This window comes from Lissotriton vulgaris, chromosome 10, assembly GCF_964263255.1.
Source record: "Lissotriton vulgaris chromosome 10, aLisVul1.2, whole genome shotgun sequence".
In the NCBI taxonomy this organism is placed as follows: Eukaryota; Metazoa; Chordata; class Amphibia; order Caudata; family Salamandridae; genus Lissotriton; species Lissotriton vulgaris.
The window spans coordinates 832091670-832235848 of NC_141698.1; the positions used below are offsets into that span (position 1 = coordinate 832091670).

Consider the following 144179-nt stretch of genomic DNA (forward strand, 5'->3'; position numbering starts at 1 on the left):
ACAAGTGTGAAAATTACAACAGAACAGCCGCGGACTGTGGAGGGAGTTCCATGGGGCAAAAAGGCGGGGGAGGGGCAGGGTGGGGGGTACTAAACACCGGAATAATGGATAATTGGAGGTAAGTAAACAATGAAATATATAAAACTAATTTGGCGCGCTACGAAATTCGTTTTATTCTTTTAATTATTTACTTACCTCCAATTATCCACATTCCGGTGTTTACTACCCCCCACCCTGCCCCACGGAATTCCCTCCACTGTCCGCGGCTGCAAAAGAATTAAATAATCCTATCATAAAATGTGCCGCATTATGCCACATAATAAGCCTTTTCTTGCCACATAATTTACTCGGCCCAGCCGCAAACTTCTGCCCTCCTCCCCTGCCTCATAATTGAGCGAAAGTTTCATGGAAAAAAATGGAACTTCCTAGTTAACTTGCATTGATGCGAAGGAAGTTTTTAAGAAGAAGCAAGAGAAAATAAGTTTAGGCTAAATCGTGAGCACTGCCTTACACACAGCCCTTGACGTTAACATGCCACCTGAGCCGGTTCCTCCCGGGGTGACATCGAGCGACCGACCTCCTCTCCCGCAGTGCTCAAAGGGACACTGTTGTCGTGACTTGTCTCATGCGAGCTGGCGGACCCCCGCTTTCCGTCATGCGTCACAGGTGCGGATCTCCCCGGGTCAATCTGTGCGTGCGCCTCCTGCGCCACAGGGACCTATTGCGCGAGACTCGCCTCGTAGACTCCCACAGCTCCCGGGCTGGAGGGGGCGGGGTCATCTGACTGGGTGGACCGCATCTGTATGGGCGAGTCATTTTTTTCTATCCAATCACAGACTTCACCGTGAAGTACAGTCACAAAAACCCTACTAATAACCGCCAGCCTCCGGATTACCTCCCATCGCCTTCGTGTAGAGAACTTAGTTGGAGCAGCGAGCGAAGCAGAGTACCGCTGCAGAAAATCGTCTTTCGGGCGAAGGAAGGTAAGGTTTGCACAGAGTTTACTTGTAAGAAGCCTTAACATAGCTGATTGCATGCAATCTACCTTGTATTGTGTTGGATTCTGGTGGTGCAATGATTTTTTATATTACATTTTGCGCCGGTTAACACTTTGTTTTCTCGGTTTTCATTTGCTTTAGTTTTGGGAACCGGTTTCATTCTATTACTTCCATCAATCACTTTATCTCTTGCTTTGTGGGATGAGAAAAAGTAAAGTCTGTTGGCATGAAGTCCTTTAAGTGAACCCGTGTTTCTTTAATTTATTTACAAGAACTGACCACAGTTGTCTTATTTTATCAAAATGACATAATTAGAAATTAAAATATTTTGTTTTCACGTCATATAGTAATCAAGTATAACTCAGTCAGGGGAAGTTTTCAGCAACGTCCACTTAAATATCATTTGAATTGACAAAATTATTAAAGCAGTAATGTTTTTATTCAGTTTGCCATTTCATTTCCATACTTACATTTGTGCTGTGACTCACGAGCTGTTAGTAGTTAACATTCCATAAACGGATCAATTGACCGACATTCTAATTGCTGAAAACACGCACTTTAAAACCAAGGCATGTGCCTGGCATGTTTTAGCATCATTCATATTTATCTTTTTGTGTTGCCGCATTTAAGGCGTGTGGCCGGTAGGAAGTCGTCCAGATATGACCTCCTATCAGGGCCGGCTTTAACACTGGTGGCGCCCTGTGCAACAATGTTTGTTGGCGCCCCCAATGACCACCTCTGCCACGGATTCTCTCACTACGACCCTTTGACAGTGCCCCTCAAGTCTCCATTACCCCTGTCTCACAGATTCATGTAGTTTTATAGCACCACTCATACCAGTGTAAGGGTGTCAGACCACTTTATATCACACATACATGGCACAAAGACCATCATATGTGTGTAAATCAGTGTATAGCAAATGTTACATCAGCCAGGACTACAAGGTGTAGTGTAGGAGTGACATGTCATTGATACTTGTAGGCAATATAGTTTGAGTCCTTATTCTGGAAAAGTACAAATTCAGAATTTAAAACATAGCATCATTTTTAGGGGTTCCTTTTAATAATAAGAATTGTTTTCTACCCAAATGAACCCTTTTGGCAAGGTTTGGATAATGAAAGACGGGACAAAAAGCATATAGCTCCAACATATACCTTGCAGTTTGCATGCAGCTCTTTGCTGACAGTTAATAGCTTAATGCAATATATTAGGATTTTGACTTATATAAACAACACGTAACAAAAGGAGCTCTCTTACAGTGGCAGTCACCAACTGACTTATTTACATTATATGCACTTTGTTATCTGCATGTAGACATTCTTAGCAGCAGGCATTTTAACCCTCTGCGCTACCTTAGCCTGAGTCAAAAATTCCACTAGACAAACCTCCCGTCTCTTTCCAGGAAGAGGATTAATCACTGGAGTTATCTTGACATTTTAATTGATGCCTGAAAATTGCTGGAGGCAAGGAACAAGGCAGCATGTGCTTTTATCCCTTTCGCTGCGGCGGCTATTCCGCCGCAGCGCTAACGGGGCGGGGCGGCCGCGCGGCGGCCGCATGCTGGTGACAGAACCGCTCCGTCACCAGCCGCGGTTGAGCTGTGCTGGTGACGGAGCGGTTCCATCATGACCCGCCCTGCTCAATACAACGGCCGCGCAGGCGCGAAATCAGCGCTACGCAGGCGCGGCGGCCAGGCCATGACGGAACCGCTCCGTCATCAGCACAGCCCAACCGTAGCTGATGACGGAGCGGTTCCGTCATCAGCAGGGGAGGGGTTAAAATGGTAAATACTTGCAAAAATGACTCCCCCAGGTCAGCGTGGACTCCTATAATGTTCGGTCTGGTGGCTCAGTGTACTAAGGTGTCCACTGCAGGGGGCTGTGTTCGACCTCATGGTCACAGGTTCAAATCCCGGCAGGTCTACTCAGCCTTTCATCCATCTGAGGTTGATAAAATGAGTACCATTGAGTTGGGTATTCAGCTCAAAGATCCCCATGGGTAAACGTGCGCTTTACAAATACACGTTATGTTATGTATTCACTTGGATTACTGAGGAGATTAATTACCCCAGAAGCTTGTATGTTGTTGTCCGTCTTCCCTTGTTATTATAGTTGTGCCAGTCTTTACCTTGCCCTTCCTCCTTCCTCTCTACCCTATAGATGCAAGGGGGCAGCATGAGGCTGTGGCTGTCTGCGATGACCTTTGCCCTGTCGTTGCTGATCTGCCTGGGGACGCTGGCGGACGCATATCCATCCAAACCTAACAGTCCCGGAGAAGACGCGCCGGCAGAAGATATGGCCAAATACTACTCGGCACTGAGGCACTACATCAACCTCATCACGAGGCAGAGGTATGGTTACACATGTGGGGCCCGGAGGGGTGTGACACACGCCTCCCTCCATGCTAATGATAACACTGCAGACCTTAAGCATCATCCCAGAGATAGCTCACCCTGTCTAAAATTCTGGATTCACTAACCCAAAGGGTGGTGGTTTGTGTTTTTTTAAATTCCATCTCTAAACCACAAAAATTGCATTTTAATGACATTTAGGATACGTGAGGTAATTTGAAAGGGTAAAACAATGTAGTATCCAGGACTGTCTGAAACAAGGAGTGGCATTTTTACTCTAAATGTCGACTTCCTCTGCTAACGTCACTTTGTGTCCAGAGGAAGATCAGACTGTCCGTATGAAAGAGCCCAGATCTCAGCAAACAAAGGGGGTGGGTGGACATCTGCACTAATGCACTGTCTGCTTGGGGTTTCTTTCACCTAATCTAAATCAGACAGCTGAATCCTGAAACCTCCAATGGAAACATACAGTGTGTTTTTAAATGTTCAGTGAGTCAGAGAGTCCATCTATTTCCATTCAAAGAGGCACGTGACCCCTGAGCCTTGGAGAAACTGCACGCATGCAGAGAGTGTTCTGGAAGCATGTTTTTGGAGCCGTATACACACAGGCAAAATCTCAATGGAGAGCTCCCCTCAATGTCAAGTTTTCTAAACAAACGTTTTAGTTCGTGTCTCACATACACTCATCCATCAAACCACCAGCCACTGTGTCCCATTTATGTTTTATATAGGACAAAAAGGCTTTACACACGCACCTGTTGCGAGTGAGACAGAGGGGGTGCAGCTAGTAGGCTGCCCACAGGAAACTTAACTTTTACAACCCACCTTTCCATCTGCACATTATTGGCACGCCTCAACGTGACTAGCATGCCAATCATGTTACACAACCCATATCTGCAGTACCAGTAATGGGGGAGAGCACAGCAGGGTTCCTATTCTCCGGATGGGGCAGATCATGTCAAGCATTACTCAGCAGAGCTGTAGTACAGTGGCACAGTACCAGTACTTTATAGAAGAGCTGCTGATGCTGTAATGGACAGTACCAGCACTTCTTGGCAGGGCTAGTAGACTTCTAATGCATGGTAACAACCCTTTTTAGCACTTATGTTGTGCTATTAATGGATACTAGAATAGTTTTCCGGAGAGTGGCTATAAGTTTAGTGCGATTGTACAAGCGGCTCTCTGCATGGTGAGACCATACCAGCACTTGTCTCCAGCATTAAGTAGGTCTCCCTCTTTGTGAGTCCAGCCCCCAGACACTAGATCCAATATGCCTCGTTATTTGCGCGCTCTATAAAAACCTTACTTACTTCTGGACTCCCATACTTCGAGCAGAGCAGTTACAGCACTTCTCTGCATCAATATCCTGTTTTCAATGAGACAGTACCAGCACGTCTCTGCAGGTAAATATATTTAGTGAAGTCTTTGCACCTCTATTATCAGCACTCAAAAGGATGACACAGACACAACTGTTACAGTTCTCTGTCACAGGTCATAGTTTGATTGCCAATGACATGCTTACTATGCATTTCGCTTGTTAAAACCAAGCTGCATCTGTTTATACTTTAGGTGCCTTCTTGTATGAAACATCAGCATTCAGAAATAAGCAGGTCGCTCTAGCACTTTAATGGAATCTGAATGAAAAATAAACACTCTTTGTTAACACTAGGGTGACCACCTAAACCCATATCATCAAGGAAAGTGTTTTCAGTCCAGAATTTAGCCCCTATACATCATTGTTATCAGGTGTGTCAGTTTAATTGCGTCAGTGAACGCAAGACTACAACACCCTAAATGCATTAGGCTCCCGTACAAAAGCCTATTGATTGGATACCATCTCCTTAATAACATAGAATTAGGGTGTCACCCCAATTGAAATGAAGTTGTTCAGAGCCGAGCCCCTATATTTGGTAACCTGCTTCACTGTACAGACCCAGAGAGGGTCAAATGGTTCTGCTTGTATTGCAGATGCTATGTTATGTTAGATGTTCTTCTAAAGTGCTTGAATAACATAAAAAAGGCGTCTTGACACTAGCTGGAATAAGGAAGCAGTTGTACACTGGAGAGAAATTGTCCATCTCCCTGATGAAGGCTCTGGGTGCTTGACACTGCCTCATGGCCGCTGACCCCTGTGAGGGGGAGCAGAGCTCCCACCATGATTGACAGGAGGTGCTGTGCCTGCGGCAGAGATGCCTGTCTAGTTTTTCCTCTTTTCCCCCATTCCGCCTCACTTAAAAAAGTAATTGAGACGCGCCCAGGTGCACTGATTGCCAGCACGAAGCACTATTCCAGGGTGTCGAGTGCCTTTCAGAGATGGTTTATCAGAATGGCAGCGCTGCGACTGAACTTAATGCATGCGTGACAGGCAGGGGCGCTGGGTAGAGACATCGCCACATACACGCTTCACCCACTGTTGTTCGCCGACTCTGGAATGATAACGATGGGGCCACTGCGGCGAAACGATGCGGCGCTGACCGTAGCAAGGAAATTGATACACTTAATATATTTACGAATTATTGAGATACTTACTAATTTAGAGGCTTCTGGAGTGAGTCGCCTAAAACAGGAGGGATCAGAGAACGCAGATTACAAGTTAGTTTGCAGTTACAAATTTGTAAAACCTATTCAGATGGCATTCACGTGTGTTGAAGACCTCCTCAGAGGGCACAGATTGCTGTTAAATTCCTGTCCTGTTACTTATAAAATCGAGTCGATGAAGAGATTAGTAACAAGATACACATGACAATCCGGGACGGTTCTAACTTTTTCAGGTACTAGTTAGTACGAGATCAAACAATACCCTATTAGCCTTCAGATTGCATCAACGCGACACGAGAATCGTCCTTGTTGAAAGATCCCTTTATATATGAATTTCGATTAGTAATTTTCGAAGGTTTACTGAAAGCTATGCGAGCTCAGCTGTCACCCAAGCAACAGCTCTGATGCGGAGAGCTATGTAAAGTGGAGGAGAGCGGAGCGCACCGAGACCTCGTTAGGAGCTGTGTCTGGCACAGCCGAGCAATAACTCACGCCCTTTCTGTCCCCTTGCATGATAGCAGGCGAAAAAATGCTATTCTTTTGGTGCACAGACCTGGCAAAGGGGGCTGGGTCAGCCTTTCTACCTCCTGAAGTCAATAATTGAGACGATTAATTTCGACAATAATAACAAACTTCATAAGGCAGTAGAAAATAATTCAGTTTGAGGTGCGGAGTATACTAATGGTATATATTTTTAAAAGAAAGAAAGCGCCCTACTACAGGGAAAGCCATTAGAAGGGAAGACCACAGAGGGTTTCATTGCTCTGATTCAAGCACTTTTCACATCACCTTTCAAGACCTCCCCAAACCCATCGAGTTACTCAGATATGGGTGCTTGTGTGGGCCATTCAGAGGACACAGTATGTGTGAAAATGTGGTTGATTTCTGGGCGGTAAAAAAATCCTTCATATATCCCTGGGACAGATATTATGAATTTAGCCATATTTGTGGGCACCCGCCTATTGAGAAGACTCCTGGTTTACCTATAGATTAGCCCCCGGGAAAGGGGGGGGGGGGGGATCTGGTTGTTAGTATCATTTGCATGACAGATAATCCTTACTGGTGGGAGTTGCTGGTCCAGCCCTGTGTTGATGTCAGAGACACTGGCCTTCTGAGTACTTCTGTCAGTTTTTAATGGTATGGTCCTTCCAGAACCTGAACAAGAAAGCTTCCCTGGTCTTTCAAGGAGGACTAGTGGGTGGTACCCCCACCGGATACATCCCAGGAAGATAGATAACACAGGTGATTAATGTGCCTGCTACACAGAGATGTGTGCAAACTCTAGATCACAAACTCAAGATCAAACGTGTGCAAACTCAAGATCACATGTCCGAATTGGCCAAACGCATCCTTCCAGTATTCAGATGTACAATACATAAACATTACTTATTTGGGAAATTGTAATATCTGTGTGATTCCTTTCCGACACTGGTCAAAGCCTGCTACATTACATCTCGGTGTACAATTAGGTATTAATATTTCAAGACCCGGAGTAAATGTGAAGCACGTCAACAGATTACATTATAAATGGACTGTATAGGTAGATGCCGTCATCCAAGTCCCATTGACCCCAAGACAATCTCCCCTGCTTAATACCAGGATCTCCACTTGAATAAGACGTGTGTACTTGGGAAAGCACTTCATATCTGTGTGCTTCAGTTCCTGCTTCTGCCAAAACAAGAAGCCGGTCTAAATGTTTTAGTTGCTATATAAATAACCAGGCACATAAAGCTACATGAGACTATAAAGATTAAAATGGATTCTCCGAGGCGTTTATCATCTTTCCTCTTCAGTTGCCTCGTTGTCTGCTTTCCCACCATGTGATGCTACCCACCTGTGCAGGTTCCATCTCGCCAGCAAGACCGGAAGTGAACACTTCATCTGTTTCAGGACTCACCACTAAACCCCACACATAATGTTAATCAAGAAGAGCCAAGCATGGGAGGTAGTAATTGGGAGACACAATAAGGTGCCGCTGTTTTCACCTGCATTTATTCAGTCTGATAATCCCCCCCCCCCCCCCAGACCTAACACCAGGCAAATAACAGCCTGGCAGCATGATGAGGTCAGTAAGGCAGCCATACTATCCCCTTTCCCACCAACTTTACACCACTTAGACGCACACAGACGCCATTTGTCCCAGGCTGCTCCATTGAATGAATTGCAATTGCATTTATATAGTGCTTACTGCCCGTGACGACTCGTTGAATCGCTATATGCCCCTGGTCAGTTTTTCTCGAACATAAAATGGAACAAACAGTTGATATCGCCCCCTTGTTAAGTCTATTCACTGGCTGAGCAAACACGGATTTTCAAATAAAATAACCATAAGACTTTCTTTTGATTTTATTCCTTCAGTAAATCATAAAGGAGGCCGACATTGCACAGTAAGTGCCCAAAAGAACCAATCTTTTATTTCACGTCGAAAAATGTAATAATTGAGTAAGCAAAAAAAGAGGAGCAACGTCACACAATGTTCAATTGTCTTGAAGGAGCAGCCATGCTAAAAAAAAAAAAACAACAAGGCTGGTGGCAGTTACCTGAATGTTTTAGGCGGCAGGACTTACTAATGGATTATGATATGTGTGAGCAGCATTTGGGGCATTCATCCCAGCATCGGAATCCATACATTTAATCTTCAGATGGGCACGCCACAGTATGGACTGCTCACTGTGCTGGGCCCGCTGGGCAGTCGGCCGCCATGTTTGTTACGTCAGACTCTGTTACCGCAAAGACAGTCCATGCTTTGTCCTTACCGCCGCGAGGACTGTGCATGCTGCTCAGCAGAAACAGGCTTATGTGTGCTGCGACTCCTGCACAGACATCTTTATATTAACACTGGAAGCTTTCATTTCCAGGGACGTGTCTTTTGAAATTCCCACAATTTCAAGCCATTTTGTTTGAAATGCAGTTTTCTTAGCAATTCCACTTTCATATCCCTTCGATCTATTTTGTGGGTGCAGAGATTGTCTCACGCTTCTATCTCATTTTCAAACCAAAATGAACTTACCATTTTTGTGAAGCAAACATGGCTACACCGAGTAGGAAGTGCTTGGTTATAAATTGTTTCATTGCCTATCACCAGTGGGACCATAATCTGTTTTCATAAATGCACTGGATGCCCTTGAGACTTTTGAAGAGAAAGCTTGACAGAATGTTGGTTTAATTTGAGGAAAGTGACATACAGAAGAGAGAGAAGAAACCCATGTGTGGTCTTCTTCTGGTTTTAATATGTAATTAACATTGCAACGTATGGGCCCGATACCCATTGGCCCAGATTCGCAAAATGGCTTCTGTTTCTGGGGAATCAGGCCAGTTTAACTAACTTGTAAAGACACGCTGTATGGGTATTTTGCAAGGCATGGGAGATTGCATACACTTGAATTTGCTGCAGGCATGGTTTGTGGTAATATCAGGGAAATCAACAGTGACAACTGGCTAACATGGCCCTAAAACAGGCCCACACACTGGTTAAAGAACCGGTCCACACATTGACCTATCAGACCAGCCCATCGGGCACTGCCTAATTGCCCGATAGACCAGTCCATCCTGGTCTGTGCAATCAGGGACTGTATTTTCCAGCCCTGGGCTTCCCTTAAAAAGATGGATGCCTTCTGCGAGTTGTAGATATGGTTCATATCAACGCACCTGAAAACAGTGGTTTGTAGGAGGAAAGCCCAGCACTGGGACCTAGTATCCCTCATGTCATTGAAGCATCAGATAACATGTACAACCAATCCAGGGAAATTCACTGCCAAGACTCCTTGGGTGAATGTCTGGGTGCCTGCTGATATTACACGCCTTGCTACCCCACACGTTACATGGTTGCTAAGGGTCACTAGTATGCATGCACATTATGATGTAGTTTTGAAGGGGGTAATGAGTGTGTTAGGTGTTGCGTCTTAATGTCCTTAGGCTCAATCCTTATTTATATAAACAGAATCAAGGAAGTCCTTATTTTGTAGAAAAGTTGCTCTTTATTTGTGTAAATAAAAGCGTGGACAGCCGACACGTGTTTCGCCCCTATGGCGATCTGCGCCAGGGCTTTTTCAAGGCTATTTACAGTGTTTTTTGTTCTATACAATTCCTCATCTTTTGCGAAATAATTTCCAACATCAAATCCGGTTTTTCAGTTTTTTGGGGTAGAATCCCTGGAGTGCTCCGGAAAGGTCTCACGGAAGAAGAAACGTGACGGATTTGATGTTGGAAATTATTTCGCAAAAGATGAGGAATTGTATAGAACAAAAAACACTGTAAATAGCCTTGAAAAAGCCCTGGCGCAGATCGCCATAGGGGCGAAACACGTGTGGGCTGTCCACGCTTTTATTTACACAAATAAAGAGCAACTTTTCTACAAAATAAGGACTTCCTTGATTCTGTTTATATAAATAAGGATTGAGCCTAAGGACATTAAGACGCAACACCTAACACACTCATTACTCCCTTCAAAACTTCATTGCCTGAAAACTAAAGAGGTCCAGAGTTTTTTTGAGTGTGTTACCGTCACCAAAACCTTGTGAAAACTGATGTGGACTTGGATTCTCCTGTGGACCGCTCCCCCTCTGTAGAAAACATTATGATGTAGTATTAAAGGGGTGTCAAATACTTTTGCTGTCAGCATACCTCTTACCCTACACACCAGTGTCACTTCTGAAATGACGAAAAATGTGTTCTTATCACTTTCAAAATATGTAAATGCCTAAGAATTGCGTATTTTATTAACTTTAAGCTGAATAAAAAAAAACAATTCAGGGAGAACCTCCAGTCTATTATGCGACCAGGGGAAATGTAAAACCCATTACAGAAAAAACAAAAACTGCTACACTTGTGAAGAGACACCGCCACCATATTGCGAAGAAACCATTAGCATCCTTTACCTGCTGCACTTTAATGTGGCTTCTTGCTGTCGAATTGAGTCTGACTTCTCATAGTTGTAAGCTCTGAGTTTTAAACTGGAGTGCCTCAATTCTGTGCTCATTTATTCAAAGTACCTGTTTATGCCTTTTTTTGCAAATCTCTGTTATTCCTAATTTACTTTACTGCCCTGTGTCAGATATTTATATCTATTCAAACTCAGAGCCCTTGAACTTTGGTGACTGTTGCGGTGAGGGTGTTGACCCAGGTGCAGCACAGACTTCGTAAAGTATGGACTTTCCTTCTTATGTTTCATAGACAACGGAGATACTGCTTCTCTCTTCAACCTTTTGGGTGGTGCTGTGAAATACCCGACTCAAATAGTTTGCAGTTAACACATTGATTGCAAAAAACCTACCTGTTGCCAGTTGGATTTTTTCTGCAAGTAGTACTATAGGTATGCATCAAACATGTAAAAAAATCAAATTTGCTACCAAAACAGAAAGGAGTGGGGGCAGTAAAGATGGCAATCGGGCAAATCAAATTGCACAAAAGACAGGTAATAAAAGGGGAGAGAGTTTAACAGAGTAGCTACTTTTTTGGAAAAGGAAGAACGGGAGTAAGATGGGAATCATGCTGCTATCATAAAACTCAAAAAGCAAGATGTCAGAGGGAAGAGAATAAAGCCATTAAAAAAAACGAAAGCTGCCTTTCATCCAAAGTCTGGGGTGAAGCCGGCTTCAGTCTTTTTTGCCTTACCTAACTTTGTTCTCTATATGGTCAGCTGAAGTGCCTTGTATAATGTCATAGCTACGTACGTCGATGACACCTTATTCATTTTTTTAAATTTCACATGATCACATTTGGTTTTACTATAATCTTTCCTTTTTCATGATGGATCAATGAAAGCGGGCTCAGTTTGAGATGTACTTCAGATCTACTCTGGGTGGTGGTCTTAACCAAACCAGACCTTTAAATTCAGGCACTTGACAAATCGTAAGATCCAAATCATTTGGATTTGTACACATTTGCTGTGATATGAACAACGAAGAAGCTGCCTGAAAAAACATATTGCTTGAAAGAGAGTGCACAGTAGATATCAAAGCACCAACATTAAATGGTAAATACAGAACACAGCCTGGATACTTAGAACATGGTCCTGTCAATTGATACATTGGACAAACTTCATTTCAGCAGGCAGATGTGGCTAAACAAGGTTTTTCCAAATCTAATGCACAAATGTATCAAAAAAGCAGCATTTTCGCATTGCAGTGGTTAGCCACTGTTGGTCTATGCTAGATAATGCAAGCCAACCCTTACTGAGGACACCGCGTTGGCAGCTGTTTACATCTGTAGAGGCTGCATGCCAATGTATTCTATTCATTTATTTGTCATGCAAGCGTAAACAGCCAGCAGGAGATGAAAACAAGGACAAGGGCGTTTAACATACAATGGGCTCTCTCTCCTTAGAGTTTCTCATTAAGCATGCTGATGTTCCACTGTTTCCAGAGACAGTGCAAAATATTTTTTGCTTTACTTTGTATAAAAGATCATACTAGGCGCGAGTGCATGTTAAGGCTGTACAATAAGACTGAACAGTTTCATTTTGAAAAGTCGTATTCTTCACAAACACTACAGGGCAGTTTGCTGTATACTGCATACATTTCTTTATGTATATTGCAAGGGGAGATTGAAAGTTAAACTGGAAACATATATTAGCACTAGGACTGGAATTGTTGAGCCACTGATCTGTAATTCTAGGGAGTTTTTTTTAACAAACATGAAAATAATCTGCACTGGCATTCTTCACATGTAAATTTGCTTAATACATATTCATTGTGGATCTCCTGAAAACTGGACATAATTTTAATATTCAGTATTTTACCAAGTCAGCCCCTAATCTGTACACAGTTACTGCCTGTTAGGGGTGAGCTTCATACATGCCCAGAAGTAACATGACTTAGATTCTAAAATGAGCTTGAAACAATGTTTCTCGAAACAATGTTTCTCTGTTGTGTTAAGGATAACAAAGATAAATCATCAAAAGATTAGCGCACAATCAAGAGGAAGGAGGTAAATTAAAACAGTGTAATAAATAAAACAGTCTGGCTTGACTAAGTGTGTGCTACATTTTGAGGTATTCTTCCACACCCTAAACTAGCTTGTAAAATAGTTTAAATGTTGGCACGGACAGTTCAGCTTGTTGCACTTGTATTGCCATATGAGTTTTTTCCCGCCTAAATTAGCCAGTAAAATGGCTTTTTCAGGTTATCTGGCAACAGACATCACCCTCCCACATGTCATTGCCTTGCTGGGACAGTAGTCAGTGCAACTGATTGGTTTCTTGAGATTGTTTTCACTGTGTAACTTACAAAGGTCGTTCCTCTTTCGTGCAGGTGGGAATAGTCCAGGTTTTTCCAATGTACATGATGGCTTAAAGGACAGGATCCAGCAGTCTTGCAGGTCCTTGACTATTCTTCTGAATATGCAGAATATACAATCGTGGAGAGGAAGCATCCTGGTCCCTATCTTTAAAAAGGGGGCAAGGGACAGCCCCAGTAATTATCGCTTGATTGCGCTCCTCGACTCCATCGGAAAGGTCTTTGCGAAATGTCTCCTTAGTTCTCTTTCTGATTGGGTCGACGAGCGCAACATTTTGCCGTTGGAACAGACTGGTTTCCGAAGGGAGCATGGCACTCTGGATAACCTGACTGCCCTTCAAGTGATTACTGATAAATATGTCCAGGTGAGGGGGGGTGTTGTATACGCCGCCTTCATTGATTTCTCCACAGCGTTCGATAAAGTAGATCGTGGAACGCTGTGGAGAAAATTGGCGGCGCTGGGTGTCCCTACTCCCCTGTTGGAATTGGTGCGGGCTCTGCACACTGAGACCTGGTGCAGGGTCTTAATGGGGGGCGAAAGGGGGCTTTCGGCCAAAATACCATCTCAGAATGGCCTCAAACAAGGCTGCTTATTGCCACCCCTTCTGTTTTCCCTATATACAACTGACCTCCCTGCTGCTGTGTCTCACAGTGAGGGGATCGCGCCGTTAATAGGAGGGGCGCCAATATCCTGTCTGATGTATGCCGACGATGTGTTGTTGCTCGACTTAACTCCCATGGGTTTAGCAAATCGGCTTCAGGCCCTTCAGGACTTTGCCGGGGTGCATCATATGAAGATCAATATTAATAAAAGTAAAGTGATGTGTATTGCTGGTAGGAAGAAATGCCGTTCGACAAATTTTGGCTGGGCTATTGGAGGGCATAGATTGGAGGTCGTAACTTGTTATATCTTTTTAGGGAAAATATTCTCGGCCAATATGAGCGAGAATCTCCATATAGAGCACTGCTCTCGCAAAGCTCTTGCCCATGGCAATGGGCTAAAGTCCCTATACCTGGCAACGGGGAAAAGACATTTTTCTAGCCTTCTAGAAGTATTTAGAGCTAAAATCCCCGCAACCATCTTGTACGGTATAGAAATAATAGAGATAAAATATTGGGACTTTTGCCACAAGACTGAGGGAAAACTCCTAAGATCCCTCTCGACTCTTAACAATGCCTGTCCACTGGCTGCCTGCAGGCTGGATTTTGGACTCAGGAGTGCCTGGGTTCAGGGGCTGTGTGCCCTAATAAGGTGGGTAGCCAGTCTGGCCAGAGCGAGAGAAGGAACCCTGCGAGTTTTACTCAAAAATGAACTTTTGGGCAATTTTAAGGAGTTCTCTAAACTCGTTAGTAATTTTAGAGGGGCTGTGAAAATCCTTAAACTGGATGAAAGCGCTCTTTTCTCCTACTCTCCCACGCAGTTAAAGCAGGTACTTAAGGAGGCTTCGTGGGAGTATTGTTTTTTATCCGACAAAAAAACTGTTGGAGATAAAAGGAATGTGGAGCCGCTCATCTCCTCCTATAGGATGAAACAGCCGCAACCGTATGCCCTATGGAACTTACCACATGGGATACGTAGGTTTTGGTTTTTATTACGTTATGACTTAATCCCTCTTAACGTGTTGATGTCCAAATGGCATGGAACTTCACCTTTGTGCAATTTATGTAAAATGAATAACCAGGACTGTATGCATGTACTTTTGATTTGTCCTATGTTACGTAACTTGCGCGATCGATGGCTTAAAGTAATCTGTCTCCGCCTCAGCATTGTCACTTTACAAGATTTTCTTCATGCACTTTATTGCCCACCAAACGAAATGTTTTGTGCTTATGTTTTTAACTTTTTTAAAGGATTTTTAGCTATTTATTAATTTCGCTGGAAAACTGTGTCTGACCGGCCTGGTTGGACTGATGGACTGCAGTGTAGCTATTACGGTTCGAATGTTATGTTTTTATAATTCTTGTACTTTTGATGAGTGTGTTGCTTTGTCTGTATATGTTTATGTGGCCCTCTTTGAGAGCCAAAACATAATAAATAAAAAATTTGAAAAAATTTTTTTTTTGAATACAATCAAGGAAGAAATATGTCTTTAAAATGTTTGCATTGGAGAATTATGTATGGCAGTATTTGTGGTCTGTAAAGACTACTGCTAAGGTTCTAGCAATGTACTAGCATATGTACTGGCAAGCCCACCAAAGTGGTGCATCTATCTAGTTCTTTCTTTCTTGCGAGATCTCAAACATGTATGCACAGAGAGGAATAGCTTATTAGATTGTGCTGGAAAATAGAGTTACTTACTGGTGGGTCACTGGTCGGGTGCCTTGCAACTATATTTGTAGGAGCCTGAAGGGACATAAAGAAACCACAGTATTATTGTGATGAAAAATTTGCCCTGACCCTGCCATGGTTTTCTGAGCTTTGCGCATCTTGATACATCAGTCACTATTTTAGTGTGTTGTTCTAAGTGGAACACCATGCCCTGAAGTGGGTCCCATGCACACTGTGCCACTGGAACAAAGCTATAACCAACTGATGAGCCCTAATAAGGGCAAAATCGGTCTTGGGTTGTTTGTGGTCTAGTTCATAAAGTGGGTGGGTTTTTAAGTTCGGGCTGGCTGTTCTCATTGGAGCAGGGTCAAGACTGATTTGCATATGGTTTCTACCAAACTGATGTGGCATGGTGTGCAAAATAATGATGGACTGGAATTTGGCCTGAGTAATTACAAGTGGCTGAGATTAATTCATGCATTCCACCAATCACGTTATTGCATGCTGGTGTGTCGCACGAAGCAGAACCTGGGTCCGCCGCACACTGTGCCACTGGAACCAAGCTATACAGGACTGATGAGCTTGTGTTCTAGTGCAGGCAGGGCCTGGCCCGGCAATTTGGGCTGGGCAGGGTCAAGACTGATTTTCAAATGGCTGAGTCCAAACTGAGGTGACGTGGTATGCTAAATAAGGGTGGACTGGGATGCTGCCTGAATAATTAGCAGTGGCTGAAATGAATTCAAGCATTCCTTTCATCACTTTTATGTATGCTTTAATGACTGGAGAAAGGAAAAGCGCAAGTCAGGGAAAGCCTTACAAAGGCAGACAGTAACTTGGTTGAAAGAAAAAGAAGGGCCAGCAGCAATCGGGAGATTTGATCTAAATTAACTTGAGAATTATTACTACTCCAAGATGAGTCCCAGCCAACAATTGCAACATTATTGAAAGTGGAACAAGTAACTTGTCAGAATTTTTAATGCGAAGTGACAAATTTGAAAGGAATTGTCAAACATGAAATCTGTAATTAACCCTCCTACACTGCTATTTAAGAGAATATATACAGATTTAGCTTCCCCTCACTGCCTATATTCACCCAGTGCCTCAGTCAGAGCCCTGCAATGATTTATTTCCAATTTTCTATGTACATAACGTTTATTCCCCGATACATTTATGATGTGTATTGGTATGGTACATTGTCTTTGTGTACTTTCCACAGTTCGATCCATGAAATTTATTTTGGAAAACCCTTTCCTCCTATCACATGCATTTATCTCGTTCTTATCCGAGTTGGTAGAAAGATGTGCCTACAAACATACCAACCACACTGATTCGGATTAGTCTAGTATTCTCACACTCAAACCAGGGAGCTTGCCCTGCCCCATCACCCTCCGATCCAGTCTCACTCCACTGCCCTGCATAGCGACCCCCTCATGCCCCATACAGGTATTTACCACCTGCTGAGAGCACGTGGTAAATGTGAGCATAATATGCCTAGAAACCAGAAAAACCTGCAATTTATGGCTGGGAAAGCAACGTCTGCATGGTTACTCCACACATCTACTGCCTGGATCATTAATTCTGGTTCAAGTAGCTCTCCACAGGAACGAGGGCCAGTGTGTTATATTTTAAAAATGTTTAAAAAATGTTTTTCAATATATTATTTTGTACTGATGCCCCAGAGGACAGCCAGCCAATAAGTGCTTACATAAAATGTGCGTTTCTGGTTACTCTATGAAGAAGACACTGTATGGCATGACACAATAGGATTCATAGCTGCTTTGTGTTTGTGGACAAGGTGTGAAACATTTTCCTTTTGGATGTGATGTGGTGTTTATTATGTGTAGAAGGCAGTTGGTATCCTTGGTTTGTCAAAATCTTTGTAATCAAGCAGTTTTTTTCCCTTTGTTAGTTTCTCCTCCTTTGTGCTTGTCTCTCCTGAGTATGTGTCCCATGTAGAGTTTCAATGGGGTTCTACTCCTCAGAGTTTTTCAAAATGATTGAAGTCGATGACAGAGAGCCCCTTCTGTTTTTGGGTTGTTGTTTGAGACTGCTGGGATTCAACCTCTTTCAAAGCAGATGCGGGTGGGCAGCGGCACGTGTGTCGATGCATTACCCTCCTGTGAATATAATGTTTCGGGAGATGTCATTTTCATTCAATGTTCCTGTCAGTAAATAATGCCCATTATTTTACCAAAGGGGTTTCTCCATTATATTTACAGTAAATAAAAACTGTCCTTTGCGCTTGTATTCGTTTCAAGGCTGTGTGTTTCTGCAAGGGTCGGCCTGTAAATATACAGCGAGCACAATTTAGATTCCGCTGTTTGTGCAGCCTCTGTAGGAATTTGATGCAGGTTTCAGTGCAGCATTTAAAAAACAAATTGCTGGGTTTTGTCTGGAATCTTAATAGTGCTGTGGTGCAGGGCTCTCTGGATCCAATGAGCCATACTGATCGGTTCTAAGCGTGTAGTATGTCGTAAAAAGGTTGGCAACCCAACTCACTGCTTTCATAGTAGTGACTTCCCTAATGGGAGTCTGGTCTCTGCCCTGTAGTGAGGTGTAGGTTGTCAGAGCATGCTGGAGAGACAACAATTATTGAATGATGCAACCATATCTACTGTTGCACCAGGTGCTTTGCACTGATGGTGCTAAGAACGAAAATAAGCCCAGTGTGACCCATTGAGTGTATGAGTCGGCTTGTATTTTGGTTGATTCTCAAGGCGCTTTTATACATGGTCCATGTGTTTAACTTTGGTTAGTCCAGTCAACAGGGGGAAGTGACCAGTTAGCACCATTTAGCACCGGGGGGTGTCCAGATTCAATAGCAAACCATGGAGTTTGACCGGAAAGATGTGGCCCTAGTCTGAAGGGCAGTGCATTACAGCTGCACAGAAGAACTCGTTGAATTTATTGTGCATCATACTGTCATGCACTAACACAATGAATGTGGCCTGCTTGTTATTTAAGTCTAAGTGTGTTCTGTGGAACAGATGAGTCCTCCTCTGCTCCTCATTTCTAATTTGTGCTTTTATGTAGTTAAGCCATTCAGGAACAAACTTTCAAACTCGGTGATATAATTGTCTTTGAACAACGTCTCTGTGAAACCGATTGTGTACATTCTTTCTCGTCTACAGCCTCTCATACATTGAGTTCTGTTGATCAGACCCATTTTTTATTGATGGCCGCACTTTTTAAGGAAGTCCATCTAGTCTGAAAATTTGAATGGGTTGGACAAGTGTCCCATCATTTGGTGCAATGATATAGTTATCTAATAATTAGTAGCAAGTGTCGGGTGTAATTGGTAGTTGAATAAGGAGACGATTTGCTTGGAATATTGGCTGAAAATGTTTTTAGGTTTGGCCTATTATCATTCGCTTGCGAATGTAATAGGCGAAAATTCAAGTGCTCCATCGACTGGTCAAACCACTGCGGTTTTTCCACAGTGCATGTGAGTCACGTGACCACAAAAGCGGGTCACGTGACCACACAAGCACGCGCATCTCCCTAATCTGCCTGCCACACTTCCGGTGCGTCCGCCCACAGCCGTTTTCACAGCAAAATGATCATTTTAAAAAAGTGCCACAGATTCACCAGGTGCAGTACGTCCCTTCCGCACAACACCACAGATGTAATGCATGCCGTTGTGTGTCTACAGCACGTTACATGCCACATATACGCATTCCGTGCACATGAGGAAGTGGGCATTAATAACTCGCATGAGTAAAATCGCATGATATAACATCAATTTAAAAAAACATGTGGAGTTAAAAAACAGAAAAGAGGAGAATCATGACCTCCACTCGCGACTGAAAGTACCATCGTCATCAACTGACAAGACAAGCAACTGTGAAGCAAACAACAAAATACAGATGGTTATCCCGTCCATCCCGATCTGGACTGGGCACCAAAAACAGTCCCCCAAGTAACAGCATAAGAGCCACAAACTGCACACAGCAGGCGAGGGGAGCGAGCATGCCTTTACCTGCATAGATGCAGCCGTGACAGAAGTCCCCGCGCGCTCCGACCATAATTTAGAAACAAAACTCTTCTTAGGAAGAAAACCTGTTTCAAAGTTACAAAACGCGCAGAGAGAGAAAAGAGGCAACAGGCAGGCCAGCCTAGGGCGCCATCTAGTGGAATTAGCCGTGTGAGTCCCTTCGTCTCTAATAAAGATGTCTGCTTTGTGCATAAAATCTATCAGTAATTATGTTATAGCCGGTGTGCGGAGGGCCTCCTAACACGCTGAACCTGGGGAAGAAAGACCCACTCAGCCCTTTCTCATGAGCCTGCGTAGGTGGATTTAGTGGTGGACAACAGAAAATGTATGGAAAAAAGAACAACACAGTGGATTTCACAGCATTATTTTTCAAATCTTTTATTTAAGCAGCCATATATTTTAAAGACATTCCCGGGGGATTCTCATTAACTGTTCCTGGGTCTCCCGCGTACTCAGTAACACCTGGCCTGTATGTAAAGCACCTTTGTCGTGCCAGCTTCCATGCCTGCCTGTATTTGAAAGCACAATGTATACTTCCTTCTGGTACCATGTGTAACAAGCACTGGCGTTGCCAATAGGTTTCGCATTTGGAAAGTTGGAGCTATTGGTTTTGTAAATGACTTTTTATATTTATATATTGTTATTGACAATGCCAATAACGATATATAAATATAAAATGTCATTTACAAAACCAATAGCTCCAATTTTCCAAATGCGAAACCTATTGGCAACGCCAGTGCTTGTTTGTGGTAGTTGCTTTATGCTTAATGTCATATCTGAATCAACTTTATGATACTGGAGTGATGGTGGGCCTGGACATGTGTATCTTTACTTGGGAAACATGGGAGTGTGGCTCGTATCTTTGCCCTTTGACCTGGACCATTCCTAAGGCATTAGTGTAGGCATTTATTGTTTGCCCTCTATAGTTGTATGTGGCCGTCTGCTTCATCTAGTGTTTTCAGGACTGTTTCTTGACATGCCTCCGGATGTTTCTTGAACAAACCCAAGTCCATATTACTTGCACCCCCTTCCTGCATGTGTACTCTTCTGAAATGATGATCTGTGGGTGCTTCTTCAGAATGGCATTCTTGAATCTTTACTTTTCCTTTCTGGGATAGATTGTGGGTAAGCTTTCACAAAGCTCGCTCTGCCAGCATTGCATTGCAGTTTGTGTTTGCCCGTTCTTCCCTAGCTGAATGCAGAATTGCCATTTTAGGGGGTCTGCCCAATGAGAGGGGAGGAGAGAGTAACTGATACTCAAAAGATGTATGACTTGGCATTTGGGGATGCCATAAAATGTGAATGTCATATGGAGGGCAATTACAACCTAGGGGTAGTGAGATATAGTTGGCAGATAGGAGTGGTTAATAGAGAATTAAAGAGAATCACATTTTTGCATTGTCAGTGAGGGTGGACAGATGTGAATTAGGACAGGTTAGGTAAAGCAGGACACTATCTAGGCAGGTTTACTGCAACATAAGGGCTCAGGCTGTTGTGGGAGGGCTCCATACACGATGTTACTGTGATTAGGGATTTGTATTTTCTGTATCCTAATTTAAGTAGTGGCAGGCAGGATATGGACTCTGCAATATGAATAGGTTCTATGGACTTTGCAACATGCAAATCGATTTGTGTCTGTGAGATAGTGGGCTGCAGGTGCAGTGGAATGGGTGTTAGAATGAGCGGATCTTACATCTATTGATGATCACACATGCTCAGATAGGTATAAATAAGCATGCTGTAGGTCCGTGGTGAATCAAAAGTAGGGCTCCTGGTTTTATGGTGTTTATTTTTTTAACATTTCCGTCTGTATTTATCCATATTTATTTTTTGGTCATTTTTTCTGAATTTATCCACATTTATTTGTGTTGCAAGCACAAGAAGACGTGCAGCTAGTGTTTTTCCACATTTATTTAATTAGAAAATGCACACTTGAAGTCGGTTGTTATAGGTTTAGATATATTCATACATATATGTCAAATTAAATAAACACAATACATTTACTTGAAAACTTTTCCATTGTAGGACAAGAACATGTGTATTTTAAGAGACTTTGAGGACACCGAGGCTCTTTCTGGTTGTTTTTTGCCTTTATGCCGCCTGGTCTCCGGACATTAGTACAAACTATTCAGAGTACAGACTGAGGGAGTCCCTATGTCCTAGTTATCCTTATGGTCAGTACAGCTTAACCCTGGTTAGGACTTCTGATCTACGACTTTATCAACAGTTAACACCCTTCAATTCAGAGCAAAAGTTGTTCAGGGAACAGCGTGCAAGTGGTCCCTTACCGCTTGCACCCATTACATGAGCTGGCATTTCACTTTAAGGGATTTGCCCAGAATCACGGGATGGGTAAGTAAACACCAATACTCACATTGTACTTTAATTTCTCCCATTTCTTCATGTTTATCATATTCATCTTGAAAGGTTACCTTTTGCTTGGCGGGGTGGGGGGGTTCTCAAAGGTATAAATGCCACATGAGAGGTGTCAGGGAGCACTAATGAATAGCTGAGTTAGATGGTTCATCACAGAAAGGTGGGTTCATAAGTAAGCCTTGACATGGCTGTCTGAAACATCAAGTTGTTGTAGGCGGCTAATGCAAGCTACAGGGGGTGGGACATGAGAGCAAGGTTCTGGCTGATCTGGGCTTTGGTGCAGAGTGGTATTAACCAGGCTTCCTTAGTTACCTTTCCTAGGATTGTAGTTGTCTGAGAGGTTAGTAACTTCAAGCTCATCAGGGATGAGGTTTGCTTTGTTTCGTAGTGTCAGACATCCAATTATGAGCAAATTGATTATGTTCAGGAGCATGGGTGTTAAGACAAAGTAAGGGATGATGTGAACCACGTACATGGTAAGGTACATGAGTATATCTGTGATGGCTTTGGGTGAGCGTCTTACAGGAGATTTGATTTTATGTATTGCATGGGCGGATCATGGTAGCGTGCTTGGTGTTGTCAATGAGAAGTCTGGTCTTGCCTATTTTTCAGTATAGAATTGGCTCAAGAGATTGCACTTGTCATTTGAGGAGAGTATTGGGTGTGGTTTGTAAAACATTACTTTGCTCCTGTAGGAATCATTTGTATTGGTTGACTTGTAACATATGCTTTTGGTTGTACTAATAAGTCTCTGCATGGGAGGCTAATTGCATTCTAAGACTCATAGTTTGAAGTTAACATTTTAGAAAAAAAGAACTCATTTTAATAATGCTTTAAGGCAGTTTCCAAACAATTTACACCTAAAGGTGACACACATGGTCTCTGCCTTCCAGATCACACTTGTTGAAAACCCATATTTTGCTATTTTCACCACATTTGGTTCAACATGAGCATTTGGTGTTTTACTTCTGGAATCGCTGGGACATGTGGTTCATGTCGCAATGACATGTCTTTGACACAAAAATAAAAACAATACATGTTTGGCACTGTAGTAGGTTATGTGTAATAATGTGAAACGTTTTACACAACTGCATACAGTTAACATGTGGTAAGCAAAATTAACTTGGATCTGAAAATGGTCAAATATGCTTTGTTTAGTTTGCAATAGGCTGCCGTGGCATTTGTTTAACAGAGAAGCAATTGACACAAATTCTATTTACCTATTTGAAAATAGTGCAATCCTCACATTTATAGCACATACTTAGGTGTATGACAAAATCAATAAAAACATTAGAATTGTATTATTATCTACACTCTTTAGGTAAGCTTAGCTATAGTAGCAAAGGCCAACCATAGTTCTCACTAAATTGTCTAAATTCATGCCTAATCTCCTCTGGGACTAGAATAAACAAATGGATTACTTCAAAAACCTGCTAGAAGGAAGGTCATATTGAGTCTCTGCACCAGGTCACATCTCCACTGCAAAGAAAGCCACACTTCCTCTCTTTTTGTAAAGAAGCCTGACTGACAAGCAGAGTCCATCATTGCATGGGATGGAAGTAGCTAGCATCTGGAATGACGGAAACAGCCTCTGATTCGTGGGAAGCAGAAACGTGCTCCGTTGGGATCAGTTTGGAGAGTGAAGGAGAGCAGTCCAAGGGAATCTGATTTCATATATATTAGGCTTTTGTTGCACACAGAACTTTGGTATGGCTGTTTAAGCAAAGCACATTTCTGCAAAGAGAACGTGTCACTTTGATTAAAATATTAGACAGGGAAAATGCAAGTACTTTAAATTAGTTTGCTGACAATCACAGAGAAGTTGAACTTTTTAGTAATATCTGCAAGAGCACAGTTAGATAAAGTGCTGCCACGAATGGAAGATAAAAAGAAGTCCTGGTTGCTTCTTTTGGAAACATTTCTATTTGCCTGATAGAGGACATGTGAGAAAATTGTATCTCCATATTTGTCATATGCCTGTGAGCCTGGAAATCTGCTCAAAATGCTTAAAAGCGTAGCGTAGCGTTGAAGTCTACTTGCATGTGGCGCTTCTTTCCCAAGGCCGTATTGCGTAGGACATGCAGAGAGAGGTAGTTGTTTCCGCCAGGATGATAACCTGTAGACCAGTTGCAACTTGAAATTTCTAAAGCCAGCTCATGAGAAACATTTTCTTTGTGTCTAGGGAGCAAACATATCCTTACAGTCACCTGACATTGTAGGTACCGCAGAAGAAACCTGAGAACTTGTTTAAATTGGACATTTTGCTTTATACCTAAAATTAAACTGTGAGGAGCCTTCCTGGAGGTTGAATCTGGGACCATAAGCTCAGGAGGCATTGCCAGAGAGTTTCAACACTTTTAGAGCACTAACACATGAGTTAAAGAACATTTTTAAAAAGATGGGATGTGGAAGTATTTTCTTTCAGGACAACTGGTACAAGAGGTTAGTCTTGTCTGAAATAACTTCCCTGCATATATTTTAGTTGTTTGTCCCACTCATGGATTCAGACTGTGACTGCACCTGCAGCGTGGAGACTTGCTCAATTGCAATTTCTAGTCTTGCTCCGCCTAATATTATCGACCTCTAGAATTTTTATAGTTCTAAAGTTAAAACTTTGCCCCCGATTAAGCTCCAACTCTTCTCTAACCTCGCTCCATAACAAATGGCTGCAAAAGGTACCCAGGTCGTGACCCTTCATATCTTTTTACCCGAGTTAAGCACCAACTTGCATCATAAAGTAATCCATTGTGACTGGCCATGGACATGCCTGTATCTCAGTGCGCCATACCTCATTTTTGAACGTTGATTTTTTAGGAATGTTTTTTAAATTTTGTTTTATTTTTTTAATAATACTGAACCCTACTTATCCCTACTTCTGATTTTCTTTAATCTGTGAAACTTTACTCATTATCATTTGTCTCTTCAACCACATTGGTTTGGACATTTTAAGGCGCTAATTTAGCCCTCAGTGGCCCAACACACCCTAAGTAAATCTCTCTGCCTTGTCAGCATTTACCCCTGAAACCACAACTGCCTCGATAGCAGAGGATGTTTCAGCAAGACAAATGGTGCCGCCAGGCGTGCTGTGCCCTGGTAAGTCTGATTCCACTTTTTCCCCCAAACAGAGACTCTCAAATTAGAAGTAAGTCTTCCAAAGAAATAACCCCACCACGGTCCCCAATGGAGAGAGCCAGCCCCGGGGGATGTGGTCCCCGGGGCTATTAGTGGCCCGGGAGGGGGGCCACGTGGCCCCCCTCCTCAGAAATAAAAATAAAAAAAATTGGGGAAAAAAGGCCGCCCCGGGGAATAGGTGCCCCGGGGCCATAAATGGCCTAAGGAGGGTGAAAAGCAGCCCCCCTCCTAAAATTAAAAGAAAAGAAAAAAAAGGCCAGGCACCGGGGGATTGGGCCTCCGGGGTCAATTATGGCCTCGGGAGATGGACCACGCTGCCCCCTTAAAGAATAATATAAAAAAAAGGGGATCAGGCCCTCGGGGATGGAATCACCAGGGCCAAAATAAAAGGAAAAGAAGGGGGGCCACACAGCCCTTCTTCCTAAAATGAAAAAAAATTAAAAGACCGGCATCGCGCCAGAGGCCACGCCCCCTTCTTGCAGCACTCTGCAAACATGCCCCCTGGAGCATTTTTCAGATGGGGAACAAATTCCCCTTGATGACTGGGGTCCCTGGGGGCCAACTAGCCCACCAGGAACCTCCAGTATGCGCCAGGTTGCTGTGTTGCAGAGAGATGTTCTGAGGCCACGCCCGTTTTTACACCTCTCTGCAACGCAGTTCTGTGGCGCCTAATGGAGGTAGCTGGTACGCTAGTTGCACCCCAGGGACCCTCAGGATTTAAGAGGAGTTAATCCCCCAACTTAAAACGTGCCAAGGGGCGCATTTGAACAGTGGTGAAGGGAGGGGGTGGGGCCTGAGGTGACATGTGTGCAAACAGGCCCTGTGGCGCGTTTTAAGTTGAGGAATTAATTCCTCTTCAATCCTTAGGGTCCCTGGGGGCTAACTAGCTCACCAGGTACCTTCAGTAAGCTCCACAGAGCTGCGTTGCAGAGTGTTGTAAAAAGGGGCATGGCCTCTGAACTCCTCTCTGCAATGCAGGTCACTAGCGCATACAGGAGGTTCCTGGTGGGTTAGTTGGCCCCCAGGGACCATCAGGATTGAGGAGGAATTCTCCAACTTAAAACGCGCTACAGGGTGTGTTTGCACACATGTCACCTTAGGCCATACCCCCTTCCTTCACCATTGTGCAAACGCGCCCTGGGGCGAGTTGTAAGTTGGGGAATTAATTTGCTTTCAATACGGAGGGTCCCTGAGGGCAAACTAGACCAACAGGTATCTCCAGTATGCACCAGGGAGCTGCGTTGCAGACATGTGTTTTACACCTCTCTGCAACGCAGCTCTGTGGTGCTTACTGGAGGTACCTAGTGGGCTACTTTGACCGTAGGGACCCTTAGGATTCAATGGGACTTAATGTCTCAACTTAGAACGGCCACAGGGTGCGTTTACACAGTGGTGAAGGAAAGGGACGGGGCCTGAGGTGACATGTGGAAACATGCCCTGTGGTGCGTTTTAAGTTGGGGAAATAATTCCCCTTCAATCCTGAGGGGCCCTGGGGGTCAACTAGACCACCAGGTGCTTCCAGTAAGCACCACTGCACTGCGTTGCAGAGAGGCGGTGCAGGCCGTGCCCCTTTTTACATCTCTCTGCAGTAGCGCTTACTGGAGGTACCTAGTGGGCTAATTTGACCCTAGGGACCCTCAGGATTCAAGGGGATTAATCTCCCACCTTAAAACGGCCACAGGGCGGGTTTATACAGTGGGGAAGGGAGGGGACGGGGCCTAAGGTGACTTGTGCAAACAGGCCCTGTGGCTCGTTTTAAGTTGGGGAAATAATTCCCCTTCAATTCTGAGGGCCCCTGGGGGCTAACTAGCCCACCAGGTGCTTCCAGTAACCGCCACTGCGCTGTGTTGCAAAGAGGTGGTCTAGGTCATTCCCCTTTTTACACCTATGTGCAATGCAGCTCTGTGGCGCTTACTGGAGGTACCTAGTGGGCTAGTTGGACCCTAGGGACCCTCATGATTCAAGGAGACTTAATCTCACAAATTAACACGCTCACAGGATCTGTTTGCCCACATTTCACGTCAGCCCCCCCCTTTCCTTCACCAGTGTGCAAATGCGCCCTGTGGCGTGTTTTTAGAGGTAGTTTTCAATCTCACTGCCCTATTATGTACTAAGGGCTTACAGAGGAGGCCATGGTATTCACAGGGGTACCCCGACGCATAGTTTTCCCTAGTGTATGTAGGTGTTTTAACTGTATTCTAAGTGTCTTTTAGCATAGCACTGGCTCTAGGACTGGTTAGTCAGCGTCAGTTACCACCAGTACCTATCTGAAAAAGTTGATGGTACAGGATGATTTTGCAACAAGGCCTCTTTCTGCCCCTCTGTTTGTTCTTTCTGCACGTCTTCCTTCTTCCTGCAATTTTCTTCGTCTTTGAGGACTTCTGTTGCTTCTTTCTGCATTTCTTTTGCTTCTTTCTGTGTGTTTTTTCTTCTTTCTTCACATGTCATACCTCTGTAGGCATTGGTAGAAACTAGCATTTAAAAAACCTTAGCAATTCACTGGAAAAAACCATAGTTAGTTAGACATTTCAGTTGTACAAAACTATTGAAATTCCCCCGTTATAGTTAGTTCAGCTAACTATAACTCGCGCGCCCGCAATGCACTGCTGATGACGTCACATATTACATCTCAAATGACATGGGTTTTTCAGTGAAATTCTAAGGTTTTTTAAATGCTAATTCCTATCTATAACGTACCTGAAACCTATGGTTTTTCCAGTGAATATATATATATATATATACACATTTATACATATATAAGTCCTCCAAATCAAATATACATATATGTCCTCCAAATGAATTCCTCCCTTCTCCTGGAACACACGAGTGTGGTGCACATGACCGGATGCAAAGAGCCCAGCATCAAATATTCTGAATCTCCATCCCCATTTAACAGATGAAATGTGCACTCTGAAGCCACAATATACTGTTGTACATTGATGCAGGCAAGACAAACACCCAACCCGTTTCGGCCTGATGTCTTTGTCCCATGAGTAAGGCTGTCATGCCAAAAAGCTCTGGGTGTTTGTCATGCCAGAATAATAGACAACAGCATGTCATGGCTTTGGAGTGCATGTGTTGTCTGTTATAGAGGGACAGAGACCGCTGCTTCAAGTTAACTCCCTGTGCAGTCGTGACAGTACCACAGCTCCCCCCAGACAAGTGAAACTGGTAAATGAATATTGTTAAAAACCAATCATCCATATCTCACTTCATGAGATCTGCCAAAACGATGTGATTTTGGGAAGATATGATAGGTCTTTATGTATCCAAACAACTGACAAGCTACCCCACCATGGAGAGGTAAGCACATCTCAAAAACTGAATTAAAGAGGAGAATACATTTTTTTATGAAACCATTCGTTATACAAAAGAAGTAGCACACTTGGCAGGTAATGGACACTCCTTTGATTCTCCATAAGAAAATCCTCTGCTCTAATGCTTGGAGGCCACCAATTGGTTGGCCCTTTCATGATCTGGTAGTCTCAGGTGCTACTTTATTTGGCTCTTATAGTAAAGATGTAGTCATAAGAACGAAGATGAGAGTTAAAATCTTCAAATCTGTACTGGAACAGAAGACAAGAGGATTCCTAAAATCTCAGTTAAGGAAATCTTCTAGCTAATATTCTGAGTATAGACAAAAGCAGACGTTTTTCGGTCACAGCCAAAGGCCCAGAAGAAAGCAGAGGGAGAATCCAGCAGCTAGGAAAATCCTTTATGCTCAACTCTTTTGCTTATTAGGACACCGGAGAATCAAATCTCAGCAATAACTTTCCGGCACGGCAAGCTTTATCAAAAGAGATTTGGGCGCCGAACCATAATGCCGACTGGCTATGCTAACAGATTCAAGAGCACACCAGCAAGCATTCCATACAGAAATGGAACTCTTCATTGGTACTAGCTGAACAAAACGTTGATTTGCTTCAGGTTAGAAATGGTATTTAAAAGGTGCCTAATCCATTAAAATTAAAATAGGGTAGAGGGCTGAAAGAGTACAGCTGTAAGTTGAACATCTCCACCCTGGATCTGAAAGCAAAACTAATGGCTCAAGACAGAACTATTTTTTTTTTAACATTTGGTTTTTCTTGTCTTGACTTTGTCCTGGATTCCCAACCTACATTTCCATGTGCATAAGCCCCCATGGTAGAAAATTACATTTTGGTCCTTTCTCTTATCTGATGCAAATATGATTTTATTTCTTTCCTTTATAAAAAACGAACTAAGGTTTGAGGACATTTCACACTGGTTTCCTTTTTGCTTTTAAAATAGGAGTAAGAGTAGACAAAACAGCACTGTTGTGCTTTTTAATTAAGATTTATTATAATGTGGGTATGAAATAAAATTAAGATAATCATGTTTCTTTTGGAATTCTGAAAGAGACATTTGTTTCAGAATGCATGGGCAGAGATCCTGTGCACATGCAGAAAAAAATCGTGCATTTGAAGATGATTAGGGCCACCAATGATGGAGAACTAGCATTACAATGATGTAACTGTTCCTTCGTCTTGCCAGCCATTAGCTTTATAGTGGTTGGCTCGTGCAGCTGCACAATGTTGACAATGTTTGCATCTACCTTGGACGCCTGACCCTGACACTCCAACATCGTAGCGCGCTGCAGGGCGAGCTATTTACGAACGCGGCAGCGTTTTTAAAAATATCCCTGTTGTCTATTTGATTTGTTTTTATTTTATCTTACCTTGCTTTTACTTAGTATCGCGCTCCCTCACCTGCACTATAATTGGATTTTCACCGCGCTTTGCGGGTCCCGGTTCACATCAGCTTTGGCCGCCATCTTGGGTGAGTCTTCTTCCACGCCTGGCCATTTGGGGGTAGCAGATCAGCTGTTATAAGGACACGCTGACCTGTATATAAGGGGGCATTCTAGGCGGGCCATTCTGTTTGCATCTACCTCGGACGCCTGACCCTGACAATCCAACATCGTAGCGCGCTGCAGGGCGAGCTATTTACAAACGCGGCAGCGTCTTTTAAAATATCCCTGTTGTCTATTTGCTTTGTTTTTATTTTATCTTACCTTGCTTTTACTTAGTATTGCGCTCCCTCACCTGCACTATAATTGGGTTTTCACCGCGCTTTGCGGGTCCCGGTTCACATCAGCTTTGGCCGCCATCTTGGGTGAGTCTTCTTCCACGCCTGGCCATTTGGGGGTAGCAGATCAGCTGTCATAAGGACACGCTGACCTGTATATAAGGGGGCATTCTAGGCGGGCCATTCTGTTTGCATCTACCTCGGACGCCTGACTCTGACACTCCAACATCGCAGCGCGCTGCAGGGCGAGCTATTTACGAACGCGGCAGCGTTTTTTAAAATATCCCTGTTGTCTATTTGCTTTGTTTTTATTTTATATTACCTTGCTTTTACTTAGTATCGCGCTCCCTCACCTGCACTATAATTGGATTTTCACCGCGCTTTGCGGGTCCCGGTTCACATCAGCTTTGGCCGCCATCTTGGGTGAGTCTTCTTCCACGCCTGGCCATTTGGGGGTAGCAGATCAGCTGTCATAAGGACACACTGACCTGTATATAAGGGGGCAATCTAGGCGGGCCATTCTGTTTGCATCTACCTCGGACGCCTGACCCTGACACTCCAACATCGTAGCGCGCTGCAGGGCGAGCTATTTACGAATGCGGCAGCGTTTTTAAAAATATCCCTGTTGTCTATTTGCTTTGTTTTTATTTTATCTTACCTTACTTTTACTTAGTATCGCGCTCCCTCACCTGCACTATAGTTGGATTTTCACCGCGCTTTGCGGGTCCCGGTTCACATCAGCTTTAGCCGCCATCTTGGGTGAGTCTTCTTCCATGCCTGGCCATTTGGGGGTAGCAGATCAGCTGTCATAAGGACACGCTGACCTGTATATAAAGCAGTCATTCTACGAGCAGCGTTCTCGCGCAGCGTTCTCGCCGTAGTGACGCCGGAGTCACGCCAGAGTCCAGCCCGTCAGCGTCTCGGAAGCGGTTGGAGCGGCGGGGGGCTGGATCTGTTGGACTAATTTTACCGGGTGTTATTATGGTCTGCTATACATCTTCGAAGCTGCGGTCTTTACAAAAGGTATCGTGTGCTTGCTATAAGGTGTTTCCTGGTCGCCATAGGGGCAAGAGGAGATGCCTGGGCTGCGGCTGGTCGCCAGGCAATGCTCCGCGGACACTCCCCAATCGGGAGACGGACACTGTGAAGCATCTCTGTATGCTGTTAAACGCCAGGTCAGTGCGCAGTCACGCTCAGGAGCTTTTTGACCTCCTGACCACGGAAAAAACGGTGTGCCTGATGCTAACGGAGACCTGGTTAGGAGTCTCCTCCAATCTCGATATCGCTATGACGATCCCTCCAGAATACAATATTTATAGGCAAGATAGACTGGAAGGGAGGGGTGGAGGGGTAGCACTCGTAGTGAAGAAATCTGTCGTATGCTCAATTATTCCTACGGAGGCTATCAATGGGTCTGAATCCCTTGCCTTCTCTTTATCATTGACGCCGCATCAGTCGGTGAAAGGGCTGCTAGTGTACAGGCCCCCTGGTCCAGTTGGTTCTTTTTTTGATGAGCTTCAGTCTGTCATGTCAACGCTGGTCCTGAGAGCTGACCACTGTATCTTGGCTGGAGATCTGAATTTTCACATGGATGAGGCTTCGGACCCAGATGTGATCAAACTGTCCGATATTACGGCCCCCCTGGGCCTGGCCCCCTATCTTTTTGAACCAACGCATGATAAAGGCCATACTTTGGATCAGGTCTTCTCTACGTCCCCCATAGAGGTGACAGCACTTCTGCCGGTCCTTTGGACAGATCATCGCTTGGTCAAATTTTACATACTGGGGAATAAGAAACCCCCGAGCAGTGCCCTCAGACAGCAAGGATTAGCGTCGAGGGCATACCATCGGGTGAACCCAGAAATGCTGGCGCAGGCATTGTGCGAACATCCATGCCCTCTCACGGGGGTTTTAGATAGGGACCTGGAGTCTCTGCAGGCCTGGCTTGTGGACAGGCTGAATGATTTGGTCCCTTGGAGGGCTCCCCGATCGCTATCTAAACGGGTTTCTGCTCCTTGGTTCACTGAAGCTCTGCTTGCTTCACGCAGGCAGTGCAAGGTGGCTGAAAGGGCCTGGCGGGCTCAGTACGATTCTGCAGCCAGACTCGATTATAGAACCATGGTTAAGGCCTATCATCGGGATATCCTCCTTGAGAAGAAGAGTTACTTTGCTAGGAGGATTGAGGCTGCCTCTAATTCCTGCAAAGAGATCTTCACGATTGTTAGGGAATTCATTGCCCCACGGTCGAATGCGACCCAGACCGCCCCTACCGAGACATGGGCTTCGGATCTCGCCAGCTTCTTTACTACTAAGATTAAGCTGATCCAGGACTCTTTTCCATTGAGGCCGGCTGTAGTCTCCCCTTGTTCTGAGGACGAACCAGTTCCATCGGTCCCTCCAGGGTCAGTCCTGGCAGACTTTCCGCCTATTTCAGCTCCTTCGTCATTGACACTCATGGCAAATCTTAAATCGGGTTCGCCGCTTGACCCATGTCCGGCCAAATTTCTGGCGAAGATGGCGGCAGTGGTAAATCCATTGGTGAATCCCCTCCTGAATCTCTCTTTGAGCCAGGGGGTGGTCCCACCGGCCTGGAAACAGGCTTTGGTCATTCCCCTCATTAAGAAGCCTGGTTTAGATCCCGAGGTTTTGGCCAATTATAGGCCTATTTCTCTCCTCCCTGCATTGGCTAAGATCGTGGAGAAGCACGTGCACACTGTGCTTTCTAATTTTTTGGAATCATACGATCTACTTCATTCCACTCAATCGGGCTTTGGCCCTAATCTCAGCACTGAGACGGTGCTGCTGGAGGTGTCCGAAGCCATCAAGGAGACGCTGGATTCGGGTGGCAGAGCCATGTTGATAATGCTTGATTTGTCGGCGGCCTTTGACACCGTCCCCCATGAGGGTTTGCTCGTTAGACTTCATGAGATCGGTCTGAGGGGGGACGGTGCTTAGCTGGTTTAGATCATTTTTGGCTGGCCGTCGACAAACGGTCTGGGCCTCCTTTAGCTCTGCTGAGATGCCGCCATTGGGAGTCGGAGTCCCGCAGGGCTCTGTGTTGAGCCCGACTCTATTTAACATCTTTATGACCCCTCTGGCGGCATTGGCTGAGTCTTTCGGGGCCCAGATCGTATCCTATGCCGACACCCAGCTTCTCTTTACCTGTCAGAAAGGATTTTGATGGAGAGAGTATTCGTGAGTGCCTTGGGGCTGTTTTCGAATGGCTCCAACTGAACAGCCTCAAGTGCAACTCAGATAAATCTGAGGTACTCTTCTTCGGTTGTCAATCCGATCCAGACTGGCAGGTATGGTGGCCCGCTGATATGTCTCCTCCGGTGCGATCGTCTCAGTTGGCTAAGAATTTGGGGATTAAAATTGACAACGGCCTGACTTTAAGATCTCAGATCCTTGCCCTCACCGGCACCTGTTTTGGCCTCCTCCGGATGCTTCGGAAGTTTTTTCCTTTGCTATCTGAGGACCATAGGAGGACTATGGTACAGGCCTTAATTGGGTCAAGATTGGACTACTCCAACGTCCTATACCTTGGCCTGCCGGAGTATCTCCTGCAACGGATGCAGGTGGTCCAGAATGCAGCAGCGCAAGCCATTTTTGGCCTGCATAGGCGAGTCAGAGTCTCTGGCTTGTTGCAGTCTCTTCATTGGCTGCCTATCCGGAAGCGGATAGTTTTTAAAGCTCTGACTCTTGCACACAAGGCCCTCTATGCCTCGGGGGCTAAATACCTTCAATGGAGGCTCGCCTTCTACCGTCCGTCACGATCTCTGAGATCAGAGTCGCTGTTTCTTGCCACTGTTCCTCGTGTGAAGGTCCAGTACCGTTTGGGTCACCCCATTTCTTTAATGGTTTACCTCGTGTGAAGAAAGCCCGCATTGGAGGTCGCTCCTTTAGGTCCCGGGCTCCACAGCTTTGGAACTCTCTGCCCCTGACACTGCGCAGTACCTCGAATTTGCTGGCCTTCAGGAAGGGCCTGAAAACTTGGCTTTTTGCCTCTTAGACTCCCTTTTATTTTGCTGACTCCGTTTTCTTAAATCTCTGTGTTGTGTTTGTCTTTTTCAGGTTGTCAAAGCGCTGGGACACTCTTTTCGAGTAGCCGAGCGCTAGAAAGACACAATTAACATAACATAACATAACATACTGAGGGGCAGTAACTACGAATTTCTACGGTGCTCCGTTGGTCTCTCCTCTCCTGCCAGTGCTTAATTTGTAAAAGAAATTCTAGGCGCCAGGGCTCAAGGTATTCCATTGCAGATGGAACATTGTGGACTATTCCAGATCACCTCAAGCTGTAGGGCTGCCATGGAAGTGCTAAGTGTACCATTTCTTTAATATGTTCAATTGCTAAAACCTGTATACTATGTGTTCTCTTAAAAAAATGAAAAATTAGGCTAAGAGCTCTGCCATGCGGTGTACTCTTAAACAAGTGCTAGTGCACTATTTAAGCACTGCTGTAACCACTTTTATATCTGTGCAGTCCTTAATTGTATGTCTCTGTGACACATACATTTGGTCTACAGATGCCCTCTGGTAAGCGAAGGGAGAGCCATATAAGTTTGCTAAGCTTCTCTGATCCCCTATGATGTAGCTTGTCATAAGCTTGAAAACATGTTTTGTTTATCCGGTAACTCGCTGAAGACACCTGTGGCACAGTATAGTTTTGCACTCTTAGCTATGTCTGTGCTGTCATGCATTAACACAATATAGGCAATTCTCTGGACCCAAAGGAAGTAGGAGAAATATACAATATTATGACAATAGATCTTCTAAAGGTTAGATTGTGTATATTTGCTGGATGACACCATATTATTTGCAGGTACCAAGTAACTTTATTGAAACTCAAACGTTATTTATTCATGAACCTCCTCTGTCTCTCCCTCTCACCAACCATCATAATACTGCATAACAATGTGTGCTTAATTCACGGAAATTTGTTTTTATTTCATATTTTCATCCAACATCATTCTCATACTTAAGTGATCTAGATTTTTAAAACAGAAAATAAGAGCCCGGCTGCCATTCGGAAATGGGCCTGTAATCCCGAGGGATTACGATGGCAGATTCCCACAGCCTTCCTGTGCCAGCCTTTCTGACACAGAAAAACTGTGGGAATCTGACTTTGGGGACCCCCCACAGGGCACCCATGGTGCAAGGACTCCAGATGGCGGCCTAGGAGGCACCTATGGTGCTAACTATTGATCCCTGCACCCAGTTGCAGGCACCTTGAGGTGCCTGCCATGGGGTGCATGGATGAACTGCACCTCAGCTCTTTACAATGAGAGCATGCATTCTAGTCGAAATGCATGCTCCCATTGTAAAGAATAGGATTGCGGCCGAGCAGTGGTCGATCGCATCCTACTTGCTGGTTTGGGACTGACGACAGGAGGTCGATCGGTCCCTGTTCCCAAACAATGTCAGACGGGGTCATGTCCGTCCAACATCATAATCGGGCCCTAAGTGTAAGAATTCTTTTGTCCGACTTCATCTTGACCTGTTTTGAGTTATACCCCACACTTCTACATAAGTGGCTAGTAAATGCTGTACCACTTTAAAGCAATTCATGTAGGGGCACATTGCCCATTTGTATTTACAAATACATTTTCAAGCTCCTGGTATCACCCTAGTCGGCTGATAGGATGAGCACTTTGGCGAAAGACCCTTCTAACATGCTTATTCCTATTACTATGCCATTGCCATTCTTTTTTAGTCTAGTATGGGCCACATAATGTGTGTAAGGTTTTAGATCAGGCCCTTGGACAAGCTGTTTTATTTCCCATTCTCAATGTCATTAAGTGTTTGCTTTTGAACAAATCTATCCATGTACGCTTTCCTTCTCCTGATTTCATAACCTTAATATATGCTCTAGATAGAGTTGCATGTCCAGACATTGCAGCCATTCTTTGAGTTTGTCTGTATCTCCATAGCCCATTTCATCTTCCTCCCTGTTCTTGTATGTAAGGTTTTAGAATACTTACACATGAGCTTAAAATATATTTTACAGCTGTGGGCTTCCAGGACCGGAGGGTGCAAGCCTATGCATTATTGTGTTATGATTGTAATGGTATAGGTGTTTCCATTGTGAAGCTTATTAATTGTTAATTTGCAGTACTAACTTATTTTTTTACGTCATTTGTACATCTAAAACAATTTCCTAAAGCTCAGATCATACGTTTAGAATTTTTTGTAGAGTTTAGTACATCAGGTTTATTTTCAAACATTGTGATTTCAAAGCAATGAAATCAAAAATGATTGTATAGTTTTGTTGTGACAGTTTTCCCAAAGGTTATTTGACTTAAATACATCTCTCATGTTCTCCCATTTTCCCATGATCCTTTCTTTGTCTGTCGTTTTCTGTATGTTGATTTTCTTAATTCACCCTTAAGCAAAGTCGAAAGATTTTGTCCAACATTTTTGATCCTGCTTTTCAGTTATGCCCTTTCTTGTTTATTTTCTCCAATGTACATCTCCCGCTACTAAAGGGAAAATGTTATCCTGATTAGGTAACTGTTGTCTTCTTTTAAGAGAACGGTGTAATTCTTCTGGCATGTCGCCAATTCACTGGATCTTTAATTTCACCTTTATAGTTTTCCCATGACTTTGAATAGCTTTCTGATAATAGTTAACACAAAAAATGGAGAAAAAAACAAGTACGCTTTTCCAATAGTTATGATTAAATTGATACAAATCCACCACATATTTTAACCACTTCTTTTATCAGAAAACAAACACTGAATGTAGAGAACTTAAATTTCTTTCATTACTCGCACCGTGGTTCCATATAAAAATATTACAGATGTTTCTCTTTCCTAGTAGGTTCATATTTATGACTAATCATCTAAAATGTTCCTCCTAGTAGAAATATTTCACACTTAGACACATACAGTATGTTTCAGTTTTGATTGTTTGCATATACTCACTTATCATATAAATCTTTTGATGGCCATTAGTCCACCTTTTCAAAATGTTTGTGATATCATTTTCAGTAGCATGTTGCCTAAATCAGGACTTTGGGGAAAGAAGACTTATTTTACTAAACTATTTTAATTCCAGATTTTAAGAAGAGCAAACATTTGCTTAAAAAATCCTCAAATCCAGACTAATCTTTTTATAAGTATTTGAATTTCTTCTCTGTGTTTACTCTCATGCATTAGTATTCCACTTCACATTGAATTTATATCCATTTGTTTGGTTATCTACAACCTTTCAAACTTTTGAATTACTGATGCCAAAGGTGATTGTCTGATTTAGGGCTTGTAATTATAATTATCTAGTTCCCTCGTATATTGCAATTTTGAGCATGGTTTTGACATAAAAGCTTTATTAATTGGGCCTCATTACTAATAATTTCTGCAAATGGTTCTGTATACTAATTGCAAGGGCAGTAGGCAGGGATAGGTATGTATCATGTCCCTAGTAATCCAAATGCTCTTTGAGAGATTTCATTAACCACCCACTTTAATTTTGTGTTACAACATAAGAATTGAATAGCTTTTATAATTTTATCTCAAAACTAACATTTTCATAACATAACCCAAAGAAATTCATGGTAGACCTCATGAAATTCCTATTTCGCATCTACAAGTGACATTGCAAAAGTTACATTTTGGTGTGCCTTATTTGCAGTTGATAATAACGTATTGCCCTGTTATCAAATCTGACGCCCAACTGTAAAACTGTAATAGGTATACCCCTGTTTGGAGAGATCTCCGGGTGAACATATCCAAGTCTTTATTAGTTCTGATTGGGGGCAAACCAGCACTCATCTCGGGCACTCCAGTATCCCGAGTCCTCCAAGTACCTGGGGTTTCATATCTTCTTGCTTCCAGATCTCATGAGGCATCTCAATTTCACCCCTCTGGAGTCCAAAATGAAAAGCAACATACAGAAGTGATCGCAGCTTGCTATGCATTTGATGGGCCGCATCATCCTTTCAAAATGATGATTCTCCCCTGCTTCCTCTACATATTTTAACATTTCCCACTACCAATACCCCCAAGCTGGTTCTGTGCGCTTAATTCCAACCATTGCTCCTTTCTTTGGTCAGGCGGTTGCTCCCATGTAGCGTTTCCCAACCGTCAACAATCTCCATATGATGGTGTGCTGTGGATGATGGGCCTCAGCTCCTATCAGGCCTCTCAATTGATTGTGATCAATGACTGGCTTAGCTGTGGGTTGGATGACTGAACATACAGTGAGGAACTTTCCTATGAGTTTTGACCGCATTGTGGATATGTTGTATGGCACTCCGATAAACCCAGCAACCTCCCTGACATCACCCATGTGATCTTCCTTTGCTGGCGTTCTGCGTCACGATTTGTATGCTGGAAAGTATTGTTGATGGGAATGACATCTGTGGAGTAGGCGCTGGCATCACCTCACTGCTGGCTTAACCACACAGCTGGCTTATAGGGCTTTTCTAAATTTGACATGATCAACATCTCAGTCCTTGAAGATGTTTGGAGGGGGAAACATTTTTTCCTTCCAGTAACTGGAGGATCGCTATGAGCTCAATCGAACACAGTTCCATAAATATATGTAGCTACACTGCACTATTCATCCCTCCAGACACGGATATCGGAATTTAATCCCCTAGAGGTCAAGTTGATGGGTCACATGGGTAGAGGTGCAATTTCCCAGGTTGATCGGTGACTTATTGAGAATGCTCCACGCGATTTTGAAAAGCTCTGACTACGCTAGGCGGGTTGGGTTGGCGAGCTTAATGAGGCCCGTTGGCGGAAGGCGCAGTTGGCTCCACGTATGCTACCTGTTTCTACTTGCCTTAGACGGATTCAACTGAATTATCTGCATATGAGTTACCTTACCTAATTACATTTGCACCAGGCTGGAAAAATTCCCCAGCTGGTCATTTTTCGCTGTTCAGAAGCCCTGCCCGCTTTTTACAATGCTGTTTGGGCCTGCCTGACCATTTCCATGTAGTGGCAGCGAGTGGACAGCAAGCTGTCCAAGGTCCTGGAGTGGATCTTGACTTGACCTCTAGAGTGGCCCTGCTGGGAATGGTTGACTAGATGAGAGGGTCCCGGGCTAACTGCACATTTGTTGTGTTGCCACATTGGTGGCTAAGAGGGATATTGCTCAGCGATGGAACTCCCACAGCACCAAAGCTAGAGTAGAGGGCAAGAGTGGACTGGTGCGTTCAACTTGAAAAGTCTGTTTACATTGCTTGAGACTGTCCACAGGAACATGACAAGATACGGGTGAGGTCGGGGGGTGCATACTAAGGGCTGCGAATGTGATTTGTTCATGGCTGGTTACATTGTGAAAGTGAAATGCTAATGTAATTGTACTTTACTTGGTAGTTTTAAAAAACTATTAAAATGTGTTATAAAAATCTATAAGAGGTTTTATTCACCACTAAGGCTTACCTTACTCACACATGATGCTACAAAATAATTTGAAATCTATGTTCAACAGCAATACAGCAACAAAATATCAATAATGAATAATTATATGAACAATTTACCTTTTTTTTGCTTGCTTTTAGCAGTGTTCCAATATACTCCTTTTTTTCTTTTCTTACAAAGTTATTTAATTCAGGGTTCTTCAGCTTATTTCTATAAATTATATGTGAAGACATCTCGCCTCTGATACAGCCTTGTATATTTCATATAGCACTCCGTAAATTTATGCATAAAGATGCACAAATAACATTCCATACTTAGATTATAATCATATAAATGAATTAAACAGTATTGAAACCAGCTAATTCTACCACTAATATAGTTGGACAATAAAATCATACAAATATTGTTCTTACTAGCACTTCAGGAACAAATATAGACATAATAAAGTTACACAAACATCTTTTTAATGGCATTGAATATCTGTGTTTTGCTATGTAATCGCAATCCAATTTGCTCTTCCTTCTATAATTTGCTAGTTTCCACGCTTGTAAATCATTTGGTTTAGAGGTCTCCTATTACTTAAAATTGTTGAACATTCTAATGTGAGTCATGTTTAATGTTGCTCATTCATGACGAGAAAACAAACATCTGATATATTTGTCCTAGCTTATACAATGAATTACATGCCTCTCCATGCTGATTACATATGTTTGGTAAAAGTGTAAAAACATGCTGGAGATAATAAAACATAAAGCTTGGAGATATTTGCATCATTAAGATGTAATTGGGTGTTTTTCAGGGTCACCCAATGAATACTTTTAAGTTTGGCGAACATTTTGAACTTTACATGTACATTTGTTCTTTGACACTACAGATACGGTAAAAGGTCCAATCCAGAGACAACGCTATCTGATGTTTGGTGGAGGGAAAGCACAGAAAATCTACCCAGAACTCGGTAAGATATAGAATTTTCTTTCTCATATCAAAAGTTCCACAACTCCACCAAAAAATGTGTTAAGCATTTCTAACTGGGATATAATGCAATTCAATTTATTAAAGTTTTGGAACTCCGATGAGGTCCACTTAAAAATTACACACCAATTAATACATAAATTGCAACAAAACTATGTGGTAATACAATTGGAACAAGACAGACAAAAATGTCAACGTATAACAATTTCAAGGGATACAAGTTTGGAATTTTAGCAGCCAACAACCAGAATTGTGCAAATAGCAATTAGAAAGCAACCGAGACAACGTTTTACGCTCTTTCATGAAGCAAAGTTTGGAATTAGCAGCCAACAATGAGAGAACAGGGCATATCCTGAACTGTGCAAACAACAAGTAAAAGGAGCCTAATCATGAGCAGGTTTACAATTTGAGATAAAAAATTAAATAAGCAACAGCCGTTAAAATGAGGGCTAAATAGTGCAAAATACATTTGTAATCAAAATAGGATAAAATGACTAAAAAGAGGGTCTGCTGATCAGAAAATAAAATCCCACTTGGAAAATATGCAGTTAAAATATGCACATAAATTCCTTAAAGAAATTAAACAATTTTACACACACAGCTTAGTTTTTAGGATTAAGAAGAAAGTTGCGAGCTGAGGCTACATCCTTAACACCATTTTGTAAAAACATCGGCCTAAGCCAGTGACAACGATAAAAGGTCAGTGCCGGACAAACGAACAAAACATGGTTCAAGTTCTGGATATTCAGTTCACAGAAATTGCCATTTTTTCGAATTCTGGGACCAGGATGCTGTTAAATCATTTAGCGGTAGGAGATTGAATCTAAATGAGGAGAACCATCGTCTTGTTCCATGATCTAAGTTCCAGGTTAAATATTTCTGAGGCAGTTTCTGGGGAAGTAATTCTTGCTATTATCTTTAATCTCTCTTTAGTATTACACAACTCAATATCTCTATTAAAGCTGATCCTCCCACTTGAGTTTTTTACGAAAGATTTAAATTCTGATAGAGGGAGTGAAATCGCAGATTCTTCCTGAATACAGAAAATGTTTAAAGCCAAAGAGAAATCTTGACCTACAGAGTATTTCCCCCCATACCACCAAAAATGTCCTTACACATGAAACCTCTTGGGGATAAAAATTCACTATTTTTTAACTTGTATCCCCAACGTAAAACTCTGGATATACCTTGAATATAGGTGCGTATTAGTCCAAATTTCGATCTTATAGCAGCTGAAGGAACTAGCGTATTAAAATTACACAATTTACGTAAAATCTAGCCTTCTATCCTCTCCAAAAAACTCCACTCCTTTACAGGGATTGATTCAATAGCATATAATAAGGTCGATGGAATTTTTGCTTTCAGCACCGCCAGTAGATATAAAAAAGGCCTTCTCCGGATTGTGCTATAAAACATGCGCAGACCATTAGTGTGAGACATAGCTTTACTGGTGCTGTGTTCCATATGGGATTTATTCTTCGTATTGCTCGCAATTATTTTCCCTAGATATACATATGAATCAACCACCTCCAACTTTTCAAGACCAATGTGCCAATTAAATTTACATAATTTTCTGCTTCTGTTACATTTCAAAATTAGAATTTTACTTTTGGAAACATTGATCTTTAAGAAATGAACCGCGTATAATTCTGCAATGATGACAACTTTTTGTTTAGCCATATAGGAGTAAGATCCATCACGACTATATCGTCTGCATTAAGGAGACCTATCTTTGGGGCATCGCCCTCTCGCTGAGAGAGACAGTCGGGTAAATCTGCTAAATATAATGAAAATAGTAGAGGGGCTAATAGACAACGTTGTTTCAGGCCATTTTCTATTGGAATTACAGGTGTTAATCCTTGGTTTCCTCCCATTAAAACCAGACACCAGGTTTGAGAATGTAAAGCAATGATTAGGGACAGCAGGGGAGTAGGTAAACCCAAAATTATTGTAGTTTCCTCCAAAGGAGCGGCCATCTACCTCATCAAAGGCCGTAGAAAAATCTATGAAGGCCATGTAAACATTTGATCTGCGAGATAGCGTGTATTTCTCCTCTATTAATTTCAGCATGGTGATATTATCCAATGTCGAATGATTTTTCTAAAACCTGCTTGTTCTTTAGGGAGGACCTTATTCTCCATGACCCATTCCGTGAGATGATCAAGAATACTGTGTGCAAATATTTTTCCCACTGCAACTAGTAAAGCTATTTGCCTATAGTTGCCTGGATAAGATCTCAGGTATTAAAATGCTACCAGACCACGAGGGCAATATCTTCCCCTGAGAATAGCAAAAGTTAAACAAAGGGACTAAAAACGTAGCCCACAGAAGTGGTTCCTTTTTGATTACCGTCATCGGTATTTCATCCGGACCCATTGCTCCTGGGGATCTCCTTTTTTAAATAAATCCTACTATGTCACTCACAGAGTGTACATAGTTGGATAAGTGTGTTTCCAAAGGGTCAAGTACAGCAGGGAACAAACTAGGGGAGTTAATATTTGCTGTGTATAGTCCTACCAAGTGGATTTTCCAATCCACTTCTTTAACAGGAATGGGAAGAGATTTCACTCTTGTGCGTCAGCAGTCTGCAATTACTTCCCAAACTTTTTAGAGTTGTTTTTGGAGGCTGCCTCTTTTAACTGCACCCATGCACCATCTTCCTTTAATTGCTTCAGAGAGCGTTTTTTCCTCTGCCTTTTCCTCTTCAGTAAATTGATTAAATTACTACGTTCATTAGAAAAGTTCAGGAACTGGGCCCTCACCTATTTGTTATTTTAATCCAATGCTCATTCTAAATAGGGAAATTAAGATTTTTGTTTAGTTGGAGTACACAATGATTTACATAATGCTGCCAAAGAACCAATATTACGGGAAAAAACTTCCAAAAAATCAATTTGAAGCGAATCATATTCATGCAAAACTAGATGGTGTTGATCTTTTATCAGAGCTGTTAAATTTGCTTTTACTATGGCTGTTGTTTGAGTGTTCCAGTGGATTCTACCATTATTTACATTAAACTCTACATTACTGCCTTTAAAATTCCATGGACCTACCTTGGCACAAGTATAATTAAATTTAAAACAGATCAACATATGATCCTGAGAATCTTTAACATATACATTAATTGCCTGAATCAAGTTAGACTCATGAAAGAATTCATTATAAGACCAACTAAAATTTGTGCTAAGCAAAATAGCGACTCCTCCTTTAGCATGTCCTCTATTCACTTGGAGCGCAGGCCGGCTCCGCACTATATAATCTTCAATGGACCAATCTATTGTGATCCAGGTCTCTTGTAAGCAAATTATATCTGCGCTCTGATCCTTCAATAATGAAAGTTTATCTTTATTGGAGTTTATGCCGGCTGCGTTCCAAGATATTACAGAGATATTCCTGCTAGGAGGAATTCCCACATTTTAAATCTAAGGATTTGTTTTTATTGAGGGCGCCTGCCACCCAACTCCATTTTTTATCTTCCTCACTTATGGGAGTATCAAACTGACTCTTTTCCTCTTTGAGTAGCGAGACCCTCCTGCCTTCTATTCCTAAGGTAACCTGCAAAATACTTTCTTTCTTCGCATGGAGGAAGCCCTTGTTAGTGACCTCAGAATATGAATTAGACTTCTGATTTTGAACCACTTTTTTTGGAGCTAACTCCACTTCAGGAATAGGAATATCAAAGCCACAACAACGTAATTTATCACTATGCAACGTTATCAGATGGGAGATAGCTTTAGATGTAAAAGCTCCCCTAGGATTATTATACTTTTGGACCTGAACCAGAGAAAGGTCATTGCTTCGGATCATTTGAAGGCCGGGAATTTCGGCGAAACATCCTAACAAAAAAGATCTATTCATAAATGGTTTGTGCTAAAAAATAAATGAAAAATCCAGGGAGTAAGGTACAGTAGGTGAATGGTGGATCTGACAATGTACCTCAGAGTTATTCTCAGTAGCATTGTAGAGGATATTAGTACCTACAGAGGAAGCACATAAAGAAGCATTAGGGTTCAGGATACTCTGACAATGTACCTCAGAGTTATTCTCAGTAGCACTGTAGAGGACATTAGTACCTACAGAGGAAGCAAATAGAGAGGCATTAGGGTTCAGAATACTCTGAGCAATAGTAGGCAACTTATAACAGATACCGATGGCTCATGAGAGAGATGAGTTGGGGTACTTAAATTCATAAGAGAAGTGCAAGGTCCCAGAACGTTGGATTCAACTAGTCCATCTTCCTTCTTCAAGTCATTTTGAGCCTGGGATATTGGTAAATTAATGATTACATTAGGGTTAAACCTTAGTCTTTTTGCCCTTTTTTCTTTCTTCTTCATACTGATGATATTGCTTTTGTTCTTAGAATCTTTTTCTTTGAGAGAGGCGCCATCAGCATTTAGTCCCTCCTCCGGAGAACACATAGGTGGATTTATGCCTGTTTTTAGAAAAATAGATAACACTCAATGGGGTATGCATAGCTTACCCTCTTTCTCTTAAGCGACAGCTGTAGAGACTCCCTCTGAAACTAAACTCTCAGGATCAAAAAGTTCTTGGAGAATAGAGGAGTGTAAATTATCAAATATATCTTCGCTTTCAATCGGTTTCAATTTTCTTTTCCTCCTAAATAAAGGCTTACCAGCATGCACACTAACGTCCCACCCTTTAGCAAGGTGAGGAAAGGAAATATAAAGAGGATGTGGCTGGTTAATATTATCCTCTATAGTTACAGGGGGCGAAGACCTTTTAACAGTATTTGGCATACAGGAGGGAAGGAGGTCAGATTTACCCTGTGCCCAGCTTTGCTCAGAGACTAATGTCTTGGTCAGTGTCAACGGAGAATCTAAAATGGAGTCGGAATTATTGACTCATTTCTCCATTAATGCTAAAATAGAAGATAACACTCTTTCCAAACAGAGTAATGAGTCCGACAACAACTTTTTTGACTCTGGCTTATGAATTAAGGGATGGAAATGCAGGGATATATCAGGTGTAATCGAGCCTCGTGTGCCTAAAACGCTTGTTCTACTGGGTGTACTGCTGAACAGTTGCATTTGTACTGGATGCCCCTGAGAAGGAGCACAGGTATTGAAGGACAAGAAATTAGCAGGGTTAGGGTGTCTGGATGACTCTAAATTAAGTGCACAGAGCAGCTTTGAGGGCTGATTCAGGATAGTATTGAAATCAGGAAGATCATGGAGCGTAAAATCTTCCACTATAGGAACTCTAACATTCGAGGCAAATTGAGGTACCCCTTCAGGATGAGAGACTTCATTTGCCAGAGAATGGGTAGTTACATTTGCCAGAAAACAGTCAGTTTCCCTAAAATCCAGATCTTGGATCTTGGAGATCCACCATTTTTGGGTAAAGAATTAGTGGATACTTCTGTAGGTAAGTTTCCAGGAGCTGCCCCAAACTCACCAAGTACTTCCCTAGTAAACTCCCCCATCCCTGCTGCCATTAAACTTATATCCTTTTTAGGGAAAAAAGTAATAGAATTAAAACTTTTAAAAATATTTATTAGTAATGAATTGTTTCTCAAAGGATTAGCTTTAGTTTTTTACACGCTCTTGTATATAGCACTCTACCAGAGCGCAGTTTATTTGCAGTCATGACTTGAACCTCACAGCCAAGGACCCTTTCTTTTTGTACCTTGGCCAGGATACAGGTACAAAAAGAAATGTGTAGCTCCTATTTGCGAATGAGCCGATGCGCCGCTCATGCAACACCGGACATCCACTAAGAACACTACCAAGGTAATAAAACTGGTATCCCAATAATAATCCGGTAGTCCTGGAGTCCTGAACAGGCCCAAACTGATCAAACTGGTCAAACAGGGCACCCAGAAGTCCCCAGGGCTGAAGTTATAGGCGTCTCCAGGCTCACATCTATAAACAGCTCCCTACCAGTCCCTTCCGATACCTCCTAGGCTCCGAGGCTCCAACCAGTCCGGGGCTCCAACCAGGTCTTCTTAACCGCAGCTCACAAGGAGGTACGGGGGTGCAACGATGCACAAAAACACAGGTAGGCAACTCGCGGCTCCTGCCGCTCAAAAGGACCACTCACTGTTCCCACTGCACAGTAGAACAATTCAAGGCTCTCAGTTGTGCTCAACGATGTTCCTGCCACGAGGAAAGACACCTTGCAGCACTTTGTAGGCACACAAAAATACTCGCGTCCAACTCGCGTCTGCTCGACTGCGACGACACCAACTCCAGTAGGTCACGCCACAATATACGCCACAGTATTCACAATACAGGTTGAGGAAAGGTATAAGAAGGTTCACAAGCTCGCTTTAACTTTCCAATGAAAGTGCGCATACAGCTCTAAGTCTCCGCTGGGTAACCTGGATATCCTGTAGCACTCCCAGAAAAAGCACTCTTGTTCAGTCGCAGTCATAGCGCTGTTGACAGTTACCAGACACTCCAATTCCTGTTCGGGCGGAGGGGGCGCCACATAAGAGCTAAGTAGCACTAGGAGCACTGGGGCCGCTGGGGCCTGCTTGATCATTTGCTCCCTATCCTGAAAGTCCACAGCCCATCTGCTCCCTCTGTTCTCTGTGCACCGATTAGCTCTGTTGCAACAAGGAGTTCGGGCAGGCAGTGCTGGTATTGGCAGCGCTTGTGCAGCTTGTGCACAGGTTCGGTGCACAAGGGGAGCAGGGGGCAAGAAAGCGGCAATAGTGTTAACAGCTCCGAGGAGGCGTTCGGACTGTAGGGAGTGCGATAGAGCCACGGGACTCCACGGAAGTGGACACCGGCTATGCTAGCCGGCTGTGACTGCTGTGACTGCCAGTGGTTGCCGATTATCGGTAGTTGGCGTTTGCCATTGCCGGTCCTCAGTACCTCATTTTCCTCTGGTACCGCGGTCATGGACTGCCGGTCTCGGAAACCTCAGGAACCTCGAGAAGCACTGCCGCAGCAGCCTCTCCTCCACAATTCGTGCCTCTGAGCATCTGCGTATCAGCGGAAAAACGTACTACTAACTGTTCTTTTGCAAATTTAGAGTTGATCTGTCTGTATCAGTTATATACAGTCATATTAAAAGCTTTATATGACTATGGATTTTTTTTCTAAGGAAATTAAAATATAGACTGGGGAATGAGATTACAAAAACAATATAAGGCCTCATTACAATATTGCCCGACCTTAGGTCAGCAGTTCCAACCTCTCAATTTGGATGCAACAACATCCATTATGCTATAGCAGCTTGTGCGGAGGGCGGAAAAGGACCGAAGTACAAGCTGCCATAGCAAAATGAATATTTGGAAACATTACCTACACAGTGTGGAAACCTCACGGTGCCTGCCATACAGGGTAGGAATGTTTAGGTGCCCCCCCCCCCAGGCCCCATTGCAGCGGGCCAGGAGGGAAGGGGTACCTGCTAGGGGTCCCAAAAGCAATTTTCTGACAGCCTTTCCATGTCGAAACAGCCGACATGGAAAGGCTGTTGGAAAATGACATCAGAATCCCGACGGTGGAGCCGAGGGTGGCTCTGCCGTCATTAGGGTATTATGGTGTCTTATGGCCCCTCCGCCCAATGCCTCTGCCCACCGCATCGTAATGTGGTGAGCGGACCGCAGGTGCAGATGTCGAAAGGACTGCAACTGACAGGTGGTCGTCGGTTGCGGTCCTTTCAATATCAGAATCGGCCCCATAGTATCGCTTTACCTACAAATGTTGGTGTTTATGAAATCTGTATATATCAAGATTATTTACATCAGGTAAACTCACAGTTCTTTTAGTAATGATCATAAATCACAGTCATATTGCTAATCCTGTGTCACACTTGGGAATCAAAGGTCAATGAAAGTGAGATGAGGGAACTCAGTACATGTGTGGGTAACAAAATGTGCATCAACATTGTAAATAAATATCAGATGGACAGGGTAGAGGTATGAATAGCATGCTAATTCAAGGCATTTAATCCAGAGTATTTGAAGGAAGCACCTGAGATCGGCCCTGGACCAGGGTTCAATTCCCCGCCTCGGCGGGTCTTGGGCTCAAAAATTCCACGGACTCGATAATTCTGGCTCCGGTGCCTTCTCAACTCACGGGTTCACACTCTGCGACTCTGGGCAATAGCTTGCTTAATCTCCACAACGGCCCCTCGCGGCGGGATGCCTGGCTTTCACCTTGTGGATACCCTGCCGGGGTTATCTCACAGGGGAATATCAGGACGGGTTCCCTAAGCAAGCGCCGGGAAACCCACTGCGGGTAGCTGTGCGCTATATAAGCTCAAATACAAATACCTGTTAAGAGCCTGGATATATATTCTTAAAGTCCATATTACCATTCAGATTTTTGTACATTCCTAGCCAAAAGTTTGGCATTTTATCTTTCAGTTCCTCAATGGGCTAGTACTTTAAATGACAATGTAGACCTTTTTTGGAAAATTGATACATTATTTGCAAATCTTTACTCTACTGAGAACCTTGCCCCCGAGTCATAACAAATGTGAGACGGACTAGGGGGAGTGGTTGGAAAATTGGAAATACATAGTTCTAAATGGATGAGGTTAAGGCAAATTGAATGAGGGGTTTAATGAAGGGCAAGGTGACACAAAACACAGATGCACATAAGAGTAAAACAATTGTAGTTTGCAAAATATACATTAAAATCTACTACTGTAATACTACTGACAAAACAGGCTCAAATGTACTCCTGCCTTGCCTTAGAATAAGCCATCCATCACATATGGCAAACAACTAGTACTGCAACACACTCCCATAGAATTGATTGGAAGCAGGCAATAACAACAACACATAGGAAAGCCTATAAAATAAGTTAAATTACATTTTTTTACATAGAAAAATATTTACATTCATTTTAATATAATTATAAAATATTGTAAAATATAAAAATCGGTGTTATTTTTTTAATACAGAAAATAACACTTAAATAAAATATATGGGGAGTTTTTTATTTCAACAACAAATTACATATTGAATAACTTATAACTTTAATCCAAGATTGTGTTACATTCAACACAAATGATGTAACAGGTAGGGGAGGAAAAATGTATATTTAACTTTTTTCACTTAAAAAATAAAAGAAATATTTAATTAATTTAAAATGTGTTCATATTTTAAGTTTTATTGCAGTTCTGTTATCTCTTGTTACTGTGGTAGTCCTAGGCGAATAGATGTTAATCTAAATTAAAAATAGGTATTATTTCCTTTATGCTTTAATTTAAAACACGTTTTCTTAAGAAGACGTGGGTCTGAGAGCCCTATTACTTTGAATAGGGGGATCTCTACCCCAGTGGCAGAGATTTCCACAAACAAGCAGAAAGTCACCATTAGTACCTTTTTGATCATTAGTCTAGTCATAGGAGTCTCTACGCCTTCTCTTGAGGGGGTCGAGGCACGTATGTCTACATCTAGCTGTAGATAAATGAAGTACTGGAAGCCCCTTTTCCAGTACAAAACCTGTGCTTCTCAGAACACAGACACCATTTCAATATGGTGCAGGGGTGTTTCCGTTGGCACATGGCACCCTAGAGTGCATCAGCACTGGGGGAGACAAAAACAGCACCATCTCTTCATAGACCTGGCACTGTTCTTCTCTCATCCTTTAATGCAGTGCAGAACAGCATTTTAAGTTGCCGTGCTGGGTTGTGCCAAAACTTAGTAAATGCACCGAGATCAGTTGTAAGTCCTCCACATCCCTCTTCACGAAAGAAGCAAAAAAAATTCCTATCTAATAATTCCTCTCTTACTGAAGACTTGGCCTCGCCCCACTCCCTGGTTCTCCACACCCTCTATTTTGAAGGCTGTAACTTGCCCAAATCTTGAACCTATGCTTCCCTTCACCTCCCTCGTTATTCTACGCATCGCTTCCTTGGGGATAACTGTGTCACTAGTCCTTCCACTCTGCACTAGTCCTCCTACTCTCCACCCTCCTTCCTTAACTACCTCATTACATTTATGTACACTGCTGCTCATACTCCTCTTTGTTTTACTATCAATTTGTACAGCTATTTTGACACTTTTATGTAAATCTGGTACTACTGCTATTCTGCTTATATACTCCCACTATCCCTGGAGTGCTATATATTTTTATTTTCTCTCTCTGTACCTCGTGTTACTGATTTAATTTCTACTTCGTAAAGCACTAAGCTGCAATGAACTCGAGCGCTAAATGCCATGTGCCTTCAGAGCCCCAGGCTAATCTATGCATCTACTCTTCCTCAACCTGGCTACTCCATTTTCATAGCTATCTCAGGACTTTCTACTCTCATGTATCCTACTGTCCTTTGGACTATCCTTCTAGACAATTGTTGCTGTGCATTTGTAATAGCATTTTATGTAACTCTGGTATGTGCTGATATCTTGTTCTTTTTTCCCAGGGTACACCGTTTGCATGTTTACCGCTACTATTTATATTTTTATGTACCTCTAGTTATTATTTTTGTGCTTATTTTTACCTCGTGTTATTATTGTTGTGCTTATCTTCACCATTATTATATATATCTATATATCTTCCATTTTTTCACTGCTATATATATATGTGTGTGTGTGTGTGTGTGTACCCCTATATACCCCATGTTATTATCATTGTGCTTATTTTTTCTATCACTATGTATATTTCTAAGCGCCCATATGTTATTATTGCTGTGCTTACTCTAGAAAGCACTCTGATACCTTTGGGACAAGTTTGGGCTATAGAAAACTCACACATAAATATACGCCATTGCACACACCAAAGACGTGTTTATTTTATATAACAGCTTGCACACTGATAAAAAATATATATATTTTGACTACAGCCAGTAATCTCACTCTAGAATAATCATCCACTTGTTAAAAGGATGGCACTGCTAAATCTTGCTTCCCACTCTTTGACCAAATATGCACAGTACATAAGTACTAAAACACCAATATTACATTATTTTATTAACTACTCCCTAACAAATAAAGCAATATATAACATCAACTGTTATATAATAACCACCAAATGTTTAATGTACTCGCCAACAAAATAATTATAGAGTAATTGCCATAAGCAATACAATCACAAAAATATTCACAGACATCCAAATTCAATGGTGCTATTTTCACTTTAACCAGTCAGGTGCAATCTTCGAAAATCACAGTTAGCATAGAATATTCCATGAACAGTGATTTCAGATTTAAAAAAGTTATCAGCCTTAGCTTTTGTCCCTGTTCTGGAAGTTATTAAACATTATGATTTAATCAACAAAGAAAAAGGGGTAAAAGTCAAATGCCCGGCACTCTTAAATCTCTTCAGGCCAGTTTTACCACTGATGTAATATTAACTAAGCTTATTTTACACAGCCATAGGCAGTGTAAAATATATGAAATATTCACAGTAAGATAGTTCATAAAACCTTCCGATATTAGAATGTAGTGTTGGATAAATACAGCCATCGAACCTTTCTGATAGATATCATTTACATTTTAATGTGGTCTTACCTCAACCGAAGAAGGGATCCTGTTGCCATTGTTCTCGATGCCCGCTACAAGAAGAAATGGAAAAAAAGATTTTTCAAAACTGTTTATGTGAAATGGAGCAGAAATTAAACTATAAACAACTACAAATACAATTTACCCTTTTTTAAATATGAAATTATGGCAAAATATTTAAAAAATATATAGTGTGTATTTATTTTACAATGTGTATTACCTAAATAAATTACGTTTGAAATGATTGAAAATAATTTTTGACTAAATCTTATACAGACCAAAGTTTATTGTAATTGTATGTGATATCTTTATTTGCTTCTTTAAAAATACATAATAGAATTTGTTTATGTTTTTTCTTTACTTTACAATGTTTACAGACTCAGAACATACCTAACAACATTTTCTAGCTACTTATACTTTTGTAACACTTTAAAAAGATAGCAATTGTATCTGTAACTACCTAATCTATGAGGCCTATCTGGTCTTTTGCTCCATCTTAGGTACACAAACTTGGTGGACAATGTTAAATTATAAAAATCGTAATAATATTAATAATGACGGCAATAGTAATAATAATGATAATGATAATAAGAAGAATAACAATAATGTTCCCATATTTACAAACTCTCCGAAGCATCCTCGCAATCATTGATGGTCTTGTCTTATTTCCTAACACCAGGCACCATTACGAACTGGTGCCCATGTTTGTTCAACAAAACAACAGTTAGAAAAGGGTCTCAGGGAATATTTAAAGAACTTGCGTGGATATACTCCCATTATGGAACAGATACTACACAAACCTATCCACGGGTCCACACATATCAATCAAAGAGAATCTGAAAGAACAAATTCCACCTCACTACCAAAGGGAACCATGTACTTGTCCTTAGAGCAATTGGAAGACCTAATCACAAGAACGGATTCCCATCAGTCACCAATGGTGCCATGCTTTAGCATCATCTGGGTCTTCTCCTAGACTCACGGTAGTGACTCCAAGGGCTACTCCCCTAACAAGAGCAGGTGGAGATGACTCATGGATGTTAAAAATGAGGACCTATTGATTATGTCCTAGAAATGTCACGAGTACCTAACTGACCTACTGTTGTGCACAGTTGTTAACTGTGACAGGAAAAAAATGCAGTGCAAAAAAACATATATTCAAAGAGTGGATTAAAATTGAGCAATGAGAGAAAAAATATTTAATGATATCTCTCAGTGCTCAAATCTAAAAACAGTGCAAAAAGACAGCTTTCAACAAATGGCTGTCATGGTAGTTAACAGCCCTGTTCTCTCATTGCTCAATTTTAATCCACTCTTTGAATATATGTTTTTTGCACTGCATTTTTCCTCCCACAGGGACCCCCAAGGCCAAAAAAAGCATCACAAAATATATCAAATCAGCAAAATTCACGCTGGGTGTGTGAATCCTGCTGAGAAAATAAAAACATTTTTACTGAGCCCCTGGGTGGGCCAGGTCCCGGGGGCAAAGCCAAAATTAAATAGCCGAGGCCCACGGGCCCCCCCCAGCCCGCCACCTCCCCGGGACTATGCAAATTAAATGTGGGGCGTCGCACAGGCCCCCCGCAGCCCCGGGGACCGTCATCTCCTCGGGGCTTATTTAATTGGATGTGGGGGGGCTCCCCCGCCCCCCCAAGCCCCAGAGACCACCACTTCCCCCGGCTTTATTTAATTATGTGCTGGGGGCACATGGCCCCCCGCAGCCCCGGGCACCGCCACCTTCCCGGGGCTTAAATTAAAATAAAATAGGTGTGGAGGAGCTCACGCCCTGTCATAGCAAACACTGCTTTGGTTTTTGGAAGCGAGAGCAGGAAACCTGGTCTTGCTTCCAAAAACCAAAGGAGAATTAGTTTTGCACAAGGGGAGCTGTATGTCAGAAGCTCCCCTTCTGCAAAAGCAATGCCGGCTCCCGCAGGACGCAGGGAACCGGCGGGACCGAGTGGGCATTGAGACTCACCCCATGATCCCCAACGCAAAGGGCCGGCCCCAGGGGATGGGTTCCCTGGGCCAAAAATGGCCTTGGGGATGGGGGCCACGTGGACCCCATCCTCACACATTTAAATTAAAAAAAAACGAAAGCCAGGTCTTGGGGAATGGGGTCCCTGGTGCCAATAGTGGCACAAGAAGGGGGGCCACATGGCCCCCTTCCCATTTGTTTTTTTTAAAACAAGGAAAATAAAATGCTCAGGCCCTGGGGTATGGGGTCCCCAGGGCCCAAAAATAATTAAGTGAAAGTGGGGCCACACAGACCCCCTTCCAAAAACAACATTTTAAAAAGACGACATCTCGCCGGAGGCCCCGCTCCCTCCCTACAGCACTCTGCAAACCCCTGGCGCGTTCTAAGTTGGAGAATTAAGTCCCCTTGAATATTGAGGTTCCCTGGGGCCAACTAGCCAACCAGGTACCTCCAGTAAGCCCCACACAATGGGATTGCAGAGAGGTGGTCCCAGGCCACAACCCCTTTTTACACCACTCTGCGAACAAGTCTCATGACGCACTGCGGGTGGAGTGATGAGGTCCTCTTGTGTCCTCAGGACACAAGTGGACTTCATCCCCTAAGTGTTTAGCCAAAAATAAATTGTGTAAACCTTGGCTCTGGAGTGCCGCGTCTTTTGTGACAAAAATAATATATATATATATCTTCAAGGTACACAAATGTGAAGTTAAGAATAGTACATTTATACTCAGCTACTCAGCATTTTTGTCATCGATATTGTTGACACTATTCGGGTACTACAATATTTTTGCTGTTGATATTTAGAGTTGTAACCTATTTTTTATACCTTTCTTATTAGGTTTTTGTTCAGACTGTAAATTATTTGGGATTATTTTCTTGAGTAATATTTTTACCTGGCTATACACTCAATAACAATATAGAGTGTCTGAAAATCACCCTGTTCATGCTTTTTGAGACTCTGTGCCAGAGTTATACTTTGGCAGATTGGTACTCTATCTTAACACAATGGATCTTGTGTCTGCCTTATTACAAGTGTCAAATGCTAAATTAGGCCATCTATCAACATATTTAAGTTTGATTCTATCACAGAAAGCAAAGTGATGTTCTGTCAGTTTCCAGGCATAGGCTTCCCTCATGGTGCCTGACTTAAAGATTGATCACTTCTTGTGCAATGTTAGAGATTATTATCCAGCCAACTGTATCCTTTGTGACTGCATTTAGCACTAAAGAGCTAATTAATATGTTTACACCTGTGAGTAGGTCTTATGTAAATAGGAAAAAGAAAAGGGTTTTATGCAGTCAAAAAACCTAAAGGTGGACCAAGGCTGTCAATTACTCTTTGTCATCTCTTGTTCCATGCTGATGTTGCTGATGACTTATTGAGCTGTGCTTCCAGCTCTGTAGTTCAAGTACCTATGTAGAACAGTTTTCTGCCAACTGCTGCCTACAAAACATCCTTGTGTTTTGAATTGGGAGAATAGATTGAGTAAAGTGTTCCTAGAAATGGACTGTCCTTGTGTTTGCCAGAATAAACTGACTCCTTTGTTGCTTAGCTGATAGGTGGCGAAAAATGTCAAGGTTTTGTGCGTCGCCACTGATACTGGACTAACTAATGATGTCAATGCAAATAGACACTGCTGTGCAATCAGTAAAAATCTTGTCAATACCTGGTTTTTGGTCACTATGTGCATCTTCATTTAGACATATAACATTAAATTCAGATTCAGGAAACTGAAAAGCTCCACCCTTGAAAATAAGCTTTTTCAAGTTCAAGAGTTGAATCTAGCAGCTGGGTTTCCTTTTGCGTATTTTTGTGTTAATGGGAATCCTACATGGGTACATTGTTAAAGGAAACTTCAATTATATTTAAGTGGCTTCGTACCTGGTCATCCACTTCTTCCTTCAGTCTACCACTGTTACAAAGCAAATATTGGAGATCATTTGCTCTTTCTCAGTGCCACTAGAGCCTTATCAATTAATTTTTTGAGAATGTAAAGTTCCTCCTTTTTCAGACTATTTAAAGTTTTGTCCCTTTCCACTCTTCACCTGATTACACTGAGTGTAACCTTTAGGTTTCAATCCATGAATGGACGGCCTGCACCTCCTATCCAAGTAATATGCGGTGAGTTATCCATCACCATACATAACATATATTTCTTGATATTGACATATAATTATCATTCTCTAGTCATTAGTGTTAACCGTGTTATTTCTTTTATGGATAAAGAAACAGATTACATTATTTTTCAGTTTTTAATCTGACTTATTGTCTATAACAGGGTATTAATAGTGACTTTGCACCTCCATTGACATTTTATCTCAAGTCTCTTTTTTTCTCTTGTACCATCTTTAAGTCTAATTTAGTCATCATATTGCTCTCTCTATTGTGCATCCCCTCTTTGCATTTGGATTCTGCTTCATGGACCCTCTTGTCTCCCATCTAACCACAGTTCATGCCCTTCTTGTTCAGTATTGATACCACTACCTCTGTCATGAAACCCAGACCAAAGTATTTCAATTAATGTTTAGTCTCCTACATGATTACCCGTTTCATTTTTACTTCTATAGTTTGGACTCTACCCGGTTCAGACAGAACTAGATCTTTCATTTTGGCTAGAATAATCTTTGTTGGTTTAAAGCCACTTTACAAAAGTATTCCTTCAGCTAACATATTTGATATTAAGTTCCACAGACACTGTACTTGATTTTGCCTTAGTATCCATCGATATAAGTTCTTTCAACTCACATGGGTGTTTCCTTGTCTTAGTCTGAAAAAACAGTCAATACTGTTTAAAAACTCTTTTTTAGTTCCTCTACCTTCAGTACCTTTTTAAAGTTGCTTTCTTTTATCCTCCTCAAATATTTCTTAAGATCCTCACCTTTGTATTGAAGAGAGTAGCTTGATTTTCCAGTTGTATGATTCTCGCCTCCATGAAGGGGGAATTTGGTGCCGAGACATTGGCAACTCCTTTCAGGAGTTAACTTTTCTGCCATGGAAACAAATATTTTAGCCAAAAAAGGCCTGTGCAGCAGCATTCTGTCTATACTGTTGCCTCTATGGATAAGTAGATTTCACTCTCCCATTTTTTAAGGCAGTTTCCTGTACTCATGCTACTAGACTCACACCATCTATCAACTAGTGTATCTTCATTTAGCTTTCATTGCCCTAAAATGATTCCATGTCACAACATTTGTGATATTCTAAGATGGGTATTTTAGAGGGTGACTCTTTGGGTTGCTGCTTCTATCTTGGCCACAAGCCACTCCACCCCAGCTGTAGTCTCGTTTTCCTATAAGCGGGCTTTGCCATGAGTAGATAATTCATACTTTGGGAAATTAGGCTAATAGAAAGTACCTGGATAAGAGTCAATATGTTGAATGAACTATGATGTTGCAAACATTGGAGTGGGCTGTTGTATGGAGAGCTGCTCTGTTAGCCATATTTAGGTAATACTGTTTCATTGGAGAAAGATTTTGAAAAACTTTTTCATGTGTCATTATCTGCACATTTATTTATTTATATTGTGCATTCACAGTTATTTTTTGTAAAAACTTTGTTTTTTATGCCCGGGGGTCCATGACACATTCCCTGGGGGTCGAAGGCAGAATTTTTAAAAGCACTGCAAAGTTAATTGTTTAAACAGCAGTTTTTCAGGCAACAATAAGGGTCAAGGTAACTCCGGTGATTAATATACCTGTCGGAGAGAGATGGGAGTTTAGTCTAGTGGCAACTTTGACTCATCTAAGGTAGCGCAGATGGTTAATATGCCTGCTGCAAAGATTGTGTATCATGCATTTTAAAGAACAGTATTTTATGTGCATAGCTCAGTGAGTTACTGCTTTTGTCACAGAGATTCTTTTGTTATTGTGCCGTTCATAAGTGAAAATCATAATTAGCACAGTGAGCTATAAACTACCATCAAGGAGCTGCATACAAGCTGCATGGTTCAAGTATGTAAGTTATGTTTTTCCCCAGTCTTTCAATAGCCTGATGCTGCTAAAAAAAAAAGGTTTGATTGGGTAGAAATAAATTCCTATTGTTAAAGTCAACGCTAACCACTGTTATGTTCTGAATCCTGAGTTTGTGCTTCTCCAGGCCAAGCACTCTTAACCATTGCGTACCAGTATGGATGACATGCGAATCCTACACCTTGTTAGTCCCCTTTGTCTTATGCACCTGTGATTCATTGTTTCTGTATGTGTGTGATGTAAAGGGCTCCAACACCCTACAATGGTATAAGTGGTGCTATAAAACATGAAATACATGTGACAGAGGGGCTAACGAGAGATGTAATGTAAGGTGCACTTATATAGCACAACTGTCACCCCAAGGGTATCCTGGTGCTTAGGTTACTGAGCAGCAAGTGTCAGAGCTGAAAAAGGCACGGTCTACTCTCTAGGAAAGAATCTGGTTTGCAATTCCTTCCTAAAGTATGACAAGGTGTTCATATATCTAGGCTCCAAAGGAAGTGCATTCCAAAGTCTAGCTGCTGTGTAGCTAAAAGATCTGCCTCCCATTCGAACTTTCTTAACATGGGGAACACAGACCAGATTCGTGGAAGATGAACGCAAAGATCTAACCGGCACTGAGAGGCACTGTTGAAAGGTGATAGTGAGAGAATCATTGAAGAGCCCCAACTAAGACTGTTGTATACTGGTGCACAGTGAGGTCATCATTTACTATGCTTTAAAAGATAAAAACAATTGAATATATAATGACAAATGTGGTGTAGAATGCATAATTTGTTCCCACATTTTCGGGGGGGGGGGTAAAGCCCCTCTTTGCATATTTTTTCAATTTAAAATAAAATCTGTGGTAATTTGAGTATTTGTTTGGTGTATACTTGTTTGTGTATTTATGCAAATTACTGTTTTAATGTTTGAAATTTAAATCGTACAAATCACTTGGGTGTCCCCGGCTTCCAGTAGTGACTCAGTACAGAGGAGTCAAAAAGTTGGGAACCACTGCTCTAAAGAGGCTGATAAAAACCACCCTCATCTGTCTCTTTGTTTAAAAAAAATATTTTTGCTTCATCAGAGAAAGAAAAAACAAAACATTTCAGTTCAAAAATTTTTGCTTACCTGGCAATATCTTGTCATGAAACCCAGTAACTTTGTCAAAGTTACAGTATGATGGACCATAAGAGAAGGGATGCTGTTTACAAAAAAAAAGTATATTGCAGAACAAAAAGAAATGTAGGGCCTGTGCATGAGGAAGGTGGCAACATTGATTCTTCACCTCTGGTGGCTGAACCTTTTCGTCTGTCAGGCATCCCACTAGTCAACAGGACACATATGTCCCCGCATTCGGGTCCTCCACGGTGCAGCTCTAACTGACATAAATGGTGGTGTAGTGAATGATCAGTCAAGGGTGACTGATCTATTGCTGTGTCTGCAGAGTTAACTTTATGAAACAGTATCACAAGAAATGTTTTGTTGTCTTTAAATTGTAAATGTAGCACCCATAATCACCTGTGGGACCCCTCTACTTCCCTAGTTTGTAGACAAACATTTCAAAATCCACCTCTGAAACTACATTTTCAGAGAATGCCTCTTAGTGGAGAAGTGTGGCTCACTGGTTAGAGCAGGCAGACCCTGAAGCAGAGGTCAGACCCGGGACCAGGGTTCAATTCCCGACGCGGCAGGGTCTTGAGCTCAAATGTCCATGGACTCGATAATTCTCGCTTCGGTGCCTGACCTAATCATGGGTTCACACTCTGCAACTCTGGGCATTAAGCTTGCTTAATCTCCACAACGGCCCCCCGTGGAGGGATGCCTGGCTTTCACCTTGGGGATGCCCTGAAAAGCCAGGACGGGTAAGCGTGGAAGGGTATACTCAGATGTGAGTCCCTTGCTCATTGCACCATCAGGATTCAAGCAAGCCGGGCCGAAGACGGCTGAAATGCCAGAAACCGGTCCCCGGAAGCTTGTTTCCTTCCCAGTATAAGAATTGGCTTGGTAGTTTGGTTTGCCCTGTTCCCATCATGCACTGGGACAGGAACAGACTAATTTGCATGTAGCCAGGTTCTGAGCTGGGATGGTGCAGTGAGCTAAAAAACGGTGATGGATCAAGCCCTGATCTTTGGACTGGGTAAGAGTGGTCTGCTTAATTCAGACACTCTGTTCATCACCACCCCCTTTTCTGAATCATTTTGTCCACCATAAGCGTGGAAGGGTATACTCAGATGTGAGTCCCTTGCTCATTGCACCATCAGGATTCAAGCAAGCCGGGCCGAAGACGGCTGAAATGCCAGAAACCGGTCCCCGGAAGCTTGTTTCCTTCCCAGTATAAGAATTGTCTTGGTAGTTTGGTTTGCCCTGTTCCCATCATGCACTGGGACAGGAACAGACTAATTTGCATGTAGCCAGGTTCTGAGCTGGGATGGTGCAGTGAGCTAAAAAACGGTGATGGATCAAGCCCTGATCTTTGGACTGGGTAAGAGTGGTCTGCTTAATTCAGACACTCTGTTCATCACCACCCCCTTTTCTGAATCATTTTGTCCACCATAAGCGTGGAAGGGTATACTCAGATGTGAGTCCCTTGCTCATTGCACCATCAGGATTCAAGCAAGCCGGGCCGAAGACGGCTGAAATGCCACAAACCGGTCCCCGGAAGCTTGTTTCCTTCCCAGTATAAGAATTGGCTTGGTAGTTTGGTTTGCCCTGTTCCCATCATGCACTGGGACAGGAACAGACTAATTTGCATGTAGCCAGGTTCTGAGCTGGGATGGTGCAGTGAGCTAAAAAACGGTGATGGATCAAGCCCTGATCTTTGGACTGGGTAAGAGTGGTCTGCTTAATTCAGCCACTCTGTTCATCACCACCCCCTTTTCTGAATCACCTGGCTTTCACCTTGGGGATGCCCTGTAGGGGCTATCTCACAGGGAAAAGCCAGGACGGGTTCCCAAGGCAAGCGCGGAGATACCCCTTCGGGGGTCGATTCTGGCGCTATATAAGAAACATAATAATAATAATAATAGGTGGAGGAAACATCATTGTCATGGCGGAGAGCTCAGTATATGCCAATGTTGCCACACTGGCGGCCGGAAGAAAATGCAAGCAAAACGAATTCAGCCAGCTAGCATTTTGTAATAAAAAGTGAGCTACATATATTGAATCTGCAGTTTAAAATTGCAACTATTATATATGCAGGATTTAAACCATATTAAAAGGAAATATGATTAACGCTGTTCTCTACCTTTGTTCTAGGTTTGGAGAACTTTCCATGTGGTGATGGACCGCGAAGCACAACACCAGCATTCCCCTATTTTTAAAACCACATTTCAAGCAGATTTCTTCACACCTCCAAATAGAGCCAGAGCATGCAGGCATTACATTGAATTCTGTTGAGCTTTTTCTCTTCGTTAAATTGTACATAAATGAATTTAAATAAATTATTTGAGCATTCAAAATTGTTACAGAGTAACACAAATTAGCAGTTATTGTTACATTATTTTTTTAGCTTTGAGTTTCAAATGCACCCCATCTCCCCTATCGCCCCAGCCCTCTAATAGCATGTACAATTATCATTTCATGAAATGATATTTTTCGTACATGGTTCATTTACTTGGTTCATCTAGTGTATGCAGATCACAATATTTGTTTATATCCGGTTAATTATGTTTGACTATCAATGATGTTCAAGCTATGATGCATCACTCAAGAAATTAAATCCTGTAAAGTACTTATTTCACACTTAGTTTCAAACCATAATTGTGTTTCTCAGAAACACTCTGATCAGCAAAATATTAAGATTACATTTAATCCAGTAACATTACATTATTTTTAATGTCTTTTTTGGCAGTGCTGTTTATAATTACTCAACAAACGTGCCTCCATTTTTGTTTAGAAAATGCTGTTGTTTTAATTCAATGTTTTATTTTACTCTTCTACATTTCTGCCATGTTACACTCATCACTGCTTTCTCCGTGGATGCTTGTCACTACCAGTCAAGCAAGCACATACAAGAATGACAAGATGAAGAAATGTATTTAACGCGTAGTTTCTAGAAGTTTGCAAACAGAGAAGACATTATTCACGTGTAAAACCTATTGATGAAAATATCCAAATAGCATTAATTATACATTAACAATTTCTGTAGCTGATATTTTGAGAGGTGCACTGTTATTAGTTTTCTTAAATTACATTGCATTGTTGATAACGACTAAATCATGTAATTGTCATGAGGTAGGTTAATGGGAAGGAAAAACAAGGCGAGAAGAAAACAAGGAACTAGTGGTTTGGGGAGTTTGTACCCTGCAAGTGTTAGTTAGGAAAGATAAGAGAATGCAGTGATATAAGTTCACGGGGTTTTGAATTTTCCATAAAACCTACTGGAACAAAGACTAGCATCCTTACAATAGCTGATCCCCATTCCATAACCAATAGGAAATCTTTGACCGGCAAAATTACTTTTCATTACTCAGCTTCCCTCAATTGGCAGAAACATGGTGAACCCTCTCTGAGCATTGTCCTAATCTCTGGTTCTGTTCTCGGGTACAGGTCTAGAGTGTTCCAAACTCTGGGCCTGGATTAGATTTTGGCTGATGGGTTACTCCAGTGTGATATTTCGGTGTACATGATATCCGTCACCGTTGAGACTAAATCGGTCCCTCACCCAATTCAGGAAATCCAAGAGGTCATTTTTCTGATGAATTTTCCTTGTGTCCTTGACCAAAGAATTCCATATAGAAATTCCTGCCCCATCCGGCTACACTTTAATGACCTACGATTATTTTGATTGTTGATGTTGTCACAAAAAATAAGGCAGGATGATCATAACAGGAACGAGCCAAGATTGTAAAGAATATTGTATGATGTCACTCTAGGTTAACTGAAGGAGTGATGAGGACCCATCTGCAATTCTCCTTTATCAGTTTGGTAAAAAAATTCACTTTCTGCAGAGCATCAAATTTGATCCATGTTTGACCTTGTGTAAAAGGAGTGACAACACAGGCTTCAGTCTGGGACTTTTTAAAATACAGCAGTTTGCAGAATCTTTCCGTCCATGTGTTAAACTCTAAATGATGCATCTGGAGTGTTAGAATTGGCATGTAAGTGGGCCTCGTTCATCGGATTGGTATCAGCTATTTATATATTGGGGACATTTATAAGGCAGATCGTTCCACAAGACCTCAAGCTACCCGGTGGCATGGTAATTAAGGAGATTTACGAATTTGGTTCAAGGCCCAAGAAGAGAGCTATGTCCTCAACACTTTGCTGAATCTGGAGAATTGGTAAATGTGTCTGAATTGTTGAGGGGCAACATTTGAAAAAGTTTGAAGCCAATCTTCAGATCTTTAGTCTCCACAGGTAGTGTGTGTAAATGAATCAGATGTAATCAGTGTGAAGTGGCAAGAACAAAACACAGTATTTTACAGTGAGAGTGTGAGCCTAAGTTAGCAGTACATTGTACGCAGCATGGGCAGCAATCAAGAACCTTTTGATTACAAATTCTAGGAAGAAAAATTATACAATACAGAACAGCACCACTTTCTCATAAGCTCAGTTTCCATAGTGCTAAGGTTGGTTAACAGGCATGGTTTTCTGCTTCTGGGGGGAGAGGTATTTCCGCCAGTTAAACCATAATGAAATCTGTTGTCCTTCTGTGAAACAGCCACCATTAATTACCGCAGTTGTTAAATTTCCTCTGTCAAATAATCAATGTGCATACTGTCTTCTCAGTGTCCCACGATGATCTTGGTTAAGGCCCATCATATTCGGCAAAGTAACTTGGAAACAGGAGGTAAAGACGTATAGTATGTTTGCATTTGGTTAAGTGAGAAATCATTGGCTGGATCTAATTTTTGCCACATTCCAACAGACTGCCAATTGGAGTGAAAAGATGATTCTTCTGTGGTAGTTATGAATAGCCCGGCACAGGTCTACAATCTGATTTGCATTAAGATGGATTCAGCTGGTCATTTTTTGTCCACTAGCTACACCTCGGAGACAACATTTTAATTTTATGGAGACTCCTCTAGGCGGTCCATTCTATTCTTCAGGTATCCCAAACTGAAAACTCTGCATTAGCTGCTAAAGAGACATTTGTATTCGTGCAAATGTGTTGAATGTTACAGTTGACTTTCATCAGTGAATTGAAATCTCTGGATCCAGTGTTAAAACTTCGGCAGAAACATGAATTAAAAAGCTGAAGCTACAATAAATGACTAACTTTATGTGTAAATGTGTTTATTCTATTCAATAAAAAGATGAATATAAAAAAAGAGCATTAAAGATGGATTTTCGTGACCTAGTATGAACATATCACTTCGTTGCTATAACTTTTATTTCTGCAACAACCAGTTGAAGCAATTCTTGAAAGTTTAACGTTGTACTATCATTAAACTATCTGTGCTTCCTGGAGAGTGTACACTTGCAGGTCTGTTTTTTCACTGAAGTTTAATGCATGGAATCCTAAAAGTGAAGTTTTGCCAGAAATATTGAACTGGGGAGACTGATTATTATTCATCTCTTTGTACTTGTATTGTGAACTGAGACTGCTTGCACATTATGATCCTTGTTATGCAAAAAAAAGTGTTAATCTTCACCCGCAGATATATACCCACATGCTGTGCAGATGTACTACTTTTTTGCATTTACAAACAATCCCAAAGGTACGCCGAGAACGCTGAAATGTCAAGTGGCTTTTTGTAAAGAATGCTATTGTTCCCTTGCATAGCTCTCCATAGCAGAGATCATCACAAAAGGCCAGTGCCTGTGGAGAAATATGTTTGCCTATTCCCCCAGCAAGTCTAGAACTTCCACTTTTCATCCTGGCCTTGGCGACAGTAAATCTTTTACCATTTACAGGGTGTAAAAGGGTCTTATCAGAGTACCCACAAACATACATATATGAGTGCTCTCAAACTTCCAAGGCAAACCATGGCTTGGAATATCAATTTCCTCCTGTTTGAGTGGTGTATACTACTGTGAAAATACGCAGAAGTAAATGGTTTTGTGCCTGTGAGGAACCCTTATGTGGATTTTTGCCTAATATAAAAGGTACATTTGGTAATAATCTTAAGTTTATGATTAAATTGACCTGAAGCAATTAATTTTGTATTTATCACCCACATTTTTAATGTAGGACTACCTCTTCATCTGCTGATAAGGGGACAGATTTACTAACCTTTCACGCAATGCAATGTAGCAAGGCAACTTTCTGCACTGTGGTGTGTGAAAGGGAGACAGCAAAATGTGCAATATCTACTAAGATATGGGGCACTACTACTTTTTTCCACCAACGAAGGTACCCTTGAACCATGGTGCAAAGGTGCCTGCATCATGGGCAAGATTGTTTTTGTGGAGGAAGGATTAGCTTCCTGCACAAAAATAATTGTTAGAGCCATATTGCTCTTTTATGTGTGTTGTAGAGTGCAGTACACATGGAAAGATGAACTAAGGAAGAGAAATGAAGATATTTTCCCGTAGGTAGGCTCACCATTTTTACACAAATGCAGGTTTCCCCACTAGTCTGGATTTGCAGTACAAAATCAATGAGTGGATTCACAGAAACACCCATGCTCCACCCATGGAACATCACACCCATGCATAGTAACACAAGGCATCGCTATGCACTGTGTTGCTTTACATTTGCTTTGCGTGGCTTAATAAATCCAGTAAAACATTTTGCGCCAAAGCTGCATCTAAAAAGTGATGCAGCCTCAAGTACTTGGTGAAATAAAGATGATTCAAAGGAATTAAGGAAGATCCTTTATTCACTCGAAGAGCACAGTACATGTAATCCAGCAAGATCAACATCAAGGAGTAACTGATCCTTACAAAGGATGCACAACAGTATGACACGTATAACATTCTATATTCAGCAATGGCATAACTTAGAATGAGTATGATTAAAGGTACAGTGCAATAAGTGAGAACACAACACATCCCCCTTTCCAATAATAAAAATAAAAATGAAAGAAAAAGAAAACTACATACATTAAGTGGATCAAAACTTTTCTTGTGATAACCCTTAACTATTGTTAGTGATATAATCTTTAAGCCACAAAGGAACCACCCTCTTCCTTGAGGAATGGCGGAGAGTAGGATCCTCACCAGTAACCAAACAATCTTCCACAGGAATGACAACTGAATCCTCAGAGATGTTGTTGGAAGATTCTAAGTTATCACTTTCAGAAACAACCACACTAGAATTAGGGATATCACACGAACTAGAACAACTAACCACTCCAGAATTGTTATTAAAATTCTTGTTGCCACTAGAGTCATTGACATCCAAATCTTCAGGTTTCCAAAGGGTGTTAGGACAATCAAGCCTAGAAGAACAACTCAGATTACATCTGGCAACTCTACCTAAATTCCAAACTTTCCCATTGCTAAGTTTAACAGAATTCTTTAAAATTTCCATTACTTGGAAAGGTTCAGAAAAGGTAGACTCACCTTTTTGTACCTTAAAAGGTTTTTTTATTCTAACCCAATCACCAACATTTATCTTAACTTCTTTTGATCCATGCTTCAAATCATGATATTTTTTACTTTTGTCATGGACCTGTACCAACCGTGCCTTAACTAAATCCTTGGAATAGGGCTCAATTTCACCTGAAAATAACCAAGTAGGGATAGTTTTAGAACGTGGGTTCCTACCTTTCATTAGGACAAAAGGGGAAACACCAGTAGAATCATTTACAGTAATACGATAATTCCAAACAACTTTCCCAACTTGAGTTGGCCAATCCAGATTGTTACTAATAGAAAGTTGAATAGTATTTTTCAATACCCTGTTAAAACGTTCTACTACTCCGTTACCACCAGGATTATAAAGAGAAGTAGTTCTATGCCTAATACCAAGTTTACTGAAATATCTTTTCGCTTTTACAGATAAGAACTGAACACCATTATCGGTGAGAATGCAAGAAGGAATTCCCTCAGTAACAAAAGTTTCATCCAGGAAACTTAAAACAGAATCTGTATCTGCTCTCTCTACCACCTTAACAACCGGCCATTTAGAAAACAAATCAATGATGAAAATTAAATACCGATGAGAACCATCCTGATCTTGAATAGGACCCATAATGTCCACCGCAACAGATTCCCAAGTAGATTCAGGAGGAGAACACTCTAACATAGGAGGACGAAAGGTACGCAAGGTTTTGTCTGCAGAAGCACAAATGACACAATCCCTAACAATCTTTTCTATTTGAGAATCACAACCAGGCCACCAGAATAAATTCTTTACCAAAGATTTGGATCTCACAATCCCAGGGTGACCTTCATGGCAAAGTTCAATGATTCCTTCACGCAAACCACCAGGAGGAACGATTCTTTCACCCCTTAATAAAGTCTCATGAGCAACAGAGAGTTCAGACCTAACTTCCCAAAAAGGTCTTAAAATACCATCCAACACATCTTTTTTATCTGGCCAACCCTCAACTGTGTAGGAAATTACCTTCTGTAAACATTCATCAGCCAAGTACTCATTATTCCATTCTTCTTTGCTGAAGGCTGAAAGGCCTTCATCATGAACATATGCTATTTGTAATTCATTCCAATCATTATTATCAACTTCCTCTAACATTACGGGCATCCTTGACAGAAAATCGGCAAGAACGTTGCTTTTACCTGGCACATAAACAATCTTGTAAATGAAATTCTGTAACCTCATAGAAATCCTAGCCAGGCGAGCAGAAGCATTGATAACCCCTTCGGTAGTCAAAATCTTTACCAATGGCTTGTGGTCGCTGCGTAATAAACACATTTTATCCCACACGAAAGATTTAAAATGATCAAGTGCCCAAGCACAAGCTAAGGCCTCCCTTTCTATTATAGGGTACTTTTCTTCACAAGGAGAAAAAGATCTTGAGGCATAGGCTATTACATTTTCCTTCCCTTTCTCATCTATTTGCACAAAAACAGCTCCAAGACCCTTGTTACTAGCATCAGTAGTAATCACATTCTCCAAAGATGGATCGAAACTGTGTAGAGCAGTGGTTTGGGCAATAGCGTTTTTAGTATTCATGAAATCTTCATTACAAGATTTAGACCATTCAAACTTCACACCCTTCTTTAAAAGTTGTCGAATATTGTATGAAACACTCGCAAAATTAGGAACATACTTAGAGCAAAACTCAGCCATTCCTAAGAATGACTTAATGTCATCTTTACTTGTAGGAACAGGAGCCTCGGAGATAGCTGAAACCAAAGAAGGTTTAGGTTTAACCCCCTCAGCATCAATGATATGGCCTAGGTAAGTTACACTCTTCTGAGCAAATTTACATTTAGAATGTTCAACGGTAAGACCCTTGCTTTCAAGAATATTCAAAACTTTATGTAACCTTGATAAATGCTCATTTTCATCATCTCCAAAAACAAGAATGTCATCTTGAAAAAAACTGACACCTTTTTCTCCCTTAAATAATTGGTACATTAGTCGTTGGAAAACTGCAGCCGCTGAAGCTAAGCCAAACGGCATGCGTTTATAACGGAAGCAACCAAAAGGTGTCACAAAGGATGTAAACTTCATTGATTCAGGGCACAGAGAAATCTGGTGGTATGCAGACGATAGGTCTATAGTAGAAAACCATTGTGCATTACCAATACTAGAGATCATCTCATTGATTTTAGGAAGTGGGAACTTGTCAACCACAATATTGTTGTTTAAATATCTCAGGTCTACACACAATCTGATTTTTCCATTGCTACGTCTCGCGACGACAATTGGCGAAACCCATTCACTCGCCTCAATTGGTTCAATAAAGTCAGTAGAAACAAGTTTATCCAGCTCTTTACTGACTTCATCTTTCACTAAGATAGGCACATTTCTACACTTGTGTACCTTTGGACAAGCATCATCCTTTAATATAATCTTATGTTCAAAACCAATTAAATTTCCCAAAGTTTTACTAAAAACTTTCGGAAATTTCTTTAAAATACTATCTGTAACAACCGAACTATCATCAACTACTAGAACTTGTTCTTTACTATTTGGATCTAAGATAATGTGAAGTTGTTTTTGGTCGAACCACCCTAAAACAGGTGGTCCCTTCTTGGAAATGTAAAGCTTTCCTCTACACTCTCTATCCTTGAACCTGAAAACAAACCAACTAAAACCCAGGATAGAAATAGGGTCTCCCATATAACCTTCAGGGTGGATATCTGATGGCAATAACTTTTCACCAACATGTTGGATAAAAGAAGATTTCCACATTTCTTCATTAACAATGGTATAAGGTGAGCCCGAATCAGCATAGATTTTGACAACTACTCCACCAATACTCATTGTACAAATAGGTTTGTTAACCATGTCTTCATCACTTATTCTTAAAACTAGCTTATCATGAACATTCATTACTAGATTATCCTCTACGTCGTTCTCAAAGATTTCTTCCTCATCAATGTCATTCACAAAATTTACTTTACTCTTCTTTTTCCTGTTACATGCTTTTGTTAAATGACCTTTTAAACCACAACTAGAACATTTAGCTTTCAGGCCAGGACATCCTTTGAAATCAGCTAAATGCTCTAAACTGTTGCATCTGTAACACTTAGGTTTAAAATTCGAGGAAGATTGAGGATGTTTAGTTGAAAAAGATTTGTTGTTAGAACTAAAAGATTGCCTAGAGTTATAGCTAAACCTCTTTTTATCAGTAGCATTCACTTTGCCAACTACCTCATTAGTCAGTGCAATATTATCATTCTTTATCACATTCGCGCACCTGCCAGACATTTCTGCTTTGCGTGCAATAGCAAGAATATCATCTAAAGGAGAATCTCCATTTATCCATAACCTATCTTGTATGGAAGCATTGTAAAAATGCATAACAATTTGGTCTCTAATTAACTCTTCTTGTAGAACACCAAATTTGCAATCCAATGACAATTTTTTAAGATCAGCCAGAAAATGGTCAATGTTTTCATATTTAGTCTGTTTCCTAGAGAAAAATGTATACCTCGTTACGCCAATACACACTTTAGGAGCAAAGTAAGTATCTAAATGTAAAAGCGCTAACATATAAACATTCAAATCCCCAGGAAAAGAGGGTTTAGTCATGGTTTCATATACTTTTAGTCCAACCGGACCTAAGGAATGAAGAAGAAGTCTCTTATTTTGAGCATGAGACATTTTTCCATCCTCATCTAAGGCATCTATATAATTACAGAAATATGGCTTCCACTCCAACCATTCAAGTGGCGGTTCATTGCCAGATACCCAAAATGCCTGGGGAGGACTAATGTTATAATTAGGCTGAGTCATTGTACAATATGAAACTTAAAATAATAATTTAAATAAAAATGTTGAGTAATGCTGGACTAAGTACTTTAAGTATTAATAGTAAGGAAACTAGTGCACATACAATAATCAACCTATAATGTGCTTTTAGCGGTTGAAAAAAACGGTTCAATAATGAAAAACGCTAATTTAAATCATCAACACTGTCTAAATAAATTAAAAATAAAAGTGAGAAAAATGGAGAAGGTGTGCGAATCACCGTAGGCGATAACGTGTTGATGAGAGTGAGGAAGGTGTGCGAATCACCGCTGATGGTAATGCGCAGATGAAGGAAATGTGCAACTTCCTCCGATCGTTTAATTTTCCCTTCGAGTCTCTCACGAAGAACTTCGTGTATTCTTCCGACTTCAGGTTTACTTAAGATGGCCGCCGAAACGTGTTACGTCACACGCAATTACCCATGATTCCCAGCGGAGCGTCAGTCATCACAGCGTCGAATTCTTGGCTCGAAGATGGAATCAGAAGGAAGAAGCTGACGGCAATCACGAAGATTCACAAAACAAGGTGATTACTTTTGAAAAAAACAATGGTGCAAGCTGTTGAGTGAGCAGAATTGCATGCGAGCTGTGACGTTTTAAGGAAAAACGGCAAACGGTAAAACGCTTTGTTTCCTTCGTTTCCCCAATATCGAAAGTCGCGCAATTACACAAATCCACTCGTATTTAAAACTCAGTCACTGTGAAGTTCTTCTTCTTTTAAAGTAATAAGTTCGATAATAAAACGCTTGTATAATTTAAAACGTAGCAATTTTTTAAGTACAGTGTTACGAAGAAGTTCAATAAAAAAAAAATGCTCAAGCACTCAAAAGCTAATTCAAAAGAGTAGTTAACAAGTAATTGTATATTAACCAAAACAGCAATGTCCTTTCCAATCCTTATGTTCTTTCCAGTCCAATTGATATAGAACCAAAAAAAAAAAAATTATTAAAATCAGGTTAAAAATATCCCACGTAGGTTCTGCTCTTCGAATCCCGTCGCCAGTGAAATAAAGATGATTCAAAGGAATTAAGGAAGATCCTTTATTCACTCGAAGAGCACAGTACATGTAATCCAGCAAGATCAACATCAAGGAGTAACTGATCCTTACAAAGGATGCACAACAGTATGACATGTATAACATTCTATATTCAGCAATGACATAACTTAGAATGAGTATGATTAAAGGTACAGTGCAATAAGTGAGAACACAACACTTGGTTTTAGGGGTTATCGACTCTAGTCCAACCCTTGATGTTTCTTGTTGAATGATGACCCAAGGATGTCTCTTAAACAGAAATGCACAGTATTACTATGGACCATGACTACTGTGTCATCCGACCGAAGAGTAAAATCCTTTCAGGTTTTCAGAAAGTCCACAAGGAATAAGCATGAGATCAATTTGCATTGGAATGGAGTTCTGTGGATATTATTCATGTATTAATATGAGTGACAATTTTAGGACCCTACTTTGACATTTCAGCCTGATTGTGAAAGAATGCAGGTACAGTAGGCTGACATTTTTGTTGGTTTTTGCTTCTGGCTATGATAAAATAGGACTGTTAGTAAACTTGCTGCTTTAAATTTTGTGGCTCCTGGTTAGAAATGAGGGTCTCTAGTTGGCAATGGTTTGCACCTTTGTCCAAGTAGGATCCCTTGCTTCTAGTCAGGGTACGGGAGTTATGTCCTTAGACTACCCCTGCTCAACCCCTTGGTAGCTTGGCATGAGCAGACAGGCGTATCTCAGAGGCAATGTGTAAAGCATTTGCGCACACATACAGGAACACAGTGGAAACAATACAAATGGACACCACACCAGTTTAGAAAAATAGGTAATCTTTATCTAAACCAAACAAGACTAAAATAACAAAAATCCATCATACAATAATCAAAATATACACTTTGCAAGAATAACCTAAAAAATGCAGTTCATTGAAATCAGTAACTCCGTCCCAGGCTACCGCGGTGCTGAAAACAACCAAATCCAACAGTTTTGTTCGATTACGTCAGTGCGGACTGGTGTTGGTGTCAGAAGACTTATAAACAGTACCTTTTGGTTCCGGCCAACCCTGTCAGCGTGGGCCGGTCGCGGGAACTGTCACGGTTGTGGTGTGAAGTGGAGCAGTGCGGCGTGCGGTGCCCTCAGGTCGTGGTGCTGGTAGCGGCTCGGTGACGGTAGTGCAGCGGCATCGGTGACACCGAGGCAGCGGTGCACAGTTGGGATGGTGCTCATTGCGGTGCTGGCAGGTCACGGTGCAGTCAGTGGTGCCAGTCGATGGGAGCTCCCATTGGTGGTCCCAGACTAAGGTGGGACGGAGCGGTGTGTCGTGTGACTTACGAGCGGTGCTCCCAAACCACAATGCCGGCAGTGGCAGCGATGTATGCTTGCAGCTGTGTCGTTGGTGAAACCAGGGTGGTGGAGTGAACTGAGGCGGTGCGGTGCCCACAGGTCGAGGTGCAAGCAGTGGCGGCGGTTGTCGTCATCAGGGATAACAGGCTTGCAGTGCAGAGTGTGGTGGTGCCCTCTTTGCTATCTTCAGACCCAGAGGTATTGGTGACAGCTGCGGTTTCACTTTGTGGCAACTGGAATGCACGGTCCCGGAGAAACATAAAGTCTTTGCTGTTCCTGAGACTTCTTGAACAGGGGGCAAGCTCTACTTCAAGACATTCAGCAGAACAATTTACAGAAAGGTCAGTCCAGTCCTTTCTCTGCTGAAGACAGAAGCAGCTACTGCAGGCCAACACAGCAAAACACACAACAAAGTGGCAGTCTCTCCTCACAGCTTCCCCAGCTCTTCTTCTTGGCAGATTCCTTGATCCAAGCGAGTCCTAAAATCCTGAGGTCTGGGCCCCAATATTTATACCACATTTCCCCTTGTTCTCTTCTGGCAGAAACTGTCTCTGCTCAGTCCAAACTAGTTCTGTCCTCTCCGGCACAGCCTCCTCGCAGGAGGTGGAGACAGCATTGTCCAAGGCAGACCAGGCCTATTCAGGTGCAAGGAAATCTCTTACAATGTCTCTAAATGCAGCCTAGGTCTTTTCAATGCGGCCCTGACTCATCCAGGAAAGGCAGGACACACCTCACCCCTCCTCCCAGTGGCTGTCTGAAGAGAATGCACATCTCCAGTCCCTGCCACTCCAAAGCCAGACAGTCATTCCACAACCCAGAAGATGTACATAGGATGGCTACGCTAGAAAACACCCATTTTCTAAAAGTGGTATTTTCAAACACAAAATATAGAAATCATCTTTACTAAAAGATGCATTTTTATATTCTGAGTTCAGGCATAATAAACTCCATCTTTCTATATTGTCCCAATGGGAAGCTATACTTATAAGATGTTATAAATAAACTCACATTCTATCCTATGGGACAGAGCGCCTTTCCATAGTGAAAAGCGAAATTTGCTGTATTTCACTATCAGGACATGTCACCCACAGCAGTACATGTCCTACCTTTCACATACACCACCCTGCTCATGGGTAGCTTGGGCCTACTTTAGGGGTGAGACAAATGTAATAACAAGGAAGGTTAGGACCTGGCAAGTGGTTGCATTTGCCAGGTCGACATGGCTGTAGAGACTGCACGCAGACACTGCAGTGGCAGGTCTGAGACCCCTTTGAAAGGCTGGTTGTGTGGGTGACACAATCCGTGCTGCAGGCCCACTAGCAGTAGTTGACTTACAGGCCCTGGGCGCACACAATGCACTGTATTAGGGACTTGAGGGCCAATTACGATGCGGTTTGGAAGGCCTCCTAATGGCATTTGCTTCGTCTGAATCGGATCGGGAACGTGCCTTTCCGACCGAATCAGGAAGGTTTCCAACCGACCGATTACGATGCTAGTTAGGCATTAGGAATATCCTAATCCAACCCCTACAGCATTCGGAATGACCGAGCGTATGGAGCAGATTCGTACGTCTCTATAGGCCGGGTTTCCGAATGACCGATTATGATTCTGGATTCAAACAGCCTTTTCGAATCGTGCCGTCTGACTCGAATTGGCAGTCGGAATCATACTGGGGGGGGGGGATCTGCAGTGGGCACCCCTGCATCCGGAGCCTTTCCAATTGGGCCCATGAGGGTACCCATGTGCCCCCCCTTACCAGCCATGCACAGTGTGGCAGGCACCAAGGGGTGCCCACCACAGGGTGCCAGATTTTCCCCAGCCACCCCTTTCTTCACTGGGAAGCTATGCATTCGGCAGGAACATAGGCTCCCATTGAAGTCAATAGGAGTCCGACCGAATCATATCTGGAAGCATACGGATGCATCGTAAACGGTCAGTCGGACTCTCCCGATCCGAGTCGGTTGGAAACCATTCCCAAATTGATTTGGTCGGAATAGTTTCTGAACCGCATCGTAATCGGGCCCTTAGTAGTAAGTTAAACAAGACAATCATGGAACCACCAATCCATATACACAATTTACATAGGGAGGACTTGCACTTTGGCACCGATCAGCAGTGGCAAAGTGCCCAAAGCTTTTAGACCAGCAGAACGAAATCCAGCCCACAGCAAAAATGCAGGAGTCAGAGGCAAAAAGACAGTGAGAAAACCATGCCAAGAATGCCAGGGCTAACACTCCTTGAAGTTTAAAATTTGTGCTATGAGTTTTCTGCAAGTCTGAGAGTAGTACTCAGTTACTTGGTCTACTTTGAAAAGAGATGGATTCTCTTTAAAAAATGTATTTCAACCCATATTACTCATCACATACTACATAACTAGTCTCAAGTTTTAGCAGGTTTTAAGATGAGCAAGCCTTCACCCAGCAAACTTGGAGTGTAATACCGATGGTCATCACTGAAAAAAAATACTACTGGTGGTATTCTGAATAAAGAAAATATAAGCTCAATCTAAAATGTTTTCATTGTATAGCAGTGAACCTCCCACACACTAAATTTGGTCCTAAACCTATGACCAAATGCATCTTTTTTTACACCTGGTAGGAAAAAGCATATTTACATATGTGGAGATCTCCAAGAGTGTGGAGTTCTCCCACCTATAAATCTCACTCAATAGTTGGGAATATGTGCAGTCCAAGGCTTAATTATTGTTTTAAGTATGGGAACGCACACAAACAACTACATTTGCTGGCATTAACAAACTCCTTTTAATCCCCACTGCAGCATGCAAAGGGTTGGGTTTTACTCCAGCACAGTGCTGGTTTGAGTCATTTTCGAGGGTGTGAAGGGAAATAGATCACCCAAATGTTTGGTGGGGTGTAAAGGAAGTATGTACTCCATGGCAATAAATATTTTCAACAAAAAGCGTGTTTGCAGATGGGTGGTCCCATTGTTCCTATGCAGAGTTGTTCACTATTGAAAAGTCTGCATAGTGAGAATTAAATCCCGAAGGAGAATGTCACAAGAGCTTCCCAGGAATCTGCATTGAAAAGTGTGCCTGGCACAGCTTTGTGTGTTAATTCCTGGGAATTTCTGTGAATCCGTGAAAGTAGTACATTTACACCCACACTTACGTGTAAATTTAAAAGTATAGATTAACTACTTCCTTGGTTCAGACCTTAAAATGTAAGCACGTTGGTGGTAGCAGACAACACACATGAAATAGACCAGAAACTGTGTGATCGTATAAGGCCTTTAGTGGCAAAGTGGAACAGCAATAAGGTAATAAAAATAGGAGTGACCCACCTTTAAGACAGCCCACAAGCAGCTGTCCACACAAACCCTACACACTCCAACACCATTCCACTCTCATTCAAAAAATTTACACATAACAACCTCATTCCAAACACTCTGAAGCCATGGCACACACCTCCCCTTCACGGGAATCACACAAAGTAACCACAACCGATACAACAGTAATTCATTTTATACAAAGTCGAAGTGCTTTCATACATAATGACATCTAGAAGTTTGTCTTAATCCACCCTCCTAAACAGAACTTGCCTGTGAACTCCCTCACATTACTCCCAGGGCCAGAGCATGCTTGTGGGCTGCACCCAATGGATTTGGCAAAACCAGAATTGTTAAGGAAGCTACACAGAAGATGAGCACTAACATCAGTATCACCTACGGTTCCTAATGTGTGGAAAAACCCATTACCTTCATCATCTTCATGTATACCTCCATCAATACCACTCTTCTAGACAGTATTACGAAAGACAGGTATCCTATATAGATTTCATACCTTCTCATCTTATCACAGCATACTTTGAAACTTCCAGTACAGTCAGGGGATCAGACCAACAGGCACCCATATGTTTACCAAGTTCAGTCTTATGAACATTATACACTGCCCAACCAAAACAGCAAGATGGCTGATTTTACTCTCCTTAGTCCTATTAGTCATACGGCCTGTCATCTTCTTTTGGTACAACTCCACTCTTTTCCTCATTTCATCATTCCCACTCATGTTTTTCTTCTTTCTGTCTATGAATTACCCACCAAGGCACCAACTTGGTAGCTGGTTGGCACCCTGTCACCAGTTTCAAATAGGGAGTTACCAGTGACCAGCTAGGGGGTAACTGTATAACAAGAACGTAGCCATTAAAGGGTTCCCATCAACAGATACCTGACATGTCAACTGTAGAGATTTCTTCAGAACCCTGTTGAAATGCTCAACCTGGCAATTGGCGTCAGGATGATAAAGCGCCACACGTAAATGCATACCGCCACAATTCCTCAAAAACATTTCAATTTTTTTACAAATGTGAGCTCGACCTAATTATCCAAAATAATTTCCTTGGTAAAACCCTTTCTGCAAAACACGTCTTGGAAGTTAATAACCACTTCTGTGGTTATATTCCACAACCATCTTTACTTCAGGACAGTCTGAATAGTAATCAACCAAAACTGTGGCACAGGATTCCTTTTGGGGCAACATGGAAATTGGGTCCATTAAATCAATAGCTAATTTACACCACAGGTGATCCACCCACTCAACTGGGCTCGGGTACACTGCTTGCTCGAGTGGACTCATCACTTCTACTACATAATACACAATTTCACACCCACCTATGGATTGTAGTGCCATCCCAGGCCCCCCAAAACTATACCTGTCCTTTCTCATTGATCTAAACATACCAGAATTGCATTCATGACGCAACCCAGTTATGAAGGGACGTGATACAACCGGACTTACAGCTTTGTCCTGCATCATGACAACGTCCTCAACAACTATTAACTCCTGTTTAATCCTCTAAAAACAAACACTCCTCTCCTAAATTATTTTCCTTGTCCATCCATCCACCAGGTAACTCAAAATACTAGTTAATTCAGCAGCATTCTCCATGTTCTGTTTCGACATAACTTCCATCAGGCATTCATCCCCTTCCTCACCAATACACTGACCATATAATCTTAATGAATAGCACTTCACTTTCCCCATCATCTTCCATCCCTCCGTCATTAAGACTCAACAAAAATCTTGATAACCTGTCTGCTAAACAGTTTGATTCCCTGTCACATGCAGCACTGTATATTGGCACATCTGTAATTCTGAAGCTAGCCTAGCAAGCTTAAGAGTCATATTCCTAACTCCACATGGAGCCAACATGTGAGCCTGCAGCTTATGATCCAATCCAATTATAAGATTTACTCCCCACTCATAAACCCTACAAAGTTCAGCTAGCAGTGTACCTGCCAGGAGATCTCGCTCAATAACAGTAGAGTTTCTATGAGCAGGTTGTAATTTTCTTGAAGCAAAGGATACCACACACAGCACCCAATCCATAATTACTAACATTAACGTATATAACACAATTAGCAACCATCATGAAAGGTTTTAAGCATGCTTTTTTCATAATCTCATACTTGATCAGATCAAAAAAATAATTTTGTTTTTATGACCATATGAATTTAAAAATGTTCTTTTACAATCTACTGAATTATTCAACCTAGGTTGCATAATTCTCAATGAACCTAGAATACAATTCCTGTAGCCCCAAGAAGGATACAAATTGATCTTTTGATGTAGGTTTCAGCACCTGATTATTGCCTGCACGTGGTCTTTTTTTGGTTGAACAGCATCCATTGAAATCTTGCGTCTAAGATACTTCACCTCCGTTTCTCCATAAGAACATTTGGTGTGCTTTACAGTTAAATCTATATCTTCCAATGCCATTGTCACCTTCCTCAAGGTATCATGATGCTCTGATTTGCCGTTTCCAGAGACTAAGCTGTTGTCTTGAAATATCTATGTCAATATAATGCTGTGGGGTCTCATACCATATATAGCCTCCTCCACTCTATATGGGGAGGGGGAAAAATCTACTCAGTGTAGCAAATCTCTTTTTGGAGTAGTGAGTTCTCTTGGAAAGGGGCGACCACTCGGTCCCCCCGAACGTATGGTAGGGTGCCCTGACCTCCCCAGGAAACCATTTTGGGCGGGGGGCGTGTCCCGGCTGGTATGCCCGAAGCGGCGTAGCCGGGGCGCGCATTTTCCCGCCCAAGAGGGGTTGTCCTAGACACCTACACCGTTGACCACGCCCCGTAGGCGGATCGGAAGAGAGTACACGCCCTCCCGAGGAAGAATAAAAGAGCAACAATCTAAGGAAGCATCCTCTTGTTCCTGTGCTTGGAAGCTGCACCTCATCGTTGCACGTGAGCCCGAGACGGAACAAGGAGCCAATTTTGAGAACTTGTAATTTTGTGTTTCTTCTTTCAGTGATTCCGAAGCTTTGGATCCAGGACCTCGAGTCAAATAACCGTGAACAATGCCTGGCAGGAAGGTCGGAAAGAAGGTTGGGACCGAACAAATGCTTCGCATGCTGGTGAAAGACATGGCGAACATGAAGAAGCAGATGGCGGCAATGAATGGTGCGGGTAGACCGAAGAAAGTCATCGGGCCAGCATTGCCGGGAGTAGTCCCTGCCGGGAGAGGTAAAAGGGCCAAGAATAGAGCGGCAGGGGGGGAGGCCCCGGTTCCCGAGTCACCTCCGGCGAGCCCGGTCAGACCGGAGGAGGTCCCAGTTCCGAGCCCGAACGCGGGACAGCCGATCCCTGTGGTAGTTACACCCGTTAACGATTGGTATATGCCTCCCGAGCTGGCCGCCCAGTTGGCAGCATGGTTAGGCAAGAGCAGCGAGGGTGCTGTGGCACCGGGAGACACGGCCGAGGAAGCCAGGTTAATAATGAAGCAGTTGCGGCAATCGAGAGATGCTGCAAAGGCGCCTTGTCCTCTTGTTCCCCCGCAGAATCCCTCGGAGCAACCGGCGTCGAGCGTTGGAAAAGCAGCAACAACAGATCCTGCTACTGGTTCGGGTAAGCAGCCGTTGCCAATGGCGGGGGAGGGATCGTTACCCTCAAGGAGGGAAAAAGTGGTCCAACATATCCCGATGGATGTGAAAGAAAGGATTTGGGCGGATAAATATGTGAACATGTTTTCGCTGTTGACTGATCACTATGAGATAGAACACGTTAGAAATCAGAAGGAGCTGTTGCATCCGAGTGTATGGCGTGCCAAAATGGCGGGTTTCAGGGTAGACGAAACGATCGCTAATTGGGCCAGAGCGTTTGGAATGTTTACTGCAATCATGGGGGAACGTAGGCCTGAAGTATTGTCGGGATTAGCATGTTACCAGACACGTATAATGGAATTTTATGAAACGTATGAAGGCAATCAATGGATGGGTTATGATAACAAATTTCGTAAGGCCAAGGAGCACGACTCATCTCTGACGTGGGATTGTTTCGACTCCATTTCTTGGCAGAAGCAGGTTATGCCGAACACAACGAAGTCGTCTTCTTTCGGCGGGAATGGGGCGGAGCCTTCCCGCCATTATATGGCGGCGCCCTTTCGGGCGAGCGCCAACGGTGATCAGCACACAAAGAGTAACGGGAACTCGGTTAGAAAAGGGGTCTGTTGGAGCTTTAACAGGGGCAAGTGCACTAGGCCACAAGGGACATGCAGGTTCAGGCATGAGTGTGCAGGGTGCGGACAGTCTTCACACCCCGAGAGTTCGTGCAGAGCCAAGAATGGCGATACAGGAGGTAGAGGGGGGGCCAAACAGGTCTGACATCGACCTAGGGGCACCGTTACCTACTCCCGTTGATATCATGGCAATGATCCCTTGGCTGAACGAATACCCTGATCATGTCTCTGCCGGGGTGTTGCGAGACGGTTTCTCATATGGTTTCTGCATCCCGGCGGGGGATTTCAGGGGGGAAGCACAGTGTAAGAACCAACTATCCGTTCAACAAAATACGGCGGTGGTACAGGTAAAGATTGCAAAGGAGGTGGCCCGAGGTCGGGTTGCGGGCCCCTATGAAAACCCGCCTGTTGTTAACTTTGTTTGTTCACCGTTGGGGGTAGTCCCCAAGAGGGACCCGGGTGAGTTCAGGTTAATCCATAATTTGTCCGCTCCTAGGGGTCTTTCGGTGAACGATGCGATCGACCCGGGAGTTTGTTCGGTGCGGTATGCATCCTTTGATGAGGCCGTCGCCATGTTGAATCGCCTGGGGCCCGGAGCGCTGATGGCTAAATCAGACATCGAGTCAGCGTTCCGGTTGCTCCCGGTACACCCAGACGATCAGCGTCTCTTAGGTTTTGTGTTTCAAGGACGCTACTACATGGATAAATGTATGCCGATGGGTTGCTCCATCTCTTGTGCGTATTTTGAGCAGTTCAGTACCTTTTTGCAATGGGCGTTCACCAGAGCCACGGGCTTTACGCAGGTTATGCATTACCTTGATGATTTTCTGTTCCTGGGGGCAGCTGGGGGCACGGAATGTGCACAGGCTTTGAGGGAATTCTGTAATCTCATGAAACGTTTTGGCGTGCCACTGGCACCAGGCAAAACGGTAGGGCCGTCTACTACACTCGAGTTTCTGGGAATTGAACTCGATTCTGTAGAGGGGTGCTTCCGTTTGCCCAAGGAGAAGGTAATGAAATTTGTAGCCTCACTTGAAATGTGCCTCGGCGAGAAAAAAGTAACTCTCCATCAGTTGCAGCAAGCTGTGGGTCAGCTTAACTTTGCCCTTAGAGTGATACCGATGGCTCGCCCCTTTTCTCGCTCTATCGCACAAGCCATGGTGGGCCTCAAGGAAGGGCACCACCGCACACGACTGTCAGCAGAGGTTCGCCAAGATATGCGCATATGGCTGGCATTTCTGGCGGATTTCAACGGTCGCGTCGTGTGGAACAAACCGCCAGCCTCCTCCGAGGAGCTGGGGTTGTGGACCGACTCGGCAGGGAGTGTGGGATTTGGCGCCATCTTTGGTAATCAATGGTCGGCAGGAACATGGCCGGCGTGGTGGCACGATAGTGGGCTCACAGGTAACATTGGGTTTCTTGAGCTGTTCCCCATTCTGGTGGCCTTGAGAACATGGCCAGATGGGTTTCGTGATCGCACTGTGGTATTCTGGTCTGATAATATGACCGTTGTTGAATGTATCAATAATCAGGCAGCACGCTGCAAATGGATTCTGAGACTGCTGAAAGAAATTGTCCTGCTATGTATGAGACTAAACGTCCACTTTAGGGCAAGACACGTGCCTGGGGTACTGAACCAGGCGGCTGATGCACTCTCTCGTTCTCACATGCAGGCCTTCCGGGGTTTTCTGCCCTCAGCGGACTTGGTGGCGGCACCATTTCCCGAAGCTCTCTGGTCTCTCGGTGCCCCGGATTATAAAACCTCGTGGGAGAGAGTCTAGCACCCAGGAAGAGGAAGGCATATGAAGGGGCGTTCCGTTCCTATTGGGAATTTTTGGGTTCAGCTAGGAGGGAGCATTGGGGGCAGGAGGAGTATGTACTGAAATTTCTGGTATCACTACATCAGGCAGGCCGATCACTGGCAACAGCCGATAGGCACAGGGCCGCCATTGCCTTCATGGCGCAGGCTCATGGCATCCAGGACCCCACTTAGTCCTTTCTCGTAAGGAAGGCTCTGCGTGGGTGGCAATGCCTTGAGGGTCGTAGGTGGATGAGAGGCACCCGATAGGTCTAGAGAGGTTGTCTCTGTTAATGTCCGTACTCCCTGCGACATGTTCATCTCAATCAGAGACAGTGCTGTTCCGGGCTGCTTTTGCATTAGCATTCCATGGGGCTATGCGGGTGAGCGAACTGGTAGCAAGGAACAAGCAGGATACGGGGGAGGTCTGTGTCGAGAACACATTCAAATTAAGGGTGAGACGATGGTAGTCTCAATAGCCAGGTCCAAGACCGATCAGGGAGCGATCGGGGACTGTGTGGTAGTCCAGCGGATTCCAGGGTCTCCCATGTGCCCGGTAAAATGCGTGGAGGAGTATTTAGCGCAAAGGGCTGTAACATGGGGGGAAAGCTTGCTGAGGCACACCGACGCCACCCCACTGACTAGGTTTCAGTTCCAGCGGGTGTTAACAATGGCAATCGCGGCAGCGGGCTTGAACCCGAGCGATTTCGGGACCCATTCCTTCCGGATAGGGGTTGCTACAGAGGCTACAGCCAGGGGTCTGAGTGTTGAAAAAGTGAAACAGTTGGGGCGTTGGTCCTCGAATTGTTATAAGAGGTATGTGCGGTTGCACATGTTGTGAAGCTAATGTCATGCACTCACCCTTCTTGTTTTCTGTTTGGTTTACAGTTTCGCGAGCAGGCTTTGCGGGCGGACTGTGCAGTTGACCCGACACCTGGGGACCAGCGGTCAAAGATCACCGGCTGAGGGAAGAGTGGTGTGGGTCGTCGGCCACTCATATGTGAGGCGAGCCACGGACGTATTCAAAGCAGGTGACATGATTCACGTGGCTGGGGAATACGGGTGCAGGGTGACCTTCCACGGAAGGGGCGGACTCTGTATTGACCAGTTTCAAAATTTTATGGAGGGACTGCTAGGGCGGACGAGGTCACCGCCGTCTGTAATCATAGTACATCTTGGGGGCAATGATTTGGTAACCATTGGTCGACGAGCACTTCTCGAGTTCATCTTATCCACAGTGAGTTGGTTGGCGAGAAGGGTTCCGGGGTGCACGATTGCATGGTCACACATGATTCCTAGAAGGGTGTGGCAGGGGGCCCTCTCTGTGTCAGCTTTGAATCAGTCGGTAAAGAAAGTTAATAACAAACTTAGTAGGTTGTTTCGTTCAGGCCAGTTGCACTGTATTCCACATGGATGTATTCGGGGGGACCATATGTATCTTGAGGATGGGGTCCATTTGTCCCGGGAGGGGAATGTCTTACTCATAGGAGACTTCTTAGCTTGGTTAAAGAGTTTGTGTAGCCATGACCTTTAGTAGGAGTTTGTGGGGGGTCCGGATAGCCGGTCAACTATCCGGCCTGTGGCGGTAAGGTCATGATCGGTGAGCAGTTATTGGAAGATCCCTAGAGGTGGGGCGCCACCCATTATGACAAAGCCAAATACAAAACTTCCCATCATAAATATATGGCGAATATTGCAACAGCAAAAAAAAACTATCTTGCCGACAAAATAGATCAAGCAGGGAGCTGCCAAAAAACACTATATAAAATAGTGAAAGACTTTACGAATCCCTTACCTTGCCAAGCAAACGCACTTGAATCCCAGGAATGGGCAAACCAGCTATCCGTATATTTTAAGGATAAAATAAATAATATATATATGACCTTCCCTAATTCCACCCCCAACACTGATGTTCCACATTCCCTGCACCCTTCATATATGGAGAATCCGACACACACCATGCAACTACTAGAATTCAGCCCCTTTACTACAGACATGGTAATAAAGAATCTAGGGAAGATTAAATCAGGATCCCCAAACGACTCAGCATCATCACAAATTCTAGCCAAAATAGGACCAGCTATAGCAACTGAACTTACCAATATTTTTAATACGTCTCTCGCACAAAGTACTTTCCCAAGCAGCTGGAAGGAGAAGCAACGATCAGGCCTATCATCAAAAAAACCAATGCTGACCACACAACTCCTTCAAATTATCGCCCAATAGCCATCCTCCCCCTGTTTGGCAAAATGATGGAGGCAACTATAAACTCCCAACTAATGAAACATCTAGAAGATAACAAGATACTAGACGCCACCCAATCAGGCTTTAGAGCCCACCACAGTACGGAAACGGCTCTACTCGAAATAGTGGATAATATCCGCCTTGCCATTGATTCAAAGAAATCAGCAATCCTGATTCTGTTGGATCTCTCTGCAGCGTTCGACACCATCTCCCACACAGTACTAATAGAGAGACTGGTGGGGGTTGGTGTCGGGGGCAAGGCGCTGGGCTGGCTACAAAGCTACCTGACAGACAGGAAATCTAGAGTCAAAACCGGTCCCTTCCTGTCTGATACTACAGATAACAACATCGGCGTCCCCCAGGGCTCAATTTTGAGCCCAACGTTATTCAACGTTTATATGTCCCCCCTAGCCAAGATAATCAGGGATCATGGCTTTCAAACAGTCTCATACGCTGACGATACACAGATCCTGGTCACCATGGGTCCCGACCCAGGCGACACCAAAATTAGATTTCAGTCCTGCATGGTGGCCATTAAAAAATGGATGACTGAGAACTTTTTGATGCTTAATGCAGAAAAGTCAGAAATAATGCTGTTCGGAAAGGCACATCAAATATGGGAACAGGACTGGTGGCCCATCGAACTTGGTCAATGCCCCCCACCCAAAAATACAGTCCGAAACCTAGGAATTTTAATGGATGACCAACTCACAATGCAACCACACGTTAACAAAGTGGTACATACCTGTATAGGCCTTATGAAAAGCCTTAGAAAAATATTCAAATGGCTTCCTTTAACTAGCAGAAGACCACTAATCCAAAGCTTAATAACCAGCCGGCTGGATTATGGCAATGCATTGTTTGCAGACATAAATGCTTCTAACATAGCCAAATTACAGACCATCCAGAACAGTGCGGCTAGGCTAGCATTGGACCTTCCACCAAGAACCCCGTCTGCCCCCTGTCTGAATCAACTACACTGGTTACCATTCAACAGACGCATAAAATTTAAGGTCTGCTGCCTAGTCCACAAATCTTTAAACGGACATGGACCAGCATATATCAGAGACAAACTGCACCGATACAGCCCAATGAGAAATCTTCGCTCCTCCAACCAACTACTGCTAAAGACGCCTAGAGTCTGCACAGTGAGGAACGGGGACAGATGCTTCTCAAAAATCGGTCCTTCTTTCTGGAACTCACTTCCCTTAGATCTGAGAGCAGAACCTAATCTGATTATTTTTCGTAAGAACCTAAAAACTCTGCTCTTTAAACCTTAGTCATCCACTTCCCATACATACTGGTTCTGTTCTGTCTTTATCCATCTGTCAGCACTACGAGACCTAATGGGTGAACTATGCGCGATACAAAAACAAATACAAATACAAAATACAAAATTATGGATGGGAGCGCCCGGGGGGAGGTGGCCATTGGCCCCTCACACGGGGAGGCAGTACCCCTCTAAGGATGGGGCCGCCGAAAGGGAAGGCGGTCAAGACCCCTCCCTTGGGAGGAGGGGCTACGGGCCCCTCCTGGGAATTTCCCGGGGCCAGGATATCCGCGACGGCGAATGTGGTAAGCAGTGTGGGGTGGGAGGGGGGTCTACGCTACCTTCTAGACACCTCACACGAGTCCTCGGACGACCAATAAGATGGCGTCGAGTAAGTATGGGGCCCCCGTTAAGACAAGGGAAATTGGAAGTTGGCACAGAGGTACAGTCCCTGTGCATCCGCCCCTCACAAGTGAGGGGGGAGTTCTGGTATTAGGGATCTGACACCGGTTACGACCTTGCCGTTGGCCCGTAATGTTAGGATGTACAATTTAATTTTGAGTATATGCATTTGCAGGATGTTTAGAATCGGCTAGGAGAACCTTTGTATTAGAGCTGTATTAAGGTTAGCCAATAAACATCGTAATGTGAAAATGAAATTGTACATGATATGAAACTGTTATTTTAATGTTTTAATTTTGTTTCATATTTTAATAAATACGGCCGGGAGGGTAACTCCCTCCCGCCTTCCAAAAGTCAAGAACTGTGTCCGTCTTCCCATCATTGGGGATTGTGTTGGGAGGGGGTGACGGGTATCCCGACCATATGGAAAGGGGCAACCACTCGGTCCCCCCGAACGTATGGTAGGGTGCCCTGACCTCCCCGGGAAACCATTTTGGGCGGGGGCGTGTCCCGGCTGGTATGCCCGAAGCGGCGTAGCCGGGGCGCGCCTTTTGCCGCCCAAGAGGGGTTGTCCTAGACACCTACACCGTTGACCACGCCCCGAAGGCGGATCGGAGGAGAGTACACGCCCTCCCGAGGAAGAATAAAAGAGCAACAATCTAAGGAAGCATCCTCTTGTTCCTGTGCTTGGAAGCTGCACCTCATCGTTGCACGTGAGCCCGAGACGGAACAAGGAGCCAATTTTGACCCACCCACCAGCCCCTTATGGCAACGAGTAGTACTGCAATAAAGTTGATTAACGGTGATATTATCTTTTTTTCAGGTTGTTTAATAAAGTCTGGATTGTCTGTTTCGAGGATAATAAAAATGGTTGCTATTTAGCTTGTTCTTAGGTGAAGTATCACAGCCTAGTTGATGATGTGTTACTTGTGTAAGTAAAGGTGATTGTGTAATATCCAGTCTAAACCGTTTATTCCGTCCTCATTAAGTTCAAACTGTCGTATTTATTTTGGTCGGGCGGTAAGGTCATGATCGGTGAGCAGTAATTGGAAGATCCCTAGAGGTGGGGCGCCACCCATTATGGATGGGAGCGCCCGGGGGGAGGCGGCCATTGGCCCCTCACACGGGGAGGCGGTACCCCTCTAAGGATGGGGCCGCCAAAAGGGAAGGTGGTCAAGACCCCTCCCTGGGGAGGAGGGGCTACGGGCCCCTCCTGGGAATTTCCCGGGGCCAGGACATCCGCGACGGCGAATGTGGTAAGCAGTGTGGGGTGGGAGGGGGGTCTACGCTACCTTCTAGACACCTCACACGAGTCCTCGGACGACCAATAAGATGGCGTTGAGTAAGTATGGGGCCCCCGTTAAGACAAGGGAAATTGGAAGTTGGCACAGAGGTACAGTCCCTGTGTGGCCGCCCCTCACAAGTGAGGGGGGAGTTCTGGTATTAGGGATCTGACACCGGTTACGACCTTGCCGTTGGCCCGTAATGTTAGGATGTACAATTTAATTTTGAGTATATGCATTTGCAGGATGTTTAGAATCGGCTAGGAGAACCTTTGTATTAGAGCTGTGTTAAGGTTAGCCAATAAACATCGTAATGTGAAAATGAAATTGTACATGATATGAAACTGTTATTTTAATGTTTTAATTTTGTTTCATATTTTAATAAATACGGCCGGGAGGGTAACTCCCTCCCGCCTTCCAAAGGTCAAGAACTGTGTCCGTCTTCCCATCATTGGGGATTGTGTTGGGAGGGGGTGACGGGTATCCCGACCATACAACCCCTGTCTTGGTTCAGAATCCCTCATCAAATATTAGTTTTGGTTTTAGTATTATTTATATGTTGAAAGAACTGTGGGCTCGGGTAACCCCTAAAATGTTACGCCCCAAGAGACACCTCAATATTACACCGACGGGTGGGTGATTAGGGGATGTTGTTAAACCTCAATTTCATGAGTCAATGTGTCCCAAAAAAAAGATACAAAATAACATCACAAAAATACAACCAATTAAGAAAGGATGGAGTCAATAAGTAAAGCCTAAGGCAGGATTAGACAATTCAGAAAGATTTGTTGCAAAAAATTCAAAAGGTACAACACAGAAATTGCCAGGTGAAGATGCATAAAGTCGTTGCCATGAATGTTCTTAGCAATTGAGCAATATGGGATAGTAAGCAAAATCAAATATATTCCAAATCAGCAAAATCAATAAGAAATGGGGCAGTATCCCTAGTACCACTGAAAAGGTCTCTGGCTCATCACCAAATCTGAGGCTTTATATAGAAAATTCTCACATAGAATGCAATAAAAACTGCAAATTCATCATGTTGTGAGCAAAAGGATACAATTTCGGCAATCAGAGAACAGGAATAATAAATGTTATATTGCCTTATCACCTAAACACTCTCCGACTACATGGATATTGATTCAGCCAGAAGGGTTGAAATTATCTGGAGTTGTCAGAACAAACTAGTTACAATAACAACAATGAACTATTTTGAATTAACGCAAAATTTCAAGCAGATAGAAGAAACCATATTAAATTTACATTACTGAGTGCATGCTAGAGAGTCTTTTACAAGAACAACGCCATTCGGAAATAAACAAACATGACTGCTTGACGTCGAGACCTAGCTGATGTCTAGTTTATGTAGGTCAAGAAAAGGCACTTTAACAGCTCATAACACAATTATTTCAAAGGTAATACATCAGATATGTGTACACATGTTAATTCGAGTGCAGAAACATATTATATATGTTGTTAAAAATGCACAAATAATATGAATGCACAAAAACTCTAACAGCACTCTAGTTACTCCCAGGTTTTAGCTTCCCCTTTCGACCTCTGACACCCGTAACCGCAACTCAGAGACCTCGGGTCCCCAGAGACCTCAGGTCCAGGAGACATTGGGCGCTCAGAGCCGGGACCCAGACACCGAAGGCCAACTGAGCTGGGCCTCCAGAGGCTTTGGGACCCCAGAGACCTCGGACCCCAGAGACCTTGGGCCCATAGAGACCTTGGGCCCCCGAGTTCCCAGGCCCCCAAGGACAAGACCCAGAGATCTCTAGCACCTAGAGCCGGGACACAGAGTTGGGCCCCCAATGATCTCTGGCACCTGGAGCTGGGACCCCAGAGACCTTGGGCAGCAGAGACCTCGGACCCCAGAGACCTATAGCACACAGAGCCAGGACCCAGATCTCGGGCCTCCAAAGCTGGGCCCCAGAAAACATGGCCCCCCAGAGACCTCAGGCTTAGACCCCTAGCCTCCAGAGCCAAGACTCAGACCTCTGGTACCCAAAGCCAGGACTCGGAGAACTCTGGCACCCAAAGCCAGATCCACAGAGACCTTGGGCCCCCAGAAACCTCAGGCCCCGGGAGACCTTGGCCCCTTTGAGAGATAAGGCCCCAAAGAACTTGGGTCCCCAGAGCCAGTCCCTAGAGACCTCAGTCCTCAGAGACCTCAGCCCCCAAAGCCAGGCACAGATCTCTGGCACCTAGAGCTGGGCCCCCAGAGACCTCAGGCCCCTAGAGAGGCCCCTGACCTATAGCACCCAGATCTGGGCTCCAGAGACCTCGGGCCCCCAGAGGTAGCCCCAGAAACCTCAAGCCCACCAGAGCCAGGCCCCAGACACCTTGGGCCCCAGAGCCAGGACTCAGACCTTTAGCACCCACATGCAGGAATTAGAGACCTTAGGCTCTCAGAACCAGGCCCCCAAAGCCAGGACCCAGACCTTTGGCCCCCAGAGCCTGGACCCAAACCTCTGGCACCCAGATACCTCGGTCCCCAGATCCAGGCCCCAGAGACCTTGGGCCCTCAGGAAATTTAGACCACTAGAGACTTCAGGCTGACAGAGATGTTAGGCCAATAGAGACGTCAGGCTGACAGAGACCTCAGGGGCCCCAGAGACCTCGAGCCCCCGAGCCGGGACCCAGACCTCTAGCACTCAGAACCAGGACTCACACCTCTGGCACCCTGAGACCTCAGGCCCCCAGAGCCAGGACCCCAGAGACCTTGGGCCCCCAGAGCTGGGACCCAGACCTCTGGAACCCAGAGCTGGGATTCAAACTTCTGGCACCAAGAGCTGGGATTCAAACCTCTGGTACACAGAGCCGGGCTCCCAAAGATTTCAGGGTCCCAAAGAATTCAGGCCCCAGAGATCTCGAGCCACCAGAGATCCTGGGCTCCCAGAGACCTTGGGCCCCCTGAACTGGGACCCAGGCCGCTGGCATTCAATGCCATGACTCAGACCTTGGACCCTCTGAGACCTCAGGCCCCCTGAGACCTCGGGCTCACAAAGATTTTGGGGTCCCAGAGATTTCAGGCCCCCAGAGCTCTCAGGCCCCAGGAGATCTCAGGCTCACAGAGACCTCAGTCCCCCAGAGACAGAAACCAAAGACCGCAAGACTCTAGAGACCATGGGCTGTCAGAGTTCGGACCCAGACCTAAGGCACCCAGAGCTGGGAGCCAAACCTCTGGCCCTAGAGACCTTGGGCCCCCAGAGCCAGGCCCCAGACACCTTGGATCCCCAGAGCAGGGCCCCAAACACCTTGGGCCCCAGAGACTTTGGGCACTGGGATACCTTGGACCCACAGGGACCTCGGGCCCAGAGAGACCTCAGTAGCCAAGCCCCAGTGACATCAGTACCCCAGAGCTTGTCTCTGGGAGCCCGAGGACTCTGGGAGCTCCTCAAGAGGTCTGGGTCCTGGCTCTGGGGGTCCAAGTGTCTGGCGGCCCAGGTCTCTGTGGGCCCAAGTCTCTGGGGGTCAGAGGTCTCTGGGGACCCGAGGTCTCTGGGTCCCATCTCCCAGGGCCTGAGGTCTTTGGGGGCTCACTGTCTCTGGGTGCCCAAGGTCTATGGGGCCAGAGGACTGGGTTGTGGCTCTGGGGGGCTGAGGTCTGGGTCCCTGCTCTGGGGGCCTGAGGAATCTTGAGTCCTGACTCTGGGGCCCAAGATCTCTGGTGGCCTGAGGTCTCTGGGGACTGGCTCTGGTGGCCAAACATCTCTTGGGGGCTTAGGTCCCTGGGGGCCCAAGGTCTCTGGGGGATCAAGGTCTCTGGGGCCTGGCTCTGGGGGCCTATGGTCTCTGGGTGCCAGAGGACTGGGTCCGAGGTCTCTGGGTGCCATAGGTCTGTGGCCCAACTCTGGGGACCCACGGTCTCTGGCGTTCTGAGGTCTCTGGGTGTCAGAGGTCTGGGTCCTGGCTCTAGGTGCCAGAGGTCTGGGTCCCGGCTCAGTGGGCCAGAGGTCTCTGAGGGCCCAATTCTCTGGGGGCTCAAGTCTCTGGGGGCCCAGTTCTCTGGGGGTCTGAGGTATCTGGGGCCTGGGCTCTCTGGGGGCTTGAAGTCTCTGGGTCCAAGCTCCAAGGGCTTGAGGTCTTTGGGGGCCCATGGTCTCTGGGTACCCAATTTCACTGGGGGTCTGAGGTCTGGGTTACAGCTTTGGGGCCTGAGGTCTGGGTTCCTGCTCCGGGGGCCCAAGGGCTCTTGAGTCCTGGCTCTGGGGCCCAAGATCTCTTGGGGCCTGAAGGTCTTTGAGGGACGGCTCTAAAGGCCTGAGGTCTCTGAGTTCTGTCTCTGGAGGCCCAAGGTCTCTGGGGCCTGGCTCTGGGGGCCAAATATCTCTGGGGGGCTGAGGTCCCTGGGGGGCTGAGGTCTCTGGAGGCCTTAGGTCTCTGGGGGCCTGAGGTCTCTGGGGCCTGGCTCTGGGGGCCTGAGGTCTCTGGGTGACAGAGGTCCGAGTCTGAGGTCTTTGGGTGCCATAGGTATGTCCCCCAATCTGGGGACCCAAGGTCTATGAGGTGCAAATATCCTGAGTGCCAGAGGTCGGGGTCCTGACTCTGGGTGTCAGAGGTCTGGGGCCTGGCTTGGAGAGCCCGAGGTCTCTAGGGGCCTGAGGTCTCTGAGGGCCTGAGGTCACGGCTCTGAGTGCCAGAGGTCTGAGTCCTGGCTCTTGAAACTTGAGGTCTCTGGGAGCCTGAAGTCTCTGGGAGCGAGAGGTCCGAGTCCCGGATCTGAGTGCCAGAGGTTCTGGGTCCCAGATCTGGGGGCCCTAGGCCTCTGGGGTCCTGAGGTCTCTGGGTCCCAGCTCTGGAGGTCCAAGGCCTCTGGGGGCCTGAGGTCTCTGGGGCCTGGCTCTGGGAGCCAAGGTGTCTGGGGGCCCATGGTGTCTGGGGACCGGAGGTCTCGGGGGGCCTGGCATTGGGGTTTCGATGTCTCTGGGTGCCAGAGGTCTGGGGTCCCAGCTCTGGTTATTTATTTATTTATTTATTTTAGATTCTTTTATAGCGCAGGAATTCAATCTCCGGAGACATATCTTAAAGACTTCTACAAGATATCTGGGTCCAGTGCCGAACAGGCATTTGTGGATGGTACAACAAATCTTGAATTTCACTCTCAGGCGAATGGGGAGCCAATGGAGTTTTTTTAGAAGGGGACGGGAGGGAGTCCTAGCTGGAACTTTTAGGATCAGTCTAGCGGCCGTATTTTGTGCCACTTGTAACCTCCCCAGTTGTTCCTCGTTGGCTGATATAAGTAGCCCATTGCAGTAATCTAACCTGCTAATAACCAGGGTTTGTACTAGTGTTTGTCTATGATGGTCTGCTAAGTAGGGGAAGACTCTTCTAAGTAGGCCAATCACCCTCATACAGGTTCCTGTAACCTGTATGACGTGATCTTTAAGTACTAGGGATTGGTCCAATTTAACGCCTACGTTTTTTACATTTTCTTTAGGGCATGGAGCCGTGCCTAGTTCTGGCGGCCACCACTCAGGGGACCAAAGAATTGGAGCATTACCGAAAAGCATGACCTCCGTCTTGCCCACATTACACTGTAGGCAATTGGAGGCCATCCATCCGGCAATAGCTCTCATTCCAGCAGCAAATGAGTCTTTCACCTCAGATGTCATATTCTGGAAGGGAAATAAAAGCTGAGTATCATCAGCGTAGGATATAGGTGTAAACCCATATTCTCTCACGAAAGTCGCCAGGCGGGCCACATATATATTAAAAAGTGTAGGGCTCAGGCATGAGCCCTGCGGAACCCCCTTTGTGAGCTCCCTATAGATGGAACTGTGGGAGCCCAGGCGAACACATTGTGAGCGGCCTGAGATAAAACTTTGCAGCCATGATAGGGCCACTCCACCCACTCCCATCTTTTTTAGACGACTGATGAGGATGTCATGAGATACCGTGTCGAAGGCAGCGGACAAATCCAATAGCACCAGAATCATTGCGCCTCCCCCATCTTGTGCCATCCTGATGGTATTGGTCACAGAGAGGAGAGCTGATTCTGTGCTTTGGTTTGGTCTGAACCCAGATTGTGAAGGGTCCAGGCCGTCCGCTGCCTCGATGAATTTCGACAGGTGAAGGTTGACATGTCTCTCAGTCATCTTACTTAGGTGGGGCAGGAGGGATATCGGGCGGAGATTGTTAAGATTTGACCATGGTAAGGAGGTATTCTTCCGAACCGGGTTTACAACTGCTTTTTTCCATTCATTAGGGATATTTCCCTCCTTGAGGGAGAGATTAATTAATGACGTAAAGCTCGGAGCTAATAAGCTTCCTAGAGAGACCAACATTTTGGCAGGTATCTTATCTGTTGGAGAGCCAGTTTTTATTGAATTGAGTAGGATGGTGACTTCTGTTAAGCTGATTTCTGGGATTGTAGTCAAAGTGATCCTACTGTCGTCCATTTTGTCTAGCTTAGGGCTAGGAAGGCACAATATTTCTCCATTATTTGTTTCCTTGGTGATTTTGTCATAGATGGAGTCAATCTTGTTTTCAAAGAATATAGAGACATCATCACACAAGGTTTGGCTAAACTCGTCCGAGCTTTCGCAAGCTATAGGCTTGACGAATGTTTGCAAGATTTTATAAAGTTCTCTTGTGGAGTTTCCAGCCTCCGTTATTTGTTTCTCCAAATTATATTTCCTTGATTTTTTTTATATATTTGAAGTACTTGGATTGTGCTACTAGATAAAGCATTTTACTAGTGGGGGTATGTCTTTTCCTCCATTTTTTTCCAAGCTTCTACATTTTTGCTTCCCTAGGTCTAGGTCCAAATTCTAGAGGCCCAAGGTCTCTAGGGTCCCAAGGACTCTGGGGTCCTGAGTTCTCTGGGTGCCAGAGGTCTCTGGGTGCCAGAGGTCTCTGGGTGCCAGAGGTCTCTGGGTGCCAGAGGTCTCTGGGGTGCTAGAGGTCTGGGTCCTGGCTCTGGGTGCCAGAGGTCTGGGGCCCAGCTAGGGGGACACATGTCTATTGGGGGCCAAGATCTCTGAGGACTCGAGGTATGAGTCCTGTCTCTGAGTTCCAGCGGTCTGGGTCCTGGCTCCAGGGTCCTGAGGCCTCTGAGAGCCGGAGGTCTCTATGGGCCTGAGATCTATGGGACCCTGAAATCTTAGGGGGCTGGCTCTGGGTGCCAGAGGTTTGAGTCCCAGTTCAGTTTGCCAGAGGTCTGGGTCCCTGCTTGTTGTGAATGTATCTAGGACCCTAATTAAATATTCCTGATTCATGCCCTTATGCGGTTATGATAAATCATGTCCTAATGAAGGCATACAAATCTTATCCATATTCAGCCATAGCCCACACAGTCCAAATATGGCAAGGCTACTTCCTTAGCTTCCTAGAGAGCACAACAAGTTCTTTCGACACACCAAACCTTCAGCAACCTGGGAATTCCCCATGTCTTTGTTTTGATTTGTCATTGAACTCCTGCGAGCACTAAAGGAACAGTCAGTTCTTAGTGGCATCTTTTATTGACGTCTTATGTCCAACTTTACGTCAAACACGGCACCTTCCAGGTATAAATATACCAGCACTTGCCTTAAGCAAACACACGATGGTGTGGAGCAGAGCGGCTATATACTTATCCAAAGCACAGCTGATGCGAGAGCCGAAGGAAGCAGCCCCTCCCCTTTGACACACCGGAGAAGCTGCCTTTTCTCACGCCGAGCAATCCAGCTCCAGTGTTTCCAGTCACCCTTGTAGGTTACTGAGAGATCACGTCCTGAGAAACGAGACACAAGACCTCCTTCATTCTATAACCAAGGTACAGAGCTGATTCAAACCTTAGAGAGAATTCTTGATTCAGATTCTTGGCAAAAAACCCAACTTACCTTAAAACTGCAACTTACTTACTCCTTCCCACGTATTAGGCTTAGGTCAGGTACACCGGGGTAGGCGTATCTTAGAAGCACCAGTTGAGTTCGTTAGTCAATGTTTTTATGTATGTAAATATTTTATTCATTTTAAAGTATCATATGGCTAAGAAACCATATCAATGCTTTTACAGTATTATTTCATAATACTCCTTTTACTGTACGCACTTTACTTCATGATAAGTATTGCAATTGTGGCAATTCATTTCTCTTGCATGAGAAAGAAGACTGCTCAATAAAATGACACCTTTTATTGAAAACGCCCGTCTCTCTATTTCTCTGCACTCTGGTGGAACTAAGCATGCACGATTGACTGAGTGAAATAGCTGTCTATTGTTTTCACACGACTCTGGAGATTCACTCCTTATTCTGGGAGAGCAAAGTTGTCATGTTATATGGTTGTCAGAAGCTAATCCCTTCTTGTCTAAATCAGGGAAGTTGACCCCTCCCTATTAATTCGAGAAAGTTTCTAGTGACCTCTGAGCTAGCTGGCAAAAACAAATTAAGTCTAACATAGTCAGTAGAGACCTAGATGACCTCAGTCCTACGTCTACACTGCTGTTTATGTTATTCCAATGCGCAGAGCCTATAGGGAATATAGGAACTACACTACATGGTGCCCAACGTTTGGTAAGGCGATAATCTAACGGAAGATACTAGAGTAACTCAGTCGTGCTTTTCACACAGACCTCTTTCTCCCGTAAAAACTCCAATAGACTTCTGGAGTGGGTGAAACTCTCATTAAACAATGTCAAACCACGGCGATAACAACAAAACTGATGAAACCGCAGTAAATGCGAATCAACCGGGTGCAGACCTTACAGGGTCTAATGAAGACGACCATGATGCCATAATTCCCGGCCAACATAAAAAAAAACATAACTATAAAACTTATAGAAAATGGGGTATCACTAAGAGGTGGTACAGTTGTATTTGTGGTAGGGGCACATGAGTATCGGCCGACAGAGGTATTCTATTCCTGGATAACTTTTCCAGCAGCACATACTGTGACACGTGAGTTCCACTACTATAAAGTAGTGGAATACTCTCCTTTCGAGGAAATTGAAATTCCACTAACATACCAAGAGCACCTGCTCTTATTTAATGGCGCTCTAAAACATCAAAATCACATTACCAGGCTCGGTCCACTAGGTAGACCAGGAGCCACGTGGCCGGTTCTAGCTAGCTACACACCACATCCAGACATTGAAGGAATGTCAAATGAAGAACTCTTAGTTAAAATAAAAGAATTAACAAAAGCATATAGAGATTTGGTTCAAATTACACTTGACAGTACAAACTACCGATCAGAACAACTAATTGAAAATCCTGAAAAAACCTTTATCAAAAACAATCTCAATACTCAAAAGAAAAAATGGGAGGGTAATTAACAAACTACTCCCAGAGAAAAACAATTTCAGTCCAGAGGAAGGTCTCCCCAACGGAGAAACAAGTCTCCATGCGGAGGGGACAAGTCTCCCCAAAGGGAGCCCTCTGAAAAAAGATATAATCTTAGAGATATCAAGACAGATACCTGACAGATATCAAGATATTGATACTTGTCCCTCTCGATCTTTTCAGACTTCCTCACAGAAATCGGAAAGAAGAGGACGGTCAGAACACAAGGAAGAGCACGTCATGTCCAAAGACAAAGAACCTGCTCATCAAAGTAAAATTCACAATTTCCCAGAAAGAAGGTAGCAAGTATTAAAATTAAACATGCTGAGAATCCTGAGGACACAACTGAAAAACGGAGAGTGGGCCCAGACAATGCTAGACAGCGCAGCAGAAGTGACCATAGCTCGCAAGATCCTGATGAATCTTCTGGAGACAGTGGACACGAATGAATACATTCAGGTGGAAACTGCAGACACGCGAGTTAGCGTGCCCCATAAACTATATGAAATAACATTACGTATAGAGGAGATAAAACTAGGAAAATAAAAGGTCTCTTTTGGGAAAATCTTTCTAAAGGCTATTATATCCTGTTAGCTGAAAAGGACTGGCCACCAGAGTTTGTCAGGGAGTGCCCTCATGGCGAAGAAATGCTTATGCCTGCCTTCTCAAATCATATCCCAATTCATAAAAAATACATTCTCCTCACCACAAAATCCTATTAAAAAATCAACCGACTGCACAAAGGCAGTACCCAGTTAAACAAGAAGCTAAAAGCAAAAAAGCAAGTCAGGGAGATCTTAGATCAACTTGAATATCAAGGGGTGATTGAAACATGTACCTCACAAATGAACAATCCTTTGTTTCCTGTCTCCAAGCCAGACGATTCATATCGTCTTGTTTTGGACTACAGACATCTAAACTCGTACTGTAAAACCATTGCAGTCCAAAACTCACACAGTGCAGCACTAATGAATAACATCGTGCGCAAAAAAATATAAAACAACATTAGATATCTCTAATGGATTCTTCTGTCAAAACGTTGCACCTGAAAGCAGGTATTAGACCCCTTTCTCAATAATGGGGTCGCAAAAACAATTTTGCCGACTCCCACAGGGATTCAAGAATAGCCCAGGATTATTCTCAGCAAGGGTAACAGAATTATTACAAATGTATGATGATGAGGCATTATCCTAAGTCGATGACATCTATCTTACAAACGATGACTTGGAGATTCACTTGAAAAGAGTGAACACCATAATACTTGGGTTCGCATCCGAAGGTTACAAATTCAAATTTAAAAAGTCAAGAATAGCCCATCTAACTGTCCTATTTTTAGGATATGAATTATCAAGTGAAGGCAAAAGCCTAGCAGACAATTTCTTAGAGAAATGTGCAGTACTCCAAGCACCTAAAACGCTGAAAAATTTACAATCAATACTAGGTTTCCTGAATTTCGGAAGAACATACATTCTAAATTATGCAGAGAGGGTTAAACCTCTCTACGAATTAATAAAACCCGATTTCAAACCAAATAATTGGACTCAAGAACACAGAAATTTTGAGATCATTACAGACAGACATGTTACCTAAAACAAAACTGCAAACACGCGCAAACGGACACAATCTGGTAATACGAGTCATCCCAGGAAGATGCAGATTCACATACCTGACCTCTAATGAGGGAGAAACGGTACCCATAGCTCACAAATCACATTTGTACACTCAAGCTGAAATGAAATTCAGTTCTACGGAAAAACTCCTGACAGCAGTTCAAACTGCTGTAGCAAGACAAAGAGCCCTCACACAAGGTAAACGTATAATAATAGTTACACCTGTACCTGCTTTAGAAGCAGTAACAAGAGCAAGCATCCCAAATGCTAAGGCACTACATCCAAGATGGATACAGTGGGTTAATTCTCTTGCTGCACCAGACGTAGTATACGAATTTTATCCTAATTTAAAAACACAAGAGTTTCACCAATATAAATATGAATGTCCTCTGACGACCAAAATCCTGCCTCTGGAACACTACGGTGCATAATATATACAGACGGATCAGCACAACCCGCAGTTGGGGGTAAACAAGCATATAGTGCTGCGTGCGCGATTGTTAATGGTTGTTGGCACAAAGGGAAATTTAGACCATTGGGCACTAAAACTCAATCTCTAGGAGATTGTACAGCTCAGCGAGCTGAACTACTGGCTTTTAAGATGGCGCTTGAAAATACCGATCGCGAGTTCCCCACACTAATAGTGTGCGATTCGTATTACTGCGTTCAGTCTTACAATGAATACTTGCAGAACTGGGTTCAAAATGGTTTGAAAGATGCAAAAGGGGGCACAATCAAGCATAAAACGCTTTGGGAACAAGTAGTTCTTTTACAGAAAGAACTACAAAAGACTCACGTGATACATACACTGAGTTATCAACGTGATGGCATTCACGTTGCGGGGAATTCATTGGCTGATGAAGCAGCGAAGGCAGCTGTGCAAGCGGCTTCCGTAGCAGCAATCACCCGGTCAAAAACAAAAATAGACAGCGAGATAATGCTAGCTGTCAGTGCTTCAGTAAAAGATGATAAAAAGACACTCCAGAAAGGCTTTCCAGTAAAATACTCGTACATAACTGATGCGAATAATGTTCCTTTTGCTCGAATCCCTGGAGTGGGGGATTGGGCAATTCCAAACATGGAACACAGGTTAGGACTTATTTTAGCGGCACACGAAGGGCTCGCTTCAGCACATGCTGGTGTTTCCGCCACAGTATCATTATTAAAACAGAGATACTGGTGGCCACGCATGAGAAAGCAAACTAGGAATTACGTTCTAGAATGTGAAATATGCCAAAGAATGAAAGTATCAACAGTGAAACGACCAGCATAGACGTCCCTTCTAATCTCAGATAAACCATTAGCGTGTGTTTACTTGGACCACTGTGGTCCCTTGCAAAGGGATGGCAACTATAAATATATCATGGTCGCAGTGGATTCCTGCACGAGATTCATTTGGATGTGACCCCAGTGCTCGGCTGACGCCAGAACTGTTATAAAAGATTTGCACATCTTTATCGGCACATACGCAATTGGCATGCTACATTCTGATCAGGGTCCTGCGTTTAGCTCTCGAGCTTACAAAGAGGCCATGAGCAGCATGGGCATTGCATTGCGGTACTCTTCTCCCTTCCATCCTGAGGGAAATGCGGTTGTGAAAAGAAAAAACCGTGACATGAAGCAATCTATAACAGCGAGGGTATTAGGTTCGGGTGATGGGTGGGTCAAACATCTAACAAGTGTCCAACGTAGTCTTAACAATCTGCCAAGAAATTCTCTAAAGGGTTTCACTCCATACGAACTATTGTTCGGCACTAGATTGAAAATTCAGGATACTTTAGTGGTAGAAGAAAAAAACCTTTGATATCAAAGATCGTTTGGCTGTTTTACAGGACTTGAATGAAACAAGAAAAAGTCTAAGTAACAAAGTCTAAGACAACAACCACTGAAGAACCACCTGTCCCAGCAAGACCTGTCTGGATTCCAAAGATTGGGGATCTGGTCAGAGAAAAGATCGCGGTGAAGAAGGAATTTGGGCCTTCTTACAGAAAAGCAGTACCTGTCTTAGCTGTCAGCGGAACAAGATCAGTAGTACTACCGCCACTTGCTGGTAAAAAGGAAAACAGAGTTGTATCCATCGACCTGGTGAAACCACAATCATGTGGCCAATAATAAGTAGTAGGCCCAGTGGACTCCCAAGAAATAGCAGAAGACCAAATCTTGCTGCAATACAAGAGGTTCAAACTGAAAGACTAATCACCTTCGATAAACCATCAGTGAATAATAAAGGACTATGCAACAAAGCCATGGAACTTGTGCCTCTTGAAACCCAAATTGCAACAGTTCAAGAAACACCAGTCTACAACGATGTAGCCTCGGACTATACAAATGTAACAAAAGAAAATGCAAAGATCAATGGAAATCCGGAAGCAATCCCACCAATTGACAGAACTGCATCTGTCTACTTTATCAACTTTGATGATTTTTCTAATGATCAGAGTGAACATGAAGACAAGCCAGTAACAAAAACTTTCAAAATGAAAATTAAAGAACTTTTTCATCAACTCAAAGAAACATATCTGATTTCCCCTTGGATTGAACTATGGATTGTGTTAGGTGTACTTATCCTTCTACTTTGGCTAATCCTGGTTTTAATTTTGGGTAAATTTATTGATGGAAAATATAGTACAATGGACACAGCAAGTCAGAACATCAACTTGGTCCTGAAACCACACAGATGCTCTCACACAGAGAAAGAAGAACTATCATCAGTGAACATCACAGCAAAGCCTATACCTGGTGGTATAGGATGGGACAGAACAGACTATGAAATCTATGGCCCTGGAGAGCTCATGAAGTATCCTCACCAATTCAAGATTTCATTAAGTGACTTTGTGACACCAAGTTCTTTCTCTGATGATTGGGACTTTGAAAACATTAATAATATGATGTCAGATTTAGAAATGTCAGCAAAATTTACAGAACATGATTATTTACAGGGCTCATCGAATTATGAAGAGATGTACTGTTATAACCACTATGGTCATCATTATCTGCATAAATCTGCGAATCCTAGATTTGTTTTTACTTATAATCAGTGGGAACATTGTCCAACACTGCCAATAGGCAATTCGAAAATGTTTTATGAAAAAGTCCCATATTTTTCAGGGTTTAATCATACTGATCCAGAAATGTTTTATTTCAAGATGTTAAATAGGACAGGAATGAAAAACATGCTGACAAAGACTAAATTGCTTTATTCTGAGAAATTCTATGACAAAATGTCAACATTTGGTTTTGAGTTTTGGAAAAATAACATTAAAACAAAAACCATCTGGGGAACAAAAGAATGGCAGGTACAAGGTCTAGAAGCATTATTCAGAGCCTTCATGATCCCAGAACAAAATATGTTCCTGAATGACACAATTCAGCAAACAACCTGTCTTGGCTTAGCTAAGATAAAAGATTTAAATAACCCGTCTATACCAAAACCTATGCCTGATAGAAACACCACTACAGATGAGGGGTTAGACGTGTCCTATATTTTAAAACAAAACAGAACTAATCCTGATTGGAAAAAATGGTTGATCTGGCCCATAGACACAAATAACTGTCAAAATAGATTCTTGAACAAAATACAGGGGTTCAAAAAGAACGGGCCAGACCCTAGATACTCCCAGAGACAACATCCAGGGATAGGAACAACATATAGTGTAGGAAAACTATGCCTTGACTGGCTACAGAAATCCACACTTCCCAAAATAAAGCAACACTTAACTTTACTTAAAGAAGGTGCTGACTTGCGAGATTTCATAATGGGACCTCACAAACAGCGTCAAAAACATTTCATATACGCCGGTATATACGCAGCTTACAATGAAGCTTGGAAATAGAAACAAATTGAAACTGCAGAAAAAATACGGGAAATTGACCGTATCAATTTGGAAAAAACATTTTTTGTAGTGGACAATGGGTTAACGACTGTCCTTCAGAATCTATTCACTGGACAGCATCGTATCATCTGCTATTGATATAATAGAGCAGGACATGCTAATGTTACAACATGGCCAGTCCCAATTACGTTCTATTGTACAGCTAGGTTGGACGTTACAAAACCTGCGTTCAGGCTATGTGCCTTGGCGTTTAATCAACACAACGTCATTGTTTTCTATCTTTAACCTTACTGATAAGCACATCAGTTTGGCACAGAAAGGAGCGGACTATATGATACTGAGCATTGAAAAACTTGAGAGATTACCATTGACAATGTCAGAAAGACCTGTCATTGAATGGATAATACATGGGACCATTACAATCCCGATAACAACTTTTCAGTTTCAATACTGCCAAAAATATATACCAGCAGGCCTGTATGAAAGGTTGGGTAAAGGATACAAGAAATAGACCTGGGATGTACCTTATACACACAAATGTTACAGTGAAGGGAAAAAAAGAGGTATTTCTTAGTGGAAATGATTGTAAAAAATCACTAAGCAGTACACTCCTGTGCCAAGGTATTAACTTGCATGGGGCCTGTGAAGGTTCTTCTAACAACCTTTCATGTCATCTTCAGGGCCCCCCTACTGCACAGATAAAGCCATTTTTCAGACAGCTTTCCAACGGTAGCTACGTTTTATTAAGTGATCACAGCTGCTGTGGCATGGTGCCAGGAAAAGCCTATCTCCTAACGGTGACGGCCAGGGTCATTTGCTGTATGCAAGTATTGTATCCAAACAGCAATCCAGACATGGAGGCGGCAATATAGCCTTATGTGAATATCTCTTCGATACTTTAAGCAGAATGAAGTCTATTCTTTTATAAACAACTGTGCCTTTAACCTCGTCCAAAGAGACATATGACCTGCAAGTTTGAAGGACAACGGCAGAGAGTTACATACCCTATTATCGACAAATTGCCCGGTGCATTTCGTAGAAATGTTAAGTTAAATCTTAACATATCAGATACCAGTGGCATCGCACATGTATTTAAGACAATTTTTTCGGGACTGCTAACACCCTTCGAAGCAGTTCTTGGCATCTTCCCGAATTTTGTGCATTTGCTCTTCGGTGGCCTGCCTCTTATTTTGGGACTTGTAGCAGGAATTTTATTTTTGTTCCTCCTGCTCCGATATGGCAAGCCAAGTCACAGACAAACCTCTGGCAATGATGGAAGAAACGATCCTAGCAATACGAGATCGAGACTGTATCACTAAGGTCCTCGGATTGGCCCGGCTAAGAGATCTGAATACTACCTGGTTTCTTTCATTCAGACCAATTTGGCTAAATTGCATCTTACCTGTGCTTCGATGTCTGCTATGCGGAGAAGAATGCGTGTTGGACGTTTGTCTTACACTACTATCAGCAGTACCAATGGATATCAACGCTTTTCTTTGTCCTGTAACGACTCATGCAACGTGTTGTCCCCAGCGGCTACCTATTCTGATGACGGCATTCGTTGAGACTTCACCATTACGATTAAGTGGCGGTGAGGTACGAGATGAAAGCGGCACCACACAGGTACAACCTTCTGTGAACATTGCTGATCCTGACATCGATGATGGCAATGCATTGCACATTTGCACTATTTCCACCTTTTCTGAGTTGGCCCAACTTTCACCTACTGTTGTAGACAAATTTTTTACCGGCCTATCAGAAGTAATGTTCTCCCCTAACAATGAGAATAATATTTGAAAAATCGAGCTCACAGCGTTACCTGAACTCTGAATTCAGCCTTCAGTTTTGATAAACAGAACTCCAGAAAGACAGTGACACTATATTTTTTCTCTCCCTTCCCGAGAACGAAATTATTTTCCCCTAATTTCCAAAATATTTTATCTTTTTTTGGCACATGGTACTTAAAGTAGAATTATTCTTAGAGAACAGAAGTTCTATTTTTAGAGACTCCAGAGACAATATTTTGAATCAGCCTCTAGCATATGTACAATCTTGTATAACTATGTGATGAAATGGTCTCGACCTTTTTTTTTCCCCTATATTCAGAGCCATTTCATAAATGTAATATTCGCAATTCATTCAGCCAATATTCATATTTACATTTCCGGAATGATAACTCTGCTTGAAAGCGTACAGTATAATACTCATATCGTGTATCTATACCATTTCAAATGCATTTCATTGTATTTTGGGGTGGGTTGGAAAACACATGCATACCTATATGTTTATATATTGCTTAGTATTTAGTAATGATGGACATTATACATGGAGTGGGTGTTGTGAATGTATCTAGGACCCTAATTAAATATTCCTGATTCATGCCCTTATGATAAATCATGTCCTAATGAAGGCATACGAATCTTACTCATATTCAGCCATAGCCCACGCAGCCTAAATACAGCAAGGCTACTTCCTTAGATTCCTAGAGAGCACAACGAGTTCTTTCGACACACCAAACCTTCAGCAACCTGGGAATTCCCCATGTCTTTGTTTTGATTTGTCATTGAACTCCTGCGAGCACTAAAGGAACCGTCAGTTCTTAGTGACATCTTTTATTGACGTCTTATGTCCAACCTTACGTCAAACACGGCACCTTCCAGGTATAAATATACCAACACTTGCCTTAAGCAAACACACAGTGGTGTGGAGCAGAGCGGCTATCTACTTATCCGAAGCCCAGCTGATGCGAGAGCCGAAGGAAGCCGCCCCTCCCCTTTGACACACTGGAGAAGCTGCCTTTTCTCACAATGAGAAATCCAGCTCAAGTGTTTCCAGTCCCCCTTGTAGGTTACTGGGAGATCACGTCCTGAGAAACGAGATACAAGACTTCCTTCATTCTATAACCAAGGTACGGAGCCGATTCAAACCTTAGAGAGAATTCCTGATTCAGATTCTTGGCAAAAAACCCAACTTAACTTAAAACTGCAACTTACTTACTCCTTCCTACGTATTAGGCTTAGGTCAGGCACACCGGGGTAGGCGTATCTTAGAAGTACCAGTTGAGTTTGTTAGTCAATGTTTTTATGTATGAATGAATGAATGAATGAATGAATGAATGAATGAATGAATGAAAACGTATATAGCGCTACTTAGCCCGGAGGCATCAAGGCGCCTATCAAGAAAAAATCACAGAAAAGGCACATACCACAAACTAAGGGTAGGCTTTGGCAAAGAGCCATGTCTTCAGAGACCTTCTAAAGGCTTGCATTGATGGCAGGGACTTAATTTCACAGGGCAGAGTGTTCCACAATTTCGGAGCAAGGCTAGAAAACGCCCTGCCTCCCCACTTAGCTCTTCGAACGCGGGGGACTGATTACAAGAACTTTTTGGAGGATCGAAGGTTTCTGGAGGGGGCATACGGAACCAGCAGGTCTCTTATTCCTCCCGTCCCAATTCTGGTCAAGGCCCCATAGATCAAGCAGAAAACCTTAAAGGAAAATCTGGCTTCGATCGGAAGCCAATGCAGGGATTTCCTAGCGGCAGTGGCTGACGAGCGCCTGGGCACATCCAGCACAAACATAGCCACAGCGTTCTGCACAATTTGTAGTCGCTGTAACAGGCCCTTGTTTATTCCTGCGTATAAGGCATTACAGTAATCGAGCCGGGAAGCTATTACTGCAACCACAATTTGCTTGCGGGCTTGCAGGGACAGATAGTGTTTGATCTTCCGCAGGATCTTGATAATACCCCAACAAGTGGAGATTGTCCTATTCACTTGTTGACCCATGGCAAGGGCCGGATCAATCATGACTCCCAGGTTCCGAGCCAGGGCCGTGGGTACAGGGCAAGCTCCCAGGGATGAAGGCCACCATTCCGCGGACCAGATGTCCTCCTTCCCACCGAACACTATCCATTTGAAAGTATCATATGGCTAAGAAACCATATCAATGCTTTTGCAGTATTATTTCATAATACTCCTTTTACTGTACGCACTTTACTTAATGATAAGTATTGCAATTGTGGCAATTCATTTCTCTTGCATGAGAAAGAAGACTGCTCAATAAAATAACACCTTTTATTGAAAACACCCATCTCTCTATTTCTCTGCACTCTGGTGGAACTAAGCATGCACGATTGACTGAGTGAAATAGCTGTCTATTGTTTTCACACAACTCTGGAGATTCACTCCTTATTTTGGGGGAGCAAAGTTGTCATGTTATATGGTTGTCAGAAGCTAATCCCTTCTTGTCTACATCAGGGAAGTTAACCCCTCCCTATTAATTCGAGAAAGTTTCTAGTGACCTCTGAGCTAGCTGGCAAAAACTAATTAAGTCTAACATAGTCAGTAGAGACATAGATGACCTCAGTCCTACGTCTACACTGCTGTTTATGTTATTCCAATGCGCAGAGCCTATTGAGAATATAGGAACTACACTACAAGCTCTGGGGGTTTGAGGTCTTTGGGGGCCCTGAGGCCTCTGTTGGCCTGAGGTCTCTGGCAGCCTGAATTCTCTGGGGGCCAAGGTCTCTGGGGCCCAGCTCTGCAGACCCGAGGTCTCTTCAGGGTAGCAGAGGACCCTGAGTGTAAGAGGTCTGAGTCCCAGTTCTGATTGCCAGAGGTCTGGGTCCCGGGTCTGGAGGCTTGAGGTCTTTGGGGGCCCTGAGGTCTCTGGGGGCTCAGAGAGGTCTTTGGGGGCCCTGAAGTCTCTGTTGACCTGGGGTCTCTGGAGGCCTGAATTCTCAGAGGGCCTACATTTTCTGGGAGCCCAAGGTCGCTGGGGCCTGGCCCTGGAGTCCCTACATTTCTGTGGCCCAAGGTCTCTGCTCCAGGTCTCTGGGACCTGGCTCTGGGGAACTGAGATCTCTGGGGCCCAGCTCTGTGGGCCCGAGGTCTCTGGGGTCTGGATCTTGGGGACCAAGGATTATGGGACCTGGCTCTGGAGGCCTAAGGTCTTGCCAGAGGTCTGGGTCCCGGCTCTTGGTGCCAGAGGTCTGGGCGGTGGCTCTTGGTGACAGAGGTCAGGGTCTCAGCTCTTGGGGCCTGAGGTCTCTGGGGTCCTGGCTGGTTGGGTCAGAGGTCTCTGGGGGCCTGAGGTCTCTGGGGGCCAGAGGTCTCTGGGGGCCAGAGGTCTCTGGGGGCCAGAGGTCTCTGGGGGTCGGTGGTCTCTGGGGGTCGGTGGTCTCTGGGGGTCGGTGGTCTCTGGGGGTCGGAGGTCTCTGGGGGTCGGAGGTCTCTGGGGGTCAGAGGTCTCTGGGGGTCAGAGGTCTCTGGGGGTCAGAGGTCTTTGGGGGTCAGAGGTCTCTGGGGGTCAGAGGTCTCTGAGGGTCAGAGGTCTCTGGGGGTCAGAGGTCTCTGGGGGTCAGAGGTCTCTGGGGGTCAGAGGTCTGAGTCTCGGTTCTGGGGCCCAAGGTCTCTGGGAGCCTGAGGTCTCTGGGGGTCTGAGATCTCTGGGACCCCAAAATCTTTGGGAGCCCGGCTCTGCGTGCCAGAGGTTTGAGTCCCGTATCTGGGTCCAAGAGGAATGGGTTCCAGCTCTGGGATCCGAGGTCTCTTAAGGGTCCTGGCTCTGGGGGCCCAAGGTCTCTTGGTGCAAGAGGTCTGAGTCCCGGTTCTGAGTGCCAGAGGTCTGAGTCCGGGCTCTAAGGGCTTGAGGTCTTTGGGGGTCCCGAGGTCTCTGGGGGCCTAGAGGTCACTGGCGACCTGAGTTCTCTGTCTGCCTGAGGTCTCTGATGGCCTGAATTCTCTGGGGGCCTGAATTCCCTGGGTGCCCAAGGTTTCTGGGGTCTGGCTCTAGAGTCCCTAGGTTTCTGGGGAACAAGGTCTCTATGGGCCCCAGACTCCAGGGGCCTGGCTCAAGGGGGACTGAGATCTCTGGGGACCCAGGGTCTCTGGGACCTGGATCTGGGGACCCAAGGACTCTTGGAGCCGACTTTGAAGGCCTAAGGTCTTGTCAGAGGTCCTGGCTCTGGGTGCCAGAGCTCAGGGGTCCAGGCTCTGATCATCCGAGGTCTCTGCGGTGTCTGATGCCTCTGGGGGCCCGAGGTCACTAAGGACCAGAGGTCTGGGTCCTGGCTCTGAGTGCTAGAGGTCTAAGGGCATGAGGTATCTGAGGGCTTGAGGTTTCTGGGGACTGAAGTCTGTGGGGCCTGAGGTCACTGCGTGCCCAAGGTCTCTAGGGCCCTGAGGTCCCTGGGGCCTCAAGGTCTATGACAGCCTTAATTTTCCTGGGGGCCCAAGGTCTCTGGACCCAGTTCTGGGGGCCCACATTTTCTGGGGCCCTAGGCCTGATATCTCTGGGACCCAGATCTGGAGGCCTGAGTTCTCTGGAGGCCCGAGTTCTCTAGGGGCTCGAGGTCTCCATTTGCCAGAGGTCTGGGTCCCAGCTCTAGGTGCTTGAGGCCTCTGGGGGCCTGAGGCCTCTGGGGACCCGAGGTCTGAGTCCTGGCTGTGAGTGCCAGTGGTCTGGGTTCTGGCTCTTGGGCCTAAGGTCTCCTGAGGACCGGGCACTCTGTGGGCTCAGCTCTTGGTTCCAGATGCCTGAGTCCCGAGGTGCTGGAGGGCTGGGCCCTGACACTAGGGGCCTGAGGTCTCTGGGTCCTGGCTCTGGGGGTCCAAGGTCTGTGAGGCCTGAGGTCTCTATGGGCCTAATGTCTCTGGTGGTCCAAGGTCTCTTGGGGCCAGAGGTCTGGTTCCTGCTATGGGGCCCGAGATCTCTGAAGGCCCAAGGTCTCTGTGGCCCCAGCTCTAGGTGCCAGGGGTCTGGGTCATGGCTCTGTGAGCCTGAGGTCTCTAGAGGCCATAGGTCTGTGGGGGCCCAAGGTCTGTGGGTACAAGCCATCTGGGCCCTAGCTCTGGGTGCCAGAAGTCTGAAATCTGGCTCTGGGTGCCAGAGGTCTGGGACCCAGATCTGGAGGAACGAGGTGTCTAGGTCCCAGCTCGGGGGCCTGAGTTATCTGGGGTCTTGCTCCGGGGGCCTGAGGTCTCTGCAGGCCTGGATCTGGGAGCTTGAGGTGTGATTCTCGGCTCCAGGTACCAGAGGTCAGAGTACTAGCTCTCTGTACCCATCGTCTTTGGGGGACCTGAGGTCTCTGGGGGCCGCAAGGACTCTGGGGGGCCAAGGTCTCTGGAAGCTCATCTCTGGGGCCCAGGTCAGGGGATCCATGATCTCTGGGGGCCCAAGGTCCCTAGGTGCCAGAGCTCTGGGGCCTTAGGTCCCAGACAGGCCCAAGGTCTCTCAGGGCCCCAGGTACCAAGGGGGCACAAGTTCTCCGGGCCTGAGGTCTCTATGGGACCGAAGTCACTGGAGGCCCAAGCTCGCAGGAGACTCAAGGTCTCTGGAGGCCCAAGGTCTCTGGGGGCATGAGTTGTCTTGGGAGTAGCTTTGAGGGCCTGAGAAGTCTGGGGCCTGGTTCTGGAGGCATGAGATATATGGGGCCCAGCTCTTGGGGCCTGAGGTCTCATGGGGGTCCGAGGTCTCTGGGTACAAGTGGTGTGGGCCCCAGCTCAGGGTGCCTAAGGTCTCTGGAGTCCTGAGGTCTCTGGGGGCCCAAAGTCTCTGTGTGCCAGAGGTCTGGGTCCCAGCTCTGGGTGCCAGAGGAATGTAACTTGCTCTGGGGGCCCGAGGTCTCTGGGGGCCTAGCTCTTGAGTGCCAGAGGTTTAACTCTCGTCTCTGGGTGAAATAGGTCTGGTTCATGGTTCTCGGGCCTGAGGATTCTGAGGGCCTGAGGTCTCTGGGCTCCTAGATCTTGGGTGCCAAAGGTCTGAGTCCCAACTCTGAGTGGCAGATTTCTGGGTCCCGGCACTGGGGGCCAAAGGTCTCTGGGGGCCTGAGGTCAGTGTGCCTGAGTTCTCCGGGGCCCTAAGTCACTTGGGGCCCAATGTCTCTGGGTTTTGAGGTGACTGGAGGCCCGAGGTCTGAGTCCCAGAGGTATGAGTCCTGGCTCCTGGTAACAGAGGTCTCTGTCCCGGCTCTGGGGGCCCCCAGAGCCAGGACTCAGACCTCGGGCCTCCAGACACCTTGGGCCCCCAGAAACATTGTATATATACACAAGGGGTGTACCCAAATCACCCTCCTATACCTGGGTAAATAACACAATTATGTACGAAAAAAGATGGGTACGGAGGAATTAATATATTATTTTTATTTTATCGTAGGGAACATTCAAGTATCCTAACTACAGTCTTCAGTCCTTCAAAAATATATTGCCTAAGTTCATTTGAAGCACACATACACAACAGGACCGATCTTCAAACAATTCTAATAAATTGCACAAGGTCATAAAAATATGCATGTAAAATATATGCAAAACAAACAATAATGAAATCAACTCTACACTACCAATACCCTAAAATATTATCTATAACCAGTATTCACCCATTTCTTCTAAGTGATACACTCAGAGGTAGTCGAAATGTACACCGAGGCAAAAAGTGCCTTTTCTTTTGCTCTCTTGTGTCCCAAAAGTTACAAACCATTCATTATTGATTTAGCTCCTCCAAAGAAAATGCTGATGCAGACGCGTTTCAGCCTTTGGATTCTTCTCGGCCTACCCAGGACGAGGGCAATGGAACAATGCTAAATCAATCCATACAAATATATATATATGTCAATACACGTCTCGCCTCTTAATTGTACAAAGCATGCTGGAGAACCAACCTAATTTCCACGCCACGTTGCACCAGTAACCCTACCCATAAGATGGGTGTGTGAAATAAAGAAAGAAATGTGCTCTCAAATATTACACTGGCATCTGGGTGGCTATTATCGTATAAGATAAATAAAAAAAAAACAGCTGCCAACTAAGCACAAATGCTCATGGTTAGTCTCCATGTGAGTCAAGTATGGATGGCCCAAAACATGCATCCAATAGCACCGAAACGAGGTGAACTTAATATGATGGCACATGGTAAAAAATCCTAAAAACACTCACTTCATTGAACCCTTAGCGGATTGCTTGTATCACACCCCCGTATAATATGCACCTAATGGTGCTTCAATCCAAGATGAACCTACCTGGAAGATCATAAATAAACAAATGAAGAAATCATGAACCAACTTAATAATCAAGAACACTATCGATCCATCCTAGACAATCCGACTGCCCGACTTAAAGCCCAAATCTTACATCTCACTACAGAGGCTTTAGAGCTGGGATATTTGTGTAAAAAAGAATACAAATACCTCAACTTCACCACACAAAAAACACCTACTGTATATGTACTCCCCAAGATGCATACAAATGCTTCACAACCGCCAGAAAGACCGATTATTTCAGTGTGTGGTTCATTGTTGGAACAGTTAGCCAAGTATATTGATTTTTGAATATATTTTTGAAGGACTGAAGTTAGGGTAATTGAATGTTCCCTAAGATGTCCCCTAAGATAAAATAAAAGTAATATATTTATTCCCCAGAAATATAGGGCCCACAAAGACCTCAGGCCCCCAGAGCTGGGACCCAGAGACCTCGGGCCTCCAGAGCCGGGACCCAGACCTCTGGAACCCAGAGCCAGGACTCAGACCTCTGGCAGCCAGAGCTAGGACTCAAACCGCTGGGCCTAGAGCCCTCAGGCCCCCAGAGCCCTCAGGCCCCCAGAGACTTCAGGCTCCCAGAGCCAGGACTCAGACCTCTGGCACCCAGAGCCAGCGCTCGGAGACCTCAGGCTTCCAGAGACCTCTGGCCCCAAGAAACCTGAGGCCCCCAGAGCAGGCCCCAGAGACCGAGCCCCCAGAGATTTCAGGCCACTAGAGCTGGTACCCAAACCTCTGGCAATTAGAGCTGGGCCCCCAGAGACCTGAGGCCCCCCAGAGCCAGGACCCATACCTCTGGCACCCAAAGCTGGGACCCAGACCGTAGGCCGCCAAGAGCCAGGGACCCAGAGACCTCATGATCCCAGAGCCAGGACCCAGACCTCAGGAAACCAATAGCTTGGATCCCAGAGACCTCAGCACACCAGGGACCTGAGGCCCTCAGAGACCTCAGCCCCCCAGAGACCAGACACAGACCTCTGGCACCCAGAGTCAGGACATAGACCTCTGGCACCCAAGAGCCAGGCCTCATGAGATTTCGGGCCCCAGAGACCTCAGGACCCACAAGAAACCTCGGGCCCCAAAGATCTAAAGTCACCAGAGCCTGGACCCAGAGACCGTGGGCACCCAGAGACCTCAGGCCCCAGAGCCAGGACCTCAGAGACCTCAGGCCCCCAGAGTCGAGACCCAGAGATCTAAGACCCCCAGAGCTGGGACTATGATACCTTGGACCCCCAGAGGGGGACCCAAACCTCTGGCACTAAGATCTTGGACTCAGAGACCTCTGGCCCCAGAGAGATCAGTCCCCCAGAGCCAGGACCCAGACCTCAGGCACTCAGAGCCAGGAATCAAACCTCAGGCCCTTAGAGACCTTGGGCCCCAAGAGACCTCTGTACTGGGGTGAATGTATGACATTGTTCTGCATTCTGTCCATCAATTTTTGTTTTTGCATTTGTCACCCCGAGTGGGACGGGTATGCACAGACGTGGGTCTCATGCTCTACCTGCCACTGGAGTCAAGCTATCCTGGCTGTAGAGGGCTGAAAGCCGAAAACTGGTCCTAGGATGCTTGTTTCCAGTCCAGGGAGGACCTGGCCTGGCAGTTCGGGCTGGACTGTTCCCATTGGGCACAGGGTCAAGGCTGATTTGCATATGGCTTGGTCCAAACTGGAATGACATGGTGGGCAAACAAACAATGGATTTAAGCCCAGATCTCTGTACTGGGGTGATTGTATGACATTGTTCTGCATTCTGTCCATCAATTGTTTTGGCATTTGTCACCCCGGGTGCGACGGGCATGCCCAGACATGGGCATGCGTGCTCTGTATGCCACTGGAGTCAAGGTATCCTGGCTGATGAGGGCTGAAAGCCCAAAACCAGCCCTAGGATGCTTCTTTCCTTTCCAGGGAGGACCTGGCCTCGCAGCTCGGGCTGGACTGTTCCCAATGTGCGCAGGGTCAAGACTGATATACATATGGCTGGGTCCAAATTGGAATGGCATGGTGAGCAAAAAAACGATGAATTTAGACCCAGAACTGTGCAGTGGGGTGAATGTACGACATCGTTCTGCATTCTGTCCATCAATTGCTCTTTTTGCATTTGCTTTTCAAATAAAGTAGTTATTTATTTTTTAAATGATGCCCCTTTTCCTTAAAGGAAAACGGGATGCATAAAAAAGAAAAATGAAACGTTTCTTCCATTTTTTAAGGGTAGGCAGTGGTCCGTGAGACCACTGCCTTCTCTTAAAAAAAGAATCCACACACACTCACAAAAGACCTAGGGTCGGAGGTGGTGCTCCTGATAGAAATGAAGATGAAAATTGAGACTTCCCTTCATTGTGCTAGGGCGCATGGGAACGTTGCCCGACGTAACCGGGTAGATAAATAGAGGTAGGAAGTTCGGGTGTTTCCCTTGAAATGTCACGTCACCGGTAAGCATCAACTAGCGCCGCATGGTTGAACCCCGGACCTTGGAGCTATGGGTACATTTTCGCAATACACGTCTATGCTCAGTGACCTGCGTAATTAAAAAATTTGGTTGCCGGAAATAGTGCTAACATCACAGGGCCTATTAACCGGGTTATTTCATGTTTTGGTGTTTAGGGCATGTTTTTCTTTGCATATGATAATGCTCAGTAACCTGCGCATTTTCAAATTAACGGTTGCCGCCAATAGCACTGGTACTCTATTTCATCAAACAGGCTTACATTTATAATGAGACCATATGTCTGAGCCTAGTCTAACATCAGTCAGATTTTTAAATGTAACCTGATGTTCGACGATTAAACTGTGTATTCGTTTGAACCAAATTAACCGACAATTGGATTGGGATTCCTGCGTGAAAAATTCAATGGCAACAGTAACAGGGTATCTCATGTTAAACTGCATGTTTATTAATACGAGTTAGGACGTAAGGGGCTCAACGACATAATATCATAGCAGTGCACGTTAGATTGTACGTATGTATCCTTAGGTTGTAAAGACGTAAAAGTCTTTTTATTAAATGAAACTGGGAAACTGGGGGCTAGATGGCGCCTTGGGTTTTTAACTTGATGGTAGCGGTTGACAAGGACGATAATGGGATTCTTTTTATATCCTTCCTAAAAGCAAAAGTTTGCGACACCGTATATCTACACGCTTGATTCGCTCAAATTATCCGTACTAAGTGCTGCGTATAATTGGTAGTATGAAGTTGATTTTAAATGTGAGGAGTAATGTCCTCTATAAATTCCCCTTTCTCTTAGGCACAGCAGCCAATTAATGCAGGGCGCCACCCCACATAGGGGAAACGGCACCGTTAGTGGCAGCCAAAGGGCCGCACATTGTAGGGGTCCCTTCCGGGTCACGCGACACGGAAAGGGATATCGGTAGGGAAACAGGAAGTGCGTCAGGGTAGGGTCTGAGCGACCCTGAAGCAGTCCAAGAGCGCGAGGCTTGAAAAGCCAGCGACTCGGAATACGCCCCCTCTTTTGTCCATGTTACCTCCCGGAGTCGGACGTTGCGTAAGGAGTCATGGTCGAACCGCGTTGCGGCAGCTTGGACACGGGGAAAATCAACCGACTTTAGGTAGGTGAGTGGGCCTCGCAGTGTGTGAAGTTTTGAGCAAATTATGGGTGATCCGTGCGTGAGTTTGTAAGCAGCATGGGAGTTACGGTATGGTCGAGGTAAGCGAGTAGCGAGTATGTTTGAATGCTCACCGCGTGAGAGAGCTTATTTGATCCTGTCCGGGTATTGCGTGCGTGCGTGCGGCTGAGGGAGCGCCGAGTGCGTGCACTGGTTGGCATGGCATTGCAGAACTCAGTTTGAATACAGCGAGCGGTGACCATTTGGGCCTCACGCGGGGCAAGAGTGCAAGTGGTGTTGGAGCGACCATTACTTAGGTAGCTAGTCACGGTGGATGCCTGGCATGTGCGGCAAAGAAACAATGTGGACCAACGGGGCCATCGAGCGGTTCATTTACGTTACGGAGATTTAAAGTACACGGCATGCTGGCATGCAAGCTGCAATAGCTCAGTTGGGAGAGCGTTTGATTACAGAGCTGGGGGACCCTGGTTCAATCCCGGGCTTCGGCGCAATCGTAACTTCTGCTTTGCAGGTTATAAAAAGCTAATGGTTCCACACGCTCGACGACCGGCGCGGTCATTGAACGAGGTATGGGTTCGGTCCCCCAGTAGGGAGGATAGGGTTATTTGTGCAGAAAAGAAGGAACAAATTACTTGGGTTTGGAATACAATTTGTCAGTCTTAATTAAATCAAAATTTCAGAACGCAAGGGGTAGCGAGTGGGCATCACCGGAGCAACCGGGAGTGGCACATCTGCTACAGCGCATGCGTATAAGAGAAAGGCACGGTTGCAGCGCTAGTTTCGTTGGGCACAATTACACAGATCCACTTTAGTTAGTTCTATCTCAGCTGCCCACCACAGAACAAGTTTGGCTAATGCAATGTGTGCACTTATATTAAATAAACGGGGCGGTTGGCGGCATTTGCTCCTTGGGGAGGTTATCGCTGAGCGTACAGATGTACAGGCATCTGGCACAAGGTATCAACATACAGGGCAGGCGCGCAGGTCCAAAGTAAATCTGCAGTGAAAAACTTTCCGGCAGGTAACAATTAGGTTGCAATTAGGTTGCTAGCACTGAAGGTATGTTTTGTCATTAAAAGGAAGGTCTAACACATTTCTATTTTTCATTAAGTGCAGAATGCCGCCGAAACGGCCAACGAAGGGCAAGGGGGCCATGGCTAAAAGAGACGACTACCTGGCATTGACAGAGCTGCTGGAGTTTATAAAGGAAAAAGGAGTGGATTGGGCATTAAAGACAATGAGAGAAGGGCAGGAAAGGAGGCCCAAGAGGAAAGAGGGCGGGGCAAACGAGACCGGCGCACAACGGAGAGATTTAAAGAGGCATCAAAAGAACAGCGGCCAAGGGCAGGGGACTCACAGCCAGTAACCTCAGGTGAGAAGGAGGTGCTTGAGACAATAGACTTGATTCCTAATACAGCCAAGGAAAACAGTATCCCTCTGGCAGGTACAGCTGGGGGAAGCAACACTCAGACTAACATTGCACAGCCAGGAGCGGCGCCCGTCGCAAATGCGGAGGCGCCCGGCTCTCAGGCACCCTTACCTCCAGTGGTCTGAGGTAATTGGAATTTTTATGGTCAATTGTGTCCCCTAACGTAGACCCCAACGGCTCCATGTACGTACTTCAAGTACATGTAATTTCCCTCCACAACTGAATCTGAAGACGCAAATACATTTGCGTCCAACGTTAACATGTCCTCTATCAGATCCACCATGAATGGATCGATAATTCCGTTCCTAAGTATGCCGTGCCACCGTCTTTATATGGTGCACTTTTACGTTTTCCTGGCTCTGCCGAGCTAGGCCCTGATTTCTGTCTTCAAGTCACTTCTGCCTCTGCCTCTGAAAGCTGCAGCATGGAGATGCATCCCTGACCTCTGCCTTACTTCCTGCCAACCGAGCGGTGCCCGGCTCGGCCTGGTCTGCCTGCCAAAAACAGTATTTTGCCTTCGAGTTATCAGCGTAGCCAGCTCAGCTCCTCGAAAACACATTCCTGTCTAGTGATGTAGGTAAACATATCCCCGGCTGCAGAGCAAAGAGCAAGTCTCCCTGTCTTCGTGCAAGTAATTTACAGTTCCCGTTACCATAGTAGGGCCCCTGGCTTTGAGCATCCGCACGTAGACATGCAGACACCTATGCACGCACTATCATTCAGTATAGAGTAGCCTCTGCCCAAGAGACCTTTTCCTCTAGATTAAACATCCTCCAAATACTAGATATCAGATATGTTTAGGGACAGGTCGATCCGACATGCCAGACTTCTGTCTCTTCTACCAGTGTTAAAAGTCAGACTCTTAGCTTCCTCCCGTTGCACGTCAACCACACGTCATATTAGCTGCGCGCGCATCCAGGCCATAGGTTTCAGCTGACTCTGCAAGAATTCTCCAAGCATCCACCCACTTATGACACTTTTCTGTGACGTTTCTAGTTCACGCCTCTGTGCACACCCATGTACACGCCTTTTTGCTACGCACATGTGTTCTTATCATATACATTTCACTTGTCACGCCTACTGTATTCAATGCTATTGTGTCATTCTACTATATATGTCATGTACTGTGAATAAATCGTTGACATCTTTTCCTGCCATCATTGCATACCCGAACCCTTGTATTGATGGACTAGATCTCCATTGACTCGAGTCATTTAGTCATTCTTTATGATTAAAGCCCTTATGACTCAGACACCACGGACTCTGCCTCTCATTTGATTGAGCTATTTTCTTTAAAGTTTCTGAAATTATCTGGCAAACTCGTATACGGTAAAATATTTACCACATAATTTGGCGCCCGAACAGGGACCCCTCCCCCACCCCACGCGCCGGCGATGCGTCGCAGGCTCTGCCCCCGACAACAGCTGTGACGGACCCCATGCGCATCTGCAGGATTTCCTGTATCTCCCTCAGGCCTACGGAGGTGACGGAGACTGCGGCCGACATCCAGACGAGGCGGTGAGGAGTGCGGAGGATCCCGACCAGAGCCCAGCTGAGAGAGCAGTGTCCGAGGTATCGAGAGGCCCACCAGTAGTGTCGAGGCGCATGCGTAGTGTGCAGCAGAAGCAGTGACGTCAGTCCAGTCCAGTCGAGTTTCCGAGGCCTTCCGTTCTGTGCTTCCCGGTGAGTACCGTTGCTGGGGACGCATCTAGACGGGTGCATTAATTTGCGTCCGGTCAAGACGGGTTTGGGTACACAGACCCGGTCTGCACTGTTTTAGCAGTGTATCTGTACTGTTTAGCAGTGCATCAAGTATCTAGGTATCAAGTTATTGTTGTTCGTTTTCATAATGTTTTAATATGTTTTAAATGTCGTGGTATGAGTGATTGTTCGCATTTTTCTTACTGTGTTCATTGTTTATAGTGTCTAGACCGAGGTAGCGATGCCTTTATTCTCAAAATTGCGACAGATAGGAACTAGGAAAGGGATACTTGAGGAAGCTGTTCCCATCCCACCCAGGGACACTCCTGGTTATTTTATGTACCACAAGCACGGCTTAGATGCCATATTATTTCTCGACTTATGGGTGGAATACACGAAAGACTTGGCAGAGAATCAGAGATGGCCCGTTACAGGGACATGGGATGCCGAGTGCATCATGAGAATAGAGGAAGCGCTGTGGAAAAAGAAAGCTAGACAGTCACAGAAAGATGCCATTGAATTATGGCGTAAAGAATCACATAGACGGACAGAGAAAGCACTCAGAAAAGTAGAGAAAAGTAGAGAGGATTCTGAAAAAGCCAAAGAAAAAGAACTACTAGAAGAAGGAGAACGAGTTAGAATGGAACAACACGACAGACAGAGTAATGCCATTATGACGGGACTGTATCCAGTCCTGGCCGAGGGCCTGCCCAAGGCGACCCCGGAAACACCGAAAAATCTGCCCCCTCCATTGGTTCCGACTAAATTACGTCACAGGACCGCAGCAGATATTTTTCTTTCTTCCTATTTAGACGACGTAGCTCCCGCATATACCAATGTACCTGCCCATGTACCACCTGCTGACATTAACCTACCCCATGATCATCTGCCCCCGGGTCCGCAACAGCTGACCCCTCCTGCACCACTTCCTGCACCCGTACCTGTTGGTCCCCCTATACATCCGCTTAATCCTTTTGGGACTGGCACGGTTCAGGTTCCAACCCCGTTACTGCAGATACCGACCCTACAGCCAGGTTATGCTCAAGCCTCCGCCACAGGAGGTGCTACAGGAGGTTATCGCACCCCGCCCCAGTTACAACGAGTGACAATGAGAGAATTCGCAATGTCGCGAACACCTAAAGGTGCCCCAGCCGAAAAGCTCAGAGAACAGCTTACAGATTGCAGATATGACACAGTGCCTGGTAAAACCGGACCCATGTTGTTAGCGTCCCTACGTTTAAGACGTGTTACAGATTATTTGCAATTGCTACCAGAAATGCCAGACCATCTAGACCATCTGTATCATTTTATTAGAACAGGAGAAAGACCGGAGTGTGTTGGTGAAGCCATGTCACGTCAGAAAGTTGAGAACAAAGGTTTAATTATGCGATTTTTGGTTAATTGTTTAATAAGGGAACAAGATCAGACAGGCTTTCCACAAGATGAGATGGATAGATTGAACAGATGGAGCCAGAATATTTCTGAGGGTAAACATGATAAAGAGAAATGTGTACATGCTATGGTTAGAAAGATTCGTAAAGAAATAATAGCAATACATGCCCGTCGAGAATCAGACAGGCAGTCTGGGTCAGAGGATAAGGACTCCTCAGAGGAGGAAGAACCAGAGAATCCAGCAGAAACTTCGCAATTACCAAATAGAGACATGGTGGCATATGTAGGGAGAGAGAAACTCCCTAGACCGTATTCTCTTGATAGGCCCTTCGATAGACCCATTCAGTTAGAAAACAAGAAACGTTACCTTTGCCCGATACCAGAGCGATGTACCCTTGAACATGTATTCCAAATCACTGACAAAGTACTGAAAGGAAGGGTAGGTTATCACGAACTAAATACCCTACGTGATCAGGAACTAGCCCGGTCCGCAGTACAGTGGGCCGGAGATGACAGCATATATAAAGATGATTCAGTAGTGCAAACATTTTTAAGTCTTACTCCAGAAGAACAGCGACTAGCTGGTATATACATGACCCAACACCTCATTATGCAGTATGAAAACAAAGCATCTGATCCAGGTCCGTTATATAGTTTATTACAGGACTTACTCCTGAGAAGATGGAGAGGTCTAGGTACCGATCTAATTGAAACAATTTTAGAACAACGTCACAAATATAGAACTTTCTTGACTCCCCATCTTGTTTCCGTTCCACCCCCAGTCAGGCAACCATATCACTTTGACAAACAGAATCCTTTACGAGAAGTACATCCAGTCAGGAAAGCCAATGATACCCTAGAACGCGTGTTTGTATACACGCCTATAACTAAAATGGAATTATTAGAAATGAAGAAAATAGCGCCCAGTCATGATAAAGACCCTGCAGGTTTCCATCGTGAAATAAAAGACATGTTACTCATGGGAGATTATACCTATCCCGACATTATGAAAATATTGAAAGTGTTATTGCCTGCCGGTATTTACGAAAAACTCAAAGAAAAAGAATGGGAGGTGGGAGACAAAAAGATTGATTGGACTGCATTAGAAGCTGAAGAGACTGGTCGAACCCCAGGTGTAGGTCTTGGGGAGAAAACTAAAGCATTACCAGGATTGTTAGTACAGGTTTTGCCAAGATTGTTAGCGACTAAAAAGGAGGACTGGGATGCAATCTCAGCCTGCAAACAGAAACCTGACGAAGACACTAGTGATTTTTATTCCCGATTTGAGAAATGTTTTATTATTAATAGTGGCCTGAAAACAAGTAGCGAGTCATACCCACACCTTTTTGTATCCAAATTAGTCGAGAATTCATTGCCCCAGGTTAAGAACCGTGTACTGAAAGTCGAGAGCACATGGCAAGCTAATTCGCCTTCCCAAATGTTACAAATGTTACAGTACCACCAGAACAGAATTAGAGAAGAACATGATCACGAACAGAGACGTATGAAAGACACAAAAATGAAAGTACTAGTTGCTCAGTCAGTTCCAGCTGACGGTCATAAAAGGGGTACGACACAATCCAATAATTCAAATTCAACAGTTCCTGTTAAAGGGATATGCAACTATTGTAAACAGCCAGGTCACTATGTAAACGATTGTGCAGTTCTGAAACACAACATAGCTACAGGTAAAACTAAAGAGAGACCGCGTCCTCCTAGACAGGACCAGGTCCAACAACACGTTCCACAGAATATCCAGCCTATGCAGGTTCCACAACAGGCCGTAGCAGTACCGCAGCCACAACCCATTGCCGCAACACAACATGTCACACAGCAGATGTACCAGTATGCGCAATCTGATTACCCCGATTACCAGCAATACACATGAAACAGCCTAGAGAGGGAGGTTGGCTTGCCCCTTATCGAGGTTCCTGTAGATCAAGAAGGCCCTTATGTACACAGTCAGGTATTAGGGAAGGATAGAAAATTTCTAATTGACACAGGGGCAAGCAGGACAACCATCAGTCACAACGAGGTTCCAGGGGCACCCCTCTCAGGCTCACAGAATGTTTCCCTTGGTTTTTCAGGAAAGCCTATTGTTAATGAAGTATCGAAACCTGTTCCCCTTGCAGTTGGCCCATTGTCCCGCACTACAGATTTACCCCTCACGAAATCATGCCCAGAAAACTTGCTTGGCATAAAGACCCTGAAAGCTCTAGGAGCTGTGATTTGTTGTTCTCCGGAAGGAGTAAGGTTGTTCCTTCGTGATTTTAAGGGACATTATGTATTGAGAGATTTTGACCCCAGGTTACAGAATGTTCCTGCACATTTATGGGCACAAGGCCCCACTGATGTAGGTTGTATGCACATTACTCCATATCGTGTCACACTCAAGCCAGGAGTAGTACTACCACGCGTTCGACAATACAAGTTACCGCCAGATGCTGTAGTGGCTTTACTGAAAATCATTGACGAGCTCATTGCACAAGGAGTGGTTGTAGAAACCGACTCAAATGTTTGTAATTCCCCTATCATTCCAATTCTTAAACGTACTGATCCAAATGCACCTCCAGTTTATCGACTAGTTATCGATTTACGAGAATTGAATAAATGCATTGTACCACAATATCCCGTGGTCCCAGACATTTCATCCCTATTGACTGCTATTGATTCCGAAGCAACGTTCTTTACTGTAATTGACCTCAAGAACGCCTTTTTTAGTGTCCCCATTGATCCGGAAAGCCAATATCTTTTCGGATTCTGTTTAAATGGCCGAAGCTTCAAATTTGCACGCTTCAAATTTGCACGCGCACCTCAAGGATTCACAGAAAGTCCCAGTATCTACAGCCAAGCATTAAAACGACAACTTGACAGTATTCACATGCCTGCCAACACTGCCCTTCTTCAGTACGTCGATGATCTATTGATCACTGCCCGTAGTGAACCAGAATGTGAACAAGCATCACTGACAGTTTTACTTTTCCTGGCGGACAAGGGACACAAGGTGTCTCCTTCGAAGCTACAATTCTGTGCTCAGCAAGTGGTGTACCTTGGGCACTTGCTGACCAAGTGGGGTAGGCAGCTGACACCTGAACGAATTCAGTTAATTGCACATCTTCCGCAACCCAAGACACAGAAAGAAGTACGAGCCTTTATTGGACTCACTTCTTATTGCAGACAATGGATTCCACAATATGCATTTCTAGCTAAACCACTCATACAGTTGACAACACAGGAGGCAGCGTCTTCGACTGTTCTCCCATGGACTCAGGAACATACACAAGCTTTTGACGAATTAAAGAAAGCCTTATGTCAAGCACCAGTTTTAGCGACACCATGTTACACCAAACCTTTTACACTTTTTGTTACAGAACGCGATGGCACAGCATTGTCGGTTCTCACTCAGTTACAAGCTGACAAACACAGACCGTGTGCTTATTTTTCGAGCACATTGGATCCAGTAGCACAGGCCTTGCCTGCGTGTTTAAAGTCAGTTGCAGCTACAGCTCTAGCAATCAGACAAAGCGACTCCATTGTATTAGGACATCAATTGATAGTACAAGTTCCACATTCTGTAGAGGTTCTTTTAAACAGAACACAGACTCAACACTTGACTATAGCACGACTGACAGGTTATGAATTGACGTTATTCCAGCCACACATAGAAATCAGACGCTGTAATACACTGAATCCTGCTACACTTTTACCATCAAGCACCACAGATCCTACTCCACATGACTGCGTGGAGGTAGTTAACACAGTTACGAAACCCAGACAAGACTTGACAGATGTCGCATTACCCGATCCAGACCTGACACTCTATGTGGATGGTTCATGTTTAAGAACGAGTACAGGAGAGTTAGTGGCCGCGTATGCAGTGACCACTGAAACTGATGTCATAGAAACACATCGCATTGACACCCTGTCAGCCCAAGCAGCAGAGCTCATCGCTCTGACCCAAGCCTGTATACGAGCCAGGAACCAGAAAGTAAATATATACACAGATTCACGTTATGCATTCGGAGTCGTTCACGACTTCGGTGTACTCTGGCAAGAAAGAGGTTTCTTGACCTCTCATGGAGCCAAGATACAGCATGGTCCCCTAATTCAAGCCCTATTAGAAGCAATACATTTGCCTACAGCTATAGCTATCATGAAGTGCAAGGCACATACGAAAGTCACAGACAAGATTTCTCAGGGCAACGATTTTGCAGATCGAATAGCGAAACATACAGCACTGACTCATACTCAAACGACGGACATGACCAAGACAGATGTAACATCACAGACACATTGCATGACAGTCAGGGACCCCACACAAGATGTCATCGACATACAGACACATGCCACTCCAGATGAAATAAAGAAATGGGCTGAACAAGGAGGGGTCCAGACAGATCAGGGATGGATGACGAAGGGAAAGACCACATGGTTTCTCCCCGACTCTATGGTTCAGGTTATCATTAACACAGCACATAGTCCGGCACATTTAGGAGAAAAAGCCATGTTAGATAGTGTACAGAATCTTTGGTTCAACAAGCATTTACGAGCAGCAGCGAAACAGAAAGTGCGTACCTGCATGATCTGTTGTCAGTTCAATCCAGGAAAAGGGATTCCCGTAGAGCAAGGTGGATTTCATCCTCCCGATTATCCTTTTGAAGTCCTCCAGATGGATTATATCCAGATGGACAGATGCCGAGGATTTAAGTATGTCCTTGTAGTTGTCTGTGCCTTATCCCGATGGACAGAAGCATATCCCGTCCCAGATTACACTGCCCCGACCACTGCCAGGCAGTTGGTTCGTGAGTTTTTCCCTCGATACGGTTTGCCCCGTGTCGTGTATTCAGATAACGGTCAGCCATTCTCATCCGAACTCATGAAGCAGGTCTCTCTTCTATTGGGTTACCAGTGGAAGTTTCACTGTGTCCGGCATCCAGAGGCAGCAGGTCTCGTGGAGCGGCACAATCAGACTCTGAAAACTCGCCTTGCAAAAGTGTGTAAAGAGAAGGGAGTAGATTGGATAGTAGCACTGCCAGTTGCACTTTTTTATATGAGAATGGTAGCTCACTCTAGGACAGGGCTATCCCCGTATGAGGTGGTCTTCGGTAGACCTCCTAATATGTGGGGGACGCCTCTGCCGCGAAAGATTACTGATATTGATAGTACTATGCTGACAGATTACCTTGCTTCCTTGATGTCTGCACTACAATCATGTCGTTCACAGGTCGCGGCAGCCTTCCCAGACAACACCGAGGTGAAGCCACACAAGATCGTCCCTGGTGACCTCGTATACATCCGCAACTTCGACCGGAAGAGTCCGCTGGAGCCCCGCTGGAAGGAGCCGAAAATTGTTCTGTTAACTACAAGGACTGCCGTCAAATTGGAGGGCCGTAAGGGCTGGCTCCACTCGAGTCACGTGAAAAGACATTATGGACTTCCGCCAAACTCTGAATCCCAGAACTCCCACGTCCCAGTGACTGATACCAAACTTCCCCTTCTAGAGAGAACTCCCCAAGAGGAGTATCGCCAGAAACTGAGGTCTAGTAAGTCAGACAGTTTAATTGTTTAAGTCCCCCCCTGGGTGAAGCGGTTAGGCAGTTCTGACAATGTACAAGTTAGACCCAAATAGAGAGAGAGATAGACAGGAGACCAAGAAACGAAAATATTGTAAAAGTCTCCGGAGCAGATGTATCTGCACATTACTTATTATGTTTTTTCTGAGTCTTACGATTATTGCTTTAAGTTGGATGCTTTATATGTATTTTCCTCTTGCACATTTTTCTAATAACACTGCAGAACACACGTTTAGTGCTCTACCCCCACACGAATTGTCTTATCGACTTGCGCTGCGCAACAATACATTCATTCGTATGTTACACCATTCTCACCAGATCAACAATGCCACTAATTGTTGGATATGTGGCCGACTCCCTCCCTACCAGAACTACAAGGGAGCTCTGCCTCTCTTTCCTTACCCGTTTACACATAATGGTTCCTGTGGTGCCTGGTTTAGTTTAATATCTTCTATAGACACTGACTCTAAGGTTTCCCAAGGAAATTGGATATGGGGAAATCTGAACACCGTCATGAACAAAGCATGTTTCCCGAACGAAGAAGGTCTTCCACAAATGACAGGGACCGATCTAGAAAACGAAGTGTATGGATTAGGCAATTTTACACTTAACCTCATGATTCTAAATGTTCAGTCAGAAACCAGTTCAGACTTGCCATCCATATCAGTTCTACCAGCGAAAGGTGTATTATGTGTCAGAAAGAATGGTTCAGTACATCTAGGTCACAGTGACTGTACTACTGTGGTCGAATTCAGTGATCAAGGCAAGTCTACATTGAAAGCTTCCCGACATTCCTATTTTATATGTGGTCAGACAGCTTATGTCCGTTTGCCTCCAGACTGGGATGGTACCTGTTTCATTGCATTCTTATTACCACCAGTATTCCTAGCCCCATCTGACTATCACAGGAATTCCCGCCTTAATATTGTTAGACACAAAAGAGACCTCCCAATAGTTGATCAGACTGAAACTACATGGGAACAATATACAGATTTCAATAAAGGATTCTTTCCCTATCTAGGAACTGTCTCCAATAGTAAACTGATACGCAAATTAACCAGAATACTCGAAGCAGTAGTGAATGAGATTACTTCAGCTTTGGGCAACTTAACAGAGGAACAGTCTGCTATGAGACTTGTTGTTCTTCAGAACCGCCTTGTCCTTGACGTCATCCTGGCCGATAGGGGCGGGGCTTGTAGAGTCATCGGATCCAGTTGCTGCGTATTTATTCCAAATAATGCGCCATCAGTCTATAAAGCCATTACCCGACTTCACGAGATTGCTCATCTGATACACCAGAATCCAGGCTCCTGGACTTGGTCCGGTTGGCTCTGGAGTGTAGTAACAGCCTGGGGATGGAAACTACTGTCATTCCTAGGAATCATATTGGCCATAGTATTCAGTTGTTGCCTATGTTTACAATGTGGGCCAGCGATTTGCGGCTTGTGCGCCACAGCTTGTGTTCCCCATTCAAGTGCACATTCCCATTCCAGAAGAAAGAAAGAAGAGCAAATGATGTTATATGAACAGATTGATGGTCTCATGAAAATAGACATATCATGAAGGGTCCGTAGGGGACAAGGAGGGAATGAGGTAATTGGAATTTTTATGGTCAATTGTGTCCCCTAACGTAGACCCCAACGGCTCCATGTACGTACTTCAAGTACATGTAATTTCCCTCCACAACTGAATCTGAAGACGCAAATACATTTGCGTCCAACGTTAACATGTCCTCTATCAGATCCACCATGAATGGATTGATAATTCCGTTCCTAAGTATGCCGTGCCACCGTCTTTATATGGTGCACTTTTACGTTTTCCTGGCTCTGCCGAGCTAGGCCCTGATTTCTGTCTTCAAGTCACTTCTGCCTCTGCCTCTGAAAGCTGCAGCATGGAGATGCATCCCTGACCTCTGCCTTACTTCCTGCCAACCGAGCGGTGCCCGGCTCGGCCTGGTCTGCCTGCCAAAAACAGTATTTTGCCTTCGAGTTATCAGCGTAGCCAGCTCAGCTCCTCAAAAACACATTCCTGTCTAGTGATGTAGGTAAACATATCCCCGGCTGCAGAGCAAAGAGCAAGTCTCCCTGTCTTCGTGCAAGTAATTTACAGTTCCCGTTACCATAGTAGGGCCCCTGGCTTTGAGCATCCGCACGTAGACATGCAGACACCTATGCACGCACTATCATTCAGTATAGAGTAGCCTCTGCCCAAGAGACCTTTTCCTCTAGATTAAACATCCTCCAAATACTAGATATCAGATATGTTTAGGGACAGGTCGATCCGACATGCCAGACTTCTGTCTCTTCTACCAGTGTTAAAAGTCAGACTCTTAGCTTCCTCCCGTTGCACGTCAACCACACGTCATATTAGCTGCGCGCGCATCAAGGCCATAGGTTTCAGCTGACTCTGCAAGAATTCTCCAAGCATCCACCCACTTATGACACTTTTCTGTGACGTTTCTAGTTCACGCCTCTGTGCACACCCATGTACACGCCTTTTTGCTACGCACATGTGTTCTTATCATATACATTTCACTTGTCACGCCTACTGTATTCAATGCTATTGTGTCATTCTACTATATATGTCATGTACTGTGAATAAATCGTTGACATCTTTTCCTGCCATCATTGCATACCCGAACCCTTGTATTGATGGACTAGATCTCCATTGACTCGAGTCATTTAGTCATTCTTTATGATTAAAGCCCTTATGACTCAGACACCACGGACTCTGCCTCTCATTTGATTGAGCTATTTTCTTTAAAGTTTCTGAAATTATCTGGCAAACTCGTATACGGTAAAATATTTACCACAGGTCACACATTCAGGTAGCGGAATAGCACAAGTCTGGGTGCATTCAGGGGGGGTAGCGCAATCCCCAGGTGTATTAGCGACAACGTCACACGGGCAGGCAATTAGTAATTGCCCTGCGAGCGCAATGGTGCCCTCCACAGCTTACGGGGGGCCGGTGGTTATGGGACCATCCCCAAATGTAGTAACGTTGTCCACGCAGGGGCAAACAAACACCGGCGCAAATTTGCAAGGGCCATCAGGTAATCAGGCTCAAGGAGTAACAGGGCCGGCGGCGGCAGGGCAGCCGTCATTAGCTTACAGCCCTTTAATTATTTACGGTTCCTCCTCCTTGGCTCTATTGCCCTCTGCGGGGATCACATGGCATGTACCCTCAGACACCAAAGAAAAGATATTAAAGGGAGAGTATATTGACGTATTCGATCTCGTCAATGCCGGTGTGGTTCCAGGTAAGGCTAGGGTAGGCAAAGAAGGCGAGTATAAACAGAAGAAGGTATGGGTTGACTGGTCAATAAAGAATTGGATTACAGGGTTCGCCATTTATGCGGCCATCATGGCAGAGAGGTACCCCGCAGTGGCTCCTCAGCTGATCAGTTACATATCTTTGATACATGGGGTGGCCTCTGAGTTCCCAGGCACAGGGTGGTTACAATATGACACCAAGTTCAGGCAAATGAAGGCAGTACACCCAGAGATAGCATGGGACCAACAAGAGATTAATGTATGGCACGCAGTGTTTTATTCCACGGTGCCTGTGACCAAGACTAGTTACCCTTCTCACAATCAGTCCTTTCGGAGCAACAGGGGGGCATGAGATAAAAAGCAGGCCTGCTGGCTGTATAACAAAAATGAGTGCACCAGAGGGACTTCGTGCAGATACAAGCATTGCTGCTCCTTCTGTGGGGGTCCGTCCCACCCAGAGGTCAAATGCTTTAAGAAGTCAGGGAGACCAAGGGAGCAGCCGGCCCATGCTGCAGCTAAAGGGCGGCCCCCTCAAACATCCGAGAGATCTGCCAACACCCATTAAGACACACGTGCTAACACACCTCCTCAGCAAGTACGACAAGTTACAAGATGCTCAGTTTCTACACAATGGTTTTATGTCTGGTTTCCATATACCGTCATCAGCCACCCCCACCAATGTCCCCCCGCGCAATCAAAGCTCAGTCCTGCAGAACATGGAAGCAGCAGAAAAGAAAATAAGGAAAGAAGTTGCCTTGGGAAGGGTGGCGGGTCCCTTCAGACAATTGCCAAAGCCTGATCTGGTTTGCTCTCCTCTGGGGTTAGTACCTAAAAAAGAGAAAGGGAAGTTCCGCCTGATACATAATTTGTCAAGCCCCCCAGGTCTATCCGTCAATGACAAGCTTGATGCAGAACTATGCACAATGCGTTATACAACGTTTGACACTGCAATCCAAAAGTTACAGGACATGGAGGAAGGGGCCTTAATGGCCAAGTTCGATATCGGGGCGGCATTTAGGCTCCTGCCAGTGCACCCAGCGGATACCAAGTTCCTAGGTTTCACCTTCAGAGGAGATTATTTCATTGACCTTTGCATGCCTATGGGCTGTACAACCGCTTGCGCGGTATTTGAGTCTTTTGCCAGGTTTTTAGAATGGGCAGTGGAACAATTCCTTACTACAGACAAATCCCATGCGGTGGTACACTACCTAGACGAATTTTTGTTCCTGGGACCTCAGGGCTCGCAGTCATGCACCTGGCAAAAGCCCTGGGGGTACCACTGGCAGCAGAGAAGAGGGAAGGGCCAACTACTGCTTAACATTCCTAGGCATCAAAATTGATACTAGAGAAGGGGTATGTAGGCTCCCCAGGTCGAAGGTGTCTGACTTTAAGGCTGCAATTGACGCCTGTTTGGGGTCAAGGAAGGTCAGATTACACCAGCTGCAAGTCTTGGTAGGACAATTGAACTTCGCCTTGAGAGTCATACCGATGGGCAGGGCCTTCTCTAGGAGCATAGCAAGGGCAATGTCAGGACTTCGTGCAAAACACCATAGAGTCAGGCTGTCTGCAGAGGTGAGGAATGACTTGAACATTTGGAAGGACTTCCTAGAGAACTTTAATGGGTCCGTGATATGGCGAAGGCCGAGTTCCTCTAATGCTGAGCTAGAATTACTCACAGATGCAGCAGGCAGCATAGGCTTTGGGGCAGTCTTGGGTCACAAGTGGTGCATGCAGCATTGGCCAGAGGAATGGGCACGACATGGTTTGACACGCAATGTTACCTTCTTAGAACTGTTTCCCATAGTTGTGGCATTGCACTTGTGGGGAGATATGCTCGCAAACAGGCACATTGTTTTCTGGTCGGACAGCATGTCAGTGGTGATGGCAATTAACAACCAGAGAGCAACTTGCACTTGGGTGCTGCGTCTGTTGAAAGAACTAGTGCTGCAATGTCTGCGTTGCAATGTATATTTTACTGCTAGGCATGTTCCTGGGATCGACAATCATGCCGCTGACGCCTTGTCCCGTTTTAAGTTGGCAGAATTCCGCACACACTGGCCGCAAGCAGACAGAGAGATGAAGAACTTCCCGGCGGGGCTATGGAAGCTTGGTGCCCCGCAGCCCCTGAGTTGATAACAGCATCCCTGGCCCCCAAGACCAAGAGTATGTATGAGAGGTCTTGGCAGTTATACCAAGACTACTTAAAAGGGGCGGGTTTAGTTGAGTCATTTTCACCCTTGAGCGTCTTGGGCGTTATAGTGCATTAGAGGGCTAGCGGGAAATCAGTAGCCATGATGAAAAGACAACTGTCGGCAATGGCATTCTATGATGGTTTAGGGGGGGTGGGAGACCCAACAAAGGATCAGAGAGTGAGGAGAGCTGTGAAAGGATGGGAACGTCTAACCCCGGGGGCGAAGGATTCAATTAGACCTATAGACATGAGCTGGTTGGTAAATATCCTGGAGACTCTGCCCAAGATTTGCATCTCCCCATACGAAACTCAGTTATTCAGAGTAGCGTACGTTCTTGCTTTTTGTGGAGTTCTCAGGATTTCTGAATTGCTCCCTGCCTCTAAGGCGGATAGGGAAGGGGCATACGGTGCGAAGACTTGATTGTAGCAGGGGACGTCCTGAGAGTCAGGGTCTGGAGATCAAAGACAGACCCATTGGGTAAAGGTATATGGTTGCAATTAGGCATGGTAGACGGGGTGACATACTGTCCGGTGAGATTAACAAGGGCATTTTTGCGAAACAGGCCACAAAGTGGCGACAACAGAGTTCTGTTGCATAGAGACGGTTTACCCCTCACCAGATTTCAGTTCACAAGGGTGTTCAAGCTGGCATTGACAAGACTGGGTGTAGATTCAACAGATTTCACATCCCAGTCATTCCGTATCCAGGCAGCAACTACAGCGGGAGGCCTGGGGCTCCCAGAAGAAACTATTAAGAGATTTGGCCGTTGGAAGTCAGCGTGTTATGAGCGTTACGTTCGCCCGCAATTAGTTTGAGTGTCGCAGCATGCCTCCCCTATCGTACTCAGGTAGTGTTGACTGTTTTCCCTCTCAAATTTGCCCTAGGTACCACGTTTCAAAGACTCCAAATATGCTGGTGCAGCCACTCTTTCATTCGCAGGGCGGGGCTGCTCTTCATGAAATTGCACAAGGGAAAAGTGCGGGAGGCACAAGGATTTGATCATCATTGAGTGGGGATAGGTGGACAACATTTAGCCGACTCCCCGAATGATTTGCGGGCGGCCATGAGCAGAGGCATGCCCACCCCCGACCTATTAGTGCTACATTCTGGAGGCAATGACATGATCCCGACGGGAAGGAGGGGCGTAAAATGGATGTACGTTGTTACAACGCATGCTTTTACCATGCATGCTGTTACAACGCAAGTTTTACAACGCAAGCCATTACAACGCATTGCTTTGGGGGGTGCTGGATAGTGAATAGTTTAATTTACTATTCCAACTCCAGTCCCCGTGGATAGTAGGGAAGGTGTTGGATAGTAAATTAAACTATTACTTATCCTAGAGCGCCCCCCAGTGCAATGCATTGTAATGGTTTTTGTTGTAAAACCTGCGTTGTAAAAGCACTGCGTGGTAAAAGTTGTTTGGTAAAGGATGTTTCCCACGTAAAAGAGTTATTGTTCACTGTTTTAGCAGCAATCAGGAATATGTTGCCGAATGCGATCTTGCTATGGTCCGAAGTAATTCGGAGGCAGGTATGGGCACGGGGCGCGCCTCCAAAGGCGGAGAATAAGTCAGTGAAAAGGTTGAATCAGTCAGTGGCGGACATCCTCAAGAAATCAAGCATCCGTATCCATAAGGCACAAGTTATTACAAACGTCAAGATCGGAATTATAAACTGCGGACGGAGTGCACCTATCGGAGGCAGGTACTAAGCTTTTCATACAAACCGGGCTAGGGGCCATCGCGGAAGTTCTTGAGCGCAGGGGGGGAGGTCGAGTCCGCCAGTAAGCGCCTCGCCCTGTGGCGGGATCCTGGACAAGAGGTATCACAGGGACTCCTTTGGTCAGTGCCATTTTTTACCCCAGAACAGGTCTTAAAAATCATCATGGGCTCCGGGCTGGTGGGAGATTTGGGGCTGACCTGCTGGTGGCCCTGGATTCTCTAGCCCTACCCTGGAAGCCTTTGGTTGCCACAAGTGGTGGCAGATTATTTACCTGCGGCTCTGTTGACCGGAGGGCGGTTAACTTAAGGAGAGCAGGCTATCTTGGTTGTGGCCTGCTGGCACAGCCCGAAGGTCAAGCAAAGGCCCCTTGGAGAACGGGCTGTAAATAGAATGATTATGTATATATGTGTGAGTATTTGAATACTGCGATGTTGATAAACAAGTATTTTAAAGAGTTTACAATAAATAAAAGAGGCCAATGGAGTAATTGGCCTGAACTGTAACTTAATAAAAATGTACACACTGTGAAAACCAAACATGACTCAGGTGTCTCTATTGAGAGGGGTGGAGAAAGGGTGATTGGGGTGAGTGCACTTTGTATGCCATCTATGCAGGGCGCCACCCCACATAGGGGGCGTGGCGCCGTTAGTGGCAGCCAAAGGGCCGCACAGTGTAGGGGTCCCTTCCGGGTCGCGCGACACGGAAAGGGATATCAGTAGGGAAACAGGAAGTGCGTCAGGGTAGGGTCTGGGTGACCCGGAAGCAGTCCAAGAGCGCGAGGCTTGAAAAGCCAGTGACTCAGAATACGCCCCCTCTTTTGTCCATGTTACCTCCCGGAGTCGGACGTCGCGTAAGGAGTCACCCACCCTCCCATCCCTGAATAAGGGCTTCAGTTTAGGCGGGGTCCTGGACAAGAGGTATCACAGGGACTCCTTTGATCAGTGCCATTTTTTACCCCAGAACAGGTCTTAAAAATCATCATGGGCTCCGGGCTGGCGGGGGATTTGGGGCTGACCTGCTGGTGGCCCTGGATTCTCTAGCCCTACCCTGGAAGCCATTGGTTGCCACAAGTGGTGGCAGATTATTTACCTGCGGCTTTGTTGACCAGAGGGCAGTTAACTTAAGGAGAGCAGGCTATCTTGGTTGTGGCCTGCTGGCACAGCCCGAAGGTCAAGCAAAGGCCCCTTGGAGAACGGGCTGTGAATAGAATGATTATGTATATATGCGTGAGTATTTGAATACTGTGATGTTGATAATCAAGTATTTTAAAGAGTTTACAATAAATAAAAGAGGCCAATGGAGTAATTGGCCTGAACTGTAACTTAATAAAAATGTACACACTGTGAAAACCAAACATGACTCAGGTGTCTCTATTGAGAGGGGTGGAGAAAGGGTGATTGGGGTGAGTGCACTTTGTATGCCATCTATAGGGTATCACCGCCAGGTCAGAAATTACACCTGGTACTTCAGCACGATAGGTAAGGTGATGATTCTATTTTGAGATACGTTATGATATACAGTGTACTAATGCAATGGTATTTTTCTGAATGGCATATTGGGTTTGGGGCACGATAGAGAGGCTTATTAAATAACACAATACTATTTCCAATAGGCAGAACAGCCATTATATTCAACCTGTGATCAATGACTTAAGGACACTGCGCAGGGAAGCTCTTAGCTGAGCTATCCTGAAGAATGCGTCTTCAGGCTAAAAACAACTAGTAGCAGTATAATCAGTAGGTGTATGGCTTATTTTTGGATGAACTCCATATGAATTAGATTGATTGAATATAGTCAACAGAGCTGCTCCCAATCTACAGCGATTGTTATTCAGCCCCTTCTTGTTGTATGCCACAGTCACTGCTATTGTCCTTTTCTTTTCTGATTCCCCCTCCATTTCTCATAGTTATCTTTAAAGATTATACATATGTATACTTTCTTCCCTCTGTAAAAGCATGCTTGACTTATCCTATGGAGCAATATTAGATCTGTCCATTAATGTTGCATGACGAGGTTGATGGACGAAACGAATCGGTATCAGAAGCCATGGGTCTGTGTAGTTTGGACTTGGTCTCAATTGTGTAAGATGAATGTATCATATTTTCTTATGAAGAGCAAAATAATCCTTATGTGAATATGATTGTGGACTAGTAATTGAAACTAATAATAAGGGAGTTGAATGAAGAGAAAGCTGCTTAGGTGTTCGACCTGTTATATATTTGTAAAATCTTGTTGTGGTGAAAATGAATTTTTGTAAGATTACTTATTAGAATGTCTACTGTCTTGGTGTATTATATGGAATGTATTGTTACATGTTAATGTATTTTAAGATTATATTACAGATATGTTTTTAAAAGTTTTTTTACAACCCTGACAAAGTTCTTGTTTAAAAAGAACAAAACATGTTGGCTGCCCAGTGCTTTGTTTCAAATTAAAAAGAAGAATAAAGAAACTTGAACATTTTTAATACTGGATGGACATTCATAAATTACCTTTTCTTTGGATATTTGAATTGGGAGGTGCAACCTACAGTTGGCAAATATTCATAATAATAATAAACTACCCACCCAACCACCCATTTTTCTATTTCTTCAAATTGATAAAGTTAATTGAACATTTAAATAATTTTATGATCGATTGCTAATTAGTAAATATGTTAATGTACACAGAAAAATAATTTAATCAATAATTTCACATAAATGTTGCTCTAAAATAAAACACCACCAACCCAATACACCACAGAACCTAAAACAATAGAATAAAGTAATGTAGTATCAATCAGTACTTCAGTATATAAAAATAAAATATTACCCACCCAACAAAAACAATAAAATAATGTAAATAACAGTCACCATATTTTTAAATGTAAATGTTACTAAGAAAATAATCAAATCAAAAAGAACCTAATAAAAATGACATTATGTTCAACAATATTTTATTTATTATATTTTAAACATCAATATTATTAATAAACAACATATTGTATGCTTACCTTGATTTTATGTCCGATAACATATTTGCACTGGGGATACTTTGACTGTGATACAATGGTCAAATTAAACTTAGGAGTCAATACTAAGGTACCACACCGTCTAAACTCACCAATGTATCCTTACTGTAAGAAACTGGGTTATTGGTTGAGGGGTGTGGCAACCGCATTCAGGCAATAACCACAATCCTTTTCAGGGTGAACCACAAAAGTCACTAAATTAAACTGTGATTAACCCTCTGGTAGTTTGGTACAAAAGCAGTCAGGATTAACTTAGAGGAAAAGTGTAAAGTATTTATGCAGCACGCAAACAGTAATAAAATGAAAACACACACAAGAAACAACCCAAACCAATTTTGAAAAATAGATTACAGTTTAAGAAATAAAACTGGAAGAATGAAAATACAATCAGTAGAAGATATGCAATTAAAAACCTTTAGTTAAGTATAGCACATAAAAGCAAAAAAAGCCAGGTTGTGCCAGACAGAGCAAAAGACAAGTTCAGGCTGACCATGATGGAGAGTGGGCCAGATACAGGGACCAGGTTAGTCCAGCTGAAAAAGTTTCCTTCTCAAAGTCTGACGTTTTGTGGTTTAGGAGGCCATGAAAAGCAGGGAGTGTTTCGCGATGGTCTTCGCTGTAGCATGAAGAGCAGGCCAGGTATTGCGGACAGTCATTGCTGTAGTGCAAAGATGGAGCCAGGTTTGTGGCATCGTTGCCAGAGCTTTACGTTGGTATCACCACAGGTTGTCATTATTATAGCATTAATTGCAGATCTCACATTGCCTGTTGTTGCTGGAAGTCGCTGTAATGCAAAGAGTCGGGTTCACCGGAGCTTCACATAGGTGGTCATCTCTGTGCAATGGGGCCCATACGTGGTCAGAAAGAAACCAAAATTAATACTGGAAAGCGCAGGGCAGATTCATATTTACTAAGATTGACTTGATGCTGCTGTCATCGGGACCAGCCTATATTCCGTGGCTCGTACCAGGTTGTGCCTTTACAATGTGGTCTGAACCACAAACGCATCTTTACAATACATTAATTTACTCTGAAAGTCATTACGATGACTTGCCTTATGGGAGGCATTGTTGGATTGATGTTGGTCTTTAAGTCCAACACTTTCCCTGCTGTTACACAAACTGGAGTTGGAATAGTAAATGATACTATTCCAACTTCAACGCTCGCCTTAAGGCAAGTCGTTGTAAAAACTTGAGTGGTAAAGGAATGCGTTAGAAGATGGGTTTGTGGTTCGGACCACTTTGGAAAGGCATGCAGAAAAAAATGCCTGAGTGTTCCGACATACATCCATTGTCATCACCTGCGCAGGTTCACAAACAGATAGATTTGAAAAATGCACAATCTTGCAACAACTGAACTGAGGTGGCGAAGTGAGCTAAAGAACGATGATGGATTCAACCCAGATCTGTGACTGGGGTTGAGTGTCTGAAAGGTTTCTGCGCTCTGTCCATCATCTCCTTGTGTTTGCTTTGTTTGCCCAAAGATGGCAGGTGATGGAGCAAGGTTTCGTATGTAAAGAAACTTGCTCGGATTCAATCCTCTCGAAATAACTTGTAATAATGTAACTAACATGTTTTGTAAATACTAATAATTGCATTACACAACATTTACTTTAGGAAAGCTTTTAAATGTACTTTACTAAACAGTAATCAGAGTGTCTTAATATGGCTGGCAAAAATGCAGTAATCTTCTGCTCATGCATCTACTGCTTCTACGTAGTATGACGTCTTTCGCTGTGGTGGGAAACCTTTGCAGTTGCGCAGTAGTATTTAAAATGGCCACTTGAATCTCACATGCTAATGCACAAGCTATGCTCCAAACTAAACCTTGACTGTCTTACTAAACTACTAGTGCACTAGCTAAAATAAATGAATGGGATTAGAGTAGGAATAAGTGGTATACAGTGCATTCATTTATATTTGTATTCTAACATGTTTTTCTTTGACTTTATTATTTGTTCGTATTTGGGCCTGGATTGTGACTGAAAGCGCCATCTTGTCTTTGGGTACGCAGGCGCATTGGACGTTGTAAACCTCACGATATGACATTGAATCTCTGCCAAAAGTACAGTGACCAGAAGATGCGCTTGAGAACAGCACCTCTACAATTTTGCATACAATGTTGTAAACCCAATATGAAATACGGGTGGGAAAATAAAGCATGGGAATTAAGTAAGGGGAGGGAACATAGAACAATGAACCTTACAAAATTACATGACATTAGTATGGTGTGATGACCTCTCATTATCCAATCCTCAGTAGAGAATACACAAATATTGAAACATTGGGGGGTGGTACAATACACTGAGAATTGTATAACCAAGGTAGGCTCAGATAGTTAGATTGTCAGACTTGTCACAGACCTGTCGCCAACCCATCGTTGCTGCAGAAGAAAGTGGATGCCACGGAGGTCTGAGACGCTGCTCGAGCACGCTGACAGAAGAATTGAGAAGGGAGAGACGGAGAGTGAGAGAAGAGTCAGAGAAATTGCTGAGGGAGAAGAATCTGTCCATTCAGAAGGGGAAATTGCAGAGAGTAGCACCAGAGAGGGGTGTAACGCTGTCATTGCACTAAGAAGAGGTTTTTATTTAATGCGATTTTATATAGCGCGAACTTTACCCGAAGGCGTCAGAGCCTGTCCTGAACCTGTCCTGATCTGTTGGCGCCTGACTACTTGGGAGTCCCTTTTCCAGCACCTTGGCCAGGGGTTGGTCCTCACACCATTCTAGGTAAATATGAATCTGTGTGGTATGTCCTTGTACCATATCCTTTTCCACCCTTCCCAGGTACCAAAGTCATGAGATTTTACTAAGTCTTTATGATTTTCTCTTTGATCATTCTCTTTATAAGTTGATGTTTGAAATGTAATGGTATTTGACTCACAAAAGTATTGCATAGATAAAGGTTTTAAAACTCTCCTGAGTCTGTGGTCATTCAAAGAAATAAGGTAAATGTCATTTTTACCTATTATGCTAACAGCCTGATCTATCAACCAGAGGAAATTAAGAGCTAAGGTGTTACGGTTTGGTAAGAATTTGGCATTCAGGTAAAGATATATTTCAAGGTAAATTCAAGTCCTGATCGTCAGTACTGATTGCCAGCTTATTGTATGAATGTTTATGGGCCCAGGTGAGTATGGTGTTTTTAGAATAAACCCAAGCTGGCAATCCCACTGCATCACAGGGTATGTGTGATGCACTGTTTTGAAAATAGAATCCAAGTAGAGCCAAGGGAACAACAGATATCCATAAATTATTTGTACTGTAGCCCCTACAACTGAATATAGAAAGGCTTTCTGGATCAAGTAAATGCGTAGCAAGAATATCTTGAGCTACTGATAGAAAGGGGTTTTGATCAACTGATGTACTGTGATTTTGTGATGATTAAGTTTTCTCTAATTTTTAAATTGTGATTAATTGATGTACTGTGATTTTGCAACGAATAGGTATTTTCCTAGTTTTTAATGTACTCTGCATATACCCGATGAGATATTGTGAATGTTTGTTCATAATGTTATGTACTGTTATCTTGATAATGTTTTAATTATGTATGTTTTCAGGAATCTTTTCTGAATTTTAATTTTTATGTGGAGGATAGCGTTTTCTTCCATGTTTTATGATCAAATAAAGAAGATTGTAAACATTACATTTTAGTGTGGGAATTCAATATTTGCATTTATAATCAGGCTTCTTTGGATGTATGTGATATATAATACATGAGAGAGTGAGTAAAAAAGTAGTATTTCCAGGGATTTCCCTTTGACTTTGTCTACTGTACCCTGTTCCCTGGAACAAGTGGGGTCTTCTCTATTTCCTCAATCCATTTTTAGAATAAACCCAAGCTGGCAATCCCACTGCATCACAGGGTATGCCCAGACGTGGGTCCCTTCCTCACTATGCCACTGGATTGAAGCTAGCCTGACTGATGAGGGCTGTTAGCCTCAAACCGGTCCCAGGATGCTTGTTTCAGGTCCAGGAAAGACATGGCTTGGCAGTTCGGGCTGACCTGTTCCCATGAAGCACAGGATCAAGACTGATTTGCATATAGCTGTGTCTGAACTGGGGTGGCGAAGTGAGCTAAAGAATAATGATGGATTCAACCCAGATCTGTGACTGGGGGCGAGTGTCTGAAAAGTTTCAGCGCTCCGTCCATCATCTCCTTGTGTTTGCTTTGTTTGCCCTAAGTTGGTAGGGTATGCCCAGACATGGGTCTTTTGCTCACTTTGCCACTGGATTGAAGCTAGCCTGGCTTATGAGGGCTGTTATCCCAAAACCCGTCCAGGATGCTTGTTTCCGGTCCAGGGAAGACATGGTTTGGCAGTTCAGGCTGGACAATTCCCAGGAAGCACAGGGTCAAGAATGATTTGCATATAGCTGTGTCTGAACTGGGGTGGCAAAGTGAGCTAAAGAACGATGATGGATTCAACCCAGATCTGTGACTGGGAGTGAGTGGCTGAAAAGTTTCAATGCTCCCTCCATCATCTCCTTGTGTTTGCCAATCTTTCAACATGGCACTAATTCAAGTGCAAGCTGTCTAGAGTTCCAATAAAAATTAATTCATAATCCTAGTCAAACTCACAAGGATGTTACACTTTGGATTTGTGCTGTCAACTGCAGCACACATGTAATGTGTTGTTTCTGTTGGTGAAATGAACACATTTCCCCTTGTTTATGCCTGCATCAGATAAGCATTTGTTTTTGATGCAAATCCCAGTCTTTGTATCTTAGAAGTATCAAGCTTGGTGCCAAATTCTATCGGTATTTGCACTGATCCATTCTACAATTGTCCCAGTAATGCCCCCTTAATGCAAAGCTCTGCAAAGTATTGTAAAACAATGGAAAGCAGTTTTGTGCAGAATAAAGGATACATTTCGAGGGCAAATCACCTTTTGCACTGGATAGTATATGCCGTGAGAGACTTTGCATCACATTGTGGTGCTTTGCTCCAGCACAAATCCATAATAATTCTAGGTGCTATACATTGACTGCAAACCTACATTTAATAGAGTTGTGCCAGGCAGGAGAATGTAGAGCTACCTTTAATCACTCTAGCCCTTATCTTTAATTCAATGAAATACATTTTCATATACAATGCACATTTGCAAACCAAAGGCTTAGGCTACAACTCCTTAAGGTAAGTGTACATCTAATTCCTCCATCTTGAGAGTTGCAGCCTACCTGTGCCCCAGATTGCAGTGAGCAGAGTCCAGGAATTGGTAAGGAGGCAGACTAGTGCTGTCGCTTTCCTAAAAAAGCTCAAAAAAGATTTTCCCTGCCGGTGATTGCATCATCTTTTCTTTCTTTTTTTCTTTAACTGTTTTTGCCTGTGATTGTTACAGTTTAAAATTGTAGTTTTCACCTGCATGTGATTGCATAATATATCACCTGTTTTTGTGTTTAAACTTGTGGTTTTTCATGCCTGTCACTGCTTCCATTTAACCTGTTAACTGTGGGATTTGCAGTCCAAACTCTGTAGTTTGTCCCTCTCATTCCCCGTGACTATCGGTTTTTCCCTCCAAATTTTTCCTTTGCTCTGTGCTAAGACCTGTATTTAAGCAGTGCACTCCCAGCCAACATTTTGTGTTAACAAGTCAGTGAAACCAGCCCCTCTGTCTCCCCCAGCAACAGGAATATTCTACATCAGAGGGTGCTCTGAACAGCAGTAATCTGCTGTGAGCTGTCTAAACTGTGTTTAATAGGGACTGTGCACTTCATTTTTTGGCCAGGAGAGGGAGTAAAGTTTTATAGAAACAGTAGAGTTAGAGGACATGTTTGTTAGGCCCTTACCTGCAGAAGTTCAAAGTGTGGATTGAGGCTGTCTGTCTACTAGGAGATTTCTGTATAGAGCAGCTCCCCAGTCCCAGACCCAACCCCAGGCCAGCAGACCTAGGACTGCTGATTGGGTTCCCCAGCTCCAAGCAAATCTGAGCCTTCCTCTCACACCTGCCCAGGCCCCTTAAGGCTTTGCTGGGTTTACCCCAAATCATTCTCCATCTTGTGAGTTGCAGCTCACCTGTGCCCCAGATTGCAGAGAGCAGAGTCCAGGAAGTGGTAAGGATGCAGACTAGTGCTGTCTCTTTCCTAAACAAGCTAAAAAAAAAAACGATTTTCCCTACCTGTGATTGCATCATCTTTTCTTTCTTTTTTTATTTTCCTTTACCTGTCTTTGCCTTTGGTTGTTACAGTTTAAAATTGTAGTTTTAACCTACCCGTAATTGCATAATTTATCACCTGTTTTTGTGTTCAAACGTGTTTTTTTCTGCCCGTAACTGCTTTCATTTAACCTGTTGAATTGTGGGATTTGCAGTCCAAACTCTGTCGTTTTTTCCCTCACATTCCCCGTGACTATCCGTTTTTCCCTCCAAATTTCTCCTTTGCTCTGTGTTAAGATCTGTATGTTAAGCAGTGCACCCCCAGCCACCATTTTGTGTTAACAAGTCAGTGAAACCAGCCCCCCAGCAACAGGGATATTCTACATCAGAGGGTGCTCTGAGACAGCAGTTTATCTGCTGTGAGCTGCTTAAATTGTGTTTAACAGGGACTGTGCACTTTGTTTTTTGGCTAGGAGAGGGTGTAAAGTTGTATACAAACAGTATTGCTAAAAGACAAGTTTGTTAGGCCCTTACATGCAGAAGTCCAAAGTGTGGATTGAGCCTGTCTGTCTCCTAGGAGATTTCTGAATGGAGAAGCAGCTTCCAACTCCCTGGCCTGCAAACCTTGTCTGAGGTGGCTGGGACCTTATATATTTTGTGATTGTTTGGTACATATGTACACTGATTGGTGGTTATATCTGGTGTTTCTATTGGATTAGGTTTAGTGTCCTCATTGGTTGGGTATTTGAGGGTTCTGATTGGTTTCTGGGTCTGTGATTCAATCAAGGTAGGGTTGGGATGAGGGCTAGGGTTAGGATTCTATGTACCTCCATGTACTTGAATCTGTGTGTCTGTTACTTTTCTCCTGAAAAAAAATATCCAATGCACTACCCTATTTCTCATCCTGTAACTGTATCACTATCTTTATCTACATATACTTACCTCCTTTATGCATCTATATACTTTCAATGTATATATATCAAGATCCATATATTTATCACTTTCTTCTAATTTAGCATTGCCAATGCACTACACTATTTCTCAGCCTATACTTCTCTCAATATATCTTCTAGCCCAACCTTCTGACTCATCTCAAACTTCTTTCTACTACTCATTCCAATGTACTAGCCTATCTCTCACCCTATACAGCTATCAATATATCCTCTACATCCACTCTTTCATTTATCCCAAACCCCATACCACTACAATGATCCCCAAAATAACCCTTTCTATACTCTCTCCTACTCTACCCCACCTTGCATCATCTGACACCTCTTTTACAATACCGATCCCCCAAAACAAACCTTTCTAAACTCTTCCCTTTGACTCTTCCACTCCAAAAACCCTTTTTACTCATCCAAAACCCTCCTCCTACTGCCATGACCTAAAAAAAGAAATCCTTCACTCTTCTATCCCTCCACTATCCTTTTCAATTAAAATAACAGACTAACATGTTCACTTTTCAAATTCCATGTTCCACTATACTAATTCACTACTAATCCTTCATGGGTTCCAGAGTAGCGTGATACTCGCCAATAAAGCACTTCAACACCCCTTCAGGGTTACAAGCAATATATAAATGAAAACCTTTTTCCCTTTTCTACACCTCCCCAATCCAAATAACTGATTAACATATCCACCACTCAAATTACTTCATATTTCACTATCCTGATTTTCAACACTAATCGTTTATGGGTTCCGGAGTAGAGTGCTACTCACCAGAAAAGAGCTTCAACACCCATCAGGGGTAACAGGTGCTTTATGAATGCAAACCTTTCTTCCCCTTTTGTCCCTCCGCTATCCTTCTCATTCGAAATAACTGACTAATATCCACCACTCAAATTACTTTCATATTTCACCACTAATTCTTATGGGTTTCCGGGGTAGCGTGCTTCAACACCCATCAGGGGTAACAAACGCTATATAAATGCAAACCTTTTTTCCTCTTCTATCCTTCCAAATCCAAATAACTGACTAACATATCCACCACTTAAAATGTACTTGCATGTTTCACTATACTAATTCAACACTACTCCTCTATGGGTCCCGGAGTAGCGTCCTACTTGCCTAAAAAGCACTTTGACGCCTCACAGGGGTAGTAAGCGCTATACAAATGCAATTACAATACAGTACAATACAATCTGCAAAAATCGGATATTTAAGGTTGGGGTAGATGACTCCTTTTACTCTTACTTCCTCCAATTTAGAAAGGAGTAGCATGCAATGCACAGGCTTCAACAAGAAATGTTTGTAGAGTGTAGCCAACTGCAAAATAGAGCTGCAAATGTTATGTTTTCTGACTCTGTGGACTGGCTGCACACACGAGTAACTGGTACAAATTTATTTCAACTGAATATAGTGTAAACCATTTACTAGGGGAGTTTCAGAGATGAAGCAACAATCTGACTTGTTTTTATTATTAAGAAAGAGTGTAGGATATTGAATTACTGGTTGGGGGTGGTGAAGCCCTACTCAAGCAGTAACCACGATCTCTGTCAGGGTCAAACACAAGCAAATCCCCAAATTAACCTATGCTTAACCCTCATGGAGCTTAGCACTAAAGCAGTCAAGCTTAATTTGGAAGTAATGTGTAAAGTATGTATGCTGCACTTCAAACAATAATAAAGTGAAAACACAACATAGTAAAATTCCTAGACCAATTTACAGAAATTGAATAAAATGTAATAAATTACTTGAGCCCAAAACAACAAATATCCAATCAGTAGAACCGGAGCTATTCAAGTTTAAATATTTGAGGTAAGAATAGCACCTGAAAGCACAACGAGCAACTGGTGGTTATCTGGTTGTGTGAGACCAGGTGAAAGTCACAAGTTCAGGCCAACCATGATTGAGTGTGGGACAGATACATGGTCCAGGTTAGTCCCACTGAAAGAGTTACCTTCAAAAGTCAAGCACGAAGATTTCAGTTCAAGGTGGGAGGGCTGTGAGAAGCAGAGAGAGCGTCCCAAAATGTTAATCACTGAAGAGCAAAGAACAGACTGGGTGTTGTGGACAGTTGTCCCTGTAGCACAGAGATCCTGGATGGCATTTTGGAAGTTCATTGCAGGAGATTCATATTGGTGCTCACACAGGCTGTCAATGCTGTAGCAAGAAGTATAGATCTCACGTTGCAGGTGTCGCTGGTGCTCACTGTGGCCCAAAGAGTCAGGTTCACCAGAGATTCACATTGGAAGGCTGTGTGGGCGGCATGAACAGGCCACAGATGTGGATGGGGTATGAGTGCAGAGTGAAAGTGCTTATGAATAATAAAATTAAAACTGCCTAAAGGTGGACTAACACATTTATCAGAAGCCCCCAAATGGCAGATGAAAAACTCAGAGGGGAAGGAAACCTTCAACCCAATTAAAAAACAGCTTTTTAATTGGGTTGAAGGTTTCACTCCCCTCTGAGTTTTAATGTTATTATCCATGAGAACTTGCTCTCTGCACTTTGCACTCATACACCACCCACACCTAGCTCTCAAAAGGATAGTACTTGATCCTATAAAACACCTCTAAGAGCTACTTCCATCGCCTCCTTTCAGATTGAGCAGGAAGTTGTAACCCATACAGTTGCCTTGGTTTTCATGGTGTGAGGAGAGGCCTGATGATGTAGCATGCCACCTTAGGGTGGGTGAATGCTTTTGTTCTAAATAGAGAAATGTTTCTTCTTGAGTTATAGGAATCTCCTTCTGAGTTTCTCTTGACCTACTACATCTCTTTGTGTGGTTAGATTA

General features: G+C 44.1%; 1 protein-coding gene across 1 annotated transcript; it reads left to right on the top strand.

Moving 5' to 3' along the window:
* Positions 1-894: 894 nt before the first annotated feature.
* On the top strand, positions 895-64051 carry NPY (neuropeptide Y). The gene is made up of 4 exons (XM_086941757.1): positions 895-983; positions 3158-3348; positions 40187-40267; positions 60891-64051. The coding sequence occupies exons 2-4, from the start codon at positions 3158-3160 to the stop codon at positions 60913-60915; spliced, it is 297 nt and encodes a 98-aa protein (XP_086797883.1). The 5' UTR covers positions 895-983; the 3' UTR covers positions 60916-64051.
* The last annotated feature ends 80128 nt before the right edge of the window (positions 64052-144179 follow it).

What these genes read in the sequence shown, in the direction of transcription:
- NPY (XM_086941757.1), top strand. Translation starts at nt 3,158, where the DNA reads ATGCAAGGGGGCAGCATGAGGCTGTGGCTGTCTGCGATGACCTTTGCC. An exon ending in AACCTCATCACGAGGCAGAG is followed by an intron (nt 3,349 to 40,186) that starts GTATGGTTACAC and finishes TTGACACTACAG; the next exon opens with ATACGGTAAAAGGTCCAATC. An exon ending in GAAAATCTACCCAGAACTCG is followed by an intron (nt 40,268 to 60,890) that starts GTAAGATATAGA and finishes CCTTTGTTCTAG; the next exon opens with GTTTGGAGAACTTTCCATGT.